The following is a 144,179-nucleotide window of genomic DNA, read 5'->3' on the forward strand; positions in this document are numbered from 1 at the left end:
TTCATCAGGGAAAAATTATACATGCAAAGAGAATTTATGTAAAAAAAAAAATGGGTACACAATCCTTAATATAAGGAGTGTTTTAAAGTAATGTTATTTAAAAGAAAATTGCTTCCATTCACATGAATTATGTATTTTAATAGTAATCAAACTAAAAAAGAAGCCTGAAATCTATTACCATGTTTCCCATTAGATCGATGATATGTAAATTTCCTTAAGGGGATCCTCATTTTATTTTTTTTCTTTTAAAAATACATAAAGGGATCTACTGGCACTAAAACTTTAAATGACAAATGTATTTGACAGACTATTCTTTTTGTACTCATCTGTTTAGTCACATAGTTTGTAAAGTAGCAAATGTGCCTGTTCACTGTTTTCCTGCACATACGGGGAGGGAAGATTTCAGTGAGCTCTCCTTTCTGCCTTATTCAGTATGAGGCTAAGGAGTTGTACGATTACTTAACTGGGTCCAAGTCTCCCACAGGGACACTAAATAAGTTTTTCAATGAACCTTTTGATTCTTTCACATAATACTTGTTTAAGAGTAAAGCTGCCTTGATTAGAACTCGGTCAAACAACCAAGAATTTTTGCTGCTGCCTTAACATTGGTGGAAGATTAAACTCAGATACAATTTTGCAAAAAAACCAGAACATGTTTTATTACGTAGTGTTACACTGCCAGATGACGTGTGTATTTTAAAACACTGAAGACCAAGAGGAAACTGTTTTACGTCAATCTAACTGCAGCAACTAGGCCTTTTAGTTGTTAAATGCGGGGCTGGAGATGAAGATTTTCTTGGTTTTATGGTTTGGGGGTAGAGGGTGTTGAGGGGGGAAAAAGCAGAAAACCAATCTAAGCAGAGGTAGTATAAGCACATTAGTCTAATGAATCAGTGCAATGATGCTCATATAAGGGCTTCACTACTTCTTCCATAGTATTTGCATAATATTATTCATATTTTATGTTAGGGGTGTGAAACAAATAGTTACAGATGCATCCAAATCCATTTAGTTCTGAAATGAATTATTTTCACTTTTAAAGAACTAACCTGAAACTACTATACAATGTTGAGAGTGAAATCCTCAACAATTCTAAAAATTAGCCAAGGTGGCAACTAGCACCAATCCATCTGTAAACTATATGGGAAGGGACAACAAAAGTGACAAAGTCAAGTAGTGTGATTCTATTTTGTCTCAATTCACTCACAAAGACATTAAAATATTTTATTTCAAAAGAGTGTAGGAGCTTTAATAATTAGCTTTACTAATGTGAGGAATTTAAAGACATGGTGCAAAAAATTTCTTTGATGCCAATTGAATAAAATAGCATAAAATATCTACACTACAGTACAGCTTTACTCCATGAGTGGGAGCCTTTGGACAATGATGAAAAGTTTCAGTTTGCAATCTGAGATAAACACATTTCTTTTATAAATAATATTTCACAGGCAAAAATATTTTCTTTGAAACGAGTGTCAAATGTGAAAATCTCCCACCTCAAGGTGGCCAAATCTTGCCTTGCACACCTTAAAATACTAAAAGCCATGGGTCTTTTTTTTTTTTTTAAACCAGCATGCAGGCAGTATAGAAAACTCAACTTTTCTCACCCCCTACCCTCAGAGTACAAAGCAGAAGCTCCTGAGGCTTGATCAGCAGGGTACCCTAAAATTTGCTTAGCCATTATTAGTGATTACAATCAATCTTAAAATGTTCTTTTTCCAAGCACATTTTGCCTTAGTATTTTATAAAATTCAATGGAACATACCAATACAATAAAAGCATAACACTGTCTAGAACCATGTATAAGTTAGCATTATACACCTTCACTTAACTTTACCAATTTGAGGGTGTCATCAACACCCTCAAACTCCAAATTAAAAGAAAAAGAATTATTAAACAAGAGGGTTAAATTCAAAGAACCCACCCCCACTTATGCCCACCATTCCTGTGAAAACTGGAAAAAGAAATGGATGAAAATATTGTAATTCTAACCCAAATTTGTGTTTTCTAACGACTCTAACACTTTCAAAAGAAATAACAATGATCTCTTGCAACAATTTACATTCTTTATCTGCTAACAGCCCACTCCACAGGTTAAAGGAAATACTTCAAAGTGTAATTCCCTTTTTATATATGCTATTTATTCTAAAGGCCACGTCTCTAAAAAGTAAGTAAAACTTGATTGGGTTTTCTACTATTCTTAATTACTATGCTGTTATATAATTTATGATGCAACCAAGCAATTCTAGTGAGTCACTTGGAAAAAGAGATACAACAGGACAATTTTAAGGAGAATGGTCATTTTAGCAGGAATTTATTAGACTGACAATAAATTAGCTAAATTCAGAAATAATTTCTAAACACAATGAGCACTGCTACTATTACCAAATTTCTAGCATTTTCATCATATAGAAAAACTGTCAAAGACTTGTTCTTGTTCCATTAAATGAGTATGAAGCAAAATGATTAAAAGATGACAACTGTTCAACATAGAAAAATCTCAAATAAAATACTCTCATACTCAATTTACAGGCACAAAAACCAATATCCAACTGCTTCCATTTCTTTCTAATTTATGCTAATGGATTTCATTATAAAAATGTGTATTTTCTATTAAGATTAAATCTGACTACTTCAAATGGTGAATTGATTCCAAGCTCAGAGTGGCACTACAGAAAGATCTACGGAGACTTCCTGTAAATGACTATTCTACCGGCCACTATATTTCTGCTCATTTTTGCATATAGTCAAACAAATCCAATAATTTTGCAAGTTATCTATCTAAAAGTTCAGTAGTTGGCAATAGTGTTAAAGGCATAAGGCTTAATTTTAGTATTAACTTTTCTTACCACTTGCTTTCAAAAGAATTAATTTACTTTTGAGACCAAGCATGAAATGAGCACTAAAAAAATGCAAATTTCTGTAGAGGGGTGGGGAGGGAGGTCTTTTCCTTTCAATGGAGATAAGTTGGCTAGGGGTAGGGGCAAAGGGATAGATTTACTTCCATAATTTCAAAACTGACATTTGCTTCTCAAGAAATGTCAACGTGAAGTATCTGTACATCATTTTCATTGTATTTATTCTTAAATTAATCGGGACAGCTTTTCATTTCCTCACATTGCTTAGCAATTCATAAAACTAAATGGCAAACTGATAGTCTACACCAGTTCAATTCATGTCAACATATATTCAGTAATATACATTTAAAAATATTAAATTCTTCTGAGCAGACACAGCTAGAAGATTTTTTTTTTTACACAAAGTTAAATTGCCTTTAAAAAAAAAGTGTCATTGTTTAAACTCCACACACTGGACACCTGACAAGGAAAAAGTAACATTGTCATATAGATATTTCCATCAGTGAGCTGAAGTGTTTCATGGAGCTAAACTTCTGAGATTTTTAGATATAAAGTCAATAACTTGTATATACACAAAAATGTATTTTTCACAAATATTTACATGGCAAGGGAAGAAGGGAATCACTAGAACTGGAAAACTGCTAGAGGTATGATGATCCTTTTCTGAATAATCTGTAATTAAAGAATGAGATAAGCATTGGAAGTAAAACTGAACAACAATGAAGAGGTGCATAACTAGATCAGGAATTTCAGTTTTCAGTTTCTTATTATGTAAAGAAGCTGTTAACGTTTTGAGTCCTACAGCATAAGATTTCAGGGAATAGCTACTCAGTTTGGTTTTTAATAGCCAACTCTTTTTGGACATTTTACAACGAAACTCAATTTCTTCTTGTGCAGAAAAAAAAAAGTGTGCTAAAGCTGTAAATGGAAACCCCAGCTCATCCTCCCCTATAGATACTAGTCAGCCGCTCTAACTCTTTACAGTTGTCCATGCTCAGTGATTCAGCCTTTTTTCGCAGTCGATCGTCCCGGTACACCTTTGCTGCATACTGCATATCTGTTTCTTTAAACACAAAAAGATTGTTAAAAATTTACCAAACAATGATGTTTCTAAAACACAGTGTCATTTACAGTCACTCAATAAAGATGTGCTGGCTGACATCCCCCCAACCCCCACCCAGAATGACTCTAGGGAAAATCAATCTGTAACCATTTTTGAGTGTTTCTCCCCCTGAAGCACCAAGCACTGAATCTGGAGTTAGGTCTGGATCATAGTTCTGCTGGCCACTCCTTGAGTCATCCTGGGCAAATCAAAGGCTCTCAGAGCTGAGTTAAGGAGGCTCCTCTCTATTTCACTGCCCTTGCCCCCGATGGGGAGCCCGCTACACTTCGCAGAACCTTATCCCCCGCTGGGACAGCTGGCTATGTTGGGAAGTCTGTCCTTACAGGACCTCTCTCTCTCTCTCTCTCTCTACACTTCATAGCCATTTTTCCTAATTCTTTCCTCGGGGCCCAAGCACAATGAGCTTTTTTCATGTAACAATCTTTCATATATGTGAAGATAGTTAGGACTGTGGCCTAAAAGGATTCTCTACTCTTACAAACAAGAAAGTTCAGCAAGTAGGAGCCAGATGCTCACTGAACTTCCTGCCACATTCCACTGATGTCTCCATCAGAGGAAGAGTGGGCCACATGATGCAATGTCATTGGTGTTGAGTAAACTGAAGTGTTAAAAATATGATATACATAGCCTTAAGAAAAAAAGAAAAAAACCCAAAGAAGGCAAAAATTTAATTGTTTCCCACAATACAGATGTGAGGGAGGGTAAGAATGTTATCCATTATAACCAAAATGTATACTGAACAATTATCATAGGAAAGACACATAACGGATGTTTAAGTCTGTGCTCAAGGGACACAGAGAGGGAGAAGGCCCTTATTTCAAGATTTTGCCACGATGACAATAACTATAGGAAGAACACAGGGCTCTACATGTTCTGAGTCTTAGTTTCTTCATCTCTAATACAAGAGGACTGGAGTTGATGATCTCTAAGATTCTTAGTGGCTCTAAATTTTATGACTTTTTAAAACTAACAACACTTTTTGATAAGAGTTCCTGGTGTCCCTTCCTTTTCAGAATTCTGCAATCATTTCTTTTTCTTTTTTGGAGGAAGGCAATTGGGGTTAAGTGACTTGCCCAAGGTCACACAACTAGTAAGTGCCTAAATCTGTATTTGAACTCAGGTCCTCCTGGCTCCATGCCCTGTACTTTATCCACTGCACCACTTGACTGCACCTGAATTCTACAATCATTCTGTGACATAGAACTGGAGCAAACCCTGGCCTTTTATCTTTACGTACTGAGTTAACAGTTAAGGTTAACAGTTACTGACACTGCAAGAACTCACTGTGACCTTGAGGCCAGTTTAACATTTAACTACTAAATATTAGACAATACTGTGAGCATATTTTCTCAATTATAATACAAGGCAAAAATTTGTGAAGGTTATCGGTGGGGGCCTTTTTTTAATCATCAAATGGACACATTACTTTTGAGGGCTTCTCTGAAATAATTAATGAACAGCTAAAAACAAAATGTTATTCCATGGCTGATTATTTAACCATTCATTCATCTAACTCCTCTTACTAATCTATCTCCTGGACATTTCAATCCTTACCAAAAGACCTCATGAGGTTGAGAAATGAAGAATACCCAAAGTCAGACATTTGTTTTACTGTAAGATTCAAGCTCTAAATATGATTCTATGTCTAAGGCCATGCAGCTGGTCAATGTGGGATTTGAATCCTTCCACGTTCTTTGCATTATACCAGACTATTTTATAAAACAATTATCAAAAAAATAATGATTTCAGGGCCCTACAGGATACAGAATCTCCTCATTTAGCAAGTGCAAAAGTAAGGTTCATAGTGGTGAAATGATCTGACCACAGCACACTGTTAGTTTCATGTAGTGACTCCTTGATCATAACACCTATAATCTGAGGAAGTTTATTTAAGCATGAACTTTCCCCATTTTACAGACGAGGAAGCTAAGATACCCGTCCATAGTCACAGCCAGTCAAATTCAGTCAGCTCTCAGACCCAGGGCTCTTAATTCCAAAGGCAGAGGGGATTCTTTTATATAACATTTTCTAATTCAATGCTAACTGGAAATACTGAGTATTTAGCAGCAGATAAGAAGTAAAAATGCAGCTACCCATCTATAACAGAAAGATGACAATACATATGTATGCTTTCTTCAACTCATGTGACTTTTTTAGTGAACCATCTATACACCAGGATAAATTTTGTTGGCATCTGGATCAATATCTAAGCTCTACGTGAAGTTACACAAATATTACATTGATCCTGACCAAAAATAAATAAATAAATGAATGAATGAACGAATGAATGAATAAATAAATAAATAAATAAGGCTAGAGACATAGACTGAGGGGGAAAGACAGGGAGAGGAGGAGGGAGGGAAGGGGCAGGTAGAGAAGATGAATGAGGATCACAAGGGAAACAGCATGGGACAAAGACCAATTTAGGAAATCTACAGTAAATCTGTCCTTGAAAAATTTTGAAATGTTAATTATTTGTTCAACTTACTTTGTTGTCTTTCCTTCCAGCAATTATTTCGAATATTAGTCACGTAATCTTCTTCTACACTTTTTTCTACCTTTTGTAATAACATTCCTTTATATTCATTCTTAAAATCCTTGTTGACATAGTAAACCACACCCAAGTTTTCTGTCTGCATTTTAATGGTTTGTCCTGAACCACTGCAAAACAGATAAATGCTTATTAGCTTTTATGAACTAAAATTAAGACCAAAATTTTATAAACTAAAACTAAATTAGAAAAAAATCAAGTTACCAAAATTAAAATATGAAATTGATAATAATTCACTTTAATTTAAAAATTACATTATCTTGAAATTTCAAAAAGCTATCCTGATCATTCTCTAAAATGAAGTAATTTAAATACAATTAAGTTTTATTTTGGATTTTAAAAGCAAACAAAACTCTATCATTGTCCGAATTCCTACTTAAGCAGTGATAAAGTGTTATTTAGCCCAGGTAAATTTAATGCCAAAGGTGTAAATGCACTACATCTTTTAAAATCTCTATTCAATAAAGGTTAAATAAATGTGCACTCATTTTCCCAGTCAACAAGCTTGATGTTAACAAAACTAACTTTGTCTGGAATACCAGACAAAACTGCCTTAAAGATAAAGAATTTAATAGTACAATCCAAGATCTGTTTCAGATTCTGTGAGAAAGTGAGCTTCATGTAAATAAGGAGGAATATCAACTTCTCTTTATTCCATACTCGATAAATAGTTATATATGCTAACATATACAGGAAAATGAAATTGTTTCCTTACTTCCTTGTACCTATAGGAAGGAAGAAAATAATTTTAATTTGGCCTCGAAAGTACAAAAGTACTATGGCAATGTGTCATCATGTTATTAAATAGCTATGAAATTAATCACAGCAATTCTTTCTTTATTCATTTCATCCAACCAAATGAGTCAGATTGGAAAATAAAAAAAATATACTCCACAATTATTCATTTGATAAAACCCATGAAAAATATTGAACTTATTTTGGTAACTCAAGTGGTGTTAAGACTACTAAGGTAATCAATTCATTCTAAAATAACTAACTACTCACGATCTGGGGTATAAGGAGTAAGGAGGATTGGAGACCATCAGCTGGCTCAGCAAGGACACCAGGATCAGCACCACGATGGGCATCAGCTGGATAAACACAGAGAAGCCTCCCTGCAAAGCAGGAAATAACAGCAAATCAGAACCTGAAGGTTTTCGGAATCTCAGAAGGGAAAAGGTCTTTAGAAAATACTTAATCCAACCTGTGCATTTCACAGAGCAGTGACATGCAGCTGGCTCTACGAGCCAACAATGCTCCCAGGTCACAGATGGGACCTCATGGCAGAACTAGTCCTGCGCCTTCACACTCCTAGTGCAGTGTGATGTGTATGATCTAGCTTCTGCACAGAAAATGAACTGTAATTAAAAGTTAATATTAGATTGACAGCAATCTTGGGTTGTGTGAGAGGAAGACAGGGTTTCATACTTTATCATACATATCACATTTATCATAGCTCGAGTTCTAAAAGAAGTTGTGCCAAATATCTGAAAACTGGATTATTTCCTCACTGACTTACAACTAGGTTCTCTTCTGATTAAAGTGGCCCTGGTTTCTAACATCTCATAACAAAGAAATTTTCTACTCTTTTCCACTCAACCTATCAATTAATAAAGAATAATCTACATATATGCTGGTGAATATGTGTAAAAAAAAAAAACTTGAAAAAAAATGTGAACAATTATCCCTCTCCTCAAATGCCCTAATTTATTTGCAGAAAAATGTGGGTTGATTTCCATGCATATTAGGATTGCTTAAAAGATAACGTAGAAGTTGGACCCTCATAAACAGATTTTTCTTTATGAAGATCTGACGAAGTCAGAGTCAAAGGTTACAGATAACAATAAAAACATAAGCAAGGAAACAGTGGGACAGAGGGTACAGGGGAGGCTGAGTGGGCCTGTGAGCCGGTCTGTAAAATCAACTGATTAAGATCTCCTATACAAAATACTGGAGAGCAGGTAATGTAAGTCTAAGCCTAAATCAAAAAATTGTTTTGGTCCAGACTTTCGATTTTATCACTGAAAGTAACTCCCAAAAAGGAAATTCCTTCTACCAGTGCAAGCTAAACAATATTTCATTTTAAGTCAAAATTACAATTGCAGGAAGACAGTCCTAGGAAACTTTGTTAAATTTATTTATTAAATTTCTCAGATTTATTTGAGAAACCATATACTCTTGAAACCAAGTAGGATATAATGTGGTGGTTCATCTCACTGTGTAAAAATGCAGTTGAATGAAAAACAGATCTGAAAGTAAGGAGTTTACTATGAAGAAAAGTAATAGTATGCTGTGTCCCTAGAACAGAATCTTGTACAAATTCAATAGGGCTTAACTATCCACTGTATTAATAACAGAAATAGAAATAGCATTACCATACACATTTGTATGATGCTTTCCAGATTTTTAAAGTGCTTTCATATATAATCTAATCTGATCCTCACAAAATAGTAAGCAAGGAAGGTAATATATTCACTCCACCAACAAGCATTTATGAAGCTCTACCTATGTGCCAAGCCCTCTGCTAACAGTGAGGGACACAAAGAACCCTGCCTTGCTCCGAACCCTGAAATAGCTTACATGCTGAAAAGGGACAAAGTGGCACATACAGTATAAAGAGAAAGTTGATCCAAAGTGGGGAGAGTGCTAAAGCCTTCCCAAGAAGGTGTTCACTGTTCTAAGTCTTGAAGGAAGCCAGGAATTTTAAGAGGTGGTGTTGAGGTGGAGGAATGCTCTATACCAGGCAGACAACCACCACAAAGGCATCGTGATGTGAGATGTGGCTGGAAGAGAGGATGTTGAGGGGAACAGTGTGTAAGAAGACAGAAATGGGTCAGTTTGCAAGAATCTTCCAGTGGCAAACGGTCTATATTTGACTCTAAAGCTAACAGGGATTCACTGGAATTTAGTGGGGAGGAGGGTAATATGATCAGATCTGGGTTTCTGGGAAAATCACTTTGGCACCTGCAGGAAGGATGGATTGGAATGAGGAAAGGCTTGTGACAGGGAGACAAAGCACTAGGCTACTGCTGTAAATTAGGAGAGAAGTGATAAAGGCTTGAACCAGGGTAGTGGGCATGTGAGAAAGGGAGATGCTGTAGAGAGAGAATAACAAGATATGACAGCTGAACCAATCTGTAATGGACTTGGCCTAATTTCATGATTTCCACCCATGCCATTCAGTAGCATGTGAGTATGGGCACAAGATGAACGATGAGAATAATCTAAAGCTGGGGCTTGGCAAGATATACATGACGATTAGACAAGGGAGCATGAGATTAGATGGTGAAGGATAATGCAGACCTGAGCTGGTTCCCCAAGGAGCTGGGAACGGAAAAGAGCACAGCCTGAGCAGGGGCAACAGACCAAGAAAGTGTGGATGAAGGAAGAGTGGGTGGAGAAGGAGTAAGGCACAGGGAGAGACAGAATGATAAGAGTATGATCAGAGAGGGGAAAGTTGGTGCTGTCTGACATGGAAAAGAGGGTTTATAGGTGAAGGCAAGATTGAGAGTATGACCATCACTTTATGAAACAGAGTAGATCATCCAAGTAGAACAGAATGAAGGACTGGGTATTTGAGAAACTGTGGGGAAATACACACACACAGCTCATTAAGTAAAGACGAACAATGCCTTGAAAGCTAGTAGGTAACAGGATCTGGGGAATAAGTTTGGTTATGGCAAACCTCAGAGAGGCTGCTGAATGATGGTGGCAGAGGGAGAGTCTGAAAGTGGTAATGGGGAACAAAGAAAATTCAGACACATGGGGACCAGAAAATTGTAGGTTATGAAGGAAGTTGCAACTAGTGCAGGGAAGGATGGTCAGTGATGTATTTCCCAGAGGGGAGAACTCAAGTGAGTATCAAAAGATGAAAGAGGGAGGAAGAGACCTACAATGAAAGAAAACATATTAATTCGAGGATTCCAGAAGGCACAGTGAAAAGAGGGAGAAAGGGCAGCAGATCCATGGTGGGATGTAAGGGAGGCAGGCTAAGGTAAATGAGAATGATGTATGGACAGCTGGGGTTAGGAGGGGAGTGTGTTCTTCAGCCATCAGGGATTCACTATCTTAGGGATCAGAGGAGTATGCCAACAACTGGGGAGTGAGTACTAGCAGAGTATCAGTAGATGATTGATACAGGTCATTGATTTCAGCTGTTGATAAAGGCAGGTGGACCACAAGACTCATGGTTTCCATTTCCTTCTGCCCTACTCACCAAGTTCAGGCCCTCACATGCCTAGCCTCAAAGAAGAAAGGGTTACTGTACCTTGGGGGCATCCAACCTAGGAAGGAAACAATAGAGCCTGACGTGTTGTGTCCCAGGGCATCTGGGAGCCCTGTAGGCAAGCATGAGGAAGGACAGTTAGTGTTGCGTCCTGAGATCGCTCAAGTTTTATATGCCATGTTTGTGGAAAATTAGTTTCAAATTCTAGGAAATATGTAAGATTTGTAATTACTAATTTTAGTAGTGTTTATCTTACTAAATATACCCTATTAAATAAAAAGCTATTTGTAACATTAAGAACTAACCTGGCAAATGGAAGTTTCTGATCAAATAGGAAGCTTTCACTATATTGGTACCTGACAAATAAATAGCTAGTTTGGAAACAGAATTTAAGACCTAGAAGGGGCCATTAGAGATAATTTATTGCAGTCTTCATTTTACAGATGAGGAAAAGGTTGTACAGCTAGTTAGTGAAAGAATAAAATAAAAATCTCCTGCCCTCCACTTCAATAACTTTGACAGAACACCATGTTGTTACCCTCTATATTCACAGAGAACACAAAGCAGACACTTCCTTGTCAACCCATTTTTGTCTTCCAGGAAAAGAGAAGTAACAAATATTTGAGGAAAAGGTGGCAAGCCAGGATAATTCTCTATCAGGGCTCTCCTGGACTAAGATTCCAGTAAATGATTCCAGGGAAGATTTTTAGATAACTGTGTAACTCTAAAGTGCACAAACTGGATTAGATTCAATGAAAAAAATGTTTAAATATGAAGAGTGAGGAGATGGTAATCAGGGAACAGGTATTTATGTAATCTGTTGCTATGGCAGACCAGCAAATACTGTGATGAAATACCTGCAACCTGTATTCCTCATTTCCATCACAGAAAAAAAATTACCGTAGGCATGTTTTTAAGTTGGTACTTGTGAATATCTACATGAAGGTTTATCCATTAGCCAGGAATTGGTGGAGAGGTATCTAAACATGATATAAAGTTGTATGTGTTTGACAGGAAAACCTGCCTATGGATGGGCTGCAGTAAAAGTGAAACAAAGAACCCTTTTAAGAGAAAGGAGAAAGAGAAAGGGAAAAAAAACGACTGATCTATGTTAAATATGAAAGTAGCAACTACTCAGAGCAGTTAAGAAAAAAAGCTTCCTAGTGGAGAGTAGTCTTAGAGGGGCTCTTTCCCCATGCAGAAAAGCCCTTGGGAGACACTTGCTAAAGCGCTGCTGGATGGAAGCCAAATCAAGGTTCAGGTGATTGTAGAGGAGGCCCTGACATGAAACTGAGGGGCTGGGCCCAAAGCCCAGAGCAAGGAAAGAATGTGCTTTCCCAAAGGATGGATTTAAAATAGCTGCACAACTGTGGAAATAGGTGGAACCTGTAAAAAACAAGATCTTTCATGTTACATTAAATTTTATTAAGTAATGAAGTTTTATACTTGTAATTAACTTTATTATTTTACAAAGTAAGAACTTTGTACTCCCAAGATTTCTCACACTATCCTAAAGCAAAACTGAATACTAAATGGCTTTGAAAGGTGTTTCTGGTCTACTTAGGACGGGACTATGGGAAAGCATTGGAGGACAGGAGGACTGAAGTGTAGGCAGGCTGTGATTCAGAGATGTAGAAAGTAGAAAAATCCATATTCCCTTTGATGGTGGGACCAGAAGTAATCAAATGTAAATGCAGATTTGCCTTCTTATTTGTGGATGCTGTGGACAGTTTCATTATGAATTTTGTTTATAAGTTTATTTTTTTATACAGTCCTCTCTACAAATCATACCACTTCAGCTAATTTCTGGGAACAAGGTAAATACATGAAATTATATTCCAAAACATACATCGCCTCTTTCTTCTTCTCTCTCATGTCCACTATGCCGATGCTGGTGGTGATGACTATATCCAGCTCGTCCATTAGAAAATGAATGTACACTACCTGAAGAGTTAAAAGAAATGTTAAGCCAAAATAGAAGTCATGACCAAAACCCTTTAAAAAAAAAAATCAATCCCAAACTCAGGAACTATAATCAAATTATTGTCATTCAGAATATTCACAATCACTGTTTAAGTGACATCTACAGGCCAAATACAAAGCGTTTTTTTAAGCAGACCATATATATCAATTATAAAGATTCTTTACAAAGTTTTAGGCTACTTTTAAATTTAAGTAACAGGTTTTAGGTGAGACAGGAACAATAAATATATGGTATTTAGCAACAAAATTTAAGACAGCTACAAAACATAATGGATTACACCGTATTCGTTCAAATTGTGTATCAAAGAAAAATGGTTACCATGGATAAGACAGACCTGTGTTCTACTGCTAGCAGAACGGACGTTCACATCTTTATTCAAGTTTAAAAGCTTAACATCTTACATAAGGATTTCACAAAGACCCTGTAGACACTTCTAGATCTTACTCCCATGGCACCCCTTTCATAAAAACTTAGTGTTTTACCATTATGTGAAACTCAGTATTTCCCCAAACCAAATTCATTATCTTTGGGTCAAAAGGTAATTCTTCTCCTTATTACTGGCACCACTGATTTTTCCCATTGCCCAATACCAAACTAAAATAATTTTATTAATTCAACAATATTATTTTAATACTTACTGTCCCTGAAATATTTTTTGATTGAGTAAGGCTGCTCTTCTCCATTCATCTCAACCACGCTGGTTGAGACCCTCATCTTTTTTTCATCCAGACTGCTGCAATAAATGACCTAACTGATCTTCCTCCTTGAGTACCATCATCCTCTACACCAAAGCCTGAGTCATCTTTTTAAAACACTAAAATGTTCTCTCACTTCTCTTCTCAAAAACCCATCACCGTTTTCTACTGCTTGGTATAAAGGCCTGACTCAGATACATAATGCCTTCTAAAATCTAGCTCCGACTGACCTTTCCAGCCTTGTTTCATAATATTCCCCTTTAATTAGTCTATGGTGCAGCTAAGCTGGACTGCTCTTCATTACTCATCATTTTTTCCTTTCCTGTGTCTTCGATTCTCACACCTGGAACAGACCTTCTCCCTCAATTCATCTGTTATGGCCCTCCCCTCCCCAATCTTTCCTCCTATTACAGGTCCAATTTACATGTCAATTCCTTCATGAAACCTGCAATGACTTGCCCAGGTGAAATCCATCTTTTTCATTTTCAAATTTTTCAAGGCACTTTGGATCTTGTCTATGTACTTCTCATTCTATCTTGTATCATAGTTATTTGTGCGCCTATCCTTCTCCCTCATTAGAACCTAAGTACTTTCATAGTAGGGCCTGTGTGTCTCCAGTACCTAGTACAGTTTCTTACATATAATAGACATTTAATAAGGTAATGGATAAAATTTTTGCTGAACAGGCAAGATCTTCTAGGTCTTATCTACTAGATTAAAGCTGTGGCAATGCCAATCATTAATTGATAAGGCTGTCCAATTAGTGAATACACAAATATATAGGGGATTTCACTGGCAAAGGCGAACCCTGGGTTAGCAAGTTTCCTTTCTCAATGCTGATCTATAGCTGTTCTGTATCTCCTAGTCTACAAGAGCTGTCTGGGGCACTGCGTAGTTCAGTGACCCAGGCTGGGAGTGTCAGAGCTGGGTCTTCCTGACTCAGAAGCCGGTTGTCTTCTCCACTTCACCACAAAGTCTCACCACGTGTTAATCATATTTATCTTATTGCTGTTTGTAACCTCTATTAGGCATCAATTTAACAGCTTCATTCCAGTTATTCTATGTACTTGAATGCAATAAAATTGTATTTAGATAAATATATGGGCCAACCTTTTCACTAACAAATTACCATTAATGATAATTTGCTGTAAGAACAGGAAACCTGTGCAAACAAAATAATTCCTGTACAGTCAAAGAGCTTACACCCAAAGTATTTTTATCTTTTATCAGTAGCTTTGTATTGAGCTTGAAGGTCTGTAAAGTGCTTTCTAGATGTTACCCAGTAGCATTCAGAAAGCCAACTGCATGTCCTTAAAGTATTACTTATTATGGAATCTCCTACTGCTTCCCTCTACAGCTTTTCTTGTAGAGAAGAGCCATGAGCTTCACTGCCCTCAGAAGACAGACGACATTAAAAGCAGTAACAGAAACCTATTTCCACCTCCTGGACTTGCTCAGAACTCTGCATCTTTAGCAAAGATGAAACTGCTCAAAAGACTTAATTGAAAATCTCTAACTTCAACAAATAAGCTGTATATGAATGACTATTACAGTACCTGATGGAAATCCGCCACCAAAGAATATATTAAACAAATCTTCTGGAGTAATATCAGCTTCGCAGCCTCTGTGGAAATTAAATCTTCCATTGCTCTGGTGATTGCACGCTTGGTCCTCGTTGCCAGTGAGGTCGTACTGCTTCCTCTTTTCAGGATTGCTTAAAACGGCATAGGCATTTCCAATCTCTGAAACATTTAGTGAACACAAGTAAGCAGACCACAGTACCACAGATGTGCTAAGCTACAGACATCTGACTCAGATCAGGAAAGTGCTCATCAGTCCAGATCCTTCAAAGACAAGTTTCCATTATTTCCGCAGGTACCTCACAACTGTAACCCACTAAACACTGACTCCCATTTCTATCCCAGCTGATGTTACTTCTCTATCTGTACCAGCCCTTCTCATCCAGGTTTAGCTCATGTCCTCTCTTCTGTAGCCGGAGTGAGCACGACAGCTCTCCCTCCTGTCAGCGATTCTAGACAGGCGATCTCAACTTTCTCAAGTTTGCTATTTCACTTTTCTGCTCACTTGACGGACTAAAGGACCTGTTTCCCTTTTCACTGACTTAAATGTTTATCCACCAGTTTTCACCAATCTCAGGACAAAGTTACCAAGATATATATGGTTATAATTCCATCTTGTGGTCAGCTAAATCTTCAAGCAGAAACACACCAAGTTTAAAAGTTAGTCTTGCCTAAATGTGGTACTTAATACACAACAGTAAATGAATGTTCTTTAAATATTTCATAAAATTATAAGACCTAAAATGAAGGCTTCCAAAACATCAGGTAGCTCCTCAATGAAGGGAGGACACAGAGAAGGTCCCATAGAACAAAAGGAAGGGATAGACTGTACTCTACATAACTAGGGGCAGTATCCAAATCAGATCACAAATCCATTGAAGTATAATATGCCTAATTTTCCTAACTAAAGTTTATACTTTTCTAACCCCAATAAGTAAATGCTACTTCTTATGGACTTAAAAGTTTATCTTTATCTCCCACAGTGGTTACACACAGAGGAACACTCAATAAATTCTTGTTTTTAATGAATGAGTCAAACATTTCCTCTGACATACATCTATCTGGAAACTCTATAATTAAAAACAATTCTAAATCTATATTGCTTGAAAGACCTAAAACTAATGGAATTTGTTATAAGAATTTTCCATCCAGTTAGAAAGTCTGTTCAAAAGAGAATCTAAGATAACCTGATTTTATGTGCTAATCACAAAATTTTTAGAGCTAGAAGAGACCTTAAAGATCATTTGTTCTTTCCCCCTTATTTTACAAATTGGGAGCCTAAGGCTCAGAAGGGTTAACTAACTTGCCCAAGGTCACATAGGGGGTAAGTTTTCAACTGCATCAATCAGGAAGGAAACATAAGTCAATTCTTCTTCATAATAAATCCCTTGAGCTACCTAAATTCTCTTATAGTATTGAAACTGTTTTGTTGAATATTGCTTAAAATTAAGAGGCCCACTATAATCTAAGTAGATGTCCATCGCTTGAAGAATGGTTGAGTAAAATTGTGAGATACAAGTGAAATAGAAACTAGAACACTTTTACACTGTAAGAAACGTCAGACAAATGTGGAAAGACATATGAACTGAAGAGAGGCAAAGAAAGCAAAACCAATGGAATAAGATATTAAATAACTACAATAATTGTACTGTGATGTAATAATGTAAATGAAAACAGCACTCAAAACACCAGAATTTAAATTATACACAATATCAACTCTTGGTTCCAGAGACCTGATGATGACACGAACCTCCTCTCGACAAAGAAGCACATATAGTAAGTTTGCTTTGAACTTTTTCCTGTTGTCAGGAAGTCTTTTGGGGATAAAAAGTGAAATAAGACTGGGAAGGGACAGTGGTGTAAAAAACAAAATGCACTAATAAAACTAAAAATTAAATAAGTGAGCCACCAGCTAGAGATTAACAAAATATTTGTTTCATAAAAATTTCAATCTATCTTTTGTAAAGGATCTGACCGTAATACTAAGAGCAGGACAATGCCATCATGTTAAAGCATAAGGCAGCATCTCTCAAACTGTCCTCTGCAAAACCCTGTTGTTCCCAGATGATATGAACACTAATGCTAGCGATCTTCCTGCTAAGCAATAAAACATGAAACTACTTCATCAAAAATACTGTGTGGCTTCATTCTATTCCCCGCAAATGGTAATCCATACCTTCTGTCTGGTAGAGTTATGGCTGCATCAACACAGTTTCAAGCTCCAAAACGCTCTTGGGTTAAATGAGTCTGAGAAATGCTAGCCCAAGGGGTGAGAACAAAGCTTTAAGGACCCGACAAAGCCTAGAGTACCTTGCAGATCAGCAGAAGCACCAGAAAGCAGAAGGAAGGACAGAACTAAGAACATTCAAGATAAAAGGAAGAACCTTAAAAAGCGAAGGCCTGACACATCTAAGGAGAACACAGTGGGCTACAAAGTCTGGGAACCACTGTGTAACCCCGCCCCCCAGGCTAGGCTGCGTCTAAGTTCTCTCTCTAAATACTTAAGAAGCTAGGTCCTTTTTGAGAAGTATGTAACACCAGCCCATAGTGGGTCCCAGAAACACAGGCCCCGCCATCCTAGCCTCAGCACTCTGTAGGTTACTTTATCAATGGATTTAACTGTCTAAGTTGAGCCCTACCATCATTATATCTACTTTCATCTTTAAACACTGCTGTTGTCGCTGGAAACTGAAATTATACAGTAGTTTGCTTCAGGCTTTAAATGCGATCCTCCTCTCCTTCCCTGTTGTGTTAACAGCACCTAATGAGACAAAACCTCAATCAAGAAAATTCTTTAAGTGCACAATTAAAGTAATTTGCTTCAACAAATTCAACTTTCTGAACTGTTCAATTTTAAAACTTTGTCTATATGATGTTCTCATCTGCAAGCAAATGATTATAGAATTATTCTGGGATGAAGTCACAACCAAAGCTGTGAGCTCTACCCTCATTTTGTGATCACACTGTTGGAGAACATGGTTTTAGCTGTATTCATAAAGCTCATCTTCTGAAGGCTAAGTTATCCAGTTAGGAAAACGGGCAACTGTGAGGGCTCTATCATCCTTCAGGACATATTCCTCAGCTTTACGTTACAGAATTGCCTTCCTTGCTTGAGAAAGGGAACAGGAAACAAATGTGGAGAGTTAATTAGGCTGCATCAGACTCACTAAGATACCTTCATCAAGTGAGCATATCCTCTAATATACATTTTGCTCTTCTTCAGTCATGGCTGACTCTGTGCAGCCCTGGGGACTAGCTGTCCATGGGATTTTCTCGGCAAAGATGCTGGAGTGGTTTGTCGTTTCCTTCTCCAGAAAATTAAGACAAACAGAAGGGCCATGGTATCTGAGGCTGTATCTGAAATCAGGTCTACCCGTCCTGGCCCAGTGCTCTAGCCACTGGGCCAACTAGATGCTCCAATATACATTTATTTTGCATAAAATCTAAAAAACAAGTACCAAAATTTAAAAACATCTAGAAAGTTTGTTTTTATTCTTTTTAAAATTTATAAAGCATTTTAAGATTCGTAAAGAGCTTTAAATCTCAAGTTACATCCTCACAACAATCCTGTGGGGGAGGTGCTAACAGTATCCTCATTTTAAAGATGAGGAAACAGAACAAAATTAAGTGGCTTTCCCAGTGTCATACAACTAGGAAGCATCCTAGGCAAGATCTGAATACTCTTCCTGACTCCAAGGTCTCATTTTTATTCTTAAAAATACATAATCTCACTCTGTCTAGAATTTAGTTTTCAAAATCCATCCTATTTTGAACATAAGAAATAGAAAGGAAAAAAAGACCTCTGAGCAGTTATGTAGATGGCTGTAAAACTCACGTACAAAAATACATACACTTTTTTCACAGTGATATGTGCCCCTCATGTCCTAATGAAAGGTGTTTCTAAATGCAATTCTTTGTTGCATAGCAACAAATTAAAAAGGCATTGTGGGCCTGCTATATAGGCATAGCTAACGATAAGAAATGACAGTCAAGAGCAAAGAAATAGTCATAAAAATTAGGAAAAAAGGATTCCAGGTTTCAAAAAGAAGCACTCCAGACATTTCATTTAAGACTGAAATAGCACCATACACACCAATAAACCCCCTTCCTATGGGCACCACAGTTTATCAACTGATGATCCCAAGTCATCGAGAAAAGACTGTATCATATTCAATATATCCTCCAGAAAGAGACTAAAAAGTATGTAAAATATTTTAGAAATATTTTCATCATGAATGAGTAAAAAGTATTAGAATTTTTCAGCTAGTCAGAAAGACTCATTTCCTCAGGGTTCCAAACAGCATTAACATAAACTCTGGGTTAATTTGTTCACTGAAACAGGACCAGCACTAATTGTACTGTTAATATAGCTGACAATTTATATAACACTTAAGGTTTCCAAAGTACTTTCCACATATTACTGTACTTCTCACCCTGGGCAGCCTGTGTTTTTAATGGCATCATCTTAATAGGAAGTTCAATTTTAATCTGTTTCGTTTCAGTTCAGTTGGTGGCATTGTTTTGTCTTATTTAATATTTGTATAGGCGAATGAAAGAGAAATTACAACAAAAACTTTAGGATCAATTACTGTTTTCCAGTAGTGTTTTCCAGATAAAGGAGGGGTTATACTTTTAAGCATTAAGCAACTTACATTTTAAATATTTCATGAAATACAAGCAATCTCTGATGGGCAGAGATAAAATGGCCATGCCTGCCTTTGCCTCCACTCTCTCCATGGAGTCAGCTGGCATCTAATTCTACCCACCAATTCAGAACAGCAGGTACAATAAGTGACCTAGGGAGGTGCGTTTCCTATGCAAACATACAGGGGTATTTTCTGCTTTACAATTTAGAGCAATAACAAATGATTGGTAGCAAAGCTCTGGCTTAAGTGCATTTTCCCATTAAAAAAAAAAAGTGATCACTCTGGACACCAAGAGTCAAATAGACTTTTTTGGCCTGACTTGGGAAACTGATCACAATTCCACCACTAAGCGTCACTATTTATACGGGAAAGTATTCTAAATTCCAAATAACCAACTTACAAATGAACTTTTGGTACGTTCCAGACTACCTATTAATCTCTGTCAATACGATCCTATACAGGAACCAACATCTACCGTCATCTCTCTCATGAAGACATTATATTAGTTTTAGGACAAAACTGAGCTCCAAATTCAGACTTTGATTGGATTTGATTCTTATAAATTTGAAAGTTTTCTTCTTTAATTATTGACATAAACAGAAAAAGCCTCTATCTTATTAGAGTTTTTATCTAAATACTTTTCAAACATAAATGCTTGTTTTTGATATATTTTATTATGTCATTTTATAAAATACCTGGAATATTACCTTCACACTGAAAGTACTCAATTTTTAGAATATTCATCTGATAGGCAGTACTTTTCACAGCTTTCATATTTTTCCCCTATTCAAGAACCTATTACTGCTTCCCACCAATATAAAATCTAGTCTGTGCTTCACCAGTTTCATTTAAAGTCCTCTTTGATATTGCCTCACCTTACTTGTCCAATCAGGTTGGAGTCACCTCTCCAAGTCTGTTCTCAAACCATCGTCCCCTAACTACACACTTTCTCTGACTCCTCTCTACCCAGCCATCCTTCAAAGATAGTGTGAATTTTCACCAACTCTATGAAATCTTCCTTGAGAACTTTGAACCATCATGCTCACGTGCCATTTTAAGGACATCTTCAGATGCTAGAGCACTCATGGGCAAGCATCTGCTCCAGTCTACCACCATATTAAATGATCAATGAATTAATCTATGCTTATTTCATTTCTGTATTCTCAATGAGTCTAGCTATTTTTCAAGCAGCACCAAAAAATGTTTAAAGGCCTTTAAAATGAAAATCTCCTCTAGTAAAGTCATCATGAAAGAATTTCTGGAATACAACTCCAGGAACAGGGGAATTTAGAAACTGTTTCATTTAACAAACATCTTAATGCCTATTCTGTGCGTAGCATTTTCAGTGCCCAACTCTCTTGTTGGAGAGATAAGGTATATACAGATGAAAAACTGAATGACAAAAAAATTTGCCAACCATTTTAGAAATGGTACAGAGCAGTACACAACTAAGTTCCAACTGAAGGTAATACATGCTTTAAAAAGTCAAATGAAGGAGACAGACACATTTGGGTTTGAATGATCAGGGTCAGCTTCATGAAGGAAGTGAGAACTGAGTTGGATCATTAGAGATGGGCAGGGAGGACAAAAAAAGGGAGGGCAATTTAAAGGAGATTTGGTTTGGAAGGAAGAATGTGTATGACCCACTGGCATGTAACGGCATGATAGGATCTAAAACTGGCATCTCAGGTTCATTCACGGAACAATCACTTATCAATAGCTGCAGAGGATTATGCAAGGGATCAAGACTGGGCATGGGTAAGCATTCATTACAGGATCTAGAGCTGAAAGGGATGTCAAAGGCCATCTACATCACCCCTTCTAGTTTATGTACAAGAATAGTGACGCCCAGGGAAGTTAAGTGGCCTGTCCAGTGTCATATGTATAGTAAACATCCCAGATGGAATTTGGAACCAGACTGTCTGACTCTAGAGCCACCATGTTTTTTCCACTGTAACAACTGCCTTTTTCTAATTTTTCCCACTTTGCCTAAATGGTTATAAATACTGAGTTATTAAAAAAAGAAATGTGGACAAGACTCAATCCTTACTTGTGAATGGGATCATGTGAAATTTTTTCTACTTATCATGTAAGAAAACAAAAAATAACTAATTCAGAAACAAGAGAAGTGGGAAAATGTTTGTCTTTTGCCTGGGAAAAGTTTTTAAATTTTTTTTTTTTAATTTGGCTTGGTCCTATGATTTCATTATTATGAGGAATCCATGGATGAATAAACTCCCTTTCCCAATGCAGATCAGCACCACCTCTGAAATTTACAGAGTTGTCTACAGCAAAGAGAAGGTAAATGATTTGCCTCACATAACACAGCCAACATGCGTCAGAAGAGGTATTTGAGATCAGGTCTTTAGGTTCCCAGGCTTGCTAGTTTCTATACCACACTTACTTTTCATATTTCATTTTAGCACTAAAATGATCTTAAAAATTTCATTCTTAGGGAAAAAACCTAGTAGAACTAAATGATAACTAGTATTTGCAGGCATTAGTTTGGGGTTAAATTGTGAAAAGCTTTGAATGTCAATAGATTTAGAGCTGGAAAGGACCTTAGATATAGATTATCTTGTCCAACACACTTATCAGCCAAGGACACAGAGGTCCAGGGGGCAATGTTACTTGTCCAAGGTCACACAGACAGTAAACATTAGAGTAAGGATTTAAACTGATATCCTGATTCTATAATCAGGGCGCTTTCCACTAACCATTCTGCCTCAAGTTAAAGGAAACAATATGGCCCAGGATAGGCAAAGGGATCCAGCAAAACCCCTTAGATGAAATATACCTCCATCCCCTCATTCCTCTAAATTTCACCAAATGGACATTAATTTGGTCAAATAAACTCATCTTAAGCTTAAAAAATATTACACACATTTTAGAATATATTTTAGGAAGAATTAAATCTATTACCTACTTACTCCTTGTGTAAAGCATTTCAAACACATAATCCAAGTGTCTTCCTCCCAACCCAAAGGTAAGATAGGTTACTTTGAGGAAATTTTCATTTGTTTGTGGGGGAGGGGGAAAGAGAAGAGAAGATGCAGGGGAGTTAATAATTCTGGAGCACAGGGAGCTTTGGAGGGACTCAGGTCTAGGCTGGATATAAAAGTGGAAAAACAGATGAAGCGATCAACGAGAAGAGGACTCTAAGTAGCTGGGGGAAGCAGGTGGAGAAGGGAGGATAGAGAAGGCAGTGAGAAAAGGTAGAAAGGGAGGTGGGAGGGTGGGGAGAACAAACTTCACCTACTTTATAATTCAGCCTAGGACCCTGATGGCAACAAATGCCCCAGATGCCATTATCTCCTCTGTCACCTGCCGGGGGCTACCCATGCCTGGTGTAGAACATGCCTGTTTATAAGTGAACTCGATTTAGGCAAACCCATTATAAGAAAATCTGGATTTTCAAAAAGAAAGAAATTAGGGAGGGGGTGTGTGTGATCATTTTCTTTACAAAAGAATTCACCATCTAATTTCTTTAAATGCACAAGGAAAACTCATGATATTAAATGATTTGATTTATAAAAATCTAATTTATATATAATTTTTAAGGAACATATGTATTGCCTAAAACCAGGTACACATATTCACAATGAGAGTTACAACAAATCTGGAGAAGTTATTTAGTTCATATCTCCTTAGTGGTATACAATAGAATAAGCCCTGGCTCAGTGGTCAGAAGACCTGATTTAAGTACTAGTGCCTTTGGCCATACTTTGTCTTACTTCAATTTCTTTATCTGTCAAATGAGGGGCTGGACTAGATTATCTCTAGATTCTCACCCAACTCTGTGATTCTATTAAATTCTGTTCTTTCAAAGCAAACATTTAACAAAACATCATAAAGAAGTCACACCACACAGGTAACTTAAAATCTTCAGGATTGAACACATTACCCCTTTGGGTTCTACTTCTTGAGGAGATAAATTTTCTAAACGAAAATTACATCTGTAATAAAGGAGCTTATTAAAACTTTTTTAAAATTTTAGATGTCAATAAACTATAATAGTTCTCTACATAGGCATTTATATTAGTTATTTGGGCACAATTTGCTAATGCTTTGGTGATATTACTTCACTGAAGAGACTGAAGGAAAAAGCAGCTTATTTCCTTAAATAGTGATTTTAATATTAATTTTTGTTGGATAATCAAAAACCATTACAACAGTCGTTTCCAAATAATTAAAAAAAAACACAGCTATCAGAATGTTTTTAATTTCTCACAGTTGGGAAATTCTCAAATAGAAAAAAGAATAATAAAAACCATAAATTTTTCAAGACTATATATACTTGAAGCACTTTTATGAACTACTATTACTTGATAAATATTTTGAATTTATGGGAAAATGAAAGATAATTTTCTTATGTAAGAGGGGTGACTTTCAGTAAGTAAGCAAATTTTTTAAAAATTTAAAACTCTATATTAAATCAGATATCACACTTCTTAAAGAATACTTCATTACCAAAAAGTTATCAATACTTAAGTTAGTTAAGCTGACCAGCTTTCTAATTCTGTTTTTTTATGACCCAAGATAGCTATCTGCAGCCTGGTAATACAAACAAACCGAAATGTCAGCTAAAATTTGGTTGCTTCTGAATAAAAGTTTTTTTCTCCATAAAATTGATTACTTTAACTTAAGGGAAAAGAAGCCTAGCCAAAATGGCTGACACTGAAATTTATTTATATCACTAGTGTCTCTTCAGTAGCCAAATATTACCTATGTGTGTTTGTGACCTCCAAATGTCCTTAATTGTCTTTTCTTAGCAAAAACTTCCAAGAAACAAAACTCGTATTTGGAAATATTTCTTAAAAGCAGATATAGTCTTTTCTTAGGACTAACTCTTTCACCCTCTTCAGAACATTTATTATGTATGGGTATCAATATAGCTCCAAGAAACCAACAATGTAACAGTAAATACAAAATAATGCTTAAAACGTCCCAGTCCCTAATGAATGATGATTACAACCCGAACTACACTCTTGTAAAGTGGAACTTATTAGAACCAAACTGTGTTACAAAGAGGTATAAAAGAGCAAATGCAATCTTACGGCACATAATTAATTCATTATTCATCGAAAGACAAAAGTATCAAGAAAAAAAGAAAAAGGAAACTATGTGGAACATGAATAAAAATAATAGCCAACAAAATGAGGGAAAAAAACTTTGGTTAAAAAAATTTTTTAAATATCAAATAAAAAAATGAGCTGGGGAAAATGGACAAGTGGATGCGAGGTGACTCTATACCACAGTACGCAAGAGCCCATAAAATATATTTTAAATGTCAAACATCTTGCTTTTTATCAACACAGAACCAATGGCAGCCTGCCAACAGTTCATATATAAGCATTTATTTAAATATTTATGTTTAGTAGGCTTGACTGGCCTAGAAATACACTTCCATGTTTAGCCTAACCAATTTACTCAGATCTACATCAGAATGTACAAACTGCCTTTGTCAAACACCAAATTATGCTTCTGCCTGGCTTCCATGCTTCTCTGAGGAACCTGATATGAACACCTTAATGAACTTTTCTAAAAACAATCTGATATTCAGAAGCCTTCTGAAATGAATGACTGGCTACTAACTCACTATTGTCAGTGTACTTATGAACTATGTACAACGTTTGAAAAGGTTTACTTTACTTTTAAAAGCATCTGTTGCTCCCGGTGCGTGGTTTTTATCTGGATGAAACTTCAAAGCAAGCTTTCTGTAAGCCTTCTTCAAATCCTCATCACCGGCATCTTTTGTGACTCCCAGTACTTCATAGTAATTTTTACACTTGTTTATGCTGTGAACAAGAGAACATTATGTAAAATAAATGTCAGAAGAAAATTCTGTGCAACTTACATGAACTTTTAACTCATTAGAAAAATATAAACAACTATTTTTGCTCCATTGCTTACCAAACACATAGAGACCTAGGTTATGGATTAGATGCACATATTTTTCAATTTGTTCCACTGTGTTCCAAGACCATGTACTATACCTAAATTTTGATCAGTCATTTTGGAAACACAAACAGAAGAACCAAGCAAGAATAAACATTCAGTACAAGAAGAACTTTTAAGAAAAGCAACTCAAAGGTCATCACATTTGAAAGATAGTTGATAACACATTGAAATATTTGGGAATAAGAATTCTTTGAAACTACAATAATTACATGAGCAAAAATTTCTAAACACTTCACAATTTTCATTTATTTGTAAATTTTTAGCTCAGAATGATCAACAGCAAAAATTGAGGATGTAACATAAACAAATATAAGAAACTCGAATATTCATATAGTTTAACACCAAGTGGTAGAGGACAGGCAGAAAGGGAAGTTCCTTTATATAGATAAAATTCCCATTAAAATGGCCCTTTGACTGAAGCTAAACTTTATGGAACAAATCCCCTTCATAAAAGTATTTGTTCTGTAAAACCTGGACTCAGTGAAAAGGACACACCCAAGGACCCAGAAGGCCACAAGTGATTTTGAGGTCGCAGGTTCCCCACCCCTGGATGAAAGAACTGATCTACTTAAGTAGACGGAATCTTATGACTAGGAAAGATGGCAAGAAGAAAGGAACTTATGTTAGGTGAGAATATGGTAACAGAACACTCAGCAGCTCCAAAGTGAGTTCAAGTCACTTAGCATGGACAGACATAAAAAACTGGAAGAAGTTGCTAATTTAATTTCTGAATTGCCATTAGCAACCTTTGGAGAATACATGAGGTATAAGAGAAATGTCTCCATGTTCAAAGAGGAAAAAATGGTAAATGATTCAAAATACACTAAAAGGAAAGGATGGTTAAAAGAATCTCCTCCTCTCCCCTTTTTGAATTGGATATTTTCTATCTCACCACTAATTTTCCTTAAAGATTAGAGATGATTAAGCAACCAGTATCACAAATTCTTTCAGGACCCAGGACAGTGTCTGTTCTGCTCAGGGGAGGATCATGCATACAGCACGAGCAAAGGCAGTCCAAATAAAGTCCTAGGGGAAAATGTCCAGCACGTTCAGTAGATGTTGTATGGGAAGACATGGACAAAGAATTACTCAAGATGAAGGGCTGTGCACGGGCTGCGTTCTGCACTTGGGACGGAGAAATAGCAGCATCAGTAATTCTTTGAATTGTTGAAGTACTTCAAATTATAGATTCAAGAGCTTGATATTGATTCCTGATAAAATCCCTAGAAAATCATCAAAGGGGCAGTCTGAGGTAAGAAGTGGTGACCTATGTGGTCTCAATAAGTCATATCAATTTGCTTTTCTGCCAAGCACAGAACTAAAATCCACATTTGTATTTTATGATACTTGAAAATAAAACCAATGTATTTCAATTCACCAAACACTTAAGTACGAAGTACTATATTAAGCAATGAAGATAAAAAGACAAGACCAAAAAATGTCCCTGTCTTCCAGGAAGTACATATTTTACCATGGGGGAGTACGTGTACATAAGTAAGTAAACATAAATCACAGAGGACGAAAGCATTACAAACTGGGGGAAATGGGGAAGGAAGGAGAAGAGTTGGGGAGAAATCAAGAAAGGTGAGATACAGGAGGTGGCCACTCAGCTAAGCATCAAAGGGAAGACCGAGATTCTAAAAGATGGCAATGAGAAAAAAATGCATTTCTGTGCAGTGGGGACAGGCTGTGCAAAAGTGCAGATGCAAGTCCTAGAGGACTTTGCTTGGTGCACTTAGGAAATATGCAATGAGTCTGGAAAGATGGGTGAGAGCCAAACTCGGAGAGATTTTAAATGCAAGTGTGAAGAGATAATATTGGCCCCCAGAGGCAACAGGGAACCACTGAAGAAAACTGGACAGAGTGAAGTAGACAGCCTTGTGGCCTTTGGAAGATTAACCAGGAAGGGAAGACACTGGAAGGGAGGACAGCCAGGAGATTCTTGCAGCTATTTCAGGCATAAGGTGATGAGGAGAGTAGTGGCTGTGAGAGTGGAAGGGGACAGGTGGTAAGAGATGATAGGAGGTAGAATTATCAAAGCTTACCACCTGACAGAACATGAAGGGAGTAAGCAAGAGGGAATCAAGGCAGAAAGAATAAGGAAGGTCTGGAGTAGTGGCAAGTTTAGAGAAAAAGAAAGAGGTCCATCTTGAGATGTCTATGAGGTATCCAACTGCAGAAATCCAAAGGAAGCTGGTAACTAGAGAGACATTAGGGCTGGATTTGTAAGTCATTTATATAGAGATCAGAACGGAAACTGATTAGGTTAGGGAGCTCAGGTTTCAAAAAGACTTCAACAACTTAGAAAACTGGGAAGGTGAAGAGTAAGACAGAAAAGCTATCAAATGGAAGGATTAATCTTATTCCACTTAGTCCCAGAGCATATATCTAGGAACAATGGTTTTAGGTTGCAAAGAAGCAAATTTAGGTTTGAGGTTAGGAATATCTTACTAGCAAACAAGAGCTTTCCAAAGTGGGATGAGCTGGCTCCTATGAAAACAGGTTCCTCCTCACTGAGTTCTTAAAATAAAACTGCATAATAACTTGTCAGGGATACAGGAGAAACAATTTTTTTTCCTACTGTTCATCGGACTAGAGAACCTCTGTGATCTATTTTGGAATAAAGAACCCTGAAGGAGATCTACACTGAATGGGCAGAGAAGGTTGGGTGATGATCCCCAGTCGAAGAGACTGAGGTGGAAAAACATTTGCCCAGATACAGGCTTTCATTTCCCTTTCTCACTATCTTTGGCCTTCACTCCCCATCTCTTTCCCACCAGAAACCTGAGTTCTGCTGCTGATAGGGAAGCTTTTACCTGATCAAACCAGGACCCAAGCTTCCAGAACATTCAACCACTTACATGCCCTTTTCCTTTCTTTTCTTCACCCATTACAAATGCTTGAGCAGTTCACTCTTGTTGCTGGTTTAAATTTCTATCTCTCCACATCGAGATGGCTCTATCAGTCTCCAGGCAAGTTTCCCTTTATAGGAGTTCAGTACCAGACTCACAGTCTCCTTCACTCATCCCTGCTTTTCAGTTGGGTAATTCAAATAACATGTTGATATCCCTTCAAATATCTTTGCTTCCCAAGACTGAAAACTCTAGTGCCTTCATTCCACTTCAGTCACAAAGGAACAGTCATATACTTGACCTTATCATCAAATAAAGTGTTCCACCTCCAAGATCTGTAATTCTGAGGTTCTTCACAGCTTTTTGTCTTTCTGTCTCTCCTCTCACCCATCCTTATCACATGCCTAGTCAGGTGACCTCTCTCAGCTTTCCTAAGCCATCATAACAGCTCTGGCCTTCCATTCCTCCATTCAAATTCTAGACCTTTTCAACTTTCAATTACCCTCTGGCCTTGAACGAATCCCCTGCTCCATGGTTCCCTTTCCAAACCCCAACCCTGGATTACTCTTCTCTTCACCCACCTTTTCTGTTCTCCCTTACTTGCTCCAGAGCCCACTTGAGAAAATAACAAGATTATCCTGACTGGGTCCACTAGAAATCTAGGTTATAGAGTTGGCCTCTTGTTGCTGTACAACAATCCTTTTACTTTTTTTGGATCAACTATATTATATTTCTCACATCTTCTAAATCACCTCCATGAGAACTTCACCTCACATTTTATTTAAAAAGAGGACATTTAGAGCAAAATGAGCAGAATAAAGAGAACTCTGTATGTAGGAATAGTAATATTGTTTTACGAACGACTTTGTGTAACTTATTTTGTCTACTATAAATACCCAAATTAATTATAAAGGACATATGAAAAAAGATGCTACCTGAATCCAGAGAAAGAAGTGATGAACAGATGTATGTACATAATAATTTTGTGTCTAATGATAGCCATCTATATGGTATGGGAGAGGAGAAGGAAGAAAAAAAAGAAACTGACACAATAATTTTGTTGTATATTTAAAAGGAATAGCAACTTGTGCATAGTAGATTTGCAGCTTCATGTACAATCATCTTTTTATCATACTATGATATGGAAAGGCTTGTTTTGTTCCATGAATTAAAATGACAATGGAGTCAGTGCCATTTTAGAAAAGTACTCTTAACCTCAGCTTAAGCTTACGTGTCTACTTTGGTAAACATTCATCTTTAACCAGTTAGCAAAATGAATACCATCATTTCAGTAGATGCTCTTCTGTGCACAGTAGAATGCTCACGATGGACCTCCCTTCTGATAAGCAGATTTTGGCAGAGGAGAGGAAAGTGTAGAGGGGAAAAGAATAAGCAAAACAGTATGCCTCCCTTTGCATGTCAACGTTAAACTCAGGAAAATGAACCCCAGGCTTCTTGCAGCCCCTGCTGATCTACAGCAGTGGATAAAGAACTGCACTCATGAAGTTCTCTTTCTTCCATTACGCTAAGCAATCCAAACAGTGAGGACCAGTCCAGCAAGGGCTCCACCAAGACCTATGGGGATCAGCAGGTTGTTTTCATCCAGAAGACATTCCTCCACTGAACCTTGAAAGCCTGTGACTTGAATATTTTCTTTCTTTATTAACTTATAAGAATTCCCTACAGTGGCTTGTAGCTCCTTCAGTGAACCATTAAAAATTTCCAAAGTAGGTTGTTTAGCATCAGGTAAAGTTGTAGTTAAGAAGATCCCTTAGAGGAAAAATTTGCTGATAATTGCATTCATTCCAAATCTGAAAACAAGAGAGCCTTTAAAAAAAAATCTTTACTTGACCCTATTAGCCCATCACTTTGACAGAAACAGCTCTCTCCAAGATCATCAAAGTCCCCCTTCCTTGCTGACCTCTGCAGCATCTGACACCATGGCCCTTCCTTCTGGAGTATTTGTTTGTGACAATACTTTGCCAAAGTTCTCTTTCCACTGTCTAACCAATCCTCTTCAAATCACTGTTCTATGGTTCCCCTTTCATATCCCATCCCTTTCCTATGGGTGTACCCTTGAGCTCCATGTTCAGCCTTCTTCTCTTCTCCTTCTACACTCTTTCTTAGGGATATCATCTCCTTCCATGGGTTCATGAAATCAGGGGATTACATATTTAAAGCTGGAAGGGGAAACCAAGGCACAAATAACCTGCCTGGGTCACATGGTTATAACTGGCAGCCAGAAATCCCTTACTCTAGGTCAGAGGCCCCAGGACTGCCCTATTCAGCCTCTCAAATATCCATGTCCCACCTCAACTCTCTCCAGAGCCCTGTCTCTACCCTACCTATGCAAGCTGGCCTCTCCTGAACTTCAGTTCCTACTTCTAAATGGGTGCCAGATACCCCCATCTGGAGGCACCACAGGCATCTCAACTGCAACATGCTCAAACTCAAAGCGACAGTCCTTATTTCACCCTGAAAACCAGCCCATCCCTCTAACATCCTTGATTCTGTCCTTCTTGGCTCCTTCCCTTCCTCTTATCTCACAGGTACAACCAAGTGCCAACTCTGGGACTTCTTCCTTGATAATGGATCTTGCATCTGTCTCCCTTCTCTTCCTGTTGCTTCCCACTCTGTTCAGGACCTGGCATCACGTTGCCCAGATTACTGCCATGATCTTCTACTTGGTTTCCCTATACTCCATCTCTACTGTCTCTAATTCACCTGCCACCAAACTAGATTCCTGAAGCACAGGTTTACCCAATTCTAGACCTGAAAGATGGTGCTGTCCTTAAAAGGTACAAATATGAAACAGGGGTCAGCTTCAGAGAAACAATAATGGGTTCTGTGGAGGGTAAGCTGAGTGTGAGATAACTGGCATGTTGTTCAGTTGCATCAGTCATGTTCAACTCTGTGTGACCCCATTTGGGGTTTTCTTGGCAAAGATACTGGAGGGGTTGATTATTTCTTTCTTCAGCTCATTTTACAGATGAGCAAACTGAGGCAAACATGGTTAAGTGACTTGCCCAGGGTCACACAGTGAGTAAGTGCTTCAGGAATCCTCCTGACTTTAAGCCTGGTATTCTTATCTGCTGCACCACCTAGCTGCCCCTACTATGACATAACCAGACTGAAATGTGTAACAGGCAATTGGTGATACAGGACTGGCAACTTAGGAGAGAGACAAGGCGGGATATATAGAACTGTGAGTCATTTACATAAAAACGGTAACTGAACCCATGGAAACTGATACGGTCAAGAGGCAATACGGAATAATACAGAGAGAGAGGAAGACTCAGGACAGGGCCTTGAGGGTCCAACCACAGTTTAAAGGTACAATATGAAGGAGGATTCTGCAAGGCAGTGAAAGGCAGCAAGAAGTCTGGCAGGAGGAGAAGAACCAACCACACCATGAAAACCAAGAGAGAGACTATGGAGGATAAGGTGGTCAGCAGGGTCAGCAACTGCCAGGAAGGAACCAAAGACCAAGACTGAGACTGAGACAAAGCAATTCAGAGATTAGCAGATACCCCTAAGTGATGGGGACAGAACCAGATTGTACAGGCTTAGAAATGAGTGAAAGGAAAGCGAAGTGCAGCTCACACAGGTGGCCAGAATTTGGCACTAAATGGGAAGAATGATGTAAGATGACAGCATAAGCAATGGCAGGATCAAGTAAAGATTTTTTAAAAAAACACATAAGGTCACAATTGTATGGCAGTGATTGTTAAACATTAAAAAAAAACAACACATAAGGATTCTGTATATTTGTAGGTATTAAGGAATAAACTAGGAGCTAGAAGAGACTGAAGACTGGAGATACAACTGTAGGGGCAATTTGAGAGGCATGCCAGGAGGGGGGTAAGGTCAAGGTCAAAGAAAGGATCTGGCCTCAGCAAGAAGGACTACCTCTACCTCAGAGACTGAGGTAATGAGTGGGACTAGGGGAGGGATTAGAAAATTACATCAAAGGAGTTGAAATAGAGAACAGGAGAAATGAGGTGGTTTAAGGGGTATGGTCCTTATTTTCTCAGTAAATTTTGAGGTGAAATCCCATGCTGAGAAAGCAGAGATGGAGTTGGAATTGATGGTCTGAGAAGATAGATTTGGAATATCTTTTACAGAATCCGTAATAGATACATGAAATATATGATAATGAAACATATAACAGATAATCTGGCTTGCTACAATAAGGACCAGTTGGAATTTGATAACAAATCTGCAGTGGTCCCAGTCATCACAGTTCTATGCAGCACTGAAAGAGCTGAGATGGGAGGAATCCAAGGTTAGGATCTGGAAAAGAATGAATTGTAGTAAGACAAGGGATGGGGGGCAAGAAATTCAAGAGTAGAGAGCAGTGTAATGTTGAAACTGGTTGACAACAACAGGGTCAAGACTGACAAGGGAAGAAAGTGAAGCAGTGATGGCCTGGGTATAAGTATAAATTATAAAACACTCTTTACACAAATTAAAGAAGATAAAGAATTACTGGAAGGAAATTAATTACACATGGATGAGCTATGCCAATTTGACAAATGTGGCCTAAGTAACTTTACTGATTTTAGTGCTATACCATTCTACAGAGGGCTAAAACTAGAAAAAATGAAAGCAAAAATCATTTGAAAACCAGAATGGTCTAGAGTTCCAAGAGAAAGAGTAAAAAAAAAAAAAAATGGTTTGGAAGGATACCTAAAACTATATCACAAAAAGTGATTATCAAAACTGTTTTTGATGAGCTAAAATAGAAAACTATGCCAGTGGGAAAGACAATATAAGCAAAAATCAGAAACAATATTCAGTAGACCAGTGTTTAAAATAGAAGAACAAACTATTGGGGGGAAAAGTTTCCTATTTGATAAAGAATTGCTGTGAAAACTTGAAAGCATCTGGGGAGAAAATAAGCTTACAATAGCCTCCTATATCAGAAACTACAATAAATTCCAAATAGAAACATGGCATAAACAGAAAATGTCATGCAACTTAAAAACCGAAGACAACAGAAAGTGGTTTCTTTCACACTTCTGGCTAAGGGGAGGCTCTTTGCCAAAAAAATAGATATAGAGGATCAAAAAAAAAAGAAAACAGACAATTTTGACTACATTAAAGTTAAAAAGGCTGAATAAAATCCATACAGTGAGGGAAAAGGAAAATTATTAAGGGGTAAGGAAAATCCTTTTACCAAATATCTTTGTTAAAGTCTGCTATTCAATTGACAAGTATGTGAGACCAAAAGCCATTCCCCAACAGATAAATGGTCAAAGGATATGAGCAAACAGTTCTTAAAAGCACTTCAAATTATTAAAACCACAGAATGCTCTGAATCACTGATAATGAGAAAACAAATCAAAATCACTATCAAGAAAATTGGCAAACATGATAAAAGATGAAAACATTGAATGTTGTAGGGATAGTAGAAGGACACAAATACTAACGCATCGTTAACGAAGGTACAGATTGGTCCAACCATTCTGGAAAGCACTTTGAAATGAAGTAAACGAAGATGTTCAAGCCCTTTAACCCAGAGATCCCATGGGCTTCACATGCACCAAAGACTCCTGCCAGTGCTTTTTACGGAAGCAAGGAGCAAAGGAGATGCCTGCTATCTGAGAAATGGCTAAACCAGCTGCGGTGCATGAATGGAACAGAATGTTACAGTGAATGCGATGGATGACCACACCCCTCAGTGCAGAGAAACATGAGAAGAGCACATGCACAGATACAAAATGAAATAAGCAGAATCAGGAAAACAACATACACAAAAATCAAAGCAACACAGAAAGACCAAGAAGGGAAACTAAATGCTATGAAATTACAATGACCAAGTTTGGCCATAGGAAGGTAAGTGAAGGGGGGGAAGCCTGAGAGTGATGCTGGACTTTCCAGATGTGCTACTTAGTTTAGCTAAACTATGTCTCCTCCTTTTTCATTATTTCTTATAAGGGACCCTTCTGGGGGATCCTCTGGGAAATCTAGGTGACAGGTTTGACAGCTAGGTGGTGCAGTGTGTAGCGTGCTCAGCCTGGAGGCAAGAAGAGCCTTGAGACTTTTACTAGCTGTGTGCCTTTGGTTCCACAACTGTAAAAAATAACTCCAAGGGTTGTCATAAGGATCAGATGAGGTCACTGAAAAGTGCTTAGCATAGTGCCTGGCACATGATTATTCTATATAAATGCTAGTTAGGATGATGACGATGACGATATAAAAGCAAAATAGAGTAAACTTATTTTTAAAAAACAACTAACAATAAAATGAATGCAACTTAAAACAGCTCTGAGGCTTCCCCTCTCCTCCATCAAAGTGGGGGAACTACCACAAGTGAAACACATACAACCACTGGTACAACTGTGACCTGGTCAAAACGTTCTGGTAAATAATCTGGAATTATGGAAGACTAAATACTCCTTCTTTCACACAGAAATTCCATCCTAAGAAGTCATAGATAGAAAAGCTCCATATATAACAAAACATTTCTAAGATTACTTTCTTGCCTAGCAAAATAATGTTAAAAAGTGAGGGATATCTGGTATATTGTGGTATATTAATGTAATCAAATATTATGCTGTAAGAAATAAGAAAATCAAATGATGCCGAATGAAGCAATAAGAAAAAAAGGAGTCTGATAACACTATTACAATGTGAATGAAAAGAACACTATGATGAAGTAGTACACATCTAGGTCTGCAATTGAAAGCATTTAAATGGTACTTTATTATGTGTGAGCTTTACTGTATGTCATATGAGGACTGATTTAAGGGGCTGGAAATGTTGAGTACAGAAAAGAGAAGACAGGGTACCTGGATCAGCCAGGCATCACAAGGGAGGTCCTGTGGCAAGGGTGGTCCTGTGGCAAGGGTGCAAACTTGCTCCAGGTGGCTCCACGGAGAAGCCAGAGCAGCGTGGGAAGCTGCAGAGGCCTGGGACTGAGGAGAAGAGAAGTTCAAGGTGAGGGCTATCCCCTCCGAGTGGCTACCTCTAGAGGCCTTGGCTTTGCTCCTTCATGGCACTCCTCAGAAAGAGAGGCCATGTGCACTGTCAGGCACAGCAGGGATTCCTGAGGGCTTCCAGGTCCCTTCTCCGATCTTTTACAAACAGACAAAAAGTTGGCAGAAAGTTCAGCTTTCTTTTGTAATGACCAAAAAAAAAATTTCAGATGTTAAAAATTTGAAGAATTTAATTCTCAAGAACACCTACAGAAGATGCTTACTTATCCACAACAATGAGGATGAGTAGCGTTAATAATCCAAATGCTACGTGATCCTAAAGCTCTGTTCTATTCAGTTTTAGAATGTCTTTTATGTAGTTTTTAATCACCAGACTTCTCCCTGACTCTACGCTTTAGAGGCAACTCAGCAGAAGTCCTGGGTTCAAATCTGGCCCTAAAAGTGAAGGAACTACAGATGCACTCAGGGACTTCCGAGGTTACTCCCACTTCTAAATATACAATCCTGTATCTATGTTTTCCTGTTGATATAAAAGTCAGTCTCCATTCCGTGAGCATACAGAGAATGAACAAAGAGAGGTCACTTAGGAAGGTAATTTGTTCTACAGAGATATAAAGCAGAAAATCCAGGCAGAAAAACTCCAAAGTCATTTAACACAATGACGTTAAAACTAAAAGCTGTAGTCACAGCAGACCACAACGAGCAAAGGCTAGGAAGGCGTTCTGCTCATTTCTAGTGGGAAACAACTGTACCTCATTCTCTCTGTCTTGAGCATTAAGCCATAAATTAGAAGTCAGAATTTGGGGAAAAGAATTCTTGCCTAAAGCACTCACGCACGCACGCACGCACGCACGCACACACACACACACACGCACGCACACACACACACACACCACAGAGTTTAAGCTATATTCTGGATATCTTGATCAAATATACTAATTTTCATATGTAATATAATAGTAAGAAAAATTATATTCTCTTTCAATACTAGAGAATGTACTATTGTGCTAGATCTGGAGCCATGAGACTTGTATTTGATTCTAATTACAAATGTGTACTAGCTTTGTAACCATGGACAAGTCTTTTAGAGGCCCAGTATCCTTATTTGCAAAATATGGAAAATAATACTTGCACTCTGCAAAACTTTAGTGTGATATTGAGTGCACTCTCTTAGTATAAAAAAAATCCCTGAAAAACAATTTCCTTATGTGGATGATGAACAAGAATTAATTAAAATGACATAGTTATACAGGGTGTCTCAAAGGTCTTAGTGCAATTTTAAACTACTTAAAGCTTATTATTATGTCTTTAAATCTTAAAGTAACATTTTTATTCAAAATCAGCTACTACTAAATTTATACTCAAGCTTTATGAAATGTGTAACATAGGTAATGAAATGCTTTCTCATTCCTGGAAAGCTCTGATTAATTTCTTTTTCCACTGAACAACATATGATTAAATTTTTATTTGCAATGTTAAAAATCTCAAAGAAAAATCTAAATTCTTAACTGATTAAATAACATACCAATTAGCATTTCTGAAAATGATGCTTAAATGGGTAAGTATGATAGTGTCCTACTTAAAAGATTTCATATTGGCCATTTAAATTATGTTCCTATGTGGCAGATTTTTTAAATAGGAAAGTAGGAAAACTCCTTTAAAGTTCTAAAATTTCACTCTTGTTAAATTTCATTTCAGATGCATTTCAACTCAAAGGTGATGAAAAGTGCTTCGCTTCGGAGAATTAGAGTTTCCTTACAGCTGTACTGTTCATGGTTCATAACTTATGCAACTAATGGAAAAGTATTGCACTGCTTCTCCCTGAACAATTGGCTTGCATAATCATACAGCCACCAGCTAACCAACAGGATAACAACTCTTTCTTCAGGAGAATCCCTTGTGAATGTGTGAAACGAAAAACAACAACAAAATCCATCACTAGAGTGCTGAAGTCAATACAACACACAGCTTACAACTAAATTAACACAATGAAACCAAACACTGTAATCTGCACACGCTTATTAAATGCCTAACGCCATGGAGACAGGAAACGTGATCATGGAGAATCAGGGGCGGGATAAGTGGGTGATAGTGGTGGAAAGAAGGCAGATGTAAAGCGCAGATATGATACAGTACTTGGCCTCAACGAGTTTATAGGCAATGGGACTGTCAAAAGTTCATGGAGGAAGCAGTATTGGAGTTTTTCTTGCTGGAGGAGGGCATTCTTGCCATAACCTATATAGCAGGATCAAAAGCATGGAGGCCTGAGAGGGGAACAAGAAAGCAGCCCAGATTGGTTGAGTATAGAATATGTGGAAGAAGACCATGAGAAAAAGCTAGAAAAGGAGGGTGCAGACAGATTGTGCAAAGTCTTGAACACCAGGTGTGGAATCTGAGTTTTGCTCCAGAGGCCAGAGGCAGCTGATCTATGTGTAAGGGAGGCGATTTTGGCAGTGCTATACGTAGGGTGGTCTGGCACATGGAGAGAATGGAGGGCAGCCTCTTGGCAGTCCTGGTAAGTGAATGAACATGAAAGAAGACAGAAAGGAAAATCTCAGTAAATCCTCTGAACATGACAGATGAGGTGAAGGCAATCACCAGACAAAAGGATTGAAATCTGGGAGGCAGTCCAAGCTGAGGGGGAGAGATAACAAGCTCAGGTTTTTAGTTGCCTTTGAGATGCTGGTGGGATATGTGGGCAGAAATTGGAGACATAGGGGTGTATTCGCAAGAGTCAAGAATGGTGTCCTTTGCCTAGATGCATCCACTGGTATAGGGGAATGAATGAGAGTGCCAAAGGAGAGGGGAGGACAGTACAGATTGATCCAAGGAGGGAAGAAAACGAAGACTGCACTGGAGAAAGAAAATGGTGTGCCAGGGGGTAGGTGTCCCAGGAGAGAGGTGTCTGATGTAAGGACATGACAGACTATCTAGCAGGAAAGTGTAACCAGCTCTGACAAAAAGTACAGAAAGGTAAAGGAGAATGAGAACTGAAAAGGGGGCCTAATTAAGTCAGTGGTCACTGACAGTTTACAGAGCAGTGGCAGATTCCAAGGGGCTGAGGAGAGGATGAGACAGGGAAGGAGTGCCACCATCATACACAGACAGCTCCTCTGAAAAGGGACAGGGCAGTATTGTAACAAAATATATACCCCACTCCTACCACCATGCTCCGAAGTACGGGTCCTCTTGGTTCCTAAGTATCATACAATCTCTGAACTCTTGCTCTGCAAGATTTTCATCATACAACTGTGGGCCTGTAGCTGACTTTGATTGTTACGTAAATAACTGTGGGGACTAGTTTTCTTGTTTGGTCTAGACCTGTGATTTCAGTGATAAAATGGTATCTGTGAGAAAATTCCTTCCACAACAAGCATCTCAGGAAGCTGCCTGGAGGGGTTGTGCCCAGAGCCACACAGAGAATATGTGTTAGAGACAGGACTTGAAATCAGGTCTTCTGAACTCCAAAGCCAGTCTAACCACACTAACTTCCACTGGAAATAAGAACAGAAATCACATGGAGTATGAATGCAGGTCAAAGGACACTTTATTTTCTTTATTCTTTATTTTCCTTGCATTTTTTTTGTCTGTGTTTCTTTCACAACAAGACGAATGCAGAAATATACTTTGATGACTGCACATGTATAGCCTATATCAAATTGCTTGCCTTCTCAATGGCAGAGAATTTGGAATTCAAAATTTTTTTAAAATGAAGGCTAAAAATTGTTTTTACATGTAACTGGGGAAAAAAATAAAATATTAAATCAATGGGGGAAAATAGCAATCATAAGTAATCAAAATAGTAATAATTTCCATGTAGGCCCTTGAAGTCTGTAAAATGCTTTCCATCCTTCATCTCACTTGAACCTCATAAAAGCCTTGTGAGGGTGTCCCCACACTATCACATCATGCCCAATATGTGCTTTTATAAGGAAAAACAATCACAGAGCACACAAGTAAACAGCTGGCTTTTCCAGATATGCATTGCTATCTACAAAGAGACTGCAGAATCTTTTGTGGCTAGCATTAAACTTTTTAAGTGGTTATCACAATCAAAATCTAAAAGAGGCTTTATCAACTCCATACCTGAGGACTCCATCTACTTGGTCTTTGGTATAGGCTTTTCCTTCTCCACCAGCGAACGCACCATCCTTAGTGTTACCGGGTCGGCCCTGGTCACCTCCACTGGTTGGTTTTCGGCAATGGGGGCCATTTGCAGCTGTGCTTCCATTTTTCATAATTGCTTCCAGAAGCACTGTTATACAAAAAAGCGCATATTGCAATTTCATTAAAAAAACTTATACAACATTATGAATGATACACTTTAAGCAATCTGCATGGCTAATAAATTGAGGTTTTTTTTAAATTAAAATTTTTTTAATAAAAGAATAAAGCACAGGACCTCCTTAAACCAAGAGCTTCCCTAGTTTCCAGAAAGACTAAGAAATTTTAAATAAAAGTGTTAGGAATTACTGGCAATTGAAGATCAATTATCTGTGATATCTTCTTCAACTACCTGCAAAAGGCTAACAAATCCAGTAAAATGTAAGATCTAGAGTAGAATAATTTACAGTTACCCACAACTTCTACCTTTCTTCAATCTTGTAAAATTTTCTGTTGTCTTAATCTACTAAGGCCCCAACAGAATTTCCTGGTTTTTCAATCTCTCTATGGCTGTGCATATTACCCCAGAAACTTATCATCTTTTTCCAATGTTACATCTTCTTCTCAGGAGGCAGTGTGCCTCATGATAGGTAATCACCCTAGGATGCCCAGGTATCAGGTGACTACAGTTGGAAACTCATTCAAGAACATGGGAGAAGGAAGTGGCACTGTGAGCTAGTGCTACAACAGACCTGACAATTCTCACACCTACATCAGCAAGACTACATACAGCTCCACTCCCATCTCCAAGATAACCCTACAAATTACTTAGCAACAATGCCCTCTGTCTATACACTCCTGTGCTTCAGCTTTTCTTTTTCCCTTGTGAGGTTCCCTCCCCCTTATGTTCATTAGACTCTAGATACAAATATAACTGAAATTCTTGCTATATAAACTGTATCCAAGACAGTTCCAAATCATACTTGGAGCAAACTGACGAACAGGTTGGAGCCTGAGTTACAGAAACTCAATTGAAAATGACCTTAGAACCTATCTAGTTCACTTGTAAAGCTAAAAGAACCACGTAAAATGTTAGCTATCATCACTGGTGCTATCAATAATCTCATAGGCAACAGGGAGCTACCCAAATTTTTGGAGCAGATGGGGGACAGTCATGCCTATGCTTTAGGAAAATGCTCTTTGCAGCTATGGAACACAGCCTGGAGACACAAACAGATGAAAGGCAGGAAGACCCCTTCAGAGGCACGGCTATAACAGTTTAGGCAGAAGCTGACAGGACCAAGAGGTAGAAATGACCCTGGAGGTGGAACCAGAAAGCCTGAGCTCAGACTTCGTGGCCACCACCTATGCAGACATAAGCAAGTCACTTCATGTCTTAGATCCTGTTTCCCCATCTGAAAAATAAACTGTAGCTTCAGATAAACTTGGCCTGAATGACATGATATCTGTTTCCGGGGTAGAGAACGCACGAGATAGCAAAGCTACAGAAAAATGAAGGGTGGGTATACTCCCTGGGGTTGGGCCCTGTCACTCATCCTTCCTCCTCCCATTTGCTTCAGAAAAAGTTTGTGAGGGTCACGGTGTATGTGTGATCTGAAAAGTCACAAGGATTGCAGCTCTAGCAGCTAGTTAAAACAACTTCCCTTACTTTATTTTACCCTCATTTTTTTGTACTATATTATCCAAGCCCTAAAGAAACTCCAAGGGGGTTTCACTATAGTTAGGAAACTGGTTAGTTAAAAAGCATTATAACTTAACAGATGTGAATACAGAACTACCACCAGTAAACTTTGAGAAAACTGGAATAAAATAAAAAGGGTATTAGAACCCTGGAGACAAGCAAATGGCCTCATTTTTTTTAAATAAGTGAAAAGGTAGGTTTTTAGAAACTACAGACTAATGAGGTTGACGGGAAGCAACATGGAATGATAAAATCGAACCATACATATATTTTATGACAAGCCACTATCTCGCTGTGTAAATGACTTCTCTGTGACTCATCTGCAAAGTGAGAAGACTGGACAAAGGGATCCCTAAGGTCTCCTCTGGACAGAAGATCCTATGATTTCACAGCAAGTCCAAGAACAATTCAAAAATGGAGTATTCAAGAGATGTTCTGTAGGCACAATGGACACCTGCTAAGAAAAGGCTGGAACCTTCAAGAGATGTTCTGTAGGCACAATGGACGCCTGCTAAGAAAAGGCTGGAACCTTTAAGGCTCACTACTGAAACACTAAGCTCATTTTCTTTTACAGGATTAACAGACCAGCAGAGTAGGAGGAGTACTCTAGATATGCTGACCTTGAATTTTAGGGAGGCTGAGATTCTCGTACGTGTGTAGGTCCTTGTGGAAAAGATGGAGAAATGTAAGTGGTTTAGTATTTTAATTAGGCAGATAGAGAGCAGACTGTCTCAGGATCATAAATAACAGATCAGTGTCAACTTAAGAGTTATGTTTTAAGTGGTCTATGGTAGAGTTCTAGTCCTGTCCTTGTTCTGATCAGCGTTTTTGTGAAACCAACTTGGATGAAGATTGAGAAGGCTTGCTTATCAAATCTGCAGATGATGTAAAGCTGGAAGGGTTAGCTGTACTACAATGAAATAACACAGGATTACAGTTTTAATTATTTTATATGTTTCAACAAGGGAACAAAAAATGAGTCAGAATTCAATGGAATAAATGTCTTTTAAAAAAATCATTTCAGCACATAAAACTGGTCTGAAAGTACCTCAAGCAAATTAAGTCATTCCCCAACTGATAAATGGTCAAAGGAGATGAACAGGCAGTTTTCAGAGGAAGAAATTAGTTATCTATAGTCACATGAAAAAATGCTCTAAATCACTATTGATTAGAGAGATGTAAATCCAAACAACTCTGAGGTACCACATCACACCTATCAGACTAGCTAACATGACAGAACAGGAAGGTGGTAAATGTGGGAGAAGATGTGGGAGAGTTGGAACACTAATTCATTGTTGGTGGAGCTGTGAGCTGATCCAACCATTCTGGAGAGCAATCTGGAACTATGCCCAAAGGGCTACCAAAATGTGCACACCCTTTGACCCAGTAATATCGCTTCTAGGACTGTATCCCCAAGAGATCATAAAAATGAGAAAGGGTCCCACATGTACAAAAATATTTATAGCAGGTCTCTTTGTGGTGGCCAAAAACTGGAAATCAAGAGGATGCCCATCAATCGGGGAATGGCTGAACAAGTCATGGTATGAGTGTAATGGAATACCATTGTGCTATGAGAAACGATGAACAGGAAGACTTCAGAGAGGACTGGAAAGACTTACATGAACTGATGCTGAGTGAAAGGAGCAGAACCAGGAGAACTTTGCACACAGCAACAACCACAGTGTGCAAGGACTTTTTCTGGTAGACTTAGTAGCACTGCAAATTTTCAAGCAAAATTCACCAAATTCCCAAATTAACCTTTGAGTCTGGTTTGTGAATTTCTGTCAACTTAAAAATTTTATTTTAATTGTCAAAAATCATTCTCTTACAGTACAGGAAAGTAGGGCAGAAGGGGATAAGTGGGATGTGGGGGGAGGGGGATGATGGAAAGGAGGGCAAATGAGAGGAAGGAGCAATTAGAAGCAAACACTTTTGGGAAGAGACAAGGTCAAATGAGAGAATAAAGGGGGGACAGGGTAGGATGGAGGGAAATACAGTTAGTCTTTCACAACATGACTATTATGGAAGTCTTTTGCATAACTACACATGTATAGCCTATATTGAATTTCTTGCCTTCTCAGTGGGGATGGGTGTGGAGGGAGAAAGGGAGAGAAGTTGGAACTCAAAGTTTTAAAAACGAATGTTAAAAATTGTTTTTACATTCAACTGGAAAGTAAGAAATGCAGGTAATGGGGTACAGAAATCTATCTTGCCCTACAAGAAAACAGAGGAGATGGGGATAAGGGCAGGAAGGCGTGTGATATAATCAGAATGCAGGATGTCTTGGGGTAGGGGGAGGGAAGAGATGGGGAGAAAATTTGGAACTCAAAATCTTGTGGAAATGAATCCTGAAAACTAAAAAAAAATTGATTCAATGAAAGAGAAATGGGATTTATCCAAGCAAAAATTCTAAAAATGATAAAGTTAATATTAAAAACAGAAACATATCTTTTTATATTTAGTTCCTACCGAGTCTCCCATATATTCTGGGTATGAAGGTTGGATGAAATGTGAAATGATGAACTAAGTAGCCATAATGTCTCTCCAAAAGCAAAAAAACAAGGTGTACACCCTTGCCTTTTCCTCTGGTACAGAAACCATTTTGTACACAATATTCACTACGAAGTACCTGATCATAAAACAAGCAAAATTCACCAAGTTCCCAAATTAACCTTTGAGTCTGGTTTGTGAATTCCTGTCAGCTTAAAATTTTTATTTAATTGTACATTTCTACAAAGTAGAGAAAGGTTGTAATTAAAATTAATCAAAAATGGTTTTTATATTTCAGTGCTTCAGCTTTACAAAACATACTACCTGTAGTCTGCTGAGTTGGCTGATGTAGTAATGCCACACATACTGGGTATTGTTGGGGAGGTGCTCTATATTAAATTAATTTTCCAGATAAATCAAATTTTATCATAGCAACCACTGACTTTTAAGCATTTTTAAAAATACATTAATACCCCCCCCCCATCATTTTAAGTCTGAAGAACATAGTGGGTTACCATTATGATGATATATATTTTATGACAAATTATTGAGGAATGTAGGAGCATTTTGCCTACATTAAATGACCCCAGACTGCTGTTACATATATATTTTTTAAATCTTCTGAGCTTTTTTCTGTAATCTTTTGTTTTCTTGCTACTGTTCAGACAGAATGTTGGCTGCTTTTTTTTTAAACTTAAATACAAAATGAGAAAAGAAAAACATTGCATGTATACAGCAGAACATGAGAGGATTCAATATAAAACAAATTTCATTTCAAAAAATATAAACAATACTATACATCATTTTCAAAACTGCCCAGCTCTGCCTTCTTGCTGGTTATCTTCTGTTCTCTGTTGCGTACCTTGTACTTCATTTTCTCCTCCTCCTTCCCACCATCACCCTAAGGAAGGCTACAATTAAGTGTGGATATATATGTGCATATATACACGTATACACTACATACTCATGATATGTAAGACCATACTATTCTTATTTCCTCTTATCATCTTTATCTATGAAGGTGGACTGCATCTTCCTTCCTAAGTACAAGTCTTTCCATGTTTTTTTTTTCAATCACAGCTAATCATTTCTCACATCCCAGCAATATTCTAACCCAATTACATCCTATCTGAGATACTGTCTATGAAAGTCACCCCCTCTCTCATTTTCTGCATTCCTTCTATTCTTGCCTACATAGGTTTTATTTAAACAAGAAGATCCTGATTTAAAATAACTGAAAGCATCCTTTTTACAGTTCAACAATGCCCTCACCTTATAATACAGTTTCAGATCTGATACTGCTGAATCTATTTTTACATCTTCTTTACCCTGGCTTTTCTGAAGGGCTTCACTTTTTGTTCCTCCAAATGAACTTTGCTATTATTTTTTTCTAACTCAATAAAATAATTTTTTTAGTAATTTGTAATAACATTGAATAAACAGATTAGCTGGGGAAAACTGCCATTTTAAATGTTATACTGGCTTCACCTACCCATGAATAATAAATATTACTTGTAATAAAAGTGTTTTATATTTATGTTCCTGTACTTCCTGTGTCTATTTTGGCAGGTACATGCTCAGGTATTTTATACTGTCTAGGATGGTTACTTTAAATAGTCTAAAATAATATTGAATAATATTGCTGACACTGTAGTTTCTCTATTTTTCAGTTTTGATTGAAACTATTTTAACTTTAACTTTGTCTAAGATCACGATTACTATCTGCTTTTTTTTACATACTAAATTCTACTCTTGCCCTTCATTTTATCTCTATACCTTTCATTTCTATGTTTCCTAAAAGCAACATACTGTTAAATTCAAATTTTTAATCTTCTACTCATTTTAGTTTTACAAGTAAATTCACCCCATTCACATCCCTAGCCACTGTTACCGGTGTCTTCCTCCTCCTTATTCCTCTCTATCCTTCTCACCCTATTTAACCTGCTCTGCTTTACTTCTACCTGCTACCTTGCCCTCCCCTATTCCTTAGCCTACCCACCCCTCTACGAGTCCCTCCCTTATCTCCACCCACCCTATCCTCTTGCCTTCTTATTTCTTTCTGAATTTAGAAGACTTTTATACCCTTCTAGATATATATGTTGTTCCCTCTTTAACCCATTCCTAATGAAAGTAAGGTTCCAATACTATGCACCCTTCTTTTGTATCAATTTTTCTTTTTATGCCTCATTTGTATAAGATAATTACTCCTTTTTATCTCTCCCTACAGTTTAATTTTTTTAGACTTACCCCATAATACTCAACTCAGCCCTCATCTTTCTTCCAAACTACCTAAAAATAATGACAATCATAAAAATATTACTAATATTTTCACATATACAAAGTAAACAATCTGACCTTATTAAGTCCCTTATAATTGGTCTTTAATGTTTACCTTATATTTCTCCTAGATATTATATGTCAAATTTTCCCATAAGTTCTGGGGTTTCTGCCACAAAAACCTGAAAGACTTTGAGTTCATTAAATGTCCATTTTTTTTCATTAAGAATTATATTTAACTTTGCTGGGTAAGTTACCTTTGGTCATAACTCCAGCTCTTTTGCTCTATGGAATATAGTATTCCAAAACCTATGATCCTTCAATGTAGTAGCTGCTAGGTCTTATATAATCCTTATTGTAGTGCCATGACATTTAAATTGGTTGTTTTTTTCTTGTTGCTTCCAATATTTTCTGCTTAACCTGGGAGCTCTGAAACTTGGCTACAACTCTGAAAGTTTTACTCCTGCGATCTCTTTCTGGTGGTGATCGGTGGATTGTTTTCTATTTCTACTTTATCTTCTTGTTCTGGAACTTCAAAGCCATTTTCCTTGATAATTTCTTGCAACATTGTATCAAAATTCTTTTTTAATCATAATTTTCAGGTAGCCCAATTAATATTATTTCTCCTCATGAGATGTCTCATTTTTTTCTTTTTTCATTCTTTTGATTTTGTTTTATGATTTCTTCATGTCTTAGAGCATCGTTAGCTTCTCCTTGTCCAATTCCAGTTTTCAAGGAATTATTTTCTTACCTTTTTGATTCTCTATTTCCAGTTGGCTGACTTTTTCATAATTTTCTTAGAATGTTGTGTTTTTCCTAATTTTTCCTTGATCTCTCTTATTTGATTTTTAAAGTCCTTTTTAAGTTCTTCCAAGAACTCTAATGAGTGGAACCATTTGACGTTTTTCATTGAAAGAGTGACTTTTTTTTAGCTCCATTATATTTCTCTGAATATGAATGCAAATCTTCTCTATCCCCATAGCAACTATCTATTGTTGGGTTCTTTCTCCTTTGCTTACTCATTTTTGTTTATTTTTTGGTTTTGCTTTGTTTTTATCAGTTATTAGTGTAATCAAGTTGTAGGCTGGAGGTATGGGGAAACGATGCCCCAACACTCAGGTCCTTCTTATTGTTATTTTCTGGATTCCGTCTAGGGACCAACCTTAGGCTTTCTTCTCTACTACTAATTCACAGGTAAGGTAGGGTCCCCAGGCACACCGTCTCACAAATGATCTTGCCCCCTGTGGGATGTGTTTGGTCTGCACAGTGCGCTTGGTGTCCCTGACAGTGGAAGATCCTCCACCTTCTACTCTGCTATAAGACCCCCAACACTGTCTTCAAGATGAAAGTTTCTAAGGTTGAGGCTGCGTCTCAACCCAGCTGAGCCCAGGGCTTGCTGTTTGTTGATTCTGCAGTCAGCCTGGAAGTGTCAGCACTTCATTTAGGCCAAATCTCCACTTTCCTGGGGTCTTCTCAAATTGTCTTAGGAGGAGAACTGCTTTACCCAGTACTTCAGTTGCCCTGAGGTGATATTTTGTCTTTTTTTTTTGTGGAGGAAATTTGGAGAGCTAAAAAGTTTTCTTACCTACTCAGTCATCTTCCCAGAATCCTCCAGCTGAGACACTATTAGAACACTGACCATTAGTCTGAATATAGATTGAAGCACTGTTTTTACTCTCTTTGCTTTTCTTGGGTTTTTATTTTGGTCTATATTTTCTTTTACAACATGACTAATATGGAGATATGTTTTGTATGACTACACATGTATAACCTGTGCCTTTTCAATGAGGTGGGGAGGGAGAGAATCTGGAACTCAATTTTAAAAATAAATGTTGAAAATTGTTCTTGGGGGGCGGAGCCAAGATGGCGAAGTAGAAAGACGCACATACACATAGCTCCGAACCCACAAACCACAGAACGGCAGAGGGGACTAACCCAGGGCGAATTCTGCACCCAGAGACCACGGAATATTGGAGCGAGGGAGATTTCTGTTCCGGAGAGACCTGCAAACCTCTCGCGGGAGTCCTTCGCGCCGTGGACTGGGCGCCGGGGCGAGAAGCAGAGAGCACCCCTACCGCGGCAGCGACAACGTGGGAAGAAGATCCGAGAGGGCGGCGAGACGGGATCTCCAGCGGCCACGTGGGTCCCCCCACCCACAGAGGGACCTGCAAACCTCTCGCAAAAGGTCCGTTGCGCTGCAGACACGGAGCCCAGCCCGGACCTGCAGCGGCCGCGGCTCCGAGAGGCACAGATCTGAGAGGGCTCCGGAGGCAGGATCTTCAGCAGCGGCACGGGCCCCCCCCCACCAACAGGTGACTGACGGGGGTAGGTGAGAGAGTCTCTTTGGCGGGTTGAGAGGGGAGTGGGGTGCCCCCATGGCTCGGGCCCCCCCAGGAGATGGAAGCTGAGAGGCGGCTGCAGACAGGGGCTCCCCAAACAGGCGGGAGCCTGGATCCATTGTGGAAGGTCTGTGCATAAACCCCCTGAGGGAACTGAGCCAGAGAGGCAGCCCTGCCCATGACCTCAGCACCTGAACTTAATTCTCACACTGAATAACAGCCCTGCCCCCACCAAAAACTCTAAGGCGGGAAGCAGCATTTGAATCTCAGTCCCCAAACGCTGGCTGGGAGGACCAGGAGGCGAGTTGGGTGTGAGGAGAACATTCAGAGGTCAGGTCACTGGTTGGAAAAAATGCCAAGAAAAGGGAAAAGAAATAAAACTATTGAAGGGTACTTTATCGGAGAAAAGACACTCCCTCCCTTCCTTTCTGATGGGGAGGAACAATGCTTGCCATCAGGCAAAGACACAGAAATCGAGGATTCTGTGTCCCAGCCCACCCAATGGGCTCGGGCCATGGAAGAGCTCAAGAGGAATTTTGAAAATCAAGTTAGAGAGGTGGAGGAAAGACTGGAAAGGGAAATGAGAGGAATGAGGGAGAAGCATGAAAAACAGATCAGCTCCCTGCTAAAGGAGAACCAAAAAAATCTTGAAGAAATTGGCACCTTGAGAACTAGCCTAACTCAGCTGGCAAGGGAGGTGCAAGGGGCCAATGAGGAGAAGAATGCTTTCAAAAGCAGAATTAACCAAATGGAAAAGGAGATTCAAAAGCTCACTGAAGAAAATAGATCTTTCAAATCTAGAATGATTCAGATGGACGCTTTGGACTTTTCGAGAAAGACAGATATCTCAGAACATAACGCGCAGATTCGAAAAATGGAAGATAAGGTGAAATATCTTATTGGAAAAACAACTGACCTGGAAAATAGAATCAGGAGAGACAATGTAAAAATTCTGGGACTACCTGAAAACCATGATCAAAAGAAGAGCCTAGACATCATCTTCCATGAAATTATCAAGGAAAACTGCCCTGAGATTCTAGAACCAGAGGGCAAAATAAATATTCAAGGAATCCGCAGAACACCGTATGAAAGAGATCCAAAAAGAGAAACTCCTAGGAGCATTGTGGCCAAATTCCAGAATTCCCAGGTGAAAGAGAAAATATTGCAAGCAGCTAGAAAGAAACAATTCAAGTATTGTGGAAATACAATCAGGATAGTACAAGATCTGGTACCTTCTACATTGAGGGACAGAAGGGAATGGAATAGGATATTCCAGAAGTCAACGGAACTAGGACTGAAGCCAAGAATCACCTACCCAGCAAAATTGAGTATAATACTTCAGGGAAAAAAATGGTCTTTCAATGAAATAGAAGACTTTCAAATTTTCCTGATGAAAAGACCAGAACTGGAAAGAAAATTTGACTTTCTAACACAAGAATGAAGAGAACCATGAAAAGGCGAACAGCAAAGAGAAATCATAAGGGACTTACTAAAGCTGAACTGTTTACATTCCTACATGGAAAGACAATATTTATAACTCTTGAAACATTTCAGTATCTGGGCACTGGGTGGGAGTACACACACACACACATGCACACACGCACACATACATAGAGACAGAGTGCACAGAGTGAATTGAAGAGGATGGGATCACATACTAAAAAAAAAAAATGAAATCAAGCAGTGAGAGAGAAATATTGGGAGGAGAAAGGGAGAAGTTATATGGGGCAAATTATCTCTCATAAAAGAGGCAAGCAAAAGACTTATTAGTGGTGGGATAAAGTGGGGAGGCAAGAGAAAAACATGAGGTCTACTCTCATCACATTCCACTAAAGGAAAGAATATAATGCACACTCATTTTGATAGGAAAACCTATCTCATAATACAGGAGAGTGGGGGACAGGGGCACTAGCAGAATGGGGGGGAGGATAGAGGGGAGGGCAGGGGGAGGAGAATGCAATACAAGGTTGACACTCATGGGGAGGGAAAGGACCATAAGAAAATAGAAGTAATGGGGGACAGGACAGGATGGAGGGAAATATAGTTAGTCCTATACAACACAACTAGTATGGAAATCATTTGCAAAACTAAACAGATATGGCCTATATTGAACTGCCTGTCTTCCAAGGGGAAGGGGTAGAGAGGGAGGGAGCCAAAGAAGTTGGAACTCAAAGTGTTAGGACCAAATGGAATGTTATTACCACTGGGTAACAAGAAATACAGGTTAAGGGGTCAAGAAAGCTATCTGGCCCTACAGGACAAAAGAGAAGACAGAGACAAGGGCAGGGAGGGAGGATAGAGGAGAGAGAAGATAGGTCACAGGGGCAATTAGAAAGCTTGGATCTGGGGGGGGAGGGGAAAAAAGGGGAGAAAATTTGTAACCCAAAAATGTGTGAAAATAAATGTTAAAAGTTTAATTAAAAAAAAAAAAAGAAAGAAAATTGTTCTTACATGTAATTGGCAAAGAATAAAATATTAAGTTAAAAAAAATACTGACCTCTAAAAGGATCTCACCTACCCTAACTTGTCATTTCTAATCTGCTCTGAGTCTTGAAAAATCAGAAAAATCTATTATTATTGTGGGCTAAACACATGAAAATAGGCTGAATGAAGATCCCAAATGTTCTCTAGTAAGTAAAGGCCATAAGCATTTGACTTTATCATATCTAATTTAACTGATGAATAAATTTGGCATTTCCCTCCATAATTTCTTGTTCTTGGATATCATGGTATTTTTGAGGGTGCTTGAAAAATGGTGATGACAATAGTCATCGTCCTCACCACCATCATCACCACCACCACCACAATGAGCTGCCACGCTATAGGTCTTTATGAGCTACAAAGCGTTTTCTTTACCAAAGCACCCTGTAGAATAAGCAGAAGTGAATTCTCAGTTACTTTAAAGATCTCTGTAAATGGCATTATATCTAAAAACAATCTTTTGTTCTTATTGTTTCCTATGTCAGTGGTCTCCAAATTTCTTTGAACATGTACTTATGTACGTACCGCATACAAGTACTACTGTACTGATAATGATATACATCATGAAATGCATTTTAAAAGGGTGAGATAAAGATGAAAAAATGTCTGAAAACAGAATAAAAAGGAAACCACTGGGATTTATTGTGGGGGGGGATAGTCAGACCTGTGCTTTAGGAAGATCACTTAGGCAGTGATGTGGAGCATGGACAAGGTGGGGAGACATCTGGGACAGGGAGACCAGTTACAAAGGTGTTCTCAAGGGCCTGGACAAAGGGGGGGGCTATGTGAGGAGAAAAGGGGGGAGATGCAACAGAGGCTGGGAGGAACAACAAGAGCTGGCAAGTAACGGCGTGCTCGAGGTTGCTGAGGGATATGTAGGCAATGAAGGTGTCAAAGATGAAAGCAAGCTTGACAAACCTAGGTGAGTGGGGACGGGCAAGTGAAAAAGACGGCAGGGTTTGGGGAAGAAGCCAGCATGTGCAAGGCACTGGGAACGTAAAGACAAAAAATACAGTCCCTGCCCTCAGGGAGCTTCCATGACTGAGGGAAGTGAACCACATGTAAACAGACAAGTATACAGACACACATGCCCATCTGAGGAAGGAACAAACCCTAATGAATAGGGGAATCAGAATATTCCACAGAATACAGCATATGAGTTGAATGTTAATGGAAGCTTAAGAAGCTGGGGTGAGGAGAAAGGGAATTCTAGGCATGAGGAACAAACTGTGCAAAAAAGGAAGGAGGAGAAGATGAAACACCTAGCTGGAGAAATACCAGGCAGGCCAGTTTTACTAAAACATCAGATGCACAGATATAATTTGCAATGTGTTCTGAAAGTGAGTTGATGAAGTCAGGTTGGGTAGGACTTTTAGGGCCAAGCTAACTTAGAATCAAGCTAAGTATCCTAGAGGCTACTGAAAGCTCCTAGTCAGAAGATGGATGTGATTAACCTCTGGCTTTTGTGTAGCAATATGATTTTGCTGGCTATATGAAAGATGAATTGATGGAGGGAAAGACAGAGACTAAGAGTTCAACGATGGGGCTAGTGCAGTAATCCAGACGGCCTTAAGTAGGGTATGAGTCATGTCAAGTGCACAGAAAGGAAGAGATACTAGATATATTATGGAAACAGAATTGAGAAGACACGGCAAATTATTAGATGTGGGGAGTCAAGGTGAAAGGAAAATCAAGGATGCCTCCAAAAGAGTGAACTCGAGTGGCTAGAAAGATGGTGATGCCCTCAAAAGAAACAAAGAAATGTGCAGGAGGGATGTGGTTTGAGGGAAAGATAATGAGAGTCATGGTGGACATCTTGGTATGACAACACTATTTTAGGTGGAACTGTGTATTAAAAAGAAGTGGCAGGAAACCTGGGTTCTTGAAACAGGGTTCATTCAGGATTGCTGGCAAAGTGTTTGTGGTCCAGCACCACAGCTCTTTGGCATCAGTTTCTGCATCTATAAAATGGGTGAGGTTGAAGGGAGGGGTGTCAGGGTGTTAAACTAAATGAAGGATTTACGATTTACAATTTAAGGTTTCTTCTAGCTCTTTATTCCTAGACCTCATGCTTTCTTCATTATATGATAAAGCAATTACAAATTAAGAGAACTCTGAATTATAATTTTAAAAAAATTAAAATGTGGTTCTATTATAAGAGTAAATCAAAGTTAAATATATAATAAGCTATAATTAACATGTATAGTTTAATGTAAATGAGCTCTTTTAAAATAATTTTTATTATTTTTCCTATAATGCTGTTTTGCTTTAAGCAAACCATTTTCAGTAAAAATAAAGTACAAAGGTAAGCAAACTAGCCCAGCCAAAACGTATAAATATTGGTTTCCCTGCTTCCCTCCTAAAATGGGCTTTAAAAAAAAAAAGGGCATCTAAAACCACACTCTTCATTTTTGTAGGATAATAAACTAAAGTGAAGAAAGAAAAGAGGAGAAATCAAGTTAAAAAAATACTTTTATAGCAACTGCATGTTTGATGCACCCCACATTCAGCTGCGACATATTTAGACCAAACAGTACAACAAGATGTAAACTAATAGAGTTTGAAAGATTTCCTGGACAGTACTCTTAACAAAGAGGTATTTCTCACAGGGGTTCAAGTATGTGCCAACCAATACCATCGCCCATTTGACCCAACATATCACTCCCAATGGGGTTCAAAGATAAATGTAGATATGAGAAAGGGTATTTTGCCATACGCCATGAACCAATGATTTACTTACTGGCTGGACTGGGAGATGCAGGGAGAACCAAAAGAGCTCTCTCTCACACTAAGGCCCCTTGATTTAACAAGCTTCTTTTGGGAAATGTAAATATTCCCCAGGAGAGTTACCTTTCACTTGTCATTCGCTTTCATTAGAACACCACCTAGCTACAAGACACTTCAGAAAAAGGAAAATTTGATTGTGTTAGGTCTGAGGAAAGAAGAAGGAACAAGTTCACACTCCTATTTCTGAACTCTTCCCTTGGCTTCCCCCCACTACTTCTCCATTTTTATTACTATTGGAATGGATTCTGCCAAGACTTCCATGTCCAAGTCCCAGAGAATACAAAAGAGGGTCACTTTTCAGAAAGGTTATAAAGGGGGTTTCTATTCAGAAGCAAATTTAACTAGATGCCCTAAAGGACCCTGCCAACTCTGAGACTCCAGACTCCGAGAAAAGAGTGTCCTAGGTGGGTGTGGTGGCACAGGACTGCCCAGCTGTTGGCACAGCTGAGGCTGGTGGATCACCTGAACTCAGGAGTTCTGACCTGCAGTAAGGCTAAAGCCCAGCACAAACAGCCTCCAGGAGACAAAAACTAGCAGGCTGCCCAACAGGCACAGAAGAGTAGGGGGAAGCTCAGGGCAGATAGTGTACTTCCAGCAGCATTTTTTAATTTCCAGAATTATAATAAAAATGGCGATAGCAAAATTTATCTGGCAAATGAGTGCATATTGAGCAATGAAAATACTGCTGTTACCTCTGAAAAAGAAAAACCCTGATGACACATTTTTTCTGACAGTTGAACTGCCCTTCATCTTTTCACTCAATAATGAAGACGACCTTTCACTGATTTAAGCGATCCTCTACGACATAAATAGAAAGATCTGTTTATGCCACATTCAGCATTATCATACGTTAGTTTTCAAAAACATACTATAAAAAAACCCTACTCTTTGCATTAGACAGCATTAATACTCAAAATAAGTCCAAGTATCTCTAAAACAGCAAGCAAAATACAGTGCCAGAAAATGTGTTTCTTAGCAGACATGTCCTACTGTCTTGTTCTTTGAGTCTATGAACTATAAGAACACGGGAACATTTACAGACTGTTGTTCAACAATTCTAGAAACACAACCCAGAATTATAAGAGAAAAGTCACTAAAGTGTTTATCCTTTTTTGACCCAGCAATCCCATCAGGAGACAGCTAAGTGATGCAGTGGACAAATACAGGGTCATCTGTAAAATGTGGATTATAATAGTATCTACTTCACAGCATTGTTCTGAGTATAAATGAGATAATAACTGCAAAGCACTTAGCACACTAAGTAGCTTGTTTTATTATGTAAATCCTAGCTATTTATCTTTTTCTTTATTATAATTACCATCGTCATCATCACCATCATCTAAAGGATACAGAGTGCAGCACATGGAGAAGAGAGGAAATGTTATTTCCCTATTTTTAGCAGAGATATGGACCTGCATAGGATGCTGAGGGAAAAGAAAAGATGTTGCAGTAGGAATATCTATTAATGACTGTGATATAAAAAATAAAATACAACTTATTTTTAAAAAATTCCACCAAACTAACACTTAATACTTCTAAATTTCTAAGCTTTTGTTTAGCAGTTTTCTGCTATATGTCTTTTACAAGTTTTTGTTGTTTTACAAGTAAATCTGGTTAGGACTACAATGTATATACAGTAAGTTTTCTATGGTAACTGTTGGTTTAATCTTCCAATGAGGGGAAAAAACCCTCCTTACCTTGGCATTCAAGGCCCCCTTACATTTTATCTATCTCTGGCCAAACTGATCAACTAAGAGCTGTTGTCATCACTCCAAGATATCTTCCCCAGTCACTTACTGCAATGAAAACACCCCTTCTCTGAATCCAAGTAAAATCCTACCCGTTCTTCTAACCCTAACTCTAATAAGACTCACTTGTAAAGTGCTTTTCTAAAAACATCCCTGTACCAACCTCTACTCAAAAAAAATACACACAACAATTCTCTGACTAGGCCCTCTGCACAATTCATCTCTAATTCCTATAGTGCTTTCTATCAATCAAGCCTGGCACTTATCACATGCTACTTTCTAATATAGTTGTTTTCATCTTATGAAAGTTCTCTACTAGGCAATAAGTTTTGGGGGTGGGGTGCAAACACACAGACGCTATTAAATAATGATAACCTTTCCCGTATTTTATTCCTTAAGCATGGTTTCTCTAGAAAAGGATCTCAGGTTAACATCCAAGATAGAGGTTGTATGGTATAATAGAAAGCACACTGACCTAACTACTATGAAATTCTGGTTAAGGCTCTCCCACATTAACTATTTTTTAAAAAATTAAACACTGGGCAAATCACAACTTCTATGTCTCCACTGTCTCATAGTTGTAGGTAAAGGATTACTTTACAGAGCTAGACAAAATAATAACAGAACTCATTGGGAAGAACAAAAAGCCATAAATCTCAAGGGAATTAATTTTTTTTAAATGGAAAGAGAAGGTCTTAACAGTTCCATAGCTCAAACTATATTGCAAAAGCAGTAATCATCAAAACTATTTGGTACAGGTTAAAAAAAAAAACAATGGAAACATTTATTACTGAAAGAGACTATATACATAAGATATATAAACAAATACACACTGTAACATAATGTTTGCTAAGCCAAATTCCAACGACTGAGGTAAAAATTCATTATTTGACGAAAACTGTTGGGAAAGTTGGAAAGCAGTCTAGCAGAAAAATCAAGGTTAGGCCAGGGTCACATGCCATATATCAGACTAAATTTCAAAAGATGCATGAGTTATATATAGAAAGTTCATTAGAGATGCAAGTTAGGAGATACTACCATTAACAGCTATGTCTAAGAGAAGACCTCTACAACAAAAAGGGTAGAGAGGAGCATAGCAGATAAGGGAGATAATTCTGACTTAAGAGTTTCTATATAAACAAACAAACAAACAAAAAAGGCAGGTAAAATTATGAAGAGAAATTATTAACAGAGAAATAAATATTTGCACCAAATTAATGTGATGAGTCTTCTATCTAAGATATATGGGGAACCGACTCTAACATATAAAAACAAGAGGAATTCTCCAATAGATAAATGGTCAAAGAATACAAAGGACAGTTTTCATAGGGAGAAATCCAAACTGTCAACAACCATATGAAAAAATGCTTTAAAACATGAATATGACAAAATCAAACTTAAGTAACTTTGAGATTCCAGTTCACAACATCAAATTGAAAAAAGATAACAAAGGGGGAAAATGTCAATTGTTGTGGGGGTCAATAGAAGACTCACATTAATGCAGTGTTGGCAAAACTGTTTTGGAAAGCAATTTGCAAATACACCCCCCAGACCACTAATCCGTGGGTACTCTTTGTATCAATACTACTACTAAGCTTATACACAAAGTATAATCTTTCAGACCTTTGGTTCTTAGATGAACAATGCACAGAAATGACTATAAAAGCTAAAATAGACCATTTTCTTTACATAAAACGTAAAGCTTTTGCATGAATAAAAGGCAACTGAAGAGAAAGTCAATTGCGAAAAAAAATGTGTATCAAAGATTCTGTTCCCCTTATAAAAGTCTGCTACCTACGGCAATAGCACAAAGATAAAATACCAGGAGTTAACGCTTTGAGGATCTGTGGATAGATTTCAGGGGGTTCAGGAATTTGTTTATGAAAAAATTTGCATCTTTACTTCCACCAACCTCTAACGGAAAAATAGCCTTTCCTTCAAGTGCAACAGTCAGGTGGCACAGTGAGTCAGGAAACCAAGAGTTTAAATCCAGCCTGAGACACACAGTAACCTTATCTTTATAAGTCCCTTATCTCTGCCTCATTGTCCTCATCTATAAAGTGAGAATGATAACAGTATTAATATCCCCAGGTTACTGTGAGGGTCAAACGAGCTTCCTGTAAAGTGCTCTGGAAACCTTACGGTGTTACTGTAAAAATACTATTGTTGTCATTATTACTATCCTGAGCTACCCTTAGGTTTCATCAGACAGCTAAAGAACCACGGACACCACTACCATCCCCAATAGATAGAAAAGCAACGAACGCAGAACCCACCCAAGACTGCCAGGAGGCAAGAACACTTCCACTTCTGGGGCATTTTGCCCCCTTACTTTCTCCCTCTGCCTGGGCTGCCTGTTTGGAGGACTTACATGAAGGAAGAAGGAAGGAGGAAAACAAGTTCTTTTTTTACCGAGGATCTAGTATATGCCAGGCATCGTGCTAAGTACTCTACAAATATTATCACATCCCATACTCACAACAGCCCTGGGATTATTATTCCCCACTTTACAGCGTAGGAAAATAGAAGCCAACGGAGCTTATGCGCTTTGCCCAGGGGCACGCAGCTAATGTCTGAGGCTATATCTGAACTCAGGTTTTGCTGACTCCAGGCCCAGCACTCACTCTATCCACTGAGCCTGTCCACAGCTTCCAATGAGAACCACCCGGCCTCACTACCTGCCCTGCCTCTGTGCCTACAGGCCCCACCTCTGCTATCTAACCTACTAATGTAACATGAAGACCTCTGTGCTTGGTCATCTTCCCTACCACCGAAGCCTTAGGAATTCCAGGTCTCTGTATGTGCCCTCCTGCTGAGATTCTCATTTAAGACAAGGATAGTCTTTACTTTTTCTATTTGTATCCCTAGTGCTTAGCAAAGTGCTTGGCACACTGAAAGTGCTAAAGAAATGCTATTTCATGCATTCATTTATGGGGGGGGGGGGGTGTTGGGAGATGTGGATTCCACACAATGTCAGTTATATTTTTAAAAAGCATGAACACATAAAAAGCATGACCAAATTAAAAAAAAAAAACATCAAAAGGCCCCAATTCTCAAACAGGGATGAGAAGAGTCACTTGCCATACCCACAGACAGCACTAAAGTCCTCACTTCTATTTGTTTACCATGAGTCACCAGCCAACAGGTGGTGAAAGATGTTCATTTTTCAAGTAGTGTCACATTTATTTTAATATTTCAGTCCTATGTTTAAAGATTTAGTCACTATATTTTTCTATCAGTATAAATATTTCAGACATATAAGTAAAAGAAGGAAAAATACAAGAGACATTGCTTGATTTTGTTTAAAAAAAACCTCAGCAAATACAATACTTTATAATTGGTCTAAGCATGACAATGCAAGCAAAAAAGACTGATTTGTCCACCTGAAATAAGATAATGGTAGGTTTTGTTTCAAGTCATTCTCTGGATCATTTCAGAATTAGGATCCTTAGTTGGCCTGTATCAAAGGAGTGTTGGTTCCCTGTAGGGTTTTATTTGTTGAGATGTTTCAAGACGACAGTCTTCTTGGAACGTGTAAAGGACAAAATGTTTTGGAATTAGCAATAAAACCTATTTTTTCAGACAGAAATATCTTGAAATGGCAAGGAGATACTATTCAAGTATTTATTAGATGAAAAATGGGGTATATAAGGTATTCAAGAAGGACTAGCATTTCTGCAGGCTTGCCAAGCAGTTTTTTGGGCTGCTCCACCACTTTCTTGATGTCTACCATCCAACTGTCACTTGTGGCTCTAAGAAGCTAACTATACCCCAGTAAAACCATCTCGGTAGAAGGGCTAATCCAGGTTGAGAGTAACCAACAGGCCTTAAAACCCTTGGTAAATCAGGGGGATGTCTACCCCAGCATATGAAGACTTTTTCTATGGAATGGGCAGATGAGGACAATATGTTTCAATGGCCATGAAACAGCTGAAGCAGGTGCTGTGGAGTGTTTAGAGTTTGGTGAGACAGCAAAGACATCAAGGGTATCCACTTAATCCCGAGCCACCAACAGTGTTCTTGACTTCTGACTTACCATTGGACATTGAGGACTCTGCAAGAGAAGGTGAAGCTAACAACTTTGTGCAACTCTCCCTTGTTTAAATCCAATCCATGTATCAGTTAAGACATCATCTAATGATATCACTGGTCCTTTTTCAAAATGAAAGGCAAACAAATGAAAAGTAAAAATCCACACACAGAGACAGAGCACAGAGTGAATGGAATAGGATGGGATCATACCTTAAAAAAATGAAATTAAGCAGTGAGAGAGAAAGATATTGCGAGGAGAAAGGGAGAAATGGAATGGGGCAAATTATCTCTCATAGAAGAGGCAAGCAAAAGACTTTTTAGTGGAGGGAAAAAGAGGGGAGGTGAGAAAAAAACATGAAGTTTACTCTCATCACATTCGACTAAAGGAAGGAATAAAATGCACACTCATTTTGCTATGAAAACCTATCTTACAATACAGGAAAGTGGGGGTGAAGGGGATAAGCAGGGTGGGGGGATGATGGAAAGGAGGGTAATGGGAGGAGGGAGCAATTTGAAGTCAACACTCTTGGGGAGGGACAGGATCAAAAGAGAGAATAGAAGCAATGGGGGGCAGGATAGGATGGAGGGAAATATAGTTAGTCTTACACAACACGACCATTATGGAAGTCATTTGCAAAACTACACAGATATGGCCTATATTGAATTGCTTGCCTTCCCAAAGGGAATGGGTGGGGAGGGAGGGATGAAGAGAAGTTGGAACTCAAAGTTTTAGGAACAACTGTCAAGTCTTGTTCTTGCTACTAGGAAATAAGAAATACAGGTAATGGGGTATAGAAAGTTATCTTGTCCTTCAGGACAAAAGAGAAGATGGTGATAAGGGAAGGGAGGGATGTTAGAAGAGAGGGCAAATCGGTGATAGGGGCAATTAGAATGCTCAGCGTTTTGGGGTAGGGGGAGGGGAAAAATGGGGAGAAAATTTGGAACCCAAAATTTTGTGAAAATGAATGTTAAAAATTAAATTAAAAAAATTAAAAAAAAAAGAAAAGTAAAAATCAAAAATTAATTGCTGTTCAAATTGCTCTCAGCAAAATAGCATGTTGAAAAAGGTGAAAAATTAAATTGTGTTTGGCCTTCTCTATCTGGAAGTTATTAAATGAAAAGGTAGTTTATGGCCAGTTAGGAAGAGAAAAATTATCTCAGTATGGCTTCTTCAGGTACAGTCCATGCCAGACTAAGGTCATTTCCTATGTTTACAGGGGTAAACCAGACTGACAAATAAAGGAAATGCGATAAGCACAATATATTTAGATAAAGAATTTGATAATTGAACAGGTCCCTATTGCTTCTCTCTAGGACAAAATACAAGCTCCTTTTGTGAGGCTTTTGAAGGACTTTAACTATCTGGACCTAGTCTATATCTTTCCACACAGATGCACAAACTCTATCCTTCCAGCCAAATAACGCTATTTGCTGTTCCCCATCCATGACACTCCATCTCTCATCTTGCTAGCTTTGAGGGAAATCGGTGCCTTCGAAAATAAAGGACGAATGATGCTGAGTGAAAGGAGAAGAACTAGGAGAACTGTACACAGCAACAACCACAGCATGTGAGGAATTTTTCTGGTAGACTTAGTACTTGGATCATTGTATTGCTGAGAATAGGTAAGTCATTCACAGCCGATCATCTTACATTACGAGTTGCTACTTTTTACACCAGCACATTTCACTTTGCATCAGCCCATGCAAGTCTCTAGGTTTTTCTGAGAGCATCCTGAACATCATTTCTTATAGCACAATAGTATTTCATCATAACCACATACCACCATTTGCTCAGTCATTCCCCAATTGATGGGCATTCCCTCAACTTCTAATTCTTTACCCCTAGAAAAGAGCTGTTATAAATATTTTTGTACATATAAATACTTTTCCTTTTTGTTTTTGATTTCTTTTGGGATACAGACCTAGTAGTGAAATTGCTCTACAGAATGGTTGAATCAGTTCACAACTCCACCAAAGGTACATTAAAGTCTCATTCCCCCCACATTCCCTCCAACATTTGTCATTTACTTTTTCTGTCCTATTAGCCAAACTAATGAGGTAGTACCTCAGAACTGTTTTAATTTGCATTTTCCCAATTAATAATGAGTTAGAGTATTTTTTCATATGGCTACAGATATATTTGACTATTTCATCTGAAAACTGATCATACCTTTTAGTCACTTATCAATTGGAGAATGGCTCTTATTTTTATAAATTTGACAGTTCTCTGTATGTTTGAGAAATGAGGCCTTTATTAGAGAAACTTGCTGAAAAATTTTTTTCACATTTACTATTGCTAACTCTATTTCCCTCCATCCCATCACTCTATATATAGAGACTATTCTATTCTCTCTCTCCTTTCACCCTGTCCCTCCTCAGAAGTGTTTTGCTTCTGATCACCCCCCCCTCCCAATCTTCCTCCCTTCTATCACCCCTCCCTCCATTCCCTTCCCCTCCTACTTTCCTGTAGGGTAAGTAAGATTTCAATATCCAGTTGACTGTGTATGTATTTCCCTCTTTGAGACAATTCTGATGAGGGTAAGGTTCACTCCCTTCCTCTCCCCTCCCCCTCGTCCCCCTCCGCTGCAAAAGCTTCTTGCCTCTTTTGCTGTTTAACATGTTTACAAATGTTTAGGACTCCATGAAGTCATGGGAGCATGACTGTCAAATCTGTAAATCACATGATCTACACATGCCTAAGCTAACACGATCATATGCTGGATAACACTCAGGATCCAAAAAGATTCTGAAAAAGTAGAATAACGCACTGGATGGAATACCAAGTTTAACGCGCATATAAACACCAAGATTCCGCACCTGGGTTCAAAAAGCGATCTTCCTAAGTATAGGAGGCATGGATTCTTGTCTCAGTGGACTGCACACTCAGTATAAGCAGACTGCAATGGCAGGTAAATAAGTTAACACAGAGAATGGTCAGGGAAATCTAGTACACTGGGTGAACTTTTGGATGCCACCAAGTGGAATCATCCAGCAGGAAACTACAACCGTGCCATCTGAAGAGAGAGTGAAGGCACTCTGAGAAGCCTGGAGAAGCTGTCACAGCTGCCACTGAGTATCTGAGTGTCTGTCAAGAGCAATTATGATCACCAGATTTGTTCTGATGGACCCCTGGGAACCAGCGTGCAACAATAAATGAGTCAGAAAGGCAGGGGTTTCATTTAAAGAATCAGAGCTGAATGAGTCTAGGAATATCAGGAGCTGACTCAAGTACCTGTGATTTTGTTGTTGGTACATATATATTCCCTCTCCCAAATCAGACGAAAATCACAGATCCTTGATATAATCACCACATAACTGAATTTGTCAGTATTCTAAATCAGAGATCTGCATCCAATGACCACCAAGTCAGGAAACCATGACGATACTGGTACATTCCTCACTAGAAATGAAACCAAATGGAAGGATCACCCATCTCACTTTGCAGTGTTAGTGATTAGCACATGCAAAAAACAAACAAAAAACCCCATGAAGATAGATGCCACTTCCATGGCAAATTCTTAAATGGTGAATGAGGTAGAGAAATTCTACAAAAAACATAAGATCTTTCAAATTTAGGTATTTATACTTTTAACACTTGATGACTTTAATGAAAAGATTATATTTTAAAATATGGTTTAGGATTAAGAAATGAAAAAGAAACAAAGTTTGCAAACTATACAGTAATCTCTTGTAGCTGACAAGTAACAAGTATAACAATAAACGGAGCTAACTACATCATAACAGAGAGGAAAACCATTTACCGAAGTAAGAATCACTTCTGAATCAGCTATCCATTCAACTGGACCATAAATATAAACTTGATATCAAATCCTAGATAAGGAGATGAGAAGATATAGCATGTAATTATAAAAGTTTCAACTTGACATCTCAAATAAATTACTGACGCTGAAAAATGGAAAATAAAAAGAAAATATGCCAACAGGGATTAATTAACATAAAGCAAAAAAAAAAAAAAAAAGAAAACCACCTCAGCCAACAGAAAATTAATCCTCTTCGTAGTTAGACAGGCACAGAGGCAAAGGGCAATACCACTTTGGAATATAAACTTCACTTGTAAAACTTTTCTGAGGTAGATGGGAGCTAGACCTTAAGCAGCATCATTTCGTAAGATGGTTAAGTATCACTAATGATTTATCATTTATGATTAGCAGGTATCATAAAGCAGTAGAATCATTTCATGAAAAGTAGGAAGTAGAAGACAAGAAAAATGAGTCTGCAAAAAGTCTGGCCTGAAACCAAGGTTAAGCTCATGTAAACATGACACTGGAAAGAGATGAAAGACAAAACAGATGTTTCAGCATCTGCATGATTATTTTCTTTACCAACGATAGTGGAACTATCAAATGTGGATTCTAACACCTCAATTCCAGATGTGCTAAATAATGAAATAGAAAGAGCACTAAAAACAAAAACACAAAAGTGGCTGGAAATCTCTATGGTACAAAAAATGAAAACCAAGGAGGTACTCATTGACTGGCGCTTGCCTAAAAAAACTGTGATTTGAGTGTGCCATAAGAAACAAGGTATATAATTTAATGAAACTTGAGAAGACTTATATGAACCTATGTAGAATCAAGCCAAATGAGAAGAATATCATATAAAAGAGCCATAAAAATGTAAAAGAAAACAACACTACCAACAGCAGAATTCAAATCAATGCAATGACCAATTATGACTTTGGAAGACTGTGTAAGAATTAGATGTGGTAGACTTTACAAGTGAAGAATAACCACCTAATGCATGTTTCTTTTATTTGTTTGTAAAAAGTCTTACAGGGGTGAGGGGGAGTAGGGGGAAGGCATTTAGGAAATTCCAGTTTATTTTTTTTAAGTATCAATAAAACAAAGAGAAAGAGATCCAGATCAAATATATGCCCCCCCCCCCCAATCATGCTTGATATGACATAATTTTGAAAACATTTGAAAGAATTCTCAAGCTATCTAAAAGTGGGAAGGATACTGAACAAGTAGAAAAAATGCAGACAGTCTTACTACAAAAAAAGGTGACCAGGCACAGTGGATACAGCACAGGCCCTGGAGTCAGGAGGACCTAAGTTCAAATGTGGCCTCAGACACTTGACCCTTACTAGCTGTGTGACCCTGGACAAGTCACTTACCCCCAACTTCCTTGCCAGAAAAAAAAAAAGGCTACCCATATGCTTACTTTCCTATTTTTGTGAAATCCTTACAAAAATGATCTACTTAAGAGATCATAGTTCACTGATCCGTCAATATGTAGTGGATAAAAGTGCTGGAATGAAACGAATTAGGAAGAAGGTATGTGGAATCTGATCTGATGCAGCAGAACCAGGAGGCCTTGTGCACAGTATCAGCAATATTGTATGATGATCAACTGTGAATGACTTGTCAAATTTCATCAATTCAATGATCCAAGACAATTCTGAAGGACTTATGTCAAATGCTATCCACCTCCAAAGAACGACCTGATGAAGTCTAAATAAAGACTGAAGCATACTTTTTTAAAACTTTATTATTCTTGGGGGGTGTTTTTTCATCTGCATTTTCTTTTACAACCTAGCTAATATGGAAATATTTTGCATGACTACACAAGTATAATCTACATTAAAATGCTTGCCTTCTCAAGGAGGGTAGAGAAGGGAGCAGAGAGAGAATGCTTTTCTCTGTGTAATTTAGAAAACCCACAAATGCTTGTTGACTCAGCAGTGGCAGCGTCACCAGAGAACTAGCCTGAAAACCAGAAAACCAAAGTTCATGTCCTACCCTTACACACACTGGCTGTCTCCAGTCTGCAACTCACTTGACTCCTCAGGGCTCCTGAAGCATTATCCTCATGCTGAAGTTCCCTAAATGAATGAAACCACAGGTTCAGTCCCCATCTCTATCTGTTCATATTAAAGTTTAGGGCAGGTACTGCAAACAGACAATGAACTGGGCTTCATATTGGACGGGAGAAAGAAGTTAAGCTGGAACAATATGAGAAACAATACCTTGCTTATTGCTATAAACTCCCATCTTTTTAATGACTCATATTCTCCTGGTGACACTTTTTGGCTGAACATCATGAGATATCACAATTTCAAGAGAGTAAAAATTGCAGGTGACCTAAATAGCACTTTGGAAAGTTATATGGTAGGTCTGTCATGTTGTAGTGTATTACCAATGATGATGATTATCATTGTGTAAAATGTGTGCAATGAGATATAAAAGATATCAAATGCATAGTCATATATCAAAGCAAAAAGTGGGTCAAGTATGTAGCAAAAGAAAGAGTAACAAATGGATAGTTCACACACTGCGCTGGTATTTATGAAATTTTAAAAGAACTAAGGCCTCCATTGCACTGGGTACAATGTCTATGAAGCATTTACAGATTAATCTGTGTGTAAAGGCTGCCATTTACACTACTGTAAGAAATGCCTACATCGATTAGATCAGAAATTCATCAAACTGCTGAAATAAAAATAGTCTCCAATAAGTTCAGTTATCTCTTCTTGAACTGGGAGATCAATATGGTTGCTCCTGTGGTTAAAATGACCCTACTGTCGGTTGTGATTTATCTCTTGGATCAACTGATATAATGTTTTACAGTGTTTTTTTTTACTTAAAAAAATAAAATCCTTAAAAAAAAAGACTGTCCACACATATACATATGTATGTGTGTATACATATATGAATGCATGTGCTTGCATGTACACTAATGTGCATACATACACACATATAAATGTGAGCTCTATTATTACTTTTGAGTACCTTGATGATAAAGGCTGTCCCATCAACTCCAAGGACCCACACTTCATAATCCTATGATACTACCGATGTGGCTACTCCTTACCAAAGGTGAACATGGTAATAGTGTCATGCCTTCTTGATCTATATGATTTTTCTCCATCCCCTTCAGTAAATCTTCTCTAGGGCACACACTTAATAGATGTGTAAAAATTGCATGTATAGTAAGGATTATACTTAGAAGAGGTCACTGACAAAAAGAAGGCGCCCATACACACCAAAATAGGTAGAAAAAAATTGAAAACAAACTAGACATCCATCAACCGGGCAATGGACAAACAAATGATGTGTGGTACATGATAAAGAGAGATTTGTTAAGTAAAATAAACAGTGCCAGAAAACAACATGCTGTACACAGACAATGAAAATGATCAAAGGTGAACGTGGCGAGATTATAAAGAACAAACTTGGCCCTAAAGAAGAGTTAAGAAGAGTCACTATACTCCCCCCCAACTCATGTGCATAAGGAGTGGGGGTTAGGGGAGAAGGTAACAGGTACAGAACATTGTATATAATGTCAAATTTTTCAATGTACTGATCAGTTTTGTTGTTTTTCCCCCCTCTTTTTCTTTTTAAATTTTTTGTTATAAAAGAAAGGTGAGAATGGGGAATACAAAGAGAAATTAAGACACTATGAAAACACTATAAAAAAATCCACTTTGAAAAACTGCATCCATCCCAGTGGGGTGCACACGCTATTCCTTAAACTGTCACTCCATGTACAACTCCATTTCTGGTTACACAGCCCTCTAATAATATCCTTCACGAGTGCTCCACGACTTTCAGCTATGTAGCATCACCAAAGGCCTAGTGATGTGGAAAAGGGCTTTTCATTTCAGGGAAGAACTTGGGATCACTAAATCACTGCACAATTTCACAAGGGAAATTCAGCCTTTCTCCTTCTCCTACTCCTCAGAGGTAACAGGGAGCCATGACAATTTACTGAGTAGGGAAGTGCTAGAGGTCAGACCTGGAAAATCACTTTGACAGACAAATATGGAACAGAATCGAGTGGGGAGAGATTTAAGACAGGGAGAACAAGGAGGTGCCTATTGCAATAGTTAAGGAAAAGGGTGAAGAGAACCTCTGAAATTCATGTCTTGCCTCCCTTCCACAGATAAAGCCCTAAATTATAGTTGCTGATATTCTAGGTGCAGCATCTACAGGTCTAGACTTAGGAGAACAGTGACAAACATGTGGCCTTAAAACTAAGTTTTCAGCAAGAAGTAAGAACACTCAATGAAGAAAAATGTGAGAAAAAGATGAGACACAGACACAGTGAGACACAGAGAGAGCAGCATTATCTACAGAGGGTCATTCCTGGCAACTTGGACAACCTGGAAAGTTATAATTCTTTAAAAGTACAAACCGCAGAAACAGCTACCATTCTGTACTGGTACACTTTACTGTGAATCCCAAACGCTGATGAAACCACTGCTAAATATCTGACTTACACAACACACACACACACACACACACACACACTCACACTCACTCTTAATTCTATAACCTGGTACATACCACTGGTAATTTGGAGATATAAGCCTCATAATAAACTTTTTCACTATGCACCACTCATCAAAATAAGATTTTCCATTAATCCTGGTGGTGGGTCAGGACCCATGAAATAGTGAATTATGTCTAGAAAATTCCTCTGAGCAACAGGGAGTTTGGGTTAAATACAAGGTTATCTATCAAAACCTTACCTATCATCATTTTTCCCCCAAGCTGTTCAAGCAAATTTCAGAGTTCCTTAACCTACTAAGAGACTCAGAAGAAAACATTTTCATGGCAGAGATATTTTAAGAATGTCTACTCTCTAATTTTCAGATCACATCTTACAAGTGAGACTAAGAGCACAAGAAGCTGTAACTTCAAAGTCTAATAACCTTTCTCAGTTATGGCTGGTCTGCCAATGCCATTGGATCCTAAGGACCCTGGCATCTGACCTGCCGCTGAACTGTCAATAATGGTGTTTCCTCTAATTGGAATGTGAGATCCTTGGACTGTTCAGCTCATCTATTTACATCCCTAGTGCTTAGCACAGTGCTGTTTTGCATACAGTAATCATTTTTGTTGTTTAGTTGTCTCCAATCATGTCCAACTCTTTGAGATGCCTTTTGGGGTGGTTTGCCATTTCCTTCTCCAGATTTTTTACAGATGAGGAAACTGAGGAAAACAGGATTAAGTAAGTGACTAGCCCAACGCTAGCAAGCACCTTCTTGACTCCAGGCTCAACATTCTACCCACTGCCCTAGTAAGTATTTAATAAATGCTTTTTCACTCATTCATGGAGTAAATTGGCAAAAAGTTATCCAGAGAGAGAAAGAGCAAGTTTCAAAGATCAAAGCCCACATAAACAAGAATACAGTCTAAAACAATGGTATTAATTGCTGTAAAGATTTAGTTAAAAATATTTATTATTCATAAAAAAGGTATATTATAATGACATCTGATTTTATTAAGTTATAATCCTGGAGTCAAACACAGAAAGTTCACCAAACACTATGGGGGAAAAAGAGGAGCTGAAGTAAATTAGTGGAATGCTTTTCATGGTGCAAAAAACCCTGTTAAAATGGCTGCTCATTGATTGGGGAATGACTGGACAACTTGGTATTTAGTAAGATATTATTACAGAAAGAGAAATGGTAACATGGAATGTCCCCAAAGAGCAGTATATCCTCAGGACAATATTGAGTTTGAACAGTTTAAAACAAGTCTTTTGGGACATCGTTTATAAGAAAATCAGAGAAATATGGGAAGATATGAAGAGATACAGAGCAAAGAAAGCCAAAGTGGAGGAACCATAGACATTGATTACAGCAAGATAAACAAAAAAAGAAGTAGGCTTAATCTTAGACTCAAGGGAACAGATGATGAAACACTTTCCTCCTTTCCACAAAGAGGAGCAAATTGCCGCACACGATGCCATATGTAACCACTTTGTATGCCAGTTTTACTTACTTTTTTCTTACAAGTGGGATTCAAATGGGAATGGGGAGAGGGATGCCCAGGCACAGGTATAATCAATCAGTGAATGACTGTAGTGTTTAAGAAAAAAAAAGGTACTCATTTCTCAATTGATAAGTGGCCAAAAGACATAAATAGGCAGTTCTCAAGAGAAGAAAACCAAGCTATCAATAGATTAAAAAAAAAAAATGCTCCCAATCATTAATAATTAAAGAAATACAAATTAAAGCAACTCTGGGCTTCTACATCACACACATCAGATTGGCAAAGGTAACAAAAAAGTTAACTTTTTTGAAAATGGCAAAGGTTAGAGGGGCTGTGGAAAAACAGGAACCTTAATGCATTGAGGCAGCTAAATGGTGCAGCAGATAGAGCACTGGATCTTGAGTCAAATTCCACCTCAGACACTGGTTAGTTGTGTGCCCCTGGGTAAGTCACTTAAACCGTTTGCCTCAGTTTCCTCACCTATAATATGTGGATAATTTAAGCAATTATTATGAGCATCAAATGGTAATAAATAAAGCATTCAGCACACTGACTAGAATATAGTGTTATATAAAGGTTAGCTACCATTATCACTATTTCTTGTTTTTCAGTCCTTTTCAGATACATCCAATTCTTTGTGACTCTATCTGGGGTTTCTTTGGCAAAGATACTGGAGTGAACTGGCATTTCCTTCTCCAGCTCCTTTATCAGATGAGGAAACCAAGGCAGAGTTAAGTGACTTGCCCAGGGTTACACAGCAAGGAAGAGGAGTCTTCCTGACTCCAGATCCAGCACTGTATCCACTGTGTGACCTAGTTGCTCTCATTATCTCATATAAATATTTATTTCTTTCTTCCCTATAATACCTCTACTAGGCATACATCCCAAAGAACTCAAAAAACAAGGACATTTTACATATAAAAATAAGTATAGTAGCTCTTTTTGTGGTGGAAAAGAATTAGAAACCAAGGGGATGGTCATGAATTAGCAGATTAACAAGTTATGGTATCTGAATGTAAAGAACACTAGACAAATGATGGATGGAATGGTTTCTGAGAAACTTGGGAAGATGTGTATGCACTGGCAAGAGCAAAATGAGAATATCCGGGAGAACAATTTTTACAACAACAATGTTGTAAAAAGGAACAACTTTGAAAGAAGTAAGATCTCTGATCAACATGAATGACCACAATTCCAGAATACTACTGACAAAGATGTTACCCACCTTCTGACAAGAGATGACAAAATCAAGATGAATAAAATGCACACTTGTAAGGGAAAAAATAAATTAGTAGGCTGATAAAAACTTTGGTGAATGAATTTATTTTTTGAAACTACAACAGTTAGAAATTTAATCTATGCCCAAATATTTCCTCCCGTCTCCACAAAGTAATTTATTTTGTTACCTGTGCCTTTCTTAGTTTGTGTATTATATCTTGTATTTCTGTTGCCTAGTTTATTTGCAAAGCAAATAATTAGTCCAAGCCTGGTTTTATTTGTAGGAATGTTTCGAATGTCTGTTTCTTGCTGAGCATCCATAACTTTTTGTTAAGGGTCAGAGTTCGCTCTGCAGCTTATATCACCTGGGGTTGCATCCTCAGTTCCTTTTGCTCTTCAGAAAACATCATTCCACAGAGACTGAAACACACTACTTGCTCTCCTTTACTTCTGTTGGTTTTTTTTGTTTCTCCTCCCGTTCGTTCTAATTCTCCTTCACATCATGATTATGTGAAAATGTTTAATATGAATGTATAAGTAGAGCCTGTATCAGAGTGCACACTGTCTTGGGGGGAGGGAAAGGAGAGGAAAGGGAGAAAATTTAAAACTCAAAATCTTACGGAAGTGAATGTTGAAAACTAAAAACAAATTAATACATTACACACACATAAGTGTGCACAATAACAATATTCCATTTGCTCCTGCAGTTTGGTGGACACAGAATAGTCCTGTTATTTGAATTTCCTGTCCTTTCTATATTTGAAGGCCTTTTTCCTGGTCACTTACAGCATTTGTTGTTTGTCACTGAAATGATTAAATTTAACCACTAGCTGTCTTGAAGTTTGCAGCAGAGTAGTTTTCTTTAGGAGATGATCTATGGATTCCTTCATTGACATTTCGTTTTCTGTGGTAAAAAGGTCTGGGCAGTTTTCTTGAATTATGGTGTTCAGGTTTTTTGATTTGTATTCTTCTAGGAGATATATCCTTAAATTGTCTGGTGACCTTGCTTTCCAGATCAACGTTTGGCTTTAATTGTGTTCATGTTTTCTTTTAACATGAATACTTTTTTGCTTCTCTTTCTTCCAGACTGTCCATTTCTGGGTATCTGCATTCCTGATCTCTTGTTCTATCTTTCATTTCTTTAGTAATGTTTGCCACTGTAAAGTCAAGTTTTTTCATTCTGTTAATCCATTGAGCTGGGGTATGGTAGAGTGCTGGGCCTGGAGTCAGGAAAATTCATCTTCCTAAGTCAGGAGGACCTGAGTCCAAATATGGCCTCAGATGCTTACAAACCATGTGACCTTGGGCAAGTGTAACCCTGCTTGTCTGTTTGCTCATCTATAAAATGAGCTGAAGAAGGAAATGGCAAACTTCTCCAGTATCTCTGCTAAGAAAACCCCAAATGGGGTCATAAAGAGTGTGACATGATTAAAAACCAAATGAACAACAAGCTATTTCTACTGTGCAGGGCATATATTCTACTTCTACAAGTCTTATTTCTGGCTTAAACTGAGAACACCCTGCTATGGTGTCATGGTCTTTTGGGAACTCATAGAATCCTCTGGCTCCTCAGGAGTTTTATTTGCTTCATGTTTAGATGAATATCACACACACACACACACACACACACACACACACACACACACACACACACACACACACACACACACACTCTCTCCCCCTACACCCACTCACCCCTTCTGTGGGTTTATCTGCTAGTGCTCAAAGAAACAGAGTTTCCTTCCTCCTGAGATGTTTGGTACTTTCGGTCTTTTTTCCTCATGTTCCTGTTACCTTCTGACTCCTTCCCCTTTGGTGGCTGTTTAGGGCCTAAGGGATGGACCTTACCTCCTCCCAAATGAGCAATTCATATTTTACTAGCCTTGGTCTCTATCACTGACTTCTGGAGGGGGTCAGAACTAACCCCTTGGTACCTGACCTCATGAATTCACATATGTGTTACCATCCTACCTGAGTTCTATCTTTTCTTCACTTGTCTGCCTGAGTACCATTATAGGAAACATCAGTTCAAGCTTCTCTGCCTTTTGGTTTTCCATGACACAGGGAGAAAAGCAGCAGAGTTGAGTCCTGTTGGCAGCCCAGAAGTCTACATGTGCAGCCCTGCCAGAACATAGTAACTGATAGTGGCTGTTGGGGAAGGGAGTGCTAAGTGAGCATGATAAGAATTATGGATTAGCCTTCTCTGTTGTACGTTTATCGGGCTGTTACCTTGTTAGGATTTTTGATTTTTTAGACTTTTTTTTAGACAAATGAAATTACTTCATCTATTGAAAATAATTCTTATTTTGGAGAGGTTTGAGAAGTTGAAAGGATCAGAGAACAACATTTGCAGTCCTCCTTCTTATTAATTATGTGACCCAGAAGTTGAAGGTAGTCTGAATGAACAGCAACTATAATTTCAGAGATTTATTACCTTTCATATTACCCAGAAATGCATTAAAAAATCCATGACGAGAATTTGATAGTTACAGTTGTGATCTTATCATACAATATACAATACAATATAACACTGTGCTAGGTAGAATTACTCATATGGTATTCATTTCTGAATCAAAACTCTATATAAACATTATGTATATATAACTGATTCGTTAGAGAAATAATCAAAACAAAGATCAAATTGGAAGAACAAAGATGAAAAGACAATGTATACAATTAAAACAAGTTCAATTTGATTTTTATAAATAAGCTATTGATATCAAAAGATAGGAAATGGATAAATGAGCAAATATTGATTGACAAAGACTATCATCATTCCTTATTGAAATTTAACCAACATAAATAGCAATCACTCCAAGGATGAGTGCAACACAGGAACCATCTCAGCCAGCAAATACTTGATCCCTTTGCCATAAAGAGTGAAATGGCATCAAAAGATACACCAGTTTAAAATATAAAATCTTACAAAGGATTTCAGTGGAATTTTATGACTCTCATAAAAAAATGAGAAATAGTGAAAGAAAAAAGCTTGAAAAAAATCATGAGACCTGATTAATTCATATCATAATTAAAAACTATCTCAGAATGAAATTAGGATAACTAATAAAAAGTAGAAAAGTGTCAGTATTTCTCTAACAATTTTCTCTATCAATGATAACAGATTCCTTCCCTTTTTGACATAACCTACAGATAAATTCATAACACAACTGTAAAATTATTAAACTACAACAAAATATAAAATTAATATAGGACTTTTCTTTTACAGATTTAAATCCAAAGCTTTCACCAACCTAACATAAGATTTTGTACATAGTAGATTTCAATAAACATTTGCTAACTAGAAAAAAAATAAAGGATGAGGCCTCATGTTTAATATTTCCTATAAAATGGACATTACCAGACATAAAAAATACATTAAAACTTTGTTTAACCAGAACTCAACTAAATTCCTCATACAACTAAAATTCTTGTGGCTTTCTACTTTGGGGAACAAACTGCATGTACAAAATGTTGTCCATATCAGGATCCTTTGTTTTGTTTTTTAAAAGCAACTTCTGTGTTCTATCCTTGAATCAGTATAATTGGATTTGCAATACCTTAAGAGTGTTATGTAAATAAGTACTGTGGCCCTGCTAACCCGTATGCCAACTAACATCTCTATCAAACATTTATGAGAACGATCCACATATGTACCAAAGGTATACTTAAAAAGAAGAGGTAAACTCAGGCAAATGAAAGCAGACCATACCTTTATCATCACATAATTGATTAAAAAATGCTGAGAATACAAAATCCTACTGTTCTTATTATTTATAATCAACTTTTTTAAGAAAACTCCAATCATACAAGATTCCTTAATAGATGAATCATCAAAATTATGGGTCTGTCTGTTATTTAAACTCCTTGACCATGTGGCCCCAACTTTTATACATTGCTACCCTTTGTGCATGAACTACAGAATATCCAAATTGGCTTTCCTGTTGCTCTAAGCACTGAGCACTATCTCTAAACCCCCCGCTTCTGCATGGGACTTTGCTCAGGCAGCATGTATTCCCTCCTTACTTCCACCTCTTAGAATTCTTCAAGGCTCATCTCAAACAGCCCTTCCTATGTGAAGTTCTTCCCGATTCCCTTAGCACCTAGTGTTCCCCTTATACTCCCCTGTATTTTGTACATGTATCTATATCATCTTTCCTGACTGGAGGTCAGGGACTGTTTCATTTTGTTTTTGTAGCTCCAGCGTAAGCACACTGTGGGCCCCTTATTAAATATTTGTTGACTGATTGTATCACCCAAAAGACAATGGGGAGAGCTAAAATAAGTATACATAGGAAGTGTTCAACATAATTATGTCAAAGAGATGTTTTAATTAGTAAAAGAAGAGGGGAACTCATGTAGGAAGAAAAGGGATAACAGACTGACAACCCACTATTGTCCAAGCATCTACATGTCAAGAGTTAGAAGAAAACCCCCAGTATGTTGGATGGTCCACTGAAGAGGATTTCTGGCAGGCTCTGAGAGACAGTTGCATAGTAAGGCAAGAAGCAGCTGGGGAGGAGGCCTTACTGAAGTATAAGGGGAATCAAAGTATTAAAAAAAAAGTCTTAAAAATGAGCAAGTCCATCGTTGGTGTGACAGGATACAGATACAAACATTTTGGAAAACAGTATGCAATAAGAATCGCAGAACTTTTACCATGTGATTCCATAATTTTATCTGTAGGCAGCACAGCGGGAGTCAAGAAGACCTGAGTTCAAATCCAGGCTTAGCACGTCCCAGCTGTGCGACTTTGGGCAAGTCACTTAACTGCCTCAGTTTCCTTATAATAAGCTGGAGAAGGAAGTGGGACACTACTCCAGTATCTTTGCTAAGAAAACCCCAAAAGGGATTATAAAGAGTCAGACACAACTAAAATGACTAAACAAAAATTTTTTACTACCTCAAAAAATATCATAGAAAGAACCTATCTGTATAAATGTGTGCATAGCTACTTTATCAGCAAACAATTGTAAAAAAGCTACATAATATACCTAACAATTAGAAAATGTCTGAATAAATTATGGTTTATTAATGTAACAATATTATGGTGTTGTAAAAAATAACTATGAAACACAAGAAAATACAGAAAGACCTCTCTGAGGGTTAAGAACGTAATCAGCAGACCCAGAACGCTATAAACACTGAGCACAATATTAAAGAAAAAAAGGACAACAGAGCCCAAAGTGGTCCTACTTCAGACAGGTCTGGTACATAACAAAACCTAGAGCATCTCGTTTGCTTCTTTCTTATTTCCTATCACTTTTGGCTCTGCTGTGTCAAAAGGCTAAGGGACCTGGTAAGAGTCTGGCCTCTTGTTTCGATGTCTGATTGTTTTTGTTCATGGTTAGTAAGGTAATGTTTTTAGCTAAGATCTGCAGTTCCATAGGTAAAGGAGCCTCCCAACAAGGTAACTACCTCACTCTCTGTGATCAGCAGCTGTTTGAGTCTTAAGGTCTAAAGTGTCTCAGTGGCTAGAGCACTAAGAGGCTAAGGGGGTCACCACCAGGGCTTTCTGATCCCGCTCTGTCACAGCAACTCTCAAGATTTTAAAATAGGAAGAAGAAAAGGCCTGGATTGGCACCAGATGACAAAGAGTTTACTAGGGAAACTTAGCACCTATTGTAAAGGCAGGCTTCCATAACTGGATTACTCAGAAATCAAACTACAAGGTGTTAACAGGAAAGTTAAGCTATTGTTTTTTAATCATAAAGAGATAGAGGTTAGAAATACTAGAAACATAGCTCATTTCTATGTAGTCTGGTCACTGAATAATCCAACTATGGAAGCCGGGCCTTAAAGGAGGTACTGTACTTCCTTGTTAACATCGTTATGTGGTACCATTCCAGAGCTTTTCTCAACCTTAACTAAAAGAAGTTCTAGCATTTTACCTAGAAGAAGAGGAAGAATTGTTAGAATACTAGAGTGGAAGAAGCAATATGACTCCATTTCTTTCTTTTTGGGGGGGAGAGAGGAGGAAGGCAAGGTAATTGGGGTTAGGTGACTTGTCCAAGGTCACACAGCTAGTAAAGTGTCAAGTGTCTGAGTCCAGATTGGAATTCAGATCCTCCTGACTCCACCGCCGGAGTCAGGGCACCACCTAGCTGCCCCAATTTCTGAGAAATTTCCCTACAATAGCTTAGTAGTACCCATGCTCTTCTGATATTACTAAAAGAGCCAATTTTTCTAACACAAAAATTGCTTTATCTTGCCTATGTGAGCTCTAAATTCTAACAAATGGAGACTTTTCAATACCGCTCACATTATTAGCTACAATTGGGAAATGATAAGTACCAAAATTAACTTTATGTTTAGTGCCTAACATATTATCTAATGTTTTGTGTGTGTAAGAGTGTTTGCCTTCCAAATGCTATTTTGATTTAGGTTAACATGAATTCCAACCCAGACAAATACAGAAGTAAAAAAAAAAAGGCATACTTGATATGGATAATATTAGTTTACATGTACATATGTCTTCAGATAGAAAATGTTTTCACATGTATTCACAATCAACTTATGAAGATGGCAGTGCAATACCTAGTGTCCCCATTTTACAGAAAGTAATATGCTGAGAGGTGTGACTTACTCATGGCTATGCGACTACTGAGGAACAAATCAGAAACCAAATTCAAGTCTTCTAGATAATTCATCTTCCTCTTCCTTTCTCAAGCCCAGGCCGCTCTCTTTTGCCTTCTCCATCAGAACACACGACCCTCCATCTCTCAGCTCCGGGCATTCTCTCTGGCTGTCCCCCGTACTTGGAAAGTTACCCCTCCTCTGTTCCCACTACTGGTTCCCTGGCTTCCTTTAAGTCCCTGCTAAAATCCCACCTTCTACAAGAGGCCTCCCCCAACTCCTCTGAATCCCAGTACCTTCCTTCTGTTAATTCTGTACATATTTATTTGCATGTTGCCCCATTATTAGACTGTCCTGCCCTTTCTGAGAGCAGGGACAGCCTTTTTGCCCTCTTTCTGTCTCCCTATCCTCTAGCACACAGTAACTATACTTAGCACAAAGCAAGTGCTTAACAAATGCTGACTGAATGACTGATCATGCCCCCAAAAACTTCCTCACTGGAAAATCTCACCCATCTGCAGGATGGAATCAGAGATGGTACTCAAACCTCACCACTTCTGCCCCTCTGTCTGGAAGATAGGCAGTGAGTTCCATTTAAGTTGGGGGGGCTCAAGGCAGCCATCTTGTCATTTCCTGAAACAGGTGCATTCTGACTTCTCCCTCATGTCCCTGGCTAGGAGCTGGACCTTTCTCTCCCTCCCACCCTCTTTGAGTTTTCCTTTGGTAGTGCTGTCTTCCCACATCAGACTGTAAGCTCCTTGAGGGTAGGCATTAACCTTTCTTTTTCCATATCCTTGACATTTAGCAGCACAGTGCTTGCCACATAGTAAGTACCCAATAAATATTTGTTGACTGAGTTGAGCATTATCTATTCATGACCGGATGTTGACTCTAGGAAAACTGACAATAATTAAAATCTGGGCGTAGTCATCTACCCATCCTCTCCAAATCCTAAAATTTAAATTTAAATTGACATTTATTGCTATCACTTCTGAATAAGTACAATGGGCCAAAATACATAGGTGGATGAAGACAAGTCAAAGCCTATTCCAAGGCACTTCCTTTTTTTTTTAAATGTAGTTCCATCACCTGGAACAAGGAAATCTTTTTTTTTGTTATACTGAAATTGGGTTGTACAGAAATTGTTTACAACTAAATGTTATCTGTAAAGGCACAGAATCGAAGAAGGAAGGGATTTTAGAAGTCATATAATCTAACCTCTACTTGAGGCATGAAGTAATTCCACCAAGCAGTGAAGCAGCCATTCTCTGAAGAACAGTGATGGGAAAATCACTTCTAGAAGCATCAAATTCCATTTTCAAAAAGCTATTAATATTTATTTACGGCTTACACTTACATCTGTACTTTAAGGTTTATAAAACACTTTCTATATGTTGTCTCATCTGATCCTCACAACAACCCTCTGGGGTAGGTGCGATTCTTATTACCATTTTGCAGATAAGGAAATTGAGGCTGAGACAGATTATGTCATTTGCCCAGGGTCCCTCAACTAGTAAATTTCTGAGGGAGGATTCCAACTCATGTTGTGCTGAAAGAAGTCTAATACTAGCTACTATGCTATCTAACTGCTTGATTTAATTAGTGAAAACCAATTATTTAAGCCTGAGTTACTAAAATTATGTCAGATAATAAGCAGTGATCTTAATCAGAAAGTGATGAGGCCAATCAATGTTACATATTATACCGTTGGAAGGAAAAATAAACAACCTAGTTATATTACTTGTCCAAACTGCCTTTGGCTGGCAGAACTTGAACACTGGAAAACTGGCTGCTAAAAGACTCCAAAACCGATTTAAGGCAAAAATAGAATTAACTCTTAAGTATACTTGGTCACAGACAGGTGGTGAAGTGGGTTTAGTGCTTAGGAGTCAGGAAAATTCACCTTCCTGAATTCAAATCCTGCCTCAAGACACTTACTATGTGACCCTGAGCACGTCACTTAACCCTATTTGCCTCAGTTTCTCAACTAGAATGATTGTAAAAATGAGCTAGAAAAGGAAATGGCAAACCACTCCAATATCTTTGCCAAGAAAACTACAAATGGAGTCATGAAGAGTCAGACTCAACTGAACAATAATAAAAAGTTGGTCATCTGAAACACAGAAACAGTAGAAAAGGAAATTATTTGTTAAGATTCAATTTACAGGGGATAGAAGGCTAGACCTGGGGTCAGAAAGAGTGGAGCCCAGATTTGGCCTCCGCCTTTCCTAGCTGTGTGACCTTGGACAAGTCATTTCACTTCTATCCTCCTCGGGTTCCTTATCTATAAAATGTGGATAAATTATAGCGCCTACCTCACAGGGAGATTGTGAGGATTAAAGGGAATATGTGTAAAATGTCCTTAGCACAGTGCCCAGCACAGAGTAGGAACTTAACAAGTGCTTATTTCATTCCTTCCCACTACGCTGTTTTAGAAACACACACAAAAAAACGAGAAATTAAACAGGTTTGATTCGTTTTTTTCCAGGTCAAGGACTAACACATACGGGTTCCCCTCATTTAATTTTTACCCTTCCCATACACAACTCACCTCCACTAACAAAGATCCCAAAACCCTGCCTTCCTCTTTCTACCTACTTAAATAAAATTCATTGATATATTTTATTTTTAAGTCAGTTTTTTTCCTCAAACATACTTGATTCCCCTCCCCCCATATACACACACTCTCGATAATCCACCCTTACGTTAAAGAGCAACAGTTAAGCAAAACCAGCCTATAAGACACTCATGTTACACAAAACCTTCTGTTCCCTAAACCCAAAAGTGCTTCATCATCTATTCTCTGGACCCAAGACTGGTCATTACAATGACCACTACATTGCCATAGTCCTAATTTTCTAATTTAGACTTTCTTCATTTTCCATCAGTTCATAAAAGCTGACCGTGTTATGCTGAATTCCTCAGTGCTATATAATTTGTTCAGCCATTTCCACGATCGATGGGCAGCCACTTTGTTTCCTACTTTTTTGCTACCACAGGAAGTACTTCTACGAATATTTTATTATGTATGAGACCTTTCTGCCTTTGACATCCTTAGGACACAGACCCATTAGCCCCACCTGCTTTTCGATACGGTTAGTCCAAGGAAGAATAGGGAAAAGGGAGAATTACTGGACTTTACATTTAAGATGCCTATCTATTTGGGAGCTATATGCAATATTTTGTAGGATCTGCCTTCTTTACTTTTTAGTACCAACAGCAGGAACATCTAAAGGGGAAGTTTTTGATATTATTTTTGCAAGAAAGAACAATGAAGATTAGGCTGGGTGTGGTACTAGCAAAGTGGTCATAGGTTGCTCTCAGGCTTTATACAAGTTAGATCTAAATGAGATAAAAAACAAAACCCAAACAAGCTATATTCAGATGAATATGGATTAGCACCACTAAGTAAAAACTTTCTATCTAGAACCATACATGGTACTACAATGCAGTAGTGAAAAATAATAATCATACCTCATCTCACAATGATTCCTTATTTTTCAATGCCCACTAGGTATTCAAATAATGCTTCTGTATAAGACTCTCACTCAACAAATGGAATTAATAGTTATTAAATCCTACTGTGTAAATGACAGTGAACTGGCCAGAAGGGCCAGTCCTGGAGTCAGGATAAGCTAGAATTAAGCCCTCCTTCTGCTACCTAGATGACCATGGACAAATCATTTGCCTAGGTAACTAAGACTTTAAGTTAACAATTGTTACCTGACCTGTTAGTAGTAAGTAAGTAGTAGTAGTAAGTAAGCACTAAATAGTAAGTAGTAAGTCTCTATAATGACAAGCCCAATGAAATCATGTGTGTGTGTGTGTGTGTGTGCGCGCGCGCGCATATGTGAGGGGATTATAAAAAAAGGAACCAAGTAACTGTGCCAGGCACAAGAAATACAAAACAAACAAATCTAAACCCTGTCTCAGAATTCTAATTTAATAAGGGGTTGGGTACACAGTATAGAGAAATTGGGGTGGGGAAGGGGGAGAACCCTATGATACAAGGAAAAAGTCAGGTAAGTACAAAAATAATGAAGTCAAGGACTGAGATACTGGGGGGAGCAGGAAGTGGTAGCATCACTTCATTTGGAGAGAAAGCCTTTATGGGGGAATCTGTGTTGGGACTGGAAGGGACTTCCAAGATATGGGGTAGGTTGGGGTGGCAGAGAAGATAGGAAATTCATCTCAGGTATGGGAAACACTTGGTGCCAAATTATCCAATGAACACAATACTGACTGTGCCTAGGAGCTATGAAAACTAAAGGTTCTATGAAAAGAATTTCAACTATACTAGTAACCAACACTGACAAACATATAATTTCATACATAGCCACTATGTTATCTGGGAAAAAATTATTTAAGATATTTAAGTTTTCTATTAGTAAGCCAAGTTGCCAGAAGAGGTTATGTGACAGAAGGAGCTGGAAATTAAGGACATAGGGCCAAAAAAATCACAAATCCAGAGCAGAAAGGGACCTCTGAGGGCCATCTGGTCCAACACTTCAACTTAATGATTAAAAAGAGACCCAAAGGTCACACAGGTAGGAAGCATCAAGGGGCAGGATCTGAAGTGAGGTCCTCCAACTCGAGAGGCAATTTTTTTTTTTTTTTACTGTATCATGCTGTCTCTTTAGAGGAGAAAACTGAAGGATCTGCAGGGTGTGAAAGTGAGAAAGCCCAGTGACTGAATTTGGGGAGAAATATGGGAGAACTGGGAGAAGAAATGAAGAAAGGAGAAGAAAGAAGAGATCAATCTACAGGAAGAAAAGGATTAAGAAGGATCTGAGAAGAACACAAAGAAGAAAAACTAGTTGCAAAGGCAAGATCTGTAAGAAAAAGTAAATGAAACTAATCAGTTAACAATAGAGTGAAAGGAAGAAAGCTGAATGTGCATGTCAAGTTATTAAAAGGTGTAAGTGTAAAATCACATAAGGGAATAAAACTCTAAAGAGTTGTTAAAGACTATAAACTACCAGTAAGAATGGACAACAAGTATAATTTTGCAATGATCGCCACTAAAGATACTATGATTTTCTTTCTCCCAATGCCATATGGCTGCTACTGAGACTTAAGAAATAAATTTCCATTCAAAATTACTTAAGTCAAACAAGAGTTTACACTTTAAATAATCATCATCCTAGGATAAGGATCAGTACTAACTAATTAGAATAATGCCAGGATGCTGTTATAATCTAATTGGAAATGTGAACAGAGTTCTTAAAGTAAGATTTAGGTTAGTAGATAGAGTTCAAGTTCTGCCTTTGGAACATGCTGGTCATGTGAGCTGGCAATTCACTAAACCTTTCAGTGAACCTAAACAACTCTCTGAAGACTATGTTACAGGGAAAGTGCTTATAAGCATTAGAGGAAGTTCTTAAACAGAAGTTACTTACTGAGACAAATCATTGGATCAATAGGGGAAAAAAAAAAGGTTCAGCATTTTAGAGCTGAAAGGGACCTAGAATCAGAAATTTTCCCAGTGTGTATGTGGGCAAGTCCCTCAGGAGTTGGATCACTGGTTGGGGCTACTACTCCTGGCTGACTGGGCCTGGTTGTGTGAATCTCTCTGTGCCTCAGCTGCAGCATCTGTAAAATGAAGACCCTGAGTCCTATGTTCCTTCTTGCTTTATAATCCTAAAATCCCTAAGGGGTCAAGGGTGAGAAGATGGGCAACATCTTGGTCTCCAACACATTCACATCTACCCTTCATCTATGACAGCCCACTATATTCCCCATCTCCACCTTTTTTGCCATAAGGTATAATCTCCCAACCTTCCCCGTCCCTCATGGAACAAATAACCTAACCAGCCCCAAGTATCAGCAGTTTGGGGCAGGAGCCACTAAGAAAATCTCTAACATAATCACCAAGAAAAGAAGTTGCTAATAGAAGTATACGATCAAGAAAGTCTGGAAACCACTGAAGTAGCTGATGGCTAAGATCTCTGTCAGTTGTCCAAGTCCTAAGAATTTTCATAGCACTTGTTCTGTATTTATAACTAAGAGTAATAGTAGTTACACAGTAACAGGAATAAGGATGGGGGTTAGGGCACAGGGAGCTCCTGGATGAGTAAATCTCTCCTACTATAAAGCAAGTCAGCACCTTCTCTGCAACTTAAACGTCTTAGAGCATTGCCTGGGCACTGAGGGGTTAAGTAACTTGCGCAAAGACTAGATCCAGTGGGTGCCAAGGGCAAGGCTATAGGTCTTCCTGGCCCATAGGCCAACTATCTATGCCCTACAGCTTACTGACTGTCACATAACAGTACACATTTAATATAAATTGGTTGCTCTGCATCATAGGTTTCAAGAGGATTCCAGGATAAAAGAAATTCTGATTTTAATAAACAAATATAAAATTTCTCTGTTATCAAAACTTTTGCTAAAGTTGTTAACACAGGTAGTCTTCCTTAACTACACCTACAACAGCTCTCTCCTTCTGGACTGCTTCATCATCCATCCATTCATTCATTCATCATTCATACTGACTGCTTTGTGATAACTCATTTGCTTATCTTGAATCAATCAAAAGCATTTATTAAGGACCTACTATTTAGCTGACATTACTGAGAATTAAAAAAAAAAACAATCACTGCTCTCCAGGAACATACTCTAACAACAGAGACATGTAATCTGTTTCTACAAGATACAAACAACAGAGCAGATACAAAGTAACAGGACCAGAAGAGGTTCCTGCAGGCGTTGGAGTTTGGTCTGAGTCTGGAACTTTGGAATCTAAGCCGACAATGGACAGCACTTCATGTGTGAGAAACTCGGAAGCCAGCAGAGTGGGCCCTCGGAATGGGCATGAGGGTGTAAGGTCTAAGAATGCTAGGATGAGGGCCCGGGGTGTCAAGCTCTTCTGAATGGCAACCAGAGGGGTTGATATCTGACATCAGAGGGACTGGGGAGTGATTCAGTCAGATGTGTACTTCAGGAAAATCACTTTGGTGCCTGTCTAGAGAGACTCTAGCACAAATTAGAGGTGAGGAGAATCTGAACAAGGGGTGGTTGTGGGAGTGGAGTGAAGAGGACAGTGTTAGAGATGTGAGAGAGATGGAAACAAGAGTTTCCTTGAGTAAAACAAGGATCTGAACTTAGTGCTGTGCTGTTTTAACACTTTGATGGTGAAAATGATGGTGTACCTGGCATGCTCATTAGATATGAACACTCACAAAATAGGGGGCAACAGTCAGAATCTTTATAGACTACAGCATTAGACTGAATCTAATCAGATGAAAGCTAATATGAAAATGCAGTCTTCCTGAGGCAGCACAGTAGAGTGGATAAAAGTTTTGAGGTTAGGAGTCAATAGGACCCACTTTCTGGATACTTACTAGTTACGTGACCCTGGGCAAGTCACTTAAGTTCTAGACATTGCAAACAGCTCCCTAAGTCTTGTCAACTAAGCCATGCAGAGATTAGATCTGCTGAGGGTGTTCCCATAGGTTCCGTCTGAAATCACAGGCCCTTCTTATAAATAGTCTTATAGATACATTTCACATATAATGTAAGGAAGCACAATTAGTTTGAAAGCGAAAAAAAATCTCAAGTTTTTTGCAGGTTGTAAATTCAACATGAATTAACAGTGTGCTGTGACTGCATTGAGAGTTACAGCCTCAAAGGACACAGAGACAGTTCCACTGTGACATGACTTGGTACAACCATAGTTCCATACACCATATCATAGGAAGGATATTGAGAATTAAGAAAGTGTCCAGACGAACATAACCAATCAAGTGACAGGCATTTTTAAAGAGATTGCTATGTGCCAGGTGCCAATCAAAGACCTTGAATTCAAATCATATGATGGACCTGAAGGAAGCGGAAAGATTTTGCCCGCAGAAGAGAAGATTTTGGAAAGACACTGGTACAGTGGAAAGAGGGCTCATTCTGGAGGCAGAGGACTGAGGCCTGTCCCCAAGGCAGGGATTTCACCCTCTCTATGCCTCAGTTTTTTCATTTCTAAAATGAAGAGATTGGTCTAAATGATTTTCACTTGTCCCCTTCAGCTCTCAGACATGACAGTTCTTTTTTAAGGACTTGAAAGACTGGCATATGGAACAGGAATTCATCTTGTTTGGCACCAAAGGGCAGATCAAAGTTGCAGAGGTAAATTTATCCCAAAGTGGTGAATTTGCCTAAACTGGAATGAATGGCTTCAGGAAGTACTGATTCCTCCTCACTGGAAGTTTTTAAGCAAAGGCTGAAAGACCACTTGTCCACAATGTTGTAGAACAGATTCTCTTCTATGAAGGGGTTGGACTAACTGGCCCATGAGGTCCCTCCCAACTATGAAAACCTGTGATTCCATAACTGGGCAGGGATATCTATATTTCTCCCATTCCCTACCAGATCCTTATGAAAAAGACCTTTATCAAATATTTGTTGATTAACTCAGATTTTCCAAATCTCCTAACTATAAGTTGCTTAAGCTCCTCGGGTCTCAGTTTCCTCAGCTGTAAAATTAAGGGGTTGGACTAGGCGATTTCTCAAGAGTTGCTTCCAACAGTAACAAGTAGCCGATTTTAAGTAGCTCAAGTTAAAAAAAAGTTAAACTTTCATATCCTTCAAGGAATGGAGGGTTAATGAGCAGTTAAGTAGCCACAAGACCTCCCCCGCCCACCCAAAGGGCGAGGAAGCAGGGGGCACCGGTACTCAATCAATCCTGATTTTCTTTCCTATTCCCCTAGTTCCTGGGTAGGGTTAAACAGCCCCGCACTTCTGAGGCCTACCTCGGGAGTGACACGACAAGTAGCATCACTTCGGGGACAGACTGCACCAAGAAAAGCGACCTCCGTTCTGGAGGCTGGGAAAGGACAGGTCACTTGGACCCCCTACAACGAGACCCGGACCCTTCCGGGCTCCGGGCCGGTTTGCGGTCACTTCTGGCTCCCAGGGGGCACTGCCCTCTCTGGGGGAGCCCGGGAGGCCACCGCTCCCAGGCCCGAGGGCTCGCCTCTGGTTCTCCCGGCTCCTCAGGGAGCTCCCGGGCATCTCGGCACGGATCCCCGCGCTGGGGGCCGGGCGAGGCGGCCTCGGGCGCCCCAGAGAGCGCCGTGGAGGGGGAGGGGAGCCGGGCTGCGGCCGCAGGCCCCGCGGGGGTGTGTCGGGCCGGACTGGGCCGGCCAGGGCCGGCGGATTCACTCACCTCGGGCCGTGGGGGACGGGTAGAGCTTCTCCGCCTTGTGCAGGAAGCGCAGGGCCCGGTCTCGGTTGCCGGCCTCCAGCGCTTCCCGGGCGATCTCGATGCATTTCTCCGCCTCGTCCCGGTTCCCCTCCATGGCTCGCTCCTTCTTCCGTTTCCTCCGGCAGCGCAGCGAGAAGGGGGCGGAAGCCAGAGCGGCGGAGGCGGAGGCGGAGGCGGGAGGGCGGGCCGGGGGAGGGGGCGGGCAGGGGCGGGGCGCCCGAGGTGGGAGAGGGGACCGGGCCGGGCCGGGCCGGGCCGGTGCGGGGGAGGGGTCGCGCAGGGGCCGGGCGGACTGCAGGCCTCGGAACCGGGGGGCGGGCAGCTCCGCCTCCTCACGGGCGGCCTCCCGAGCCTGCGGCGGCGACTAAGCCTAGGGCAGGCTGCATCCCGGACCCCGACCCCGGCCGGGGACTAGCGCCCAGCTGGGCCTGGGGCAGGCGGCGCAAAGGTTGCCGAGGCGGGGTTGTCGAAACGTCCGAATCCGCAGAGCGAGGCTGAGAGGGCGCAGGAGCCAGGCGGAGCCTACCAACGGGGACCCGACGGCGGGGGGGGACGGGTGGTACCACCGAGCCCCCGGGGGCGGGGGGAGGGACAGGCCGTCGCCACTGCGGCGCCGAGCACGCAGACTACTCTGTTCCTGGGCTGGGCGGGAGGGCCGGCCCCTCTCCACACGCGTTGTCCATATCCCGTCCAGCCCCGCCCCCCACGCCGACAGTCCGGACCCCGGGGAGGTGGCGGGGATGGGGTGACTGCAATGTAGGCCGTTTAGGATTTGGGGAGGCCCCTCGCCGGGGCGTTCGGGGTTGTCATTTACTAGGGGGCGCTAGGAACCCTGTTTCCCGGCCGAACGTCCCCGAAGCGCACCCGGCCTAGGGTGTGGAGTTACCGCATCCATGGTAACTCGAGACTGGCGTGCCGGAGGCGGGGCCAACAGAAGGCCCGCCCCCTCGCTCCGCCCTCCAGCCCGCAGTCACCGCCCACATACCATGTGCTATGTAGGCTAGAGTCTCTTTAACCCCGGCCCCGGCTAGCTTTACCTCCCCCAAATACCGTTTTGTCCGGATTTAAAACAGTTGATAAACCCCCAAACCTAAAAATGCAAATGTGCCACTAGCTGGCCAGAAGTTTTAACAAAAATTGCTTTATTGGTCCACTGCAGTAAATCGAGATGTCTGTAAAACCACATATTGTAGTTTCACTGTAAGACTTTGGAATATGCAGCACGAAGAGTTTATGACTGTTGTTTACTGATGATCAATATAGCTTTCGCTAGTCAGCCTGAAACCTTATCCCAGTGCAACTGACTTTTTGAAGGCTGTTCAAGAAGTACTACTACATTGGCAACAAGCCCTCATAGAACTACTCATAATTTTGGACATTCAGGTATTTCCAAAGACCGGTAGTAAAGAACCAGTGATCAACTGGTGAAGTCTTCTATCAACTAAATTCAAAGATCCATTGAAACACAAACCATTAAAATTCAGGATTTCACTGTGAAATCCTGATTTGCACCTGTTTTTCCTACAGTGTATTCAAATGTGTATATGCACACATACATGCACGCACACAAAACAGTACAAAACCTTAAGAATCTTGAGTATAATAGCACAAATATCTCAAGTCCAAGACTAAAGCTAAATATTCACAACTAAATGTTTAGAAAACCTGAAAAACTCCCATACTATATTTGGTAAAGAAACTAAGATGTGACAAGTGATTTTGTGAACACTAGTCTTTTATAAAAAGAAATTCTATACAGGTATATAAGACTCATTCATTATTAATAGCTATCATCCTTCCTTCATAGGCCGCTATCTATAGTTTGGTCTACTTCATCCAAGGATTATGTTTCAGGATGAATAGCCTATGTCTCCACCTACCATTAATTTTGTGATAAGCTATACCACCATCTTTTGCTTAAGATGATGTCTGGCAAAGTTATGACAGTGGGGACGGAGGTACATAGGTATGTACACAAACTGAGGAGAAGACCCTGTTGACGAACTTCTCAACCTTTGATAAAAAGTGTCATAACTTTTAATAATTTTTAATGCATCTTCTATTTCTATTAGAGCCACAGATGTATTTGATTTGCTTCTGGTTGAACTTATTTTGTATTCTAGTTGATCAGGAGAAACCTATGTTTAAGTTACCAGGCCTCCTATTTTCAAATGGCTCATTTGAGTTAAGATTATTTGGATCCAACAGACCTAAGTCTGTGCTACAATACACGAAAATTCAAGAAACAAACTTGTTTTGGATATGACCTTTATTGAACTTATCCACCAGAGTGTAAATAAAAGTCTGTACAAAACCAAATGTTTGTTACTATAACTTCTGCATCACAATTAATATCCAAACAGATTTTTAAAAACAGTCAACTCAATCAAAACCCACTACTTCAGAATCAATAGCTTCTTTGAAGCCACAGTAACACTTAAATATGGTTAAGACTTCAATGCAGAAATTTGGTTAGCTGGAAAGCTAAGTAAGCTTCCAACTTAATCAAAATAGAATTACAAAAAGGCAAAATTGTGGTTTTCACAGAGATACAGTCCACTGGAAATCACCAACACTGGACAGTTGTTAAGAGTATTTAGAGTCCTGAGATAACATGGAATCCAGGCATCCTTTAAACAGTCTTCTGTTGTCCTTTCTTTCCAATCAGAGATTTATGGATGTGTGGAATCACACCTATAAGAGTGTTAGAGGATTAGAAGCTTTCTTTTTTTTTAAGGTTCCATGCAAGTTAACTATTTAAAAGCACCAAAAAAGAATCTCTATTTGCCCTTCTTTAGGTTCTTAACTAAAAGGTTACTTTGTCCAACTGCCATCGAGAGTAGACTCTATCTTGTTAATCCAGTTTGTTTCAGGGAGCTTCCACACACAGTACAAACTGCCTGAATATGAAGGGGCTCTCAAAGTCACTCGTGATTCCTACGCAAGAAGCAAGCGCAAGCCCGACCCAAACTTTGCAAGGTAGGTAAGTGGGCTACGTACCACCCCCGGCAATGGTGGCCTTAATCAGCGAGTCCAATTCCTCGTCCCCACGGATGGCGAGCTGCAAGTGGCGAGGGGTGATGCGCTTCACCTTCAAGTCTTTCGATGCATTTCCTGCCAGCTCCAGGACCTGCGTGGGGAGAGCCGGGATGCGGTTGCCGTCACCGCGTCCCGCACCTCCTCGGCTCTGCTCCGTGCGGGCGCCCCTCCCCGCCCCCCCCACCCCCGCGGCGCCCGGCCCCCTCACCTCTGCAGTCAGATACTCCAGGATGGCTGCGCTGTACACGGCGGCCGTGGCGCCCACGCGTCCGTGGCTCGTCGTCCGCGACTTCAGATGCCGGTGAATGCGGCCCACGGGGAACTTGGAGAAAACACACCCCCGAGAATGCACAATTAAGATCCGGCCGGGCGGGGCCCCTCCCGCCAAATCCCGACCCGGGCACACGTGACTGCCCCGGCCCACGCGCGAGGAGACCCGCCCGCCCGCCCGGAGGGGCCATCCCCACTGACCTGCAAGCCGGCCCTCTGCGAGCGGGAAACCGCCTTTGTCTTGGCCTTTCCGGAGTCCTTCCCAGCCTTCCCGCCAGCCTGGAGGGGGCACACACCCATGCGGGCGGGAGGAGGGGGCGGGGGTGGAGGCGCTCAGCCCGGCCAGGACCCCTCCCCCTCCGCGGGGCCTCCCAACGCCCGGCCGGAGCATGGCCCCGGGCGCGAGCGGGCGGGAGGGGGGGCCGGCGGCGCTCCACCAGCCGCGCGCGGGCCGCCGGGAGCGCGCGCCGCCGCGCACGCGCGCCACCAACCGTCGCCGCCGCCACGAGCCCGGAGGCGGCTCCCTCCCCCCAACCGTCCCCCTCTCCTCTCCGAAGCCGAGCAGGCGCGCGCGCGCGCGCCCCAACCGCCGCTCCCCTCCCCAGTCCCCGGGGGTAACGGCGTCCTCCCCCGCTCCCCTCCCCCTTCTCCAGCCCGCGGAATCCTTCAGGCCCCTGTGCTAAGTTTACCATTTTGAGTTAAGCGTGAACCTCTCCCGCACACACGCTCACGGCCGAGAGTGGACCAAGCAAACACCCGGGCAGAGATCCCGCCGGCTACTGCTCTGGCGCACCGCGATTCAAACTGCGCTGTCTCCCGCCTTCCCCGCTCCCTTTATACTGCAGAATGTTCCCTCATCCGGGAACTCGGATCGCCCCCCGCACCAATGGCTGCCACTCGCCCTGGAGACGCGTCCTCGCCGCCTCAGCCAATGAGCTCGAGAAGCCGGAGGACGTGGGGGCGGGCTTCTCGTCGCTCTAGCGAGAGCTGGTGTCAGGGTGGGGGCGGGGCGGGGGGGGGAAATGAAAGGGAAGGCCGGAGGAAGGGAGGGGGAGAAATGGAGCAAGCGAAGGCGCTCCCGCAGAGCAGCCAGCCAGCCGGCGTCACGTGACTGGGGGCGGCGCGGAGGAAGGGCGCGCGCCGAGGCTCCCCGCCGGGGCGCCCGAGCCTGCCGGGCCCGGCCGACTCCCTTCCCCCACGCCCTTGACTCTGAGACCGGCCAGCGTCGCCCGCTCACCCGGCCGGCCGACGGGGCCCGGAAGACAGCCTCCCCGCGTCCCGACTAGCCGCGGCGGTGCCGTCGATAGGAGCCCGCAGGCCTGCACGGGCCGCAGTAGGGGGTCCCCGCCGAGCCCCGAGGAAGCGGCCACAAAGGAGCGGGGAGCGAGCGGCCGCCGAGCCACCGCCGCAGATGCGCCGCTTCTCTCCCCTCGACGCTCGGCTGCGGGACGTGCACGTCTGCCCCTCGCCGACCGTGGGCACGGCCCGCGGAGTTGGTGCGGGGCCGGCGTCCCCTCCTCGGGCTGCCTCCTTGGCTGCCCGCGACGGTGCGCCGTTCGTTCTCGGAGGCCCGGGCCTGGAGGCTCCGCTTGGGGCTGCTTTGACAAGTCGCCGAGAGGACTCCCCTCCTCCGCGGGGCTGCGGGGGCGAGCTCCCGGTGCTCGGGCGGAGGCCGGCGCGGACCCCCGTGCTGGACAGGGATCGGGCCCTCCCTTCCGCCCGGTACTCGCGGTGGTGCCGGGAGCGCAGCCCAGCCCTGAGAGCTCCGATGGAAACGTGATGCCGTGCAGAGCTGGGGGCGCTGAGCCCGGAACCGGCGCCTGCGGTCCGCCAGGCAGCGTTGCGCACTGGTCACTGCTCTCGTTATTTTGCCGAAAACCGTGTTGGAAGAAGAGAAGTGGGGAGATGCTGGATTTCGCCCTCGCCTCGCTCGCCTCTCCCTGGTCCTGGGATGACCGGCGGGGGACGGTTGTGTTCCCTCCCCGGAGTTCTTCCTGGAACCAGACCGCTTCGGTGGGACTGAGGACCCCAGGATCGTGGCTCCGAGGAGTCCGGCCACGCGGTCTGAAGGTGGCTCCTAGCTCCCCAGGGCATGCCTTTAGACCAGGTGTGGATGTGCTCAGCTCCAACCTGTTGTCGCTAGTGCCAGAACAACTCTGGGCCGATGGACGGGCTGGCCTGGCTCCTGTAGGCGCGGGGAGGACTGCACTTGGATTGTTTCCGTTTTGTCGACATCCAGAGCGATGCCAAGCCTGTCCGCCCTTCGTTATAAACCGTTCCTATCTCATACTACTCCCAACTAGATGGTGCGATGTTTATGTGTTTTGTGTCTCTTATCAGTAAAAATCATTAACACTTGCTGTGCATTCCCTGAAGGACCATGATTTCTGTTTCTTGTGTTTTTCTGGGAGTATCAAACCACTCTGTGAACATAAATATGAGTACGTGTTTAATAAATGTTGGGTGGCTTGTTAACTTCATTGATCTGGCTATTTAGTGAGTTGGGCTAAGAATGGGAAAGGACTTCAGAGGTCAGGGATTAGGAATCCCTGATGTGATCATTGAAGACTGTCTCCCTCCATCTTCATGCAACCTGATTCCAGCCTCTGCTTCTAGGACCTGGTGGCTTGGTATCAACCTGGTACCCTGGAATTTTCAAAGCCCTCCATGTATAACTCAGAACCCAGCCCCAGCGCTAACCTTGCCCCAGTGCTCTCATAGGTAGTCTCCATACCTTTCCCCTTTCCATCTCTAGCTCTTCGATCAGTAATCAAATCAGCTTCCCAGGTCAAAACACCCTTCCAAGGTCACCACTTACCCACTTGTGTTGTCTATTCCTATTAGAATATAAACTCCCTGAGGGCAGAAACAGTTTGCCTTTTTGTATCTCCAGTGCCCTGGAATATAGTAAACACTTAATACACTTTTTTTTAAATTCTTGGAGAACTTACTACTCAGGCAGCCCATTGAGCTTTGGAATGGCTCTCCTTGTTAGAAACCTTTTTCTTCCATCAAACTGGTCTGCCTGCTACTCTGAAGCATATGATCATATAATTTTGAGCTAAAAGAGAATTTAGAGATAATCTAGTGTATTATAGGCCAAGCCTTAAGCAGATTCAAGGTTTAAAATATAACTGGAACATAAAACACAAATGAAAAACCAACTTTACTTAGGCGGGTTTTAAAAGGGCATAATTCCAAAGTTAAAGGGATAGAAAATATTACCTTTGGTAGTCACCACAAACAACCATCATCCAGAAAAGAAGGCATCAATTTACCTCTCCCCCCCCCCCAGGTAATTGCAGAATTGAGGACTCGGTTCCCCCTCAGGGCTAAGCCTCTTTATATTTCAAGGGTCAGAAACCCCACCCTCCCCATCCCTTTCTTCTTAAGGGGCCAATCTACTTTATCAATTGCTTGAGATGCCTAGTGTATGTAGCACTAGAAGGGGCCATGGAGGAGCAAAAAGAAGGGAAGAGTAAAGTGGGAAGGATCAGTCATCCCCAATATCTCATTCACACAAAAACTAATACAGTTCCTTCCACGGAGTTTAGCTCATTCATTTCATAGAGAGGCACCAAAAGGCTCTAGATGGGCTGTGAATCCATCAGTTGCATAAGTAGTGAGCATTAGAGCTTGGATGTCATTTCAGGTTCTCTGACTCCAAAGTCTGACCTCATTAATACACAAATTCTGTGTTGTTCCTAGTTCTGCTAGCCAAGGTGTGGTCTGTCTAACTGTCTAACTCCTCTTCCAAGATCACTCTTCAAGTATTTAACACTGTTATCATTTACATCCAAAGCATTCTCTTCTCTAGACTAAACAGATTTGCCCAACTCCTTCAACCAATCCTTGTATAAAGTGCCAGGCTAGAGTGCCAGACTTGGAGTCGGGAAGACTCACCTTCGTTCAAATGTGGCCTCAGACACTAGTTGGGAGACCCTGTGCAAGTCTCTTAACCCTGTTTGTCTCAGTTTCTCATCTGGAAAATGAACTGGAGAAGGAAATGACAAACCACTCCAGTATCTTTACCAAGAAAACCCCAAATGGAGTCATGGAGAGTTGGACATGACCAAAAAATGACTGAGAGAGACATATTCGATAAGAATGACAGCTATACCTTCATACAAGTCTTGAGAAATTGAGAGCATTCCTGTTCAATATATAATTTATTCAAGTCTGATACAGTTTTAGACTTTTGATTGAACAAAATTACAAAAATATTTGAGGGCCCAACAGTATGGACAGATCTAAAAAAACATATCATTCCTATATTCCAGGTCCTTACTTGAAAGCTAGATTAGAGAACTAGAAAGACATATGACAAGTGGGATGCCAGTGTAACAATACAAGAGCTCAGTTAAAAGACCATTATTATAATAGTCTAAGTGTGAAGTAACAGGATCCTGAACTATGGTTGTGACAGAGGGAAGAAAAAGAAAGTGAAAGAAAAAATTAATAGGATTTAGCATCTGATTAGATAATAGAAAGGGAAGGAAGGGGGGAAGAAGGTGTGTCCAGAATGACTCAGGTTTCCAATCTAGATGACTAGCACAGCCATGATGCTGCTGTCAACAGAAATAGGGCCATCCTGAGTAGGATCAAGCAGAAGATGAATTCCATCTTAGATATGTCCATTTAAAGTGACAGCAGATATTTTCATGAAGTGGAGATGTGTGGCACTAGAGACTCAGGTCAGGGCTAGTGATAAAGATTTGAGAGGCATTTGTGTGGTGGCAGTTATTGAAAGTATAATTTTAGATAAGAATTCTGAAAGAATAAAATGAGCAAAATAAAAAGACATTGATTATAAAAGAGATCATCCCATCACTGAATATGCAGAGGTAGGAGAATTAGAACACTGTAGTGTCCCAGAAGGCAGGATGGTGCAGTGTACGAAATGTTCAACTTAGAGTCACAGACTGAACTGCAATCCTGGCTCTGCCCCCATCCGAGTTCTGAGACCTTGGAAAAGTCACTTATTCTCTTTAAGCCTCATCAGTAAAATGAAATGGAGAGAGAGTAGATGGCTCTTAAAGCCCCTTCCAGCTCTAGATATCTGATCCTTTGATCCCAAAAGAAAGTAGTCACTATCAAACAATACAGAGGAGAAGATCATAGGGTCACAGGATTTAAATCTAGAAGGAACATGTACTCCAGGCCTCTCATTTTGTTTGGAATGAATGACAAAGGATTTGTTAAGAACTTACTACATATGCCAAGAACTATGCTGATCAACAAGTTTACAAATACAAAAGCAAAGACAGTCATCCTCAGGGACCTCACATTCTCTTTAAAAATGATTTTCATTTTTTGTTATTATGTACTTGACAAACATTTGCAAACACAAATTATGTCCATATACAAAGAACAGAAAACAAAAGAAATCTCTATTGTGTACAGCATGGGTTTTGAAAAACATATCAAAATCAGCATTTCACCTACAAAGCCACTCTGTTTTTCTTTATCCCCTTTCTGTTTTCTTCTATACATTAAAAAAAAGTTTCACTGACACTCTTTTCATTCTTTTTTTTTTTTTTAAATTTTTGGAGGCATCACACCTCATCTCAAATTTTGGCTTCCATTGTGACAAATAAGAATGGACAATCTCCACACACAATACTGAAAACATATCTCATTCTGTAGTTTTATTCAAGTGTTCCTTATTCATTATAACTTTTATTGCATTATGAAGTATTGAATATCTTTGCTGTTCTGGATTTTTTTATGAGGTTTTTAGTTCCTAGCACATGATCAGTTTTTGTAATAGTGCTATATACAACTGAGTGAATATTTATTTCAGTTGCCATTTGTTAATCACCAAAAGGTTTTCGTATCTAACTTTCCAAAATTTCTATTTAGGTCCCTAACTTTCTTCTTGTTTGTATTTTTTGTTAGGTTAGGGTCACATTGAAGACACTATCATAGTTTAGCTGTCTATTTCTCCCTGCAATTCAATTAGCTTTCAAGTATTTGGAGGCATTACCATTTGGAGTATATGTGTGTGTGTGTGTGTGTGTGTGTGTGTGTGTATATATATATAAAATATATATTTTATGACTATATATATATAAAATATCTTATTATTATTAAAAATACTAATTATTTATCATGCCTTTGAGTATATTGTAGTTTCCTTCTTTTAACTATATCTATTTTTACTGCTGCCTTATCTGAGATAACTGCTACCTCTGCTTTTTTAATTTGTCTAAGACTTAAATTCTTTTCCAGTCCTTCATTTTAACGATGTGAATGTTTGTTTCTACTGCTTCTTATAAACAGCAAATTGCTAGATTCTATTTCTAACCTATTCTGTCCACCTTATTCCATTTTATTAGTGAATTCGTGATATTCACATTTGTATACTATGGCTAATTGCTTATTTTCCTCCATCATTTCTTCTTAGACCTTTTCCTCTTTTACCCCTGCTTCTTTCTTTGCAAAAAGAAAAAGGGAATGAAAGAGAGGATGTGATGAATATTAGTAGTCAATAATTAAAGTGGTCTACCCCACCTCTATTGCTCCTCCTCTTTATTTTTTTGCCTTTTAATTCCACCTTTAATATCTCCCCTCCAAAGTTGCACTTTGTTTTGCTTGTTTCTATTCCCTTTCCTCAACTCTATCCTTTTCCCTAAACCACTAGTTCCTTATCCCTGTTTCCTCCTATTTCTCAGTTGAGTTTAATATAGTTCTGCCTCTGAACTTTTTCCGTATATGAGTTCAGGCCTCCTTTTTCTAGTCCAGATAAGAGTGACTTTTGTCACCTCATCTGTCACGTTTTTATACTTCCACCACACTACAATTATGAGAAATAGTATATTGTTCTCTCTTCTTCCTCATTTCTTTCCTAGTATATTTATGTTTCTTCCTTTTTTCTTTTCTTTCTTAAAGTCGTAACAATAGAACAAAACTACTCCTAGACAACGTCTTTCTTGCTTAACTCCCCTGAAGACTGTAGGGTTCAGAAGGAATATTAATCTCTTCTCCTCTATTAGAGTGTCTGCAGTTAAACAATGTTCATTCTCTTCTGACTATTTCAATGTATTTTTCTCTTCAGACTTCTTTTGATTCTTGTATTTGCCTTTCAAACTTTATGCTCAGCTTTGGTCTTTTGATAAGACATGCTTCAAAGTTATCTATTCTATTAAAAATTCATTTCCCAGGCCCTCTTCACAAGAATTGCTTTTTTTCCTTTATGATATTGCACATTCTTTTGTGATCCTGATTGTAGTTTCTTGGAATTTTCAGGTTAGTTGTGCCCACATTACATTTTTCTGTTTTTTCAATCTTTTGACTTTATCTAAGATTTCTTGTCCCCTAGAATCATTGAGTTTTGTTTGCTCTATTGTATATTTTAAAGAATTTGTTACTTGGGTGGAGTTTTCCACTGTCTGATTTGTTATTTTTCTTCCAATGTTTTTTCCTCCAGAGTTCTTATTTATTTTATCTTTTAAAAAAATCTTGCTTCATTTCTTCCAAGAACTCTTGAAGCCTTTGTTGCCAACATTTTTTTTTTCTTGTGGGGTCTTGCTTTTAGAAGTTGTGGAGTTATTCTCTTTTTCTGGCTTTATCTCATAGGCATCTCAATCCATAGTACTTCATTGTGTTGGGTATTTTCTTCTATTTATCCCAATTTCCGTCTCTGTTTCTAGTTTGGATTTTGTTCCAGGATCAGGCTTTGCTACTTCTCAAACTCTTAGAAGGAGTGGTTGGACTTTGTTAACTTCTATCCAGGGTTTCTGTCACTCATGATACTGGCTCCCACCACTTCACCTGGCATGTCTGGGGTCAAAGTGCTGGCAGGCTTCAGATTTCCTCAGAGTTTCCTTAGTTAGAGCACAACCTGAGAGTCTACTGGCTTCTCTGGTACGACCCCACTCTGAATGTTTGCAACCTTCAGACCTTCTTTTTATATAATGTAATCCTAGAATAGATCAAGGAGCATACTCATTTCTCTTTGAATTTCTTGATAACTCTTCTACCTCTTTTAAGATTTTAAGATTTTTTTTTAAGATTTAAGATTTTTGTTAAAGCACATGTAAGAATTGGTCCCCTTTATGATTTTTTCATGCTGCCATCTTAATTGGATCCTCTCCTCTCCCCCACCCCTGCATTTTGGATAAGGAACAACATTTTGTATTTTACTTTCTTAGTCAGTCTAAATGACCTGTAAGGTCCACCACAGCTATAAAATCCTATGATTCTATGTTTGAAATATCATATATCAAATTTACCTTTACAGAAACATGCACTAGTTCTTTTTGGCCTTTGAATTCCACCCAAATTCTAATCATTAGGAATACTGGGTGAGGGGGAGAGAGAGGAGATCTCAATAAAAAAAGGGAAGAAGCTAGAACCATGGAGGATGTAACCAGCCCCTCTGTCTTTCCTTGTATTTGTATGGTGACCAAAGGTAGTCAGTATTTAATTTAGCTCCTGGCTAGTCCACTCCTTCCCCTTTTTTAGTACTTAGAAAATGGAGTAACTGGACAAAGCCAGCAAGCACCAGGAACCTGGAATTTTCTGACATCACTTTCAGCCCTCTATCCAGTACAACACATTATCTATTTTGTCTAAAACTCTGCTTAGATTTCTGAGAACTATCCCTGGTCCTGCCTACTGGCAACTGTGGGAAACTGTGGGAAAAGCCAGAGTGATAACTGGTAGCACTTGTTGAGAGTCACATAGAGTTACAGAAAGCTGATGAGAACCTACAGGAGGCAACAGGATACCAGCCTTTAAGGAACATTGGATTTGAAATCAGAGAACCTGAATTGCAGTTTGAGTTCAGCTATTTACTACCTGGATGACCTTCAGCAAGTCAATCAGCTTCAACAATTCTCAAACTTTTTGGTCCCTTTTGCACTTTGAAAAATTATTGAAGTTCCCCAAAAGCCTTAGTTTATGTGGGCTATATCTATCAATATTTACTATATTGGGAATTAAGACATAAATTTTAAAATACTTATTAAGTCAAAATAATAAAAACACATCACATATTAATATAATTCTTAAAAAAAAACTATTTAAAAATTAGTGAAAAGAGTGGATATATATTCTTGTGTAACCCCTGATCCTAAACCTGTTGATGTGGGACTTTCTGGTTCATGAGGGGTAGGACAGAGTTGGTGAGAGCTGAAGAGCTCCAGCCTTCTTCATTCCTGTTTGGGACTCCTCAAGTGGCCTTCTTCCTAGAATACTTTAAGTGTTGAGTTACTTTGATTGCTCATGGTTTCCAGCTTCAAGAGGCAAAATAGAAGAGGTCAATCCCACTTCAGTATGTTGAAAGAAAAGACTGGGACACTTGAGTGAGCTGGCAGTCTCCATCACGTTCCTATCTCTACCTTAGCTACACTAAAGGTTGTGGGGAGTTTCCCCTTGGGTGAGATCTAGAATTCTCTGTCTGTCTGTCTGTCTCTCTTTTGAACTATGATGTCTTTCCCAGTGGGAGAACTCCTTCACTCTGTATTGTTTAGTATATATTTTCCTACCTGTATCTTCTCTGATTTCTGTTTTGCCACTGATTTGAATAAATGGATTTTCTTTGCTATTTGAACTATGTATATGCATAATGGAACTGGTTCTTGGATAAATGGGTTTTCTTTGTTATTTGAATTATTTGTTTTCATAAAGAATTGCTATTTGGAGGGAAAGGAGTCAAGCCTTGGATATAGAGCTTGGAATTTCCCTTACCCTCTCCTCCCCCCTTCCCCCCCACCCCCAAATAATGGCAAAGTGATCAGAAATCAAATTTAACCCAATCATATCTCCTAGTCTAGACTAACAGTCCTTAAGGGAGTAAACAGATATAATTCTAGCCTGGTACCTCTCCTGACCTCTTTCATCTTTGCTGGAAGCCAGGAGTACCCATAGCAATTTGATACTTGAAGCATGCCCCAAAAGACTGATGCTTGAAAAGTTCTGTAGAGACTGAATCAAGGTAGAGGTCTCCTACTCTCGAGAATTTTGCCCCACCCCTCTCACTGGGCAGGACACTCATCTCCATCAATTAGGAGAAAATCTCATATCAATGGGCTTTAAATTGGGTTACATTTGCAAATTTCTTTAATGTTTGGCTTATCAAGAAGACAGGTGGATTCTCTTATTTGCTTCTACAATCTGTTGTGATATGGTTTTTGAAGTCTATGAAGAAAATCTGGCCTCATATACCCATATATAGTTGGAAAAGGAAATAATATTTTAGTAGGAAAATAATGACAGTATCATTATGAAAATAGTTTTGACTTCATCGACCTCTGCAATGGTGAAGAGGGGATCCCAGAACACATTTTGAGAACTGCTAGACTAGATATATCTCTAAGGTCCCTCCCAATTTTAAATCTATAACTTTGAATTCACCTAACTTCTTAACTTTAGTTCCCTATATCTCTAGGTCAATTGCCCTGTGATCCTAAACTGATCCTCACCATACTTGCTGATCAGGAAAATATTCATTTTTTTATTGCCCCTATCCAGTGACTTTTGGGTTCTTTTCCCTTCATTTTTGACTAGGAAATCAACAGTAAAACTGAAACCCTCTGTTGTCCTAATTCCTATTTATATTATTATTCCAAAGTTCTTTCCTCAAAACTAACCTATAAGATAGGTGGTATGAGTAATATCCCCATTTGATACATGAAGGAACACTCTATCAATGGACATCCACTGACATTGGACCATGTATGGCTAAAAATCCAGTAGGGGAAGAGCAAGTGACTTCTCAGATGCTCTAGGGTTGCTCTAACTTCTGGTGTTATAATTGTATCACTCTCTTTGGCCTGGTTCCTTCTGGTCCTAGGCTGACTATCCAGTATTGTCTCTTCTGTTTCCTCCTGGGTGTCAGGTCTTTGCTTCTCCCTGCCTAGTCCTCTCTCCTATTCATGAGTGTATCTCTACTGGTCTTGAATGTACAACCAAGTGTTGCTCCTTGGTGCTAGTTTCTGGGCTTCAATTTTTTAGAACCACCTGCCTACCATATAGGTGCTGATCTTCTAGGGTACCAAGATTAGCAATCTCTCTAATAAAGTCAGATCTATAGCTCTTTCATACCCAGAAACTATGAGCTGCCATACCCAGTTAAAGTGCTACTTCAGCAGAAGTCAGGTAGACCCATTTCTCCACAGAGAGGTGGTGATAATGTTACTTGAGGAATATTTTCAGCCATGGACGATATTTTGATTTGTTTTGCTTGACTCTACTTCTTTGTTAAAAGGGAAGATTTTATTAGGTGGCAGAGATTGGAGGTGTGTCATTGGGAGGTGACTGATTTTTTTTTTTATTTCAAAGAACTTCAATAAAACTAAACAAATTTATTCTGATCTATCCTGACAGAGTGCCTTCAGGCTAAGATTGAGTCTTTTTTTCCTTGTGTCTAGCACTGAATTACAGTTCTTAATTCCAGACAATTTATTTGATTTGGGGTTAGAAATTCCTAAGAACCGCTCTGGCTTGGCATGCAAATGAATTTGAGGCAGAACAAAAGTTAAGTGAAGAAGACAGGGCCAGCCAGACCCTGCTTGTTTTCTGTTTATCTGTCAGCTGCAAAACCCTCTGAATTTGGTGCTGTATTTTGGCCAGTGTCCCTACAAATATAATCTTGGGCAATGCCATATAAACAGTAAAGATAAATGCATAATATTTTACAAACACTAAAGATATCTTTTGGTAAGCATTTCACACCAAAGAGCTACTTTCCAAAGATTTTCTGCCAGAAGAAAATCCCCACAAAAAGTCAGGATGAGCTTTCTGTCCTTTCCATACAGTGTCCTTATGAAACTTGTCCTTTGGTGGAAGAAGCCAGACTCTCATAGTCACTTTATTTTCTTGGGTTTCACTTTCCTCATCTGTAAAATGAGGGGGATGGAATGGACTGACTAGATTCTGAGGTCTCTTCCAATTCTACAATCTATGATGTGCTTGAAAGGAATAAAATTGCATCTGATTGCATTTTTGTTGTTGTCTGGTCATTTCAATTGTGTCCAACTCTTTGTGACCCCATCTGGGGTTTTCTTGGCAAAGATACTGGAGTGGTTTCCTTTTTCAGATGAGGAAATTGAGGCAAACAGGGTGAAGTGACTTGCCCAGGGTCACCCAGGTAGTAAGTGTCTGAGGCTGGATTTGAACTTATAAGAATGAGTCTTCCTCACTCCAGGCCCATGTTCTATCCACTTCATCACCTACCTGCCCCTTTATTACATTAATCCCATCTGTACTTGAGGGTTAAGGAAGATATCCTTAAGAGGTATAAATTCTCACTTTCTGGAATAATGGGTGTCTAAGCTCAAAGGAAGCTAAAATATAGTATTATTCTCCATATTTAGTAAACTTATGGCTATGGTTCTGAGCATATCTTGACTGAATTTTTAAAATTTCATGTGCTTCTCAAGGGCAGAAACCTGGATGCTATGGAAGATAAAGGTCTAAAATGGGGTAAAGAAAACCAGAGATAATGCAGGTGGGATATGTGGAATTCCAAAAGAATTCATAATACAGGTTTATTTCATTTTATTAAATTAATATGATCCTGATAATTTATGTATCAATTGGATTTTTTTGGTAAATAGAATCCTATTTTAAGTGCCCTAGAAATTCTTGTGATTGAAAGGAATTCTGCATAAAAACTAGCAATCCTGCAAATGACAAGTATAGAATATGCCTATTAGTATATCAAGTGTTTTTAACAAAAAACAACATATCATTTCATATACCAAATACCATAATGGAGAAAAATATGCAATATGCTAGGTATCTTGAGTTTTTAAAAAACTTTTACAGAATTATATGTTTTTTTAGCTACCAATCAGTCCTCACAAGTTATACATTGCGTAAATCCTCCAAACAGCTTAAAGTATTTAAACATAACTCCTGTTTTAAAAAGTCTCATCAACAGAGGTAATACAAACTGCAGTCTCTTTAAGAAGGAGAAAAGATAATAATTAATGGATATATATGTCTCTATGAAGTACTAGCTACAGTATCAATTAATGCAATTTTGATCTATGGGGATCTGTGAGCAGTTTGTTGAGAAGTTAGAGAAAGAAGATGAAGAGAAACTTCTTTCTTGTGAGGAGTGTCTTAACTGATATTTTATGAAGAAATTATTATAAGTAAATTTATGGACATAAAGTGAGTCTGGAGAAGAAACTGTTACAAGTGATAACTTGAGAAACTGTAGAAATCATTCTCCTGTCACTGTTGTGGTTGTTGTTCATCCTTAATTTTTGGAAAGAACCAATAACATCATAGGGTGATATCTTGACTTGATCATGAATTTGATTTAAATGAGGTAGAGTTGCACAAAGTCATCAGCCTCACTCTCTCTTCCAAAGTTCACAAAATCCAGTTGCAAGACAAAAGTCAGGACCACTGGTGATGGTCTGGATGCATTGGATGACCTTAAGGTCTTCAGTGTTTGACCAAACTCTTAGCTCTCCAAAGCCTCCATCATGGACATTGGAACAAGTAGTTCTCATCTGCCTATTCCACCAGAGGAAGTTTTCAGATACTTGGGGTGAATGTCCCCCTAATTCATCAGGGGTTTGAGGTTTCTTGGTTACCTTCAACTTGGTTTAGCCCTTCAACTTGGTTTAGCCCTTATGGCCAAGAAGATTTTCTTGGGTTTGGCAGCTGTGCATGCTACAGCTTCTTGGAGCCACATGTGAGAGTAGGGTGACAAGTGGACACCAAAGATGTCACTAAAGTTCAGTGAAGCAAGGAAGGAAGACAAGAAGGAAGATAGCAAGGAAGCAAGAGAGTGGGAGTTCCACAAACCATGGATGTAACATACTATATTCCTTCACAAGAACTAGAAAGCAAGGGGATGCCCATCAACTGGGGAATGACTGAATGAGTTGTGGTATATAGCTGTGATGGAATGCCATCATGCTATAAGAAATGATAAGCAGGGTACTTTCAGAAAAACTTGAGAAGCTTTAATGAACTGATGAAAGGTGGAGTGAGCAGAACCGGGAGAACATTGTACATAGTAATAGCAATATTATAATGATTATCAACTCTGAAAGATTTAGCTACTCTTATCAAGCCAATGAATCAAGACATTTCCAAAGCATGCATGATGAATATTATCCACCTCCAGAGAGAAAACTGATGAACTTTATGTAGATTGAAACTTCCTTCCTTCCTTCCTTCCTTCCTTCCTTCCTTCCTTCCTTCCTTCCTTCCTTCCTTCCTTCCTTCCTTCCTTTCTTCCTTCCTTTTCTCTTTCTTTCCTTTTGCAGCATGGTTAATATGGAAATGTTTTGCATGACTTAACATATGTAAAAAAGGTATCAAATTGTTTGCCTTTTCAAGGAGGAAGGAGGAGTAGGAGGGAGGGAAGGCTGGACAGAAAGAGCGAAGATGGAGGGACCTTCTTACTTTGTGAAACCATTGCAACCTTATCTTGTCAGGAAGATGGAGAAGATTCTTGCAAAGAGACTTTGTTAACACGAATGAACTAAATGCTGTGAGGCTGTTTTCAGATAAGAAATCACTTGCAGTTGACAGTAAGGGTATGAGATGACCTGCTTGTCATCTTTCTCACAGCTAAAATATTGTAAATAGTTTTCTGTGTCTTTGTTTTAGTGCTGATTTCTTGGTGAACAAATTGTATATTTGGTAACTTTAATACTAAATTTTAGGAGATTAAGGGATTTAATATATGGAGAGGTATAAGTAACTATTATTGGGAAAGTTTTCTCTAAATAATATTTGATGAGCTGGGATTGGAGCTCTCAGTTTAGTTGATTGAGAAATAGGTTGAAATGTGATTAATAATTAATTGCCATTAATAAATTGAATCTTTGTGAATCCTATTTTAAATGTCCTACAAGTCCTTGTGATTGAAAGGAACCGCGCAGGAGAATTACCATAAATTTAGACTTTAGTATATCACGTTTGTAAAGGAGTATAATATACCATCTCTTTAGAAAACAACTTCATATATTAAGTACCATAATGAGGAATAGTTGGCAATAGATTAAGTATAGCAGGGTCTAATGGATAAATACACAAACACTCCCTTGGATTACCCTTAAGGGTTTGGATGAGATTAAGTATGGAAATGAGAGAGGCAGCAGATGGATGGGTACCTACAAAGTGACATGGGCAGACCTTTAAATCCTTACTATATGGAGCTTGTCTGAACTTTCTTTGCAAGTATAAGGTATTCTTATGTTTCTCTTATATTTAAGGGAGAGAAAAAGTTTGAAAGTAATCATCCATCCTGCCATATCTTAACTCCAGTAAATAGAAAGAGATGACCACTAGCAAGTGCTAGAATTTAAAATTATAAACAAGTAGTATTCACAAACTTAAAAAACATATATAATATTATATTAATAGCAACAAATTTATACTTAGTCCATTTGTGTAGAATGCAGTGAAAGGACAAAACCAGCCCAATAAGAGAATTCCATTTTTCTTATTTCAGTCATTAGACTGCAGTTAGATAAGCCTTTAAATGAAACTTCTATGACATGAACAACTATTTTACCTCTTTCAGTTGGGTAGTAGGGAGAATGATCCTGCTGCCTTTGAGTACGAGACTATAAGCCCCTTGAAGGTAGGATCTTGATTAGTTCTTGTCTTTGTATGCTCAGTCTAGCACATGCTTAATAAATGCTTATTAATAGAGACTTAATAACTAATTAACATACTAACAAGTGATTAACTCTTATAATAGATAATTGATAATAATTAACATTGCTAGATGATGATAGATAATAATATGAACAAAAGATAATAATATATTAGTATATATTAATAACTTTTTGAAATGGGATGAGAGAAAACAACATGGCACAGTGGAAGGATCCTTAACCCTGGCATTACAGAATGTCAGTTCAAATTCTACTTTTGACCTTTACTACTTGTGTGATCCTAGGTAATACAAAAACCTTAGGTAAAACAAGCTTCTGGAGGCTTGTTTCTTTATCTGTAAAAGATGGGGAATTAAAGTAGATGGTCTCTGAGATCTTTAAGATGCTAGGTGCTATGAATCTTTTGGTTAGAATTATAGCATTCAAATCCCTCTAACACGGAGAGTCTTTTTCTTTTTTTCTTTAAGCAGTTGGGGTAAGTGACTTGCCCAGGGTCATACTGCTAGAAAAGTGTCCTGAGGAGGAATTTGATCTCAGGTCCTCTCTGACTCCAGGGCCAATACTATATCCATTGTGTCACCTAGCTGCCCCTAATACAGAGATTCTTTTTTTTTCTTCTAATATTTACCCCTCACCTTTATTCCTAGATCTCAAGTTAATTATGACAGTAAAATGTAATCTCTTAGCTCTAGATCTTTTACATATAGCAAGAACTGGACCTCAAGAGTAGAAGACCAAAAAGCAGATTCCTGGCTGGGTTGATTCTTAGCCTCCACTTACTTTTATTTTTTAACTCTTAATAGAATTTTATTTTTTTCCAATGACATGTCAACACAATTTTGGCATTCATTTTTATAAGATTTTGAGTTCCAATTTTTTCTCCTTGCTTCCTCTCCTCTCTTTCTAAAATGATAGGCAATTTCATATAGGTTATATATGTGCAATTATGTAAGACATTTCCATATTAGTCACAGTTGTGAAAGAATAAACAAATCAAAAGAAAAAAACACAAAAAAATAAAGTAAGTGAAAAAAGTATACTTAGATCTGCACTCAGACTCCATCAGTTCTTTATCTGGATGTGGATGGCATTTTCTATTGGGAGTCTTTTGTACTGACCTTGGATAATTGTAACACAGAGATTCTTCACCTGAGATCTATAAACTTGTTTTAAAACATTTTTTGATAACTGCATTTCAATAGAATTCATTTCCTTTGTGTTTTATTTTTGTATTTAAAAAACATTATTCTGAGAAGAGATACATGACACGAAAACGGTCAAGAACCCCTGCTCGAACTTTGGATTCTCCGATATTTATCCATTTTCAACTATTGGTATTTCCATCACGACCCTTCCTCTCAATGCTAATTAATCTTGTTTTCATGCCCTCCATTCTTCTTGACCATTTTGTCTGTACACAGTTCTCCTAGCTTAGTTTATGTATTATCCACCTTTCTGAAATCAACCCCTCTCCATCAAAATCAAAGTCTGACTGGAGACTTTCCTGTCTAGCCTCAAACTACTGACCACTCCTTTACTTCATGTTCTCTAGCATTTCTGTAAGATTTATACCATATTCTTTTCTTTTTTTCTTCTTTCCTTCTTTCCCTCCCTCCTTCCTCCCTTTGTTCTCCCTCCCTCCCCTCCTCCCTCCCTCCCTTCCTCCCTTCTTCCTCCCTCCCTCCCTTCCTCCCTTCCTTCCTCCCTCCCTCCCTCCCTCCTTCCCTCCCTCCCTCCCTTCCTTCCTTCCTTCCTTCCTCCCTTCCTTCCTTCCTTCCTTCCTTCCTTCCTTCCTTCCTTCCTTCCTTCCTTCCTTCCTTCCTTCCTTCCTTCCTTCCTTCCTACCTTTTTTCCTACCTTTGTTTTTTGTTGAAGGAATCAAGATTAAGCGATTTACCCAGGGCCACACATCTAGTAAGTGTCAGGGTGGATTTGAACTCAGGTTGTCCTGACTCCAGTGTTCTATCCATTGTGTCATCTGACTGCCCCTACCATATTATTTTCAAATCTTAACGATTTTGGAGATAGTATGATCTAGGCAAAAGGGCTCTAGGCTTGCAGTCAGGAAACACCTGGATTAAAATCTTAATTTAGACCAGAGGTGGAGAACTTGTAGCCTTCTAGGTCCTTGGGTGAATGAAGCCTTTGAATGAGTCCAAGTTTTACAGAACAAATTCTTTTATTAAGGGGATTTGTTCTGTGCAGTTTGAATTCAGTCAAAGGGCTGAACTTGAGGACCTATAGAGTCACATGTGGCCTCAAGGCTGCAGGTTCCCCATTCCTGGCTTAGACCCTTACTAGCTCTGTGAATGTGGGCAAATTTCTCAGAGCCTCATTTTTTTTTGATCTATGAATTAGGGTTAATACTGCCTGTACTCCTTACTTCCCAAGGGTGTTTCGAGAAAGGTAGTCTGTAAGCTTTCAAATGCTCAACACATGTGGTATATTTATGTGAAAATTACTTATATCATAAAGTCACTTCCAAACATGATTCAATGGAAAGAACACAAGATTTGCAATCTGAGGATACAAATAGAAGTCCTGGTAGTATGGTGTAGTAGATAAAAAAAAAACAAAACTGACTCAGAGTCTTACAGAGACATAGAGAGCTAGGGGCAGCTAGGTGATGCAGTAGTTAAAGTCAGTAAGACTTGAGTTCAAATTCAGCCTCAGATACTTACTAGCTGGACGGTAATTGTGAGGATCAAATGAGATGACAATTGTAAAGCACTTATCACATAGTAAGCACTACCTAATTGTTAGCTATCATTATTATAGGAAGACCTGGATTTAAATCTCAGATATTTACTAACTGGGCCATCCTGGGCAGGTCACTCAACTTCCTTTCATTTGTAAAATGAAGGGGTCAGACTCAATTACTTTTTTTTTTTTGGAGTGAGTGTTAAGTGACTTGATCAGGGTCACACTGCTACTAAGTGTCTGAGGTGGATTCGAACTCAAGTCCTCCAGCTTCATTTACTTCTGATGCCTACTGGTCCCATACTTTGATTTTAAAGTCCGTTCTAACTCTCATATCTATGATCCAATGCTCTCTACCAGCTAGAAGACTGTGAAAGTATTTCCCCAACTACTTCATAAACATGTAGAGGGCAAGAATTTTTTCCATCCATATCTTTTGTTTCTCTCATAGAGACTATTTTAATGCTGTGCCTAAATAGGCATTTATTAACTTTTTGCGTTCTGTGACTTGCCCATGGTAGATGCTCAATAAATATTGAATTGAATTAATCCTGTAAAGTTTTATGCACCTATGTAACAGGTCTCCCCAGTACGTACGAGCTTTGCAATCATACCTTATTCTAGTTGAACATCTAGGAGAAATATGGCCCAAGCCTGTTTCCAGGAGCTACACTACTAACAGATGAATCATGAACCATATATCAAAGTACTGAATTAAAACAGAAGGCAAAGTAAACAGCAGGACAAATTATGAAGCAGGATTGTTTTCAGGAACATCAATAAATGATCTCATCTTCCAGACTCATGTTTTGCTGGGGAAAGGGAAAAAAAAGCTCTGGAAAACTCAGTCCCTTAAGCAAGGACAATTCACGATACTCAGGTGGGTTGAGCTCAGGGCTGTTAACTTTGCCTTGCACTTGCGACAGTCTCTTTAGTGTCCTCCATCTCCAGGCTCGGCTGACCTGCCTCTACTGCTGTCTGCTGAATCCCTCTCCTTGCTCTCCAGCAGACCTCTCTCTCTCTCTGTTACTATGGGCTGGCGTTTCACCCTGGACGGTTGCGCTTTGCTATGCCTGTCACTACCACTTTGGGGAAGTGTCACCACTAGCTTCCAGTGTGACTACGCAGGTAAACATGCCTCCAACATACTCCTTATTTGCATATTAACCAGCCTCACTGCTCTGCCTTGTCTGGGATGCAAGAGGACCAGTCTGCAAATTGTAAGACTACACAGCTGCCTTTTTCAGGTCTCTGTCTTAGCTGAATTAGGTGACTGAGTCGCATTTCCCTCTTCCCAATCTGTATATGCAGGCTAGGTGTCCCCTGAACAGTCAGTACCTTGGTTCCAAAGCTGCGAACACATCCTTTGAATTTGTCTCTTCTTCCTCCTACCTCTCTCCTCTCCTCCTCTTTCCTTTTTCCTCCTCCTCTCACCATTATCTCAAGGTGGAGCTAGAAGTACCAGAGGGGATCAACCCAAAGTGTCAGCCTCTGTGGAAAGGGCTCTCACCTCCTTATACATAGTAGCTCCGGCTGCCTTTTAATTTCTGACAAATGGTTATTAGTATTTAATTTCTGACATATGACTATTAGTCTTTGGACTTTTTCAATTACACTCATTACATTTTTTTTAGTTATGTTGTACAGGTGTAGAGTATAGGCAGACAGCTAAAAACAAGGACTATTTAAAATTTTTCTTTTATCACAACAGTAAACATATATGGAATTGTGTGTGGAAGTATAGGAAAATGATATTTATCAACTTTATTACAAATATGTCTTTTATTTTTGTAAATATTCTTTGATGATTTCTATTTAATTTTAAAGAGAATTCAGTTGCTCATTATATTTTGTATTCTGGTCTTAATAATGTGGTGACTTACTGTAATTTTTAAAAATCCTATTATGCTCTTTCTAGTTGGCAAGGAAACAAGAAATGGTCTATAGAGCTAGGAGCTATTTTTAGTTTAGTATGGGACATGAAACTTGTCAGTAACTTTACTGAGAAGATGTTTTATTATGGTTGTGGAGTTAACCAACAAAAGAATTAGTGCTGTGTTGTGCTGATGATGGATTATTGTACATAGCACAACTTGAGAAAAGTAAACAAGGAGTTTTTCAAAATCTTTTCAAAAGTAAAATTAAGAATTTCGATGGGAAGGAGTGTGGGGGAAAAAGTGTATATGGTTGCTCATCCTTCGTTTTTGGAGAGGACCAATGACAGCATGGGATGATGTCTTGATTTCCAATGTGAATTGGATTTAAGTGAGGTAGAGCTGCATAACGCCATCAGCCTCACTCTCTTTTCCAGAGTCCATAAAGTCCAGTTGCAAGACACAAGTTAGGACCACTGGAGATGGTCTGGATGCAGTGGATGACCTTGGGGTCTTTGATGTCTGAGCACTTAAGAAGTGCTCCACAGTGCCTGTTTCAGCCACCTTCATGGATGTTGGAACAAATTGTTCTCATTTGTCCATTCCAGTGGGGGAAGTCTTCACATGCTTGGGGTGGAGTCCCCTCTGTTTTACTGGAGTGTGGCTGCTATGCTTGCTACAGCTTCTTAAAGCCACAGGTGAGAGTTTGGGTTGTATGCAACGATGGGCTGTCATTACTGGAAATTAGAACCATCAAGAATGAATGTGAAATCCAGTCCTACTGTGATTATGACAATGCAATCTGAACAAAACAGCACATTTTGGACAAGAGTTAGTAAAATTACTTGTTTGGAATTCTCAAGTTCTATTATATATAACAAACCAGCACACAACTCACTAAAAAGTTTCATTTCATGATATATTATAGGGGGATTAATGTTAGAAAATATCTTACTTAAATTTTCACAATAATCCTGTGAGTCAGATACAACTCTTACTATGTCCCTGATTTAGCAGATGAACACTCTCAAGAGAATATAGCCAATAAGATCATAAAGGACATTTTGTTTAATGCCTTCATTTTATAAATAAAAAAAACTGAGGTCCAGAGGCATGACTTGCCCAAGGTTACACAAGAAGTAAATGGCAAAGTGAGGATTTGAAACCAGGTTCTCCCACTCAAAGTCCAGCAATTCTCCTTCTGGAGCTGGAATTTGAACTCAGTCTTTTAGCTCCAAATATCTCACCACACTACCTTCCTATAAGGTTTGTCCTAGAAATAGGAATCGTTTTTGGATCAGCTCTGATTTGGGTGAGTCTGGGTGTTCAGGCCTGAGATTGTAAAATAAATGAGACTCTTGTATATCATCTAACACTTAGCAAAAGGCAGTTTTTTTTTTAAATAAAAGGAAGGCACTGTATTAAGTGCTTTGCAATGATCCTCATGACAACCCTAGAGAGGTGTTATTATTAGCCGCATTATAAAATGCTCAGAAAACTGAGGAAAGCAGAGGTTAAGTGACTTGCCCAGGGTCCCACAGCTAGTAAGAATCTGAGGCTGAATTTGAATTTCAGGCCCAGCACTCTGTCCATTTCATCATGCAACTAAGACTATAGCAGGAGCACAGTTGCCTATACCTCTCCGTCTGCCATTGGAGTGTACCTGGTTGCTAGAGTACACCAGCCATTCAGAATAACTGAACAGAAACAACAATTGATGAAGTTATATCTATGTTTAACACTTGGGGAGGGTTTCATTGTCTTTGAGGGGAAAATTGGTTTGGTCTGGTTTGTGTCTGGTAGATGTTGCTCCTACCACAAGAACTGTCAAGGTTACACGGAAGAGATATAAGGTTATATATAAAGAATACCAAGTGAAATACCAATTATAAAAATTTGAACAAAATGAGTATATTAAAATGTCCTGACATAATCTACTAGATTAATGTTCCTTATTGAAAAAGAGAAGAATGAGTTAGTTCTGTGTATACTCTATTTCATGTGTAACCTGTTTTGGAAACACGTTATATATATTTTAAAGAAAATAGCTATCTCATATTTTGAGGAATATGGATAGAACATAGACTAAGTGAGAATCTTCAGGTAGCCAGGCAGAGCCCACCCAAATCCTCCCCATATTACACAGGTTTAGCTCCTGGCACCTAGAAATTCACAACAACAGTGCTACCCTGAATCCCTGCTGGGAACTCACTCAGCAGCTGGCACTGGCCATAGGCAAGTCTGCCCTTCATTGAGGTGCACCTTTTTCCAGAGCAGCTAATGGCTCTCAGGGGGTTTTCTTGGACCTGCTAGTGCTTCGCAGACTGCACAGCCTCTGTGAAAATATCGGGCCTCAGAACAAGGCAAGACCTACAGCAAAAAGCTCTGTGAGCTGTTGACCAAGTACATCAAGATCCCAGAGGAGAGAGAGGATCTGTATTAGTTGCTCTGGCATGAAAACAGGTAAGGTAGGCTGGAATGACTTCAATTTTGCCTGAGCACAGCAGCTCTTTCTGAGGTCTGTTTGGTGCCTTTGGCAAGAACCTGTCATCTTTGGTGTGTCCTGGATAAAAACAGCTACCTTTTCCTGTTCAGCCACTCCTGAAGTTCTCATGTTGTTGGCAAGCAAGATAAAAGAGTCTAGAAGGCTGTAAAAGTCATCTTTAGAAAACATTGTCAGTCAATCTCAGCAACTTTGGTGTTAGTGTAGCCTCTCTGTATCTTGTTTTGTACATCTTTGTTTCCATGTTGTATCTTCCACGAGATTGTGAGTTCCTTGAGGACAAGTACTGCCTTCTGCCTTTCCTTATATTTCCAGTACTTACTACAATGGCTTGCATAGAGCTGGCACTTAATAAATGCTTGTTGAAAAAACAAATGAGAATTGCTTCTTGACCCGCTGAGATAAATATTACTGTGAATAACCCAGCAGCAGCTGCTCCCTAAAAGAAGTGGCATTTTTAAGTATACAACTAACAACGTCAACTCTTGTTTTATTTTTAAGTATAAAACCAACAATGCCAAATCTGTTTCATGTGATAAATGAAGAAAAAATAATCATCATAGCGTGTTTTTTCTATAATGTGATTTGAAAATATACTTATTCTCATTACTAACAATGAATTTAGAGGTCACAAATCTGTCCCGCTTTGGGGCTGATATCTAGATTTTATTTCTAATACTTTGTGTCTAATAGTGATGACCCTGGAGCCATCAAAATAAATTATATACTGATTAAATAACAAAACTAAGAAGTCTTTATAACATTAAGACCATAAGTTTTCCAACTTTCTGCCTATGTCTTAGAGCTAACGGTTAGCCTCTTCATTAAAAGAGGAAGTCTGCTTCATTTGAAAAAAAAAATGAGTGTTTTTAGCACATTAAATATGCTCACAGAAACACCTTTTATTTTTGTTAAATAGGAACTTGTGGAAAATGGGGTAGGAGAGAACAGTTTCTGGTTTCTTCAGTGTAATTTGAAAGAGATGATCCTACTATCCCCATGAATAAGATCAAGAGTTATCAGACTAGAGCTTCACAGGGTTAAGTGCATTTGGCAAAGGATTGAATGACCAGACCCAACGTGGAATGATTAATGGAATGATGTCAACCTGGAAAGAAGTCTTTATTGAAATGTCCCAGGGATCTGTTCTGGGCCTTGTACTATTCAGTGTTTTTAATGACTCAGAGACTTAAGATACAGATGGCATGCTTGCTACAGCGTGCTGATGACAAGAACCTGGAATCCAGTTATAATAAACTCAATTTAATGCAATTCAAACCTTTACTAAGACCTTCCTATATTTGTGTCACTGTGCTTGGGATAAACAGATAGAAACTCCAGGTAAGAGTCTGGAGACCTGAAAGGATTACAGCAGACTGGAGCAATGTGAACAAGATGAAAATTGATAGGGGAAATGGTAAAGTTATGTCCTTGGATAAAAAAAAATTGCACAGATTCACAAATATAAGAAAGAGGAGACATGGCTAGATGATAGTTCTTTTAAAAAAAAGATGAAGCAATTTTAGTAGACAGCAAACTTGATTTGCGACAATGGTATAACATATGAAGAGACAGCCAATGCTATTTGAGGTTGTATTTTTAAAACATCATCATCTATACCTTTCAGTTGTGTCTAACTCTTGGAGATCCCAATTGGGGCCTTCTTGGCAAAGATACTCCAGCTCAATTTACAGATGAGGAAACTGAAGCAAACAGGGTTAAGTGACTTACTTCATGTTGTTTGACCATTTATCTATTGGGGAATGACTTTTGTTCATGTATCATTGACTCAGCTCATACATGTTGGATATGAAAGCTTTATCAAAGAAATATCCTGTAAAGATTTATTTCCCAGTTAACTGCTTCTCTTCCAATTTTAACTACATTTATTTTGTTTGTGTCAAACTATTTAATTTTATTTAATAGAAATTGTCCACTTATCTTCTGTGATCTGTATTTCCTGCACATGGTGCAGTGACATCAGAAAGACAGGAGTACAAACTCAGCCTAAGACACTTATGAGTTGTGTGACCCTGGACCTGTTTACCTCAGTTTCCTCATCTGTAAAATGAGCAGGAGAAGGAAATGGCAAACTACTCCAGTATTTTTGCCAAGAAATCTCCAGATGTGGTTATGAAGCATCCGATAGGACTGAAACGACTGAACAACAACTGAATAGCAATTCTCTCACTATCCAGAGTCGCAAAAACTACTTCCTCCTTTGCTCTTCTAATATATTTATGATATGACCAATTATAATTAAGCTATGTATCTATTTGGGTTTTTTTCTTGGTATATAGTATGAGACGCTCTAAACTTATTGTTGGTCTTTTTTTTTTGTTCTGCCAGTGGTTTTTGTTAAATAGTCCTTATTCTAGCAATTCATTATGTACAACTTCTTATATTTTAGATCAAACAAGTTGTTTGTTAGAATTTGGGACAGGGAAAAGGATCACATTTGTACTTCTGTATATTTCTACTTCAGGTAATTTTCCTGGGGAGTCTGGGATAAGAGCAGGGAAATGGTTGGTATAGGAGGGAAGGCAGAAGATTCAACTTTCAGAGAATAACTTGAACTCAGAATATGCATTTGCATTGTGACTCAGGATTACAGAAGTAAAAATCTCTAATAACTCTTGGAAAGAACTCTATCACAATATTTAATTCAGTGTATATTTATTGAGCAACATTTATTGCATGCTGATCCTTGAGCTAGAGGTTATGGAGAATACATAAAGTATGGAACATGGTCCTCTCTTCCAAAGAGTTTTCAGTCCAATACATGCATAAATTTAAAAAATAAGACCAGTGGTGAGAATCACCAAAATATAAGTAGGTTCAGTATATCCTTTCAGTTTTAAAAAGTCCAAAAAGCAGAAAAATTGGTATATTTTGTAGTCAGAGAAGAAGGAGGAGGCCCTCCGGGGAAGGGAATGAAACTGGATCAAAGTAGGAATTTGGATGAAGTGTTGTTGGCTAGGAGTAAGAGTTCATGTTGAGAAGGGGATGTGTGTGTGTGTGTGTGTGTGTGTGTGTGTGTGTGTGTGTGTGTGTGTGTTTAGGGAAGGTAAGGAGGAGAAAATTATGCAAGCCCTTCAAAACTAATTTGGAGATTTCAACATTCAACCCATGGGTAATATATATTTTTTTTAATTTTTTATTTATTTTTTAAAAAATTTTGTTTTCAGTTCTACAATCAGTTTCATATATTGGGTAATATATTTCAATAGAAAGTTGCTACTTGAAAGTTTTATCTTTATAAGTATTAACAGAAGCAGTGGTGCTAGTTTGCATTCTTAAGCCTATTAGATTCTGGAGAGCAAATGATATTAAGAAGAAAAGAAATGATCGTTTATAGTCAGTTTCTAAATTGACTTAAGGTGAAAATTGATTGAAGTGACTGTATTTAAAAAAGGCAAATAAGTGTGTTCCTCACCTCTATGCCTTACTAATCGCCATTTTCTCACTTTCTTCAGCAGGAATTAGAAACGTTGATATGAAGGAGGAATGTGCTCTCAGGACTCGCTGGCTCTCAGGATTCTTTCTGGTTCCTTGGTTCTTTCTGCCCCACTGACCCCCCACCACTTGTGGAAAGCTCTTTGCTTCTTTTTTTTGGTTATGGACCATGGCTTTGTCATTGTACGAATGCATTGGGTGAAACCCTCCCTGTACCAGATTGTACCTTGGTACTAAAAATATCCTTAAAAAAAGACTTTTTATATATTATACTCTATAACTTAATTATACTGATCACTGAATTTTGCAATCTTGGGCTTACACAGAATGAGAAGTTCTGCTCCATCACTGCACACCTATGATTGGGATACAGCTTTGTCACAGTAATTTCTTTTTATGTTTTCTTTGATTATTAGTAAATATTGCATGCCAAGTTACAGAAACTGGAGGGGCACTTTCCAAATTTCACAGTAGATTAAACACACACTTAGAAGTAAAGAATTTGAACTTTGCTGTTTGATTTACTATGAGGCAGCTATGAATATTTGTCCAGTACGATGTTGGGAAGGGCTTACGAGAACAGTGCGTTTCCAAATAAAGTGTTAAAATAATAGCTTTGATCGAATATTAAATAAAATGATAACCCAAAACTCTAAAAGTTAAACAATTTTGGGAGATTTGAATGAGACAAAAAGAAACAGCCACATGATGGCAGCATATTAAAAGAATAAGATGATTTTCATTTATCTATAGCTGAATCGCTGAACAGAAAAATTGAAGGGGATCTCAGGTTATCTACTTTAAAGATGTCTTTTGTACAATATCTCGGCTCTACTTAAAGCAGGAATTTTTAACACGGCAGCCTATGAACTTGCATTTTTAAAAAATTTGGTAACTATATTTCCATATAATTGACTTTCTTTGTAATCCTTTGTATTTTATTTTATGCATTTAAAGGTATTGTTTTTAAAAGGGTTTCCTAGGCCTCACCAGATTTCCAGAGGGGTCCAGACCACAAAAAGGAAAACCTCTGGCTTAAAGATTTCACTCCCACCTTTAATGAATGCCATCAACCGAGAACTTCAGAATGCAATTTTAAAAATTTAAAAAGAAAGCATTGTGGAATTTTCCTGTACCTTACCTACGCAACGCAAGATTAGGTTTTACTGGGTAAATCGTATTGTCTAAACCTAGATCCCTATATCAGGTGTGATAATCCTCTCTACTTGGGTTAAGGAAGGAACAACATGATTGGCTGAGAGAATTTGTTTTAGTTCTTGGTCTAGTTCATAAAAGTAGCAAACCATGTCAGGTAGTCAGTTCTGCAGTTGGGGGATTCCAGGTTAGGGGAGTACTTTATGGAGGCAGACCCCTCTATGGCAGGCTAAGGGCAGACCCCTTATGGAGGCTAAGAAGGGACCTCCCTTCTTCCCCAATCCCCATTGACTATGTCATCTGAGCTACTGGACTGGCAGAAGACAATGCATCCAGTTAGGAACTGGACACAGGGAATACAGACAGAGATAGGAGAGACAGTCAGTCACCCAAGGGAGAAGGCAGCAAGTAGTGTGACTACTTGTGTGTCAATGAATAATAATAATACCCATCATTTATATAGCACTTTACACTTTACAAATATCTCATTTGATCCTCAGGACAATTCTGGGAAGTAGGTGCTATTATGATATCTATTTTGCAGATGAGGCAGACAAAGGGGAAGTGACTTGCCCAAGTGACTGCCCAGTGACTAGTTTGTTAATTTTATTTACGTTTTGGTTCCACTTTGAGTTCCGTGTAATCTCTCTCCTTTCTTACCTCCCAAACCTGCATTACAGAAGGCCAACCTTTGATGTAGATATATATGTGGAATCGTGCAATACATACTGCCATATAGCAGTTCTTTTCTTGGAGGTGGATAGGATTTTCCTTCTTCAGTCCTTTGTGATTGATTTGAATGATCATATCACTCAGAAGAGCTTACTTGATAGTTACTCTTCAAACAATATTGCTCTTAATATATGTAATGTTTTCTCTGTTCTGTTCTTTTCACCTCTGCATTATTTCACACAAATCTTTCCTGCTTTTTAAAAAATTAACTTGCTTGTCATTTCTTACAGGACAGTAGTATTCCATCACGATTAATAAACCACAACTTATTTAGTCATTCCCCAATTGATGGGAATCCTCTCACCAGAAAAAGAGCTGCTATAAATATTTCAAAATATATAGATTCCTTTCCTTTTTCTCTGATCACTTTTGGAAATAGATCTAATAGTGGTATTGCTGGATCAAAGGATATACACAGTTTTGTAACTTTGTTATAATTTTTTTGTATCAGGAGTATATTAATGTTCCAATTTTTCCACATCCCCTCTAATATTTATTATTTTTCCCTCCTATCATTTTAGCCACTTTGGTAGTTGTGAGAAGGTACCTCAGAGTAATTTTAATTTGTATTTCTCTAATCAATAATGATTTAGAGCATTTTTATAAGATAATATATACATTTTGACTTCTTCCAAAAATTGCCTATTCCTATTCTTTGATTGTTTGTTAATTGGAGAATGACTCATATTCTTACCAATTTGAATCAGTTCTCTATATATTTAAGATATGAGAACTTTATCCAAGAAATTGACTATAATTCCCTCCCCTCAGAATTTTTGCTTTCCTTCAAGTGTTGGCTATATTGTTTTTATTTGTACAAAACCTTTTTAATTTAATGTAATCAAAATTATCCATTTTATATCCCACAACACTCTCAGAGGCTGGATGTGAACTAAAGTCTTCATGACTCCAGTTCCAGGGCTCTCCCCAGGAAGTCACCCAACTACCTCAAGAATTCAAAAATGGAGCCAACTTTGACAGCTTAGCAGATCTGACTCCCCAGTGGAGAGTTTCATCCAGACGGAGCTGAGGGAAAATTCAACACAGAGAACAGACTTCCATCACCAGGAGTTGTGAGTTACTCTTTGTCACATGAGTATCCTACCTTTGTTCCTCAGGCCATTGTACTTTAAGTCTGAGTCCATGCTACCCATGGATATTGTTTGTATTTGTAGAAAAGACACTCCAGGTTGTTTTTTTTTTTTTGTTCTTTTTGCAATGTTGATGCGGTAGAAAATGTTTTTCAAGGCTTATTAGTGATGTTAAGAGTAGCCAACCATACGGATATCCTTAGAATCTTATGGTAATAGTTGTCCCTCTGGGCATCCAACCTACATGAGGGCCAAGGTCATTGGTGGCAGCTCCCAGAAGGGGGTGTTATACCTTCTGCTTGGTTAAACATGTATTTTATCAAGTGGAAATTTCTTGGTGTTTTATATCTGTTTTTTGATAATACATTCAAAAGTATGGATAAAAGCCTGGATACCATAGTTCATACCATAGAAATGAAAACTGCCTGGAACTTTTAGAACTAGAGGGCAAAGTAAAAATAGAAAGAATCTACTGGTTGTCTCCTGAAAGAAACTTCAAAATGAAAACTCTCAGGATTATCATAATCTAAATCTGGACCCATCAAATCAAGGGGAAAAAATACAAACAGTTCCCTCCCTCCCTCTTCCCTCCCCTCCATTCAAGTACCAAGGAACCACAGTAAGGATTACAGAAAACTTGGCAGCTGGCACAGTAAAGGAAAGGAATATAATATTCCTAAAAGGAAAAATAAGGGTTTATAACCAAGAATACCCATCTGACAAAACTAATCATAATTCTTTTTGGGCAAAAATGGATCTTTAGTGGAATAGGAGTTTTTCAAACATCCTTGATGAAAAATGAGCTATATTTTAATGAGTCAGGTGAGTGTAGTTTTGCTTGGTAAAAATGATTTTTAAAAAATCTGAATCTGATTCCTGTGAGAATGGTCAGGTGAGGGACAAAATGTGAAGCCCTATTTGAAATTGGTACAAAAGTACTATACGGATCAATTTTTTTTATGGGTATGACCAGAAAACTAGTATTTTGTCATTTCTGTTGCCCAATGTAATGAGGAAGTTTTTCCTTATATAAAATCTCAATTTTGCATCTTAAACTTATTCCCATTGCTTCTAGATCTATTCTGTAGGATAAATTGAAGAAGTCATTGCCCAAATCACAGCCCTTCAAACACTAGCTATTGGGTCCTTCCCAAGAATCTTCTGCTTTTGGTTAAACAATTGTCATTGCCTTCAAGCAATCTTTATAGGGGATATTCTCCAATCCACCTGTCATCCTAATTACTCTTCTCTGGATAGGGTTTAGTCTTTTCTAAAGTGAGTTGTTCAGGACTGAACACAAACGTGGACAGACCAAAATATAGTATAATGGAATAAGTTCCCTCTTGTTCTGCATACTGTGTCTTTCTTAATGTAGTTTAAGACAGCATCAGTTTTTTGTGGTGCCTTGTCACATTATTAAATCATACCAAGGTTGCAGTCCTTTGAAATTCCCAGGGCTTTAAAAAATATAGAACTGTTATATAGCCATGTCTCTCTCTTTCAGTATTTATGAAGTTAATTTTTTGAACCCAAGTATAGAACTTTGAATTTTTTTCTTTCTCTGACAATATAGAGATGAAAAGTGATACAATTTTTGTTTCTTCTCTAGGAGTTTACAATCTTAGGGTGGGGATGCTTATTATGAGGCTAAATATACTAAGTAAAATATGATTGTGGGCAAAGGAGAGATCCAGATGAAGTACTCTAAATCCAAATACAGTATTTATGTATCCAGAATAATTAACACTTAGGCTCCAGGAAACTTTGTAAAGTCTTCAAGCTGGGATGGACATTCAAAATATGCAGCTGGATCTTTTCAGACTGTTGTTTATGCCTTGTTCTCAAAGAGAACCATGACATCAGGAAGATGATGCTATGACTTGTAAGTGAAGTAGATTTGAGTGAGTGAGGGCAGTCCAAAGTCACCAGGCTTATTTTCTTCTCTGGAGTCATCTGGGCCCATTGACAAGATATGGATTAGGATGACAGGAGATGGCCCAGGATGCAGTGAGAACAGGTACATAGAGCAGAGAAACCAATTATATTATCACAGTCCAGGAAAGAGGTGATAAAAGTGTGAACTAATAATGAATTAAGTGGTATGAGTTCTGATGAGACAGATGTTATGTAAGTGTAAGGGTGGGATTAATTGAATAAATGATCAAGTTACCCCACCCATTTAAAGTGATAATATCCTTAAATATATACGTATATATAATATCTAAAACTTATATATATATATATATATATAAAAAATATGTGTTATCTATAAATAAAAATCAATCAATCAATAAATGCTTTGGAACTAGAAGTTAGGAAAGGTTTAGATTTGGATAGTTCTGAGACTTATCGGTATAGAGACGATAATTGAGCCTTCTATATGTCTCCCTTAGCCCAATCCTGGGCCTTTTCTCCTCTTACTATGCTATTTCCCTTGGTGATATCAGCCCCCATGGATTCAATTATCATTTCTATGCAGATTATTCTCCAAACTATTTATCCAGCCCTAAACTCTCTTCTAACTCCTGGTATCACATCTTCAACTGCCTAGTGGACATTCCAAACTGGATGACTTCACCAGTATTGTCACTGGTACTACCACCTTCTGGTCACTCAGGCTTACAACCAAGGTGTCATCCTTTACTCCCAACTCTCTCTTACCATCTCTCCCCCAAGTCCACTGTTGGTGTGTGACTTTAAGTGGTTGTGACCTGAATAAAGATGCAGTAAAAGAGACTTAGAAGGAGCCATCAGTCAGGAAAGAATAAAGAAAAGAATGATGTCTTGAAAACAGAAAGATAAAATAGTATGGAGGAAATGAGTGCTATCCACAGTGTCAAAAGCTACAGGAAGGTCAAGAAGGAGGAGATCTGAGAAAAGACCATTAGATATAGGTCTCACAGATGATAAATAGCAGAGCTGCGATTCAATTCCATATCCTTTGATTCCAAATCTAGCACTTTCATACTTTCACAGTATCTCTCATATGTACATATATTAATATATGTATATTAATAATTTGTATCTCTAATTCCTTAAGATATCAGTGGCGACTTTGGAGAGAGCCGTTTCAGTTGGATGATGATGTTGGAAGCCAGTCTGAGGAAAGTTAAGAAGGGAGAGGAAAGTGGAGATACTGATTGTAGAAGGCTTCTCAAGGAGTTTAGCAATGAAAAGGATTGTTGTTGTTTGTACTTCATACTGGAAGAGGACCAATGACATGATGAGGGTGATGCCTTGACCTGCAAGTGAATTGGATTTAAGTGAGGCAGGGGTGTGCAGTCATCAGCTTCACTCATTCTCCCCTCCAAAGTCATTGGAGTCCAGTGGGAAGACATAAGTCAAGATGATTGACCCCCCTGAGTGGAATAGGTTTAGTGAAGACTTCTCAGATTGTAATTCTTCTCCCAGGGGTGTGGTAAGGCCTAAAGGCTCAAGGTTACAATATCTTTAGAATAGAATAGTTCCATATAAGGATATAAAACTGTGTAGTGTATTAGGGTCTCAATGATTGGACAAAACTTACATAATTCCTCGATGTCTTCATTTCAAAAGGGATTGGTTAGATTTCTTGTCTAGAATGTAAGATCATATTCTCAGCTAATGAGGATAATGTTCAGTGGGGGGAGGAGGGACTTTCATTAGGGTCTATATAAATCACTGCCCCTTTCTTTGTCTTCAACTTTCCTACTCCTACAGGTTAGCCCCACTTCTTGAGAATTGAATAAATCACTTTTCTGTCATCACTTTGAGAGGCCTCTGAGTAATTGATTTATGTAGGGACCTGAGCCATCCCAAACACCCCCAATGAAAGAGAATTTCATTGTCCCCCAATGAAAGAGAATTGAGATACAGGATAATAGTTAAGAAGGATGGATGCATCAAATGAGGGTTTTATACATATTTTACAATATACTCACACAATATACTTAACCACATATATATAAAACACATATATTTACATAATACACCCATGTATTTATATACATGCATGTATGTATAAACTGAGACCTACAAAAGTCAAGTGGCTTTCTATAGGTCTCACAGATGATAAATAGCAGAGCTGCGATTCAATTCCATATCCTTTGATTCCAAATCTAGCACTTTCATACTTTCACAGTATCTCTCATATGTACATATATTAATATATGTATATTAATAATTTATATCTCTAAGTATATGTGTATAGACATATATATCTAGAATTTATATTTAAAATATATATATTTATGTATGATATATATCTCTATATCTTATGTTATGTATATATAAACATATTTATTCATATATATGTACATACACATACATATATGTGTATATACATATATCATACACTGAATGGGGAGAGGAATTGCAGAAAGTGGGAGCAGGAAGAAAAGCCTTTTGAAGGAATTGTCCCTTGAACTGAGGCTTGAAGAGAGGGTGGGGGAGCTCCCCAGAGGTAGAGGTGATTTGGAATAGAATTCCAGCCTTGAGGGCTATTGTATTCAAAGATCTGGAGACCAGAGCTGGAATGTCCCATACAAGCAACAGAAAAATCCTACTTTGGCTGTAGTGTAGGGCTTAATAATGCTTGTTGATGGGAAATATAAACAATAATATAATGGAATAATAAAATATTATTGATAATGGAAACATCTGTATTTTTGGCTGTTTTCCCAGAGTTAAGAATTCTAAAACAGCATTCTTGTCCAGAGGTTTGAGATGTTGCTGTATGTGAGATTCTAGTTTCTTTTTATTATTTTAGCCAAAGTAATGCTTCCTTTTTCTCTCTTTTCAGATTCCAGATTCTTGATGAAAGTGAGGAATAAATTATACCGAAGCAATGGCTACCTTCCTTGAAAAGGATTAGTCCCCTTTAGATTGGCCCTTTGTGTTAAGACATTTCTTACTGTGCAGGGGAAAAGAACATGTACTTTATTTCTGGAAAAGTTCCAGTAACAGTTCTTGTAGGGGAGGAAGGGAAGGAAGGATTAGGAATAGTGCTGTTTGCAGTTTGCAATTAGGTTTGTAATTGTAAGTCTAAATCAGGTTTGTGCTTTGTGTTAGCTTGTATTCGAATGACAGTGTGATATTGTTCACATATGACAATGATACTGCTAACCCTTCATAAATGTAGATGACACCAAATTGAATTATTTTTAAATTGGTGGGGTTGGTTATAGTCATCCTTCCACAAATCCAGGTAGGGGATTCAGGATGTAGAGCACTGGGTCTGGAGTCAGGAAGACCTGAGTTCAAATCAACCTCAGAACCTTGTTAGCTGTGTGATCTTGGGCATCACCTAGCCTCTGCCTGCCTCAGTTTCCTCAACTGTAAAATGGAGATAATAATAGCACCTACCTATCCAGGTTGTTGTGAGGATCAAATGAGATAATATTTGTAAAGCTTTTAGCACTGTGCAAGCCAGAAAATAGGCACCACAGAAATATTATTATTATTATATATCATTCACCCACACTTTGCCTCTTTTGACCAAAGGAGACAGGGAATCATAACAGACAAATGCAGAAGTTCAATTGCATGATATTAAAAATGAGTTCCAAATCAAAACAGAATAAGAGAAACTGCCCAATAGGAAAAGATATTTGCATCCTATATCATTGATATCCAAGATACAGAATTGACAAAAATATGTAGCACTACTAGCCCTTAATCCTCAACAGATGGTCAAAAGAAAATTGTTTTTCAAATGAAGATACTGAAAGACTTTAACGACCATTTGAAAACATGCCCCAAATCACCAATTATAAGATCAATGTATATTAAAACAATTCTGAGGTTTCACTTTTCCCCCTGCAAATTGGTAAAAAAGACAAAGAAATGGTAAGAGTTATTAATGGGATCATAGCTCTAGAGCTAGAGAGGATCTTAGGGATTATTTAATTCAGTCCTCTCATTTTACAGATGAGGAAACTGAGGGACAAAATTTTAGTGACTTGCTTTAGGTCATGCAGATAGTAAATAGCAGGAATGGGATTCATCTCATGTCCTTTGACTCCAAATCTAGCACTTTGTAGAGCTTCTTATCTTTACATCTCCCTTATACATTCCATTTTCTCCCCTCATGTAACCAATCCTTGGTTCGTGTCATCTGACCCTGCGTACTGGACATACAGTGTACTGCAATAGATTCTTCTTTTTTGGAGGCAATTGGGATTAAGTAACTTGCCCAGGGGTCATACAGCTAGTAAGTGTCTGAGGCTGGATTTGAACTAAGGTCCTCCTGACACTAGGGCTGCTGCTGTATCTACTGCACCACCTAGCTGCCTCTACTACAATCGCCTTCTAACTGATCTCCTTGCCTCCAAACTATCTTCCATTTAGCTGTCAAGATTATTTTTCTTACATGTAGATGTGACCATCACTGTTCTGCTCAGTGAGTTCCAGTGACTCTCTCACCTCTAGAATCAACCATGAGATCTCTGTTTGGCATGGAAAGTTCTTTATAACCTAGCTTCTTTTTCACTTTTCTTTCTTTTTAGATCATCTTCTATCACAAAGTCTGATTCAGCTATAGCAGTCTACCTTTTGTTTCTTAACAAGACACTTCTTTCTCCAACCCTGGCCCTTTTCCCTAGCTGTCCTCCATCCCTGGAATGCTCTGCCCCCTTATCTCTTCAGGTTTCCTGGCTTCATTCTAGACTCAGTTCATGAGGCCTTTCCCACCCTCCCCTCTCCCTCAACTATTAATGCCTTTCTCATTTGGATTATTTTTATAAATCTGTATATATCTTGTGTGTATTTACAGATTTACCTGTTGTTTTTCTCATTAGAATGTAAGGTTCTTGAAGGTAGGGTTTGTTTTTTGCCTTCCTTTGTATCCTCAACACTTAGGACAGTGCCTGGCACGTAGGAAGAGTTTAATAAATTCTTGTTGACTGACACCTTTGTGCCTTATAAGTTAAGTTTCTTGGGATGGAGTGGAGGTGGTGGAGGTGAAGATTGAATCTTACTCATCTCTGCATTCCTCATGGCATGTAGAGAGTACAGCATCTTATTCATAGGAGTGGCTCATTAAATATTTAATGAGCATGATATTAAAATTCTACCTTTAGAGTCTCCGTATCACGGCTTCCTATACCCCTTTGGTCCATTTCTCTGAGCTGACTTTTTTAATCCATTTTTTTGGGTGCACATCACATGCTCTTTCTGTTTAGGAAATAGCAATTGCACATGTTGTTGCATATCAATGACTCCAACTAGTTGCTGAGCATCTCATATTGCTTTCCTATATAACATGGGTAGGAGCCAAGTATGGCCTTTCGCACTTCTTTCTTACTTCAAATAGTTTGACTAAATGTTGTGTAAGTAATGTACTTGTGTTTCTGAGCAGAGGGAAGAGCAGACATAGCCTTGGGAATTGTTTAGGAAATTCAGCATGTTAAGAGTTGGTAAGGGTTGATGTCACAGCTATTTTGGGAAAAGATTATTTTCCCCCTTTGATTCTACAAAGAAATAGGGACCAGGAAGGAGGAGACTACTGTCAGCTACTTCACGCCAGGGTCCCTTATCTAAGAGAGCAGCTGGATAATCTCTGTCATAAATCAGAAGACAAAAACCTTGTCACATGATGTTAATGAAAGGAAATTTGGAGGCTGAGTATTGGCTGAGGTTGGAAGGTCAAATGAGAATGGGTAGAAATGGAGGGAGGAGGGAGAAGGGAAGCAGACCCCTTCATGAAAAGCTAAGAAAAAGTCATTGAAAGCTAGTGCTTTAGCAAAAAGGCAAGGAATTGAAGAGACTTGTAAGGAAGAAACATGACACCCTCCCTACTTCAAAAACGAAAGAGAAGGCCCCAGGCAAGAAAGAGTGGATCCTTCAGAGCATGGATATCACAGGGGACCAAGAAACAGGCTCCTGTCCCATGGAGTAAATATGAGGTAAGTTTACAATTATATAGTTTACAGTTATAAGTATATAATTATGTCATACCCTGATATATACGATGTAATTGTATTTATATGTAATTATATTATATAGCATATACTATAATATAATTATGTTATACCCTGATACAATATAATTATATTATACCCTGATAGGTAGGTGCAATTATTATCCCAATTTTACATTTGAAGAAACTGAAGCAACAGAGGCTACATGATGCCCAAGATCATACAGATAAGTGCTGGGGATGGAAGCTCAATTCCATGTGGACAGTCTCGGGCGGGTAAAGGTGGGAACTTCTAAATCTTAGAGTTCTCACGAGGCCCCCCAGGAAACGGCTGGGAATCGAGGTGAACCGAGCTATCTCGTGTATTTCCACCTCTTCCCGTGAGAAACGTGAAGGGAGGAGCATCCCCCTCGAGACTGTCCCGGGTCTGGGCACACCTATTGTTATCTAACAGGCACGGTATTCAGGTGCAAACTATGCGGCTGTTGAGCTTAATTAGGATCAGGAAAGCCTGAAAGCGCTCTTAGCTCGGGAGGGGCCCTGACAGACAGAAGGCCTCTCCTCCCTTTCCCTCTCTTCGCTCTTCCCTCCCCCTCTCTCCCCACTTACACTTCTACTTCCAATCTCTTATTATAAGATCTTTGCCTCCTTGGGAGATTCCTCGCTCCCTCCTAAGGAAGAATTCCCCTGCACTTGTAACCAGAACCCTGAATAAAAGCCTAACCCTTGTTCGACTCCGTAAAGTCTCTTCTCTCATACGATTATCCGGTTTGGCCAGCCGAAGACCTGCGAGAGGTAAGGTAAGAAGGCCTGGCAGATAAGGGTCTGAGGCTGTATTTGAACTCAGGTCTTCCTGACTCCAGGGCTAGCACTCTATGGGCCTATAATTCTCAGCAGACTGAGAACCTCAGAGAGATAGGGGTCTAACTGTGAATCATCTTTATCATGTATTATTTACATATGGTCTTCTTCATTAGAATGTATGATTCTTGAGGGTAAGACTATGTTTTTTTTGAGTGGTGGAGCTGGCCTTTCCAATGCTTAGCACAACGTCTGGCTCTTTGTTAATTGACAAAAACGTGTAGACTGCATCATGTTGTCATAATGCTCTAAAATGTAGAATAAAATGCAGCAAAAGGTGTTGCAAAGCACGGAGAAAGCATTATAGATTTTACAATCAGCCACGTTTCACAGTAGATAGAGCATTTTGCCCTGGAGTTAGGAAGACCTGACTTCAAATCTCAACTCAGACTCACTTACCAACTTACCTTCTTCTTTAGTTTGCTCATCTATAAAACAAGGGTAATGACACAACCCACATCCCAGGGTTGTTGTGAAGAAAAAAATGGGATGATATTTGGGAAACATTTTTGCAAAAACAGTACAGAAATGCTACTTTTTATTATTATTTTTATTAAAATGTAGTATTCAAAATAGCAACTCCTCTAAGGTTTTGTCCACACATTCAAACTGGTTTGATGATGAGTCATAAAAAATAGTAGATACAAATAAGTCAAATAATTGCATTTCTTTGAACTCTGCACCAACACAAACCATTCTGATGAAATAAGTCATGTTTTGGCTGGTTGCATGAAATTTACAGTCGCAGCCTTCCTCATGTGTTTAAAACTCAACTCTTAAATTCTAGCACAGATGTCTACTTAGCAAAGATACTACCTTGCATTATATTATATTTGGTATTTGAGGTAAGTAGTACATAAGCCCATGCATATTGGCTATACCAGAGAGGCACATACTCTGATGGATTTTAGCCAGATGGAGAAGCTACAAGTACACTGATGGATGGTGTGTCTATTTTTGAAGATCATCTTAGTGAGGTTTGGAGGATAACTCATCACTGGGGTGATAATTTCCCCGCCAACACACAGTGAATCTCAAAGATGATCTCCTGAGCTGTGGAAGGATTGCAATTTTTGTTATCAGAGGGAGGGTCCACCTGTGAACTGACAGAATTACAGATCCCTGAGGTATTGAAAGAGTTGTATGTGAGTAAAGGAAAATCATCAGTCAATCAATCAATAAGCACCTACCATCTAGGCATTGTGCTAAAAGCTGGAGATTAAAAGGCAAAAGTGATTTGCTTTAAGGATGGCACACAGGCCTATATTGGAGATATTGTGTGATTCAGTTCTGGGCCACCACAATAAAGCAAATGTTATGATAAGGCAAGTCACAAATGTTTTGGTTTCCAAGTGAATATAAAAAGTGATATTTATATTACACTACAGTCTATTAAGTATACAATACCATTATGTCTAAGAGTAATATACATACATTAATTAAAAATGCTTTATTGCTTAAAAAATGCTAACCATCATCTGAGCCTTCAGTGAGTTGTAATCTTTTGGCAGGTGGTGGATCTTGCCTCAGTGTTGATGGCTGCTGAATGATCAGTGTGCTGGTGCTAAAGGTTGGGGTGACTGTGGCAATTTCTTAAAATAAGACAACAATGGAAGTTTGCCAGACTGATGACTCTTCCTTTCACTGGAACACTTAGAGGCCATTGTAGGGTTATTAATTATCCTAATTTCAATATTGTTGTGTCTCAGATTTGAGGTGCCCCCAATAATTTCTATAGTAACGTAATAGATTTCTGATCACAGGTCACATAACATAACATAATAGATATAAAAATAATGAAAAATTTTGAAATATTGTAAAAATTGTCAGAGACGTGACATGAGCACATGCTGTTGGAAAAATGGTACCACTAGACTTGCTCAACTCAGGGCTGCCACAGCCTTCAATTTACAAAAAAAATGCTAAATCTGGGAAATGCGATAAAATGAGGCACAATAAAGTGAGGTATACCTGTATTCCAAAAGGTGAAGACAACATGCATATCTGTATAGACAAAGAATACACAAAAGTGTCCACGATCACTTCTCATTAAATATTCATTTAATGAACAGGATATTAAAATCCTCCTTTCAGAGTCTGCTCATGGCATATTTCTGTTCTTCTGAGGCTGATTGTTTGTTCTGTTTTGTTGTGCAGTCACATCTAACTCTTCATGACCCCATTTGGGGTTTTCTTGGTAGAGATACTGGAATGTTTTGCCATGTCCTTCTCTAGCTCATTTTACAGATGGAGAAACTGAGGCAAACAGGGTGAAGTGACAACCAGAGTCACACAGCTAGTAAGTTTCTGAAATGAGATTTGAACTCAGAAAGATGAGTCTTCCTGACTCCAGGCACCACTCTCAATTCACTGCACAACCTAGCTGCATTAGCAGCTCTTTCTCTGGCTTGACCTTTTTATCTGTTCATCAGTAGTCTTGGGAGTGGTTGCATTACCATTTGGGGGTTGGAAATTAAGAAAGGCTTCTTGTACAAGGTTGTTTAGAAATTGTCCAAGTTTGCTCAGATTTGAGCTGCTAACTGAGGTAGTGGGGTATGATGAATAGAGAACCAGCCTCAGGGTTTGGACTGTCTGAGTTCAAGTCCATACCCTGACAAGTAGGCTTTGAGACCTTGGGAAGTTACTTAACCATTCAGTGGTCTGCATAACTCTCATAAGACTAAATTTCAGAGAAGCAGATGCTGATCTGCATTGACAGAGGGAATTTTCTCACTGGAAATTCCCTATATCATTGAAATCACAGGTCTAATTAAAAAAAAAACTAACCAAAGGTCTTTTAAATGGATGAATGCTGTTGTCGAGTTGTTTTCAGCCATGTTCAACTCTTTGTGACCCCATTTGAAGTTTTCTTTGCAAAGATTCTGGAGTGATTTGACATTTCCTTTTCCAGGTCATTTTACAGATGAGGAAACTGAGGCAAACAGGGTTAAGTGATTCTCCCAGGGTCACACAGTTGTTGAAGTGTCTGAGATTGGATTTGAACTCACAAAGAAATATTCCTTTGTGACTCTTCCTGAGTCCAAGCCCAGTGCTCTATCCATTGTACCACCTACCTGTACCCAAAATGAATGGAGAACACCAAATAATTTCTTCTTGGATTTGTTTTTGAGAATAAAATGAAGGAAGTATTATTAATCAAAATATGAAAAGGACTAAACCATTTCATATAGACAGGAAATGCAGATTCAGATTCTTTAAAGATATCAGTTATATATTTTATATTTGATGATGCCATTTACATTTTCTCATGATGTCATTTGAATTCCTAACCTCTTTTTCTTTCATATATACATATGTGCAATTTTAGAGCTAGAAGAAAACTTAGAGATGCCTAGTCTAACTCTCATTTTATAGATAAGGGACACTTAGTAAGCACTTAATAAAAAATTTTTAAGCTTGATTTGATTTAAAGAATATTGAATCTGGAGTCAGAGGACCTGGGTTCTAATCCCAGTTTTGCTTATCATTTCCAGGACCAGAGACCATCTAAGAAGACCCTTTTCACTTTAAATACAAATTATGATTCTATTATATTCTTAGATTAAAGCTTGGGAACATAAGATTTACTTGTGTGGCTCACTTGAAATCTCAAAAAATGAAGGTAGTTATCCTTTCCTCTAGAGTTCTCAAGGCTTCGAAAAAGTTAATTGATGTATGGAATATATGTATATATATATATACGTATATATATATATATATACACACATATACAAACACACATAAACATATGTATACACACATATGTTGGTTAGGCAGCTCAGTGGACAGAGACGTGGGACCCGAGTCAGGAAGCCCTGAGTTCAAATCCATCCTCAAACACTTACTAGCTATGTGACTTGGTCAAGTCACCTAACCCTGTTTGCTTCATTTTTTTTTTCTGTAAAATGACCTGGAGAAGAAAATGGCAAACCATTCCAGTATCTTTGCCAAGAAATGTACAAGTGGAATCATGAAGAGTTGAACATGACTGAACAACATCTATGTATATGTGTATAGTGTCATTGGGAGAATTTGTTTTTTCCTGATTTTGCATATTTGTTATAAGAAATTTGTTTTATTTTTTCTTTACTTTCCCCAATGGGGTGAGGGTAAAAAAGAGAGAAAATAGATTTCTATTCATTAAAAAATATGGAGAATTTAGGGTATGTGTGTGCATACTACAGATATCAAACACGGCATACACTTTTAGATGAGGTCTCTGTGTTTTATTTAATTGTAATAATTTTGCTACAAGAGGCTCACAATGTGAGAGTGATCTACAGATAGATATGAAATAAAAACAGAAGACATCAATACACCTGAAAGTGCCTCTCCCCTCCTCCCCTCTTCCCCCCAAACAAGAGAGAAAAAACTAATTAAGACAATTATCCCTTTTAGGTGCAAGATGATCATCCAATTACCTTTAATTCAATCCCAAAGCATCTGAATGGTTGAGAACGCCCTAGGTAGCATGGGTCACACAAAATTTCCCTTTCTCTACACCATGACCAAAGAAGCATCAAGACTGCGTTTGAGATACTATGGATTTTGAATGATTACTAACTCAGAAGAAACGGTTCTCCCTTAACGGGCAATATTCCACAAGCTCGTTAGCTTTCTGCCAACTGTGGTTGAGAACAAATAAATGAAACTACTTGTTCTTTCACTTTAAGGGCAGACTCCTATGGGTTAAGCTTCTCTGTAAAAGGCAATCATCCTGACTCATTGTTTTCATTGTCACATTTAAGGCTTCATTTGTACTTTGAGTAAATGGTCCCAGTCAAGTGAAAAAACATGAATAAAAGCAGATTGAGCTGATAGGTCCCCACCTTCCAGTCTGTGCAAAGTACTGATAAAGGTGTATGAGTAACTTGTCTGCAATGGAGCCCTTATCAGTCATAATTCAGCTGTAATAGATCACTTGTGGTTCAAGAGTATTTAAGCAGCAAACCTTTAATCTTGGTAATTGCTAACATTTTCAAATTTACCAGGAAAACATCCCCACTAGGGAAGTATACTGATAAGGAGGGATCCATCCAAAATGGTAAAAGAGTGGAGAAATTATGACACGTGAGGAATTGTTGATGGTAATGAGGTTGTTTAACCCAGAGAAGGGGCACCTAATGGGAGAAATAAAATTATCTTCAAATATTTAAAAAGAGGTGATGCTTTGTTTACGCATTTGGTACAGGAGGGACAGTTAGGGCTGAAGGATAGAAGTTATTAAGGAGACCGATTTGGGGTTAATATCAGAAAGAAATGTCATGCTTAATAGATCTAGAATCTGGACAGGATCTTAAAGGCTCTGTGGTTCAGAATTCTTATTTTACAGATGAAGAAACCAAAACTCAGGGTCGTGAAGAGACTTGCTAGAGGTCACAGAGGCAGAAATCATCAGAGTTGGGGACAGTGAGATTCTGACAGGCACTGTGCTAAGTCTGAGAATACAGATAAAAGCAAGTAAGATAATCTTTGCCCCTAAGGATCTTCTGTTCTAAAGGGGAAGCCAACACAAGAGAGTACCTGGAAAGAAGGGGAGCAGGGTATGGTGGAGCCAGCTGTAGTGATTATTAAGAGCCAATTAGTAAATTTTCCATGTGAGCATTTACACTTTAGAAATCAATAAATGCTACAAATCAGGGCTTAATTTGTTGCTTATTGATTGTTTAGACTGGGTAGCATGGTGGATAGAGTACCACAGGGAGTCAGGAAGACCTGAGTTCAAATCTGATCAGACATTAACTAGCTGTGTGACCCTAGGCAGGCCACTTAACCTCTGTCTGCCTCTGTTTCCTGAACTGTAAAATGGAGATGATAATAAGAGCTCCTATCTCCCCAGGGTTGTTGTTAGGATCAAACGAGATTAGTTAGTATAGGGTCCAGTACATAGTAAGTACTATATAAATTTTAGCTATTATTATTATAATTTTGAGAGAGATGGAGAAAGTGTTAATAATACAGGGTGTACTCTTTTTTTAAAAAAATATTCCTTTGGAGAATCAGTTATTAAGCATTTACCGGAACTCCACTGATGGGGACTACTCTAGCAATACCTTGGAGAAGAGATAGCAGGGAGGTAGTGGGGAGACTAGTATCCCAAGAAAAATAACATGAAATCTCACTGAATGCAAATATGTTATGTGAGGTCTGAGGGGAAAGCTTTATTACTGACTTGAAGAAATTGAGGCTGGAGACAGTCAAAAGTGAGATGAAGCATTCTGGAGTTCTTCACCAATGAGGAGACGAAACTTAGGGTAGAGATTTACCAGGATGACAGTGGGGTTTTTTTTGTGTCTTTTTCCAGTCCTGTCTGACTTTTTGTGACCACATTTAGGGTTTTCTTGGTGAAGATCCTTAAATGGTTTGCCATTTCCTTCTCCAGCTCATTTGACAGATGAGAAAACTGAGGCAAATGGTTAAACAACTTGCCTAGAGTCACATAGCTAGTAATTGTCTATAAGAGGATTTTCCTGACTCAGGCCTGGCACTCTATCCACTGACCCACGGTGGCATAGAGGAGGACAAGAAGTAGGGATAAAGTTGAGGTGAAAGTGAGACAGAGATGAACTCTCCTTTGTATCACCAGATTTCGCTTCTATGCCTTAGCTACCCCCTGACTCTACTTGTGAGGATCCCCCTTTTCCATTGGTGGGTTCTTCCCAGAAACTCAATTCTGGAGAAAGACCTCAGAACAGCCACTCTTCTCTGCCTTCCCTGCCCCCCCGCCAATTAATTTTTTCTAATTACGTGTAAAGATAGTTTCCAACATTCACTTTTATAAGATTTTTAGTTCCAGTTTTTTTCCTCCTTCCATTCTCCTCCCCCCCCCCCCGAAATGGCAAGCTATCTGATATAGGCTATATATGTAAACTCATATTAAATTTATTTTCACATTAGCCATGTTCTGAAGCAAAAATCAGAACAAAAGGGAAAAATCACAAGAAAGAAAAACAAGAGAGAAAACAGTGTGCTTTGATCTGCATTCAGACTCCATTGTTTTGTCTTTGGATGTGGATAGTATTTTCCATCATGAGTCTTTTGGAGTTGTCTTAGGTCATTGTATAGCTGAGAAGAGCTAAGTCTACCACAGTTGGTCATTGAACTGTGTTGCTGTAACTGTGTACAATGTTCTCTTGGTTGTTCTCACTTCACTCAGCATCAGTTCATTCAAGTCTTTCTAGTTTTTTCTGAAATTCGCTTGCTCATCATTTCTTATGGGCAATAGTACAGAACAGCCATTCTTGACCCATCCAGACTGATGTCTCTATGCAGGTACCTACTGCTGTCCCTTTCACTTCTCAGCTCCCCTTTTATATCTTATTTTCTTCCATTAGAATGTAAACTCTTTTAACTCCTCTTTTCCCCATATTCATATTTCTAGTTCTTAACTCAGTACTAGGCACATCTTAAGCACTTAATAAATGCTTGTTGACTGACTATGATGCTGCCAGCCCTTGAACAATTAATGATACTCAGCAGTGGGATGGGCTGCTTCTTATGGTAATGGACTGCCTGGATTGCTCGAATAAAGATGTAGGAATTTCACTACCAAGGTGTTTCCCCTCCACCTCAGGGTTGACTGAATAGTATATCGGAGCTAAAAACTCAGAGCCTGTCTTTCTTGACCTATGTGCCCTATGCCCCAGCCTCTTAGAGGTTGATTTAGCACTGAGCCCTGGCCATGCCCAGCTCTCTTGACCAAGTGTCAGGGAAAGAGGGAGCCACTGTGATCTCATTTTAACCCCAATGGCTAAGTTCTTCTATATGGACACATCTCTTTAGCTAAAGGTGACTGTCCAGGTGGCATCTCTTCCTGTGCTTGAACTGTTTTCTGGTTGGGAGTAGGTGCTGAAAAAAACCTGGCTTTACCCACTTCATGACCACTGTTTTTTTCAGCTTCCTAAGAATCAACCAAGGTTTCCCCTTATTATGCCTGACTTCTCATACTGGTCAGGCTACCTTAGCTTATAAACCCTGGAAAAGGGTCTGAAACCCTAGTATCTGCATCTACTTCCCAGGATTCCTCTTAGAGTGCATAAAGAACAAGGATTAGGACTCTGTGCCCCATATCCCCGGGGGACAGACTCAAGTTTCTCTAACTGATGCCCAGGTAGGGACTAAATGCACCTCATGCCCTTTAGCTTTTCTCCCACCTGACCTCATAAACGGAGCCAATAGGGATTAGACCCTCTTGCACTGAGGATTAGTGCTTAACAGGTATCCCTCAGGGAAAAAATAAATTGCTTTCATATTCATGCCCTGGATAAGTGAGTGGACTGCCATGGTCTCCTTTTGACTCAGTTTCTATAAAAAAAGGAGCTTTATTTCTATTAGCATATCAATCAATAAACATTTATTAAACACCTACTCTGAGCCAGGCTAATTGTTGGGGATACAAAAAGAGGCAAAAAACCAAACACCTCCCCCCTCCCCCCCCCGAACAAACAAACAGACAAACAAAACCAACAACAGTTCTTGCCTTTAAGAAGCTGTTTTTGTTATTTATCCTTTGTTCTCGAAGAGGACCATGACGTCAGGGAGGGGATGCCATGACATGCAAGTGAATGGGATTTAAGTGAGGGAGGGCTGCACAAAGTCACCAGGCTCACTTTCTCCTCTGGAGATAATCTGATGGGGGAGACAACACACGAAACAAATATGTACAAAGAAAGTTATACACAAGAGAAATAGGAAATAATTAACAGAGGGAAGGGGTTGGAATCGAGAGAGATCCTGTAGAAGGTGGGATTGTAGTTGAGACACAAAGGTAGCCAGAGAGGTCAGTAGTTGGAGTGGAGGGAGGGTGGGAGAGGGTGTTCCAGGCATGGGGGACGGTGGCCAGAGAAAATGCCTGGGGCAGTGAAATGGAGAGTCTTGCTTGTGGGACAGCCATGAGGCCAGTGTCAATGATTTGAAGAGTACCTCTCTCGGACTAAGGGGTAAGGACTGGAAAGGTAGGAGGGTGCTACGTTTGGGCTTTGAATGCCAGACTAAGCATCTTGTATTTGATCCTGAAGGTAATAAGAAGTCATTGGACTTCACTGAGTAATGGGGACCAAAGTCACGAGACTCCCAGATCCACTACTAACTTTCGGGGTGACCTTAGAATTAAGTCATTTCCTCCCTGATCCTCAGTTACCTTTAAAATGAAGGGTGAATTCTAAGGTATAGCTCTTACATCCCATGGTTGTGATTGACAGCATCATCCATATAGAAGCATCCACAGATATGAATGACAGATATATTCTGGGAGTTGACAGTGGTTAAGATCAAATTATCATCACTCTAGTTTGTCAAGATTGCCTTGATCTTGGAAGTCTCTATATTTTCTGCAAGCTTTGGGGTTTAACTTGGTTTGCAGAGCTATAATTAGACACTGGAGACATCTTAGGAGTCTGTTTATAGCTGGGATTCTGAGAAGGGACTGTGGCAGCAGCAGTTACACCTACTTGCTAGCCAGCCCCACTACAGAAGAACAATAGACATTTAATGACAGCCATCAAGATCCGGAATCCCAATTAGAAACCAAAGTCTTTTGTTTGATTGGGGATTGAGGTAGGAAATAACCTTTATTTGTGTGAGTTTTGAAAGGGAGCCGCTCATTGTTGAAAGCAGAGACACACATTTTGCTGAGTGCTAACTGCACCTGAATTGTGTATATTATATGTCTGTCTAGTGACTTGCCCACACTAAACAAATCAAAAGCATTCTGGATGTTGGGAAAGTATTTTGTGTCTCAGAGAAGGGAGAAGCAAAATTATATTTATAAAAAAAGTCAAGCCCAATCAGCAAGTATTTAGTAAGTGCAGACTATGTGCCAGGCACTATGGTAAACCCTTAGAATCCAAAAAAAGGGTCAAATTCAGCCTCTGATCTTAAGGAGAGAGAAAACATGCAAACTACCATGTACAAACAAGATAGATGCAGAATACATTGGGGGGTCATCTCAGAGGGAAGACACTAAAGATTTAGTAGGCCTGGGAAAGGTTTATTACAGGAGGTGACAGTAAGGATGGAGAGTGTTCTAGGCATTGGGGACAGTCAGTGAAAATGCCTGGAGTAGGAGAAGGGGAAAGGAAACAAGTATTTATTCCATACCTCCTATGTGCCACGTACCATGCCAAATGCTTACTAATGATCTCATTTGATAATAATAATAGTTAAAATTTATGTAGCACTTTACAAATATTTTTTCATTTGCTTCTTACAACGACTCTGGTTTGTGAAGCTATTATCATCACTACTTTATGTGTTAGGAACTTGAGGCAGACAGAGGTTAAGTGACTTGTCCAGGGTCACACAGTGCATGAGAGCTGATTTGAACTCTGGTCTTCTCTGACTCTAGACTCAGCACTCTCTCTGCTGCTCTGCCTAGGTGGTAGATTTAAGGGATAGCAATCCCATGTCACTGGATTGTAGAGTACATGGTGGGGAGTAAGGTGTAAGAAAACTGGAAGGGTAGGAAGAAGCAAGGTTATGAAGGGCTATAAATACAAACTCCTTTTTGGCTTGTTTTATTTATTTACATTTGATCCTGGGGGTGATGGGTGTACTGAGCAGGGGTTGGGGATGACAGATTCAGACCCCAGATTTTGGAAAGTCACTGGTAGCTGAGATGAACTGGAGTGGAGATGGCAGGAAGACCAACCAGCAGGTGTGGGGTGATGCTGTCCTATACCCAGACAGCGCTAGTGTCAGAGGATAGAAGGAATCTTGATTTCCACTCCCTATCCCAATATCTTTGCATCAATTTGCCAAAAAAGTCTTAGAATAAGCCTTTATTCACTGAATTTTGCAATCTGGCTTGCATTTCCAAAAGTAGAGAGGAAAATCAAATTTCTTTCCAGTTTTGAACCAATTTTTTAAAGCTGCTTCATTAAATGAACATAAACTTCCTGAAGGCAGGGACTATATCACTTTTGTATTTATATCACTATCGTATTAGGCACAAGGTAGGTCACTTAATAAACAGTGGGTCAATAAACGTTTATTAAACACTCACTATGTACCAGGCACATAGCTGGGAATACAAAAAAAAAAAAAAAAGCAAAAAACAGTCCCCGCCCTCAAAAAGCTCACAATCTAATGACGTAAGATAGACAAGTCATCCTTAATATATAGATGTTCCATGTTGACTGACTGATTTTTGACAAGTTGAGTTGATATCAGCCTTGGAGCTCTTGGCTGTTTTAATTTGGATGCTCTGGTTGCCAGTGAGTTTTTGACATTCTGAGTCAGGCATTTTTCTTTGTCCTTTACCCTATTGAGGTTGATTGTCTTTCCAAACATATCAGCCTATATAACATGGTAGTTGTTATAATTTTTTTCTGATAGTAACAACCATTGATTTGTACTCATAATTATTGAAGAGAGAGACAGCATGTACGTGTAGTGGTTAGAGAGTCACCCAGGGCAGCCTGGATTCAAATCTTTAGCTTGACATATGCTAGCTGTGTGACTCTGGACATGCCATCTAACCTCTCACTACCCTGGAATCAATATAAGATTAGAAGAAAAGGAGTTTCTTCATCTGGGAGTTCCTCATACCACTGACATCACAGGTGAAATGTCTATCCTTATCCTCTTTATTAAAGGTGTCTAAGGTATATAAAATATGTTTCCAGATTTCAAGACACATATCAAGTGCAGTGACAATACCAACCCTTGAATCAGGAGAACCTGAGTTCAAATCTGGCCTCAGATACTTACTAGCTGTGTGACCCTGGGCAAGTCACTTAACCTTGACTGCCTCCAAAAAAAAGACACAACCAGAGAATCTAAAGTATCACAAAGCTTCTCTGACTTAATCAAGCTTATTCTGGGACTCTGTGGTAGTTTTAGCTTTACAATATCTTACTGCCACCATCCCCTTGTGTTGTAGTCATTGCTTCATTTTAGGCGGCATTGTTATTGATTTTTCTCTGGCTAAAACCGGGAAGAGCCAAAGGTTTTCCCTCTCAATTTCAGAGTGGTTGGAAATAAAAATGAGAAGCACATTTGACAAGAGGTTTATTTTCAGTGTGGAATTTTACTTGCCCAAGATCTATTTTATGAGCTTGTCACCTTCCAAAAGGGTGGATTAATCAATCAACAAGTTTTTATGAAGCATCTGTTGTGTGTCAGGCATTGTGGGGGTCACAAAGGCAACAAAGAAATCATGATCCTTTCTGGAAGCTTAACTTGAGTTGGGGAAGGAAAGAGGGAAGGAGAGAGAAGAGAGTGGATAATATGTACACATATGAATGATACAAAAATATATGCAAAGTAAATACAAGATAAAGTAAGGGAACTAGTAGGTGTGGTGAGGGGGATCAGGAACACCTCATGTAGGAGATAGCCTTTGAGTTCATTTGAAACGGGACTAAAAAGCTGGCATGAGGAGAAAGTGCGTTCCATGCTTGGGGATTAGCGTCCATCAAGATATGGAGGTTGGTGTCTCCTGTGAGAGACAAGTAGTTCAATTTGGTCTGCCCTTAGAGTACATGAAGGGAAATAAAGTATACCAAGTCTCGAAAAGTAGCCAGCTGCCGGGTGGTGAATGGCTTCCAGTTCAGAGAGAAATTTATATTTTTTTCTAGAGGCAATATGGATTCACTAGATCTTCTGGGATAAGGGAGTGATGAGGTCAGAGCTATGCTTAGGGGAATCAGTTTGGTGGCTGTATGTAGGATGGAATGGAGAGGGGAGAGACTTAAGGCAGAGACATTAAATAAGAAACTATTCCAATGGTCTCCTTGTCCTATACCACAGAAGTAGCCAAGTGTGAGGGGAAGGGACAGAGTAATTAATCACTTCCTTCTCCTGAAAACGATGAACAAATGCACTCCTCTGTTCTACATCTGAACAAAACACTAAAGCACAGTTAGATTGTGAGCCACCCTCAGGGACAGGGACTATTGTTTGCCATTTTTTATGCCCCAAGTATTTTGAACAATGCTTGGCACATAGTAGGTCTTTAAGAAATGCTTAATGACTAACCGCCAGTCTTAGTAGGACAGTCAACAAGTATCTATTAAGCGCTTACTACAAGACAATTACCAGAAATACAAATATAAGCAAAAAGACAATCCCTGCTCTCAAGGAATTTATATCTTAATATAAAGAGAATACAAAAAGGAGAAGCTACATATAAAAGGGAGCTGAAAAGCAGGAGTGGTAGGAAAGGAAGCCAAGGGGGGTTGTAATGGGGATGTAAAGTGGAAAAGTTCTGAGAGTCAGGAGTGGGGCTTGGAGAGAAGTAAGTCATGCCTGGACTGGATTCATTCTTGAATAAAAATTCTGAAAAGGAACTCACCAACAGGAGGAAGAGGTCATATGTAAAGGATGGAAGTGGAGAAGTCTAAGAGATCAGGAATGGGATGAGGAGAGAAGAGCGTTTTTCTCGGTCACTCAAATTGTGGGGAATTTTCCAGGCTAAAGACCATCAAGGAAAACAAAATCATTATAAAAATCACCCATAATTTCAGTGGGATTAGAATTCAATAGGCTTTTTAGTTTTAGGTGGAGACACTCACCAGTAGGTCTAAGGTGCCATGTCAAATCCAAAAGAATATATTTGTGTCTGTCTTTCTTCTTCATTCAAGTTGTCATTAGAGTATATTACATGGTGTAATAAAAATAGTGCTAGGTTTAGAATAGATAGGCAGACTCAAGCCCTGCTTTTTTTTGCTTACCAGTTGCATGTAAGCTATTTAACATCGTCTGAAAATGCGGACAATAATAACATCTACTTCACATGGTTGTTTCAAGGATCAAATAAGGTAAATTATGTCAAATGCCTTAGAAACCTTAATAGCTAGCATTTATAAAGTCTTTTATTAATTTCCCAAGCCAATAGGGATAAGTAATAATGACTTATATAGAGCTGTAAACCATAAAATCTTCCATGTATATTAGTATATTTAATCTTCACAACCACGAAAAGCAGGCAGTGTGGATATTTTAAACTGTCTCTTCTGGAGGAGGCAATTGATTCTCAGATGATAGAAAAAATTGGAATCATTTTGAAAAGAGCTGAGTCCTCTATGAAAGGATCCAGCCAGTTCTTTCCTATAATATCACAGCCTCAAGGTGTGTGTGCAGAGGCAGAGAGAGGGACTTCTAAGTCAAAACAAGACCAAGCATGCTGAGGAAAAATGGTTGTTTTGGAGGGCAGTAATGAAGAAAATGAGTCCACAGAAATGGATGGGAAAAAATGGCTCACAGAAAAGCAACAAGGAGTTTTGAACCAGCCTCGGACCATTCTGAAAGACAGTCACAGTGGGGGAGGAAGGTGCAAAATAGGACAAAAGTAACAAACAGAAGAGAGGGGACTGCCAATCCAACAGAGGAAAGAGGCAGAGACACGGGCCCCTAGCAAATCTGTACTTTTATTTATAAATCTATTGTATTCATACTTAGCCCAGGATGTCTTGCCTGTCAGTGGCAGATACCTTTGATTGATTTCTTCTCCTGAAAATTGCCTGACTTTTACTTCCAAACGGCCAAAGGATGTGGACAGACAGTTTTACTCACATTCAGGCCAGTCGTGACTTATTTCTCTCCAAGCCCCACTGTGGCTCTCAGCTGTCTTCTTAATATTTTGCCCAGTACTCTAGCTATACAAGTGGCTTAGAGACTTAAGGAGATTTCCCTTAAGAACTTTATAGAACAGCAGTACACTAAACAAAATGTTTGTTATCATATTATCATCCAGTCACCAAGCAACTGCCATTTGTAGACAGGCAAATTATTCTAATCCATTCTATCCACCCTGATAGAGATTCAGGAGACTGTATATCAGGCAATACCAGACCATCTCCACTAACCACCATCTCTCCTCAGACCCAAGGAGAACCAATAGCCAGCAACTACCTCAGTCAACCCTCTTCTCTCTAGCTATATAGCTTCTCAAGGCTCAGAAAGAGAAATTCTCACTACCCTACTTGGCACTGCCAGTTGGGTCAATGTCAGAAAAGGATAAGGTTTTATTACCGGAAGTGACACAAGAGAGGATACAAGGACATCTGCCTTACTGCTGTCCCATAAAGACTATGGGGCCTTGTTCCACTGTAGTGGAACCCTACTATGTATTGTCTCCTCCAATTAGAAATGTGAGCTGAAGGGACCATCTAGAGATGTCACTTGCATCACTAGGTTATCACCAGCCTTTCCTCCCTACCTATTCTTGTCTCTGGAGATTTATTCAACCATACCCAGTGACTTAACACAGTACAGTGCACATAGTAAAACCCTTAATAACAACGTTTTCATTGATTCATTACCTCAAAAAGGGAGCCTATGGGACACTAATGCACTCTTGGTGGAGTTGTGAAACATTCTGGAGAGCAATTTGAATCTATACCCAAATGGCTATAAAAGTCCACATACCCTTTGACCCAGCAATACCATTACTAAATCTGAATCCCAAAGACATAAAAGAGGGATAAGGACTTGTTTGTACTAAAATATTTATAGCAGCTCTTTTTGTGGTGGCAAAGAATTGGAAATTAAAGGGATGTCCATCAGTTGGGGAATGGCTGAAGAAGCTGAGACATATGATTGTGATGGAATACACTGTAAGAAATGATGAGTAAAATGATTTCAGAAAAAGACAGGAAGAGTTACATGAACTGATAGAAAGTGAAGTGAGCAGAACCAGGAGAACATTGTACACAGTAATAACATACTGCACAATGATTAGATGTGAATGACTTAGCTATACTGATCAATACAATGATCCAAGACAATTTTGGATTTACGTTAAAAATGCTTCTACCTTCAGAGAAAACACTGATAAAGCCTGATTTTACTTTTTCAATTTTTCTTTTTTTGGGGGGATGTTTTCTTTAGCAGCATGGCTCATATGGAAATGTTTTGATTGATTTCACATGTATAATCTACATCAAATTGTTTGCCTTCTGAAGGGGGGAAGAAGAAGGAGGGAAAGAATTTGGAACTCAAAATATAAAAAACAAATATCAAAAATTCTTTTTACCTGCAATTGAGCAATATTTAATGAAATAAATTAAAAAACTATATTAAAAATGTGAGGTAAAGGCAGTATTCCACTTGCTTACCTTCAATGGGCAGAATCAGTAATAACAGGTAGGTATTGCAAGAAGGCAAATTTAGGTTTTATATAAAGAAAAACTTCCTAACAATTAGAGCTCTCTGCAAGTGGAATGAGCCACCAAAGGAGATAGTGGGTACCTCTGTCATGGATGGCTACAAGTAAAGGCTAGATGATCCCTAGTTGGGTACTTTGTAAAGGGGTTTCTGTTTGTGTTAACAGCCTCTGAGGTCCTTTCCAGCTCTGAGAGACTGTGTTTCTGTGTTCTTTTTGTGTCCTTCAGAATATAAAATCCACTTTCTGATTTTCCATATCTGAGTATTTCTGATTTTTCTATGTTGAGTCATTTCAATTGCGTCTGACTCTTTGTGACCCCATTTGGGGTTTTCTTGGCAGAAATAGTGGTATGGTTTGGCATTTCTTTTTCTGATTCTTTTATCACCTTTCTCTGTCTCTTTTTTTTTGTAGGTACTGGTTATAATGGGCTCTCTGGTCTTCTTGCTTTACATTTGGCAGTATTATGACAATTTCCATTTCCAGGTGGTCCACATGTATGCCCTTCTGGGGTACCCCAATGCCCAGCACATCTTAGGACAGAGATATCTGAAAGGTAAACCCTTGTGCCTACCTAGAGCGCAGTATGTTTGGGGAAGGGCACCTTGGTTAGGAGTCAGCTGCAAATCTGTAGCTAAGGGTGAAGCTTTGAATGACAAGCAGTTGATTTAATTTATCTTCCTCTCTGTAATTTGTTTTGCTTTTTTTCTTCAGGAGCTGGTGTGGTCAAGAATGAAGAGAGGGCAATGCACTGGTTTAGGTAAGAAACTCTCAATTCATTACAACATTGGAAC

At 39.1% G+C, this 144,179-nt stretch overlaps 2 protein-coding genes across 4 annotated transcripts; both read right to left on the reverse strand.

The window, feature by feature from the left end:
* Window positions 1-2,298: 2,298 nt before the first annotated feature.
* Window positions 2,299-86,298, reverse strand: DNAJB14 (DnaJ heat shock protein family (Hsp40) member B14). Of its 2 annotated transcripts, XM_072623282.1 has the most exons (8): window positions 86,065-86,298; window positions 39,503-39,671; window positions 25,315-25,460; window positions 14,993-15,178; window positions 12,607-12,701; window positions 7,538-7,647; window positions 6,470-6,642; window positions 2,299-3,921 (listed from the first exon to the last, which is right to left on the reverse strand). In XM_072623282.1, the coding sequence occupies exons 1-8, from the start codon at window positions 86,195-86,197 to the stop codon at window positions 3,797-3,799; spliced, it is 1,137 nt and encodes a 378-aa protein (XP_072479383.1). In that variant the 5' UTR covers window positions 86,198-86,298; the 3' UTR covers window positions 2,299-3,796. The 2 variants fall into 2 exon arrangements, with proteins under 2 accessions (XP_072479383.1, XP_072479384.1); XM_072623283.1 differs by lacking the exon at window positions 39,503-39,671 and having other exon boundaries at window positions 86,065-86,254.
* A 2,056-nt stretch (window positions 86,299-88,354) lies between these two features.
* H2AZ1 (H2A.Z variant histone 1) lies at window positions 88,355-90,415 on the reverse strand. Of its 2 annotated transcripts, XM_072623285.1 has the most exons (5): window positions 90,102-90,415; window positions 89,614-89,691; window positions 89,351-89,464; window positions 89,104-89,233; window positions 88,355-88,797 (listed from the first exon to the last, which is right to left on the reverse strand). In XM_072623285.1, the coding sequence occupies exons 1-5, from the start codon at window positions 90,102-90,104 to the stop codon at window positions 88,736-88,738; spliced, it is 387 nt and encodes a 128-aa protein (XP_072479386.1). In that variant the 5' UTR covers window positions 90,105-90,415; the 3' UTR covers window positions 88,355-88,735. The 2 variants fall into 2 exon arrangements, with proteins under 2 accessions (XP_072479386.1, XP_072479385.1); XM_072623284.1 differs by lacking the exon at window positions 90,102-90,415 and having other exon boundaries at window positions 89,614-89,727.
* Window positions 90,416-144,179: the final 53,764 nt, after the last annotated feature.

Source organism: Notamacropus eugenii, chromosome 7, assembly GCF_028372415.1.
Source record: "Notamacropus eugenii isolate mMacEug1 chromosome 7, mMacEug1.pri_v2, whole genome shotgun sequence".
Classification (NCBI taxonomy): domain Eukaryota; kingdom Metazoa; phylum Chordata; class Mammalia; order Diprotodontia; family Macropodidae; genus Notamacropus; species Notamacropus eugenii.

Coding starts and splice junctions, on each gene's coding strand:
- DNAJB14 (XM_072623282.1), bottom strand. CDS start 86,197: ATGGAGGGGAACCGGGACGAGGCGGAGAAATGCATCGAGATCGCCCGG. Junction 15,179..25,314: donor AGCAACAGATGCTTTTAAAA/GTAAAGTAAACC, acceptor TAAATGTTTCAG/AGATTGGAAATGCCTATGCC. Junction 6,643..7,537: donor TACTCCTTATACCCCAGATC/GTGAGTAGTTAG, acceptor TCTGTTTTGCAG/TGGTTCAGGACAAACCATTA.
- H2AZ1 (XM_072623284.1), bottom strand. CDS start 89,712: ATGGGTGTGTGCCCCCTCCAGGCTGGCGGGAAGGCTGGGAAGGACTCC. Junction 89,465..89,613: donor CGCAGAGGGCCGGCTTGCAG/GTCAGTGGGGAT, acceptor GTTTTCTCCAAG/TTCCCCGTGGGCCGCATTCA. Junction 89,234..89,350: donor TGGAGTATCTGACTGCAGAG/GTGAGGGGGCCG, acceptor CTCCCCACGCAG/GTCCTGGAGCTGGCAGGAAA.